This window comes from Simochromis diagramma, unplaced genomic scaffold, assembly GCF_900408965.1.
Source record: "Simochromis diagramma unplaced genomic scaffold, fSimDia1.1 OVJJ01000344.1, whole genome shotgun sequence".
Lineage (NCBI taxonomy): Eukaryota > Metazoa > Chordata > Actinopteri > Cichliformes > Cichlidae > Simochromis > Simochromis diagramma.
This window is the reverse complement of record NW_024387375.1, coordinates 335,353-477,566: the sequence shown is the minus strand read 5'-3', so window position 1 is coordinate 477,566 and position 142,214 is coordinate 335,353. Positions and strand designations below refer to the sequence as shown.

Below are 142,214 nucleotides of genomic sequence, written 5' to 3'. Positions count from 1 at the left end.
AGAAACTAATAAAAAAACATTTTGATTTGAAAAATACATCATTAGAAAACATGTTACAAAGATACTCATACAAACAATGAAGGAAACTAAATAACAACAATTATAGGGATATTTTAATGAAAAAATAATCAAGAACAAGCTTCAGTCAGTATGCGTTATTCTGAGCTTCAGCAAAGAAAACAAAGTATAGTTACTTTAGACATAACATTTATATTTAAATTAGCATTAGGTTTGTCCCTGTTCTCTCTCTTTTTGTTGTTTCCCTGTCATATTTACCTTGTTTTACTTCCCTATTTCACCCTGTCATACTTACCCATGGCAAGAAGGCTGTTGTGGCTCTGAGGCAAAAGATAGGTCAGGAACACTTGAGAAAAAGTGGACTGGAAACAATCCACCCAGGATGACATCTCCACTCTTGTGCATTATGTTTAGATGAAATTGCCCCTGTAGCTGACATGAGGAGGGAAACACAGAAGAGGACATAGCATAAGAAAAGTAGGAATACAGCAAAATGAACAAGAGCAAATTGCTTCGTAAAAATGAGCTCATGACAGCTTTCAGATTTTCTGACCTTAGTCATTCCATTTTATTGCATTGCCATTGCCTTTTATTGACATGAATCGTGCACACCGCCCTTCAGTGAAAAACAAGAAGAAAGGGCAGGGCTTAACCGTTTAAGACCTACCATAGAACCAAGTCCGCAAGAGCTTACTTTATATTTTCACATGCTGTAGTGCCATTTTTGGGAGCATTTCAAGTTGCTATACATCAATACAACTGTTATAGCCCAACTTTTAATAATACGTATGCATTAAGTCCATAGTAACTACATAAATTGCAAAAAAGTGCAATAAACTACAAAAAAAATTAAAATTGTTTTTGTTTTGTTTTTTACATATACTTCTACTTGGAGAAATTTAAGAGGTTTATCCCTCAAAACTTTAAATACAAAAAAGTTGCAAAAAACAGTTTACAACAACAGGAAATTTATTTTGAGTGTCTTCATAGTTTTATTTTTGAGATACACCATTTTTTATATACTGCAGAAAAAACGAAAAACAATCCTATAATGCAAATTTGCAAAACAAAAACAGCATGTGCATCAAAATAAACTATTTAAAGTAGTGCAATTTGAGTTCTAAGCATCCCAGAAACTATTCAGAAAAGCATAAAGTCAAACATATCTTTTAAAAACATCAAAAAATATCAGTATGGGCTTTTAAGGCCTACAAGTAAAAAGCTACATTTTCCGCGAAAATGACGTCACTTCTGGTTTCGGGCAGGTAATGTCGGACATGCGATTGTTCGCGCTGACGTCTATTTTAATGTAGGAAGTGTTATGAACAGCTGATCGGATCGGCAAAGCGTGTTTCTGGAATATTATGTTTTTGTTCCTGCAAGCGCTTTTTATGCAATTTTTGCAAAGCTATATGTGGAAGGAAACCGTGACCTAGGTCAAGCTGATGGCATAAGATGTATGTACAACTCCTCCGGTTTCATATGCAAAAAAATATTATTGTGCTAGCTTACGTGGTTCCGGTTCTACGTGGATTTAAAAATAGTTACGCAAAACGGAGCGTGCCCGCTCTGACCGGCTTTAAAGAGTTAAATACTGATCAGATATTACTTTTGTATCCAGGCAGATTTAGGTAAGATTAGGCAGATTTGAGTGTATTACTTCTCAAGATGACCTCAAGCTCACAAAAAATAATTTTTTTTTGTCTATGGTTTCATTTTTGTTAAATATCATTCTGATTTTCAATGGTTATAATAGAATAATGAATGTTGTGTTGGTTCAACCAAGACACCAGGTGCACATGGAGCAATATGTATTGTGGTGAGCTGGGAATCTTACAACAAAAGACCCACACAGAGGTTGAGCCTGCAGTTCTACCCCAAGTCACGAGATTACACTAGCCGCTCCCAATACGCCATAATATCAAACTGTCACGGCTGGGAAGGCGAGCCGTGTGGTGTGGAGGAAGGAGGACCCAAGATGCAAGCAGTGGATGAAAATGCTAGTGAAGTTTATTTACAAGGTGTAGTGGCAAACAAGCAGTGGGGCATGACAAATAACTGAAAACACCTAAACTGGGAGAACTAAAATAACAGACCTGGGAGCATACGACAGAGGGATGAGAGGGATGAGAGGGATGAGAGGGATGAGAGGGATGAGAGGGATGAGAGGGATGAGAGGGATGAGAGGGATGAGAGGGATGAGAGGGATGAGAGGCAGACGACGAGCAGGACACCGAGTAACACAGACTGACACGGAGGAGCACAGACAAACCGGCAACAGGTAGGAGAACACACAGGGCTTAAATACACACACCAGTAATCAGGGGATGAGAGACAGGAGGGCAACACAGCTGGGAGAAATCAGAGCTGACGGGACAGGGGAAATGTAAACAGAACACACTCACATCAGACAGAGACCTTCACAATAAAACAGGAAACTCAGACACGGGGAACCAAACAAGACACAGATCTAAACAGACAGCTTCACAAACAGATGGGGTGACACCATAGACAGACAGAGACACAGATGCAGACTCAAAGGCAGACTGAATATAACACATAGAACTCAAACAATAATAATCATCATCATCATAATAAACTAGAAAATGATAATAAACTAAAAGCGCTGGGTCACCGACCCAGGACCGTGACACAAACTGTAATTCATATTTAGCAAAGTTCATGGTGAATATCTCAACAGGCAATGTTTAAAAACAAAAACAAAAAAACAAAACAGTCCAAATTTCAATAGTTTTTGACTGTAAAATTGTCATCATCAGAATTTTTTTATTCCATGAGTGAGTTTTTTTTTTTTAAAATAATAATAATAATACATTTTATTTATAGGCCCCATTATAGACCGTCAAGGTTGCCTAACAATAGTACAAAATAAATAAATACATAAAATCACAAGGTAAATGAAAAAAACAAGCATTAAAGTATAAAGGCAAGAATAAAAGCTAAACAAGGTAAATATAGGTTAAGACAGAATCATAATGAAGGCTAGGTAATTTTGAATAGATGGGTTTTAAGACGCGATTTAAAAGTGGTGAGAGAGTTTGTAGTCCGAAGATCTGGTGGAAGTGCATTCCAAAGTCTTGGGGAAGAACAACCAAAGGCTCTGCGTCCCAAGCAAGTGAGCAGGTGGAACAGACAGAACGGAAGTTGAAGAAGAGTGGCGTGTACGAGGGGTTAAGTATGTATGGAGAAGATCAGATATATGTGGGGGAGCAAGGTCACAAAGAGCTTTGAAGGTAAGAAGCAGGATCATGAAACTGAAACGGAGGTGAACTGGAAGCCAATGGAGCTGTTTAAGAACAGGTGTTGTATGTTCAATTTATGGAGATTTATGAAATAGGAATTTACCACAGAGAATAGAATTACAGTAATCGAAACAACATATGAGAAGAGCATTGACAAGAACGGTGGTACTGTTTGGAGAGAGTGAAGGACGAAGGCAGTTAATATTACGAAAATTATATTATTTATATGTGCTGTGAAGGAAAGAGTGCTGTCGAGGATGACACCAAGACTCTTAACTTGAAGGGAAGGTGTGACAACAGAGTGGTCAATGGATAATGAAAGACTTCTGGTTGGAACTTTAGTCAGTTTTGATTTGGTGCCTATTAGAATAAATTCTGTTTTATTGCCATTAAGTTTAAGAAAGTTGTGAGCAAAAACCAGACCTTGATTTCACTTAAACAATCAGAAATAGATGTGGGTGGGATAGTAGCTGTAGGTTTGGAAGATAAGTAGAGCTGGGTGTCATCTGCATAGCAGGGAAATTTGATGTTATATTTCTTGAATATATTACCTAGGGGTAGGAGATAGATAATAAAAAGTAAAGGACCCAGGACAGAGTCTTGGGGTGCACCGGAGTTAACTGGAGCAGATAGTGATCTGTGAGTGCGTAATTGAACAAACTGAATGGACAGAGAGATACGAGGTAAACCAGGCGAGTGCTGTACCATTGATGCCAAGAGATGTGTCACAGCCGGGCAGCCAACTCAAGGATTAGGATGCACACACCCAGGGCTGGACTGGGACAAAAAAATCAGCCAGGGCATTTTGACTAGCGACCGGCCCACCAGGTATTATAGGAAAAACCACAAAGCCAGGTGGCGCTCGGACTGGTCCCGCAGCTCTTCATGCTGGCGACGCACCTCCACCGCCTGCTCCCGCTGGGCGGCCGCCATTTCGGCCACCCTCTGGCCCAGCTCCTCCCTTCCCTGGCTCCGATAAGGACCCGCCGTGCCGCCTCCTGGGTTTCGGCACCAATGTGGTGAGAACAAGGCACGACGGGACCACAGATCATCATTCAGAGCCATCTTTATTTACACTCACCACAACACAACACCACACACACCTGAGTCCCTGTGTTTTAACTTGGTGGGCGTGATTACGGATGCCGTGCAGGTGCGTCCACCCTCCCTGCACGGCACCGCAGACCCCACCACATATGTGTAAAAAAGATTTGTGTGTGTGTAAAAAAGATTTGTATGTGTAAAAAGAATTTGTGTGTGCGCAGTTCAAAAAAAGCGCCCCTCCGACAGCCAAACCCATCTGTTCTCTGATTGGATTGTTATATTTGTGATTGACATGACATTGACCAATCAGATGAAAGGAAGAAAAATAGGGTCAAAATTCGTACTTGTAACTTGCAGGGTTTTTTTTTGGCTAAATCCACACACAAATCTTTTTTACGCACACACAAATTAATTTTACACATACAAATCCTTATTTACAAGTACAAAATATTTATGACCACATTTGAGCCCATAAAGCTAGCCAAACAGTAAAGACACAGTGAGTAAATACTTTGGCAATAAATTAAGGAGTGAGTACACAGAGAATGTGCTTCGGATGAAGCATGTGAAGATTATACTATGAAAAAATAAGTTATCTACATTTTTTTAATTAAATTGCTATGCAGATAAGCTACTCAAACATACCACTGTGTGTTGGAACAGGAAGTGATACTCTACCGCAGAGAGAGTGAACACCAAGTGACAGCGCCACCCAAAGGAGTGCCAAAGAAAGAAAGGGGAAACGCAGACAACCTGATGAGGAACAAAGGAAAACACACACAATATATACACAGAGGGTAATGTACCATGTACCAGTACCGTGACATCTATATCATTTATTTTGATTATTAAGTCAAAGTATCATCATCATCATATGACTCCTTAATGTAGGGAATAAACCACACAAAATTTATGGGAAATTGGAGGAACAAGCAGGAACTATGTGAAACCTCACAATGTATATATAAATAAAAAGATTAATAACACAATTTAACTGTTGGATCATTTTTGAAATCCTGAAGCAATGCAATTTAGCCATGCGGCTCAATGTAAGGAGCTCTCTGATTGGTTGGACAGACACAGGCTGGATGCCTGGATCTACACTGCTGTTTGTGCTTATACCTTTGCCCTGCTAAGAATTGTGTGTGCTTGTACAAAGGCCATTCAGCTTCAGGATTTACTCTAACCAACGCGGATATGTGAAGAATGAAGAGACCCTGCAGTGAAACAAAACTGAACCTCTGAGTGTGCACCTGTGGACTCAGTCTGACTACCTGTTGAAGGTGGCTAACATGGCTAACACTAGCATCACTGCATGTAGCCCTGTTATTCCTTCCTCATTCCTTATATGAATGAGAGAACTGACAGAGGGACGTATTTGAATATCTTCTGTTCCACCTTTCCTAACCTGGAAGCTGAGGATGACTTAATCCTGACAAGGACACAAACCTCAGCACATATCATAGACGTTACATTCTCTGTGCAGCAATTTCAGAGACGGATCGCAACAACCACTCATTAAGATCGTCCAGAAATCTGTCCCTTTCTGGCAACTGTGGAAACTTCAAATAAGAAGAATAAGAATCCATATGTAATGGTTTGTTTATTTAGAGAAAGTAATTCTGTATTATGTATAAGGCTAAATTTAATCATGGTGAGCCACACACGTGCATTGGAAAAGTATAAATGATTTACATTTTAACACAATCATGAAAAAAAATGTAGTAGAGTTTCAATAGAGTACCTAACTGTTTTACTATGTTCTCACTTTCATGGTGTGAATGGAAAGAATTTTTTTAAAGGTTCAATATATTTGGTTAAATGTATAATATGTATTAATTTGTTTTTCTGCATTAACTTTTCTGCTACATATGGAAAAATATTGTGATTCAGTCCCACGGGACATTATTGCTTTTTTGGTGTTGAGTTCTGGTCTCATCAGGATTATGCAACATTTGGGTCCAAAAAGTGTGATTAAGAGCCTGTTTTAAGCATTATTTATTTTTGTTTATGGATTTTTTTATTTTTTTTTTTGCAAATGTATATTTTATCTATGAATGTGGTTTGACAATGTGGTTGTTCCTGATCAGTTTGTTTGGTATCATTTTGACATATGCTTTCATTATCTTTGCATGAACATTGTGCTTTTTTCCAACAAATATCCCAAGCAGAAAGCAAGACTGAAAAAAAGAGAGAGAGAAAGGCTGCCACAATTTATATAAATGCCTAATGCTGAATGCCCATTGTTTCAATTACATTGATAAAAAACTTCAAATATTATTGCTAACACCCACCCCCCAAAGAAAAATGAGAAAACATGTTTCTACTGCACCCTATTCAACCTATCCCAACTACTGGAGTCTCTCTCCTTTCTAATTTACTTTAAAGCTGCTTTTCTAGTCTATGTGGAAAAATACTTAAGATTCACTGCCACGACCCATTATAGCCTTTTTTGTGTTCAATTCGGGTCTCATTATTATTATGTAACATTTGGGTCCAAACAGTGTGATCAACAGTCCAAAACTTGAGGCCAGGATAGCAAATACCTCCACTGCATCTGCATAATTTCCTGGTGAGCTGATATAAACAGGAACAAAGGCCACCCACACAGCACAGAAGATCAGCATGCTGAATGTGATGAGTTTGGCCTCATTAAAACTATCAGGGAGATTCCTTGCCAGGAATGCAATTAGAAAACTGAGGAAAGCCAGAACGCCAATATAACCCAGTAATACTGCAAAACCCACAGTGGACCCAAATGCACACTCATAAACAATCTTATCATTTTGGTATTGGGTGTTTTTATGTGGAGTTAGAGAGGAAGAAACAAGCCAGGTAGTGCAGATGGCTGCCTGAATAGATGTCAGAAACAGAACTGTTCCTCTCTGCTGCGTAACACCAAACCACTTCAGACTGGTTCCCCCTCCTGGCTTGGAGGCTTTGAACACAGCCAGAACAACCATGGTTTTTACCAGGATGCATGAGACACACAGCACAAAGCTGATCCCAAATGCTGCATGTCTGAGTTGGCATGTCCACAGCCTGGGTCGTCCAATGAACAGAAGTGAACAAAGGAAACACAACTTGAGTGACAACAATAGCTGGAAACTAAGTTCTGAATTGCTGGCACGTATTATAGGTGTTCTGCGATGGTAGAAAAAGATCCCTAGAACAACAGCACAAATGAGTGTGCCCAGCAGTGAAGTTGCTGCCAAACAAATACCCAGAGGCTCATGGTAGGAGAGGAACTCTGTCTTCTTTGGAACACAGTGGTCACGCTGGGGGTTTGACCAAAAATCCTCTGGACAACTGGTGCACTCAAATGAGTCTTAAAAAGAAGAAGATGGTGAAATGCACATTATATTTCAAAGAAAAAAATTAATATGCCATGTTGAAAGATAAACACCTACTGCTTTTATTAGTAATTTTTCCCTCAGAACAAGGGATGCAGTCAAAACAGCATTTGGGTTCCGCCTTCCTTCTCACCATGTGGGTACCAGGAGGACAGCTCTCACTGCATACTGATCGAGGTGGCTATTGGACAAAGTTAAACATTACTTGCCAAAATTACATATGCTATACATGTGACAATGTAAAAGTCTAAGAAACGTATAACCTTTTTCGAATCAAAGTTCCAGAAGATTTTGTCTTCATCAAGTATGAGTTCTTCACCTTTGAAAGCTGACCTCTTAACCTCACCCACATTCTGAACTTCAGTGCTTCCATCAGGGAGCCACAACCAGTTCATCACATCGTAAATTGGTACCACATCACCATTCTCATCAAATGACACTTGATCACCAAATGGTGTGGTAAAGTTCACCCTTTCCAAGTAATAAACAAGCTGTTAAAAAAATAAAATAAACTATTGGACTCATTATATTTAAATATAGAAATCAAGGTATTTCACTAATAACCTGTATGTATGTGTACATAATAAACAAGCTGTTAAAAAAGTGATTCATCAGAAATAAATTATTTTTCACATTGAAATAGTGGCATACTATTCAGAGGTCATTATGCCTATTTTATTTAAATATAGAAATTACAGGAAGAACAAGTTATATCACAAAAGGTCAATGATCTCTCCGATCTAAATATACGAAGCACTACACTATCAGGAGTACAGAAAATCCTTTTAGCTCCTTCCAGCTGTTTAACCAGTAAAACATATGGCATTTTGTTTAATCCCACAGGATGAATGTCACCCTGAAAGTAATTACAAGCAAACAATTTGTTTAGTTAGGTGGACTGTAAACTGATATCACACCTGCCATGGCTCCAGTGACTGCAAAGCACCACAGCTGTTCCCACTGAAAGGCCCTCTTCCTGGCTTGCACCGCAGCATGTCATCAAGCGAATATGCCAGTGCATAAACAGCTTTGTACACGTTATACTCAGGCCGCAGGTTGGTAAGGTCCAAGAACTCATTGTCCACATTTTGCAGATTTTCCTGTCCAGTGCATAATGCAACTCCACTTTCCAGCCAGCCTGGTGGAGCTGGTGCAAATCTGCACTGAAATGTGAATTCCCAAAACTGATTCACCTGAAATATTTAGATTTTATGAATATAAATTATGATAATATCTAGTTCTGGCACATACCATACTAAATGTAAAAACCTCACCATGCTATTTCCATAGCTATTGTTGTAATGTAGAGTGGGACGTATTTTTAACAGGAATTCCCTGAGCCCTGGTATTTCCCCATGACGAATGGCAATGCCCAGTGTACCACCCAGGTATGGCATAAGCTGAGGTGTTTGGAGCACAGCAGCTGCTGTCCAGGCCTCACTGGCCATCCACTGTAGGCCTGTTACATTTTGCCTCACTACCTGTGCATTGTAATATACCAAATATTGAAACTGGCAAATACTTTAGGGACATTATCATGCCATTGAATTGCTGCTCTTGGAAAATAATTCCACATGATTAAATTTCTTTACTCATTCACACAAACATACAAAATGTTTTACACACTATAGTTAATTCAAATCTTTATAATTATTAATAATAAAATTGTTGTAAAGCCAGACCTCATCCATAAGGTTTAGTATGTGACTCTCATATGCAAAGACAATGACAACTCGAGCTGTGGATTTTTTCATGACATTCACGATCCTCCTGACTTCATCTGTGTTTTTGTCCCGAGGCAAAACCTCAAAGTACGCCAGGCAACCTTCACCAGACCGACTGAGCTCAGATTGTAAGGATCTTGCTGCATTATGTCCATAATCATCATTACTGATGAGCAAACCTGCCCAAGTCCAGCCAAAATGTTTTAGAATCTGGATCATAGCACGTACCTATGTGAATACAGATTAGAACAGAGGTGCATAGTCTAGAAAAATCTTTCATTAGAGTTACTTTTCATCAGCTTTACAGCACATCATTATGTATTCTGTTGGAAAACAGGTATTCATCAGGTATATCCTTAAATATACTTTAGTTCTTTATTTTTTATTGCTTTAATCTTGGTGATGTTTACCTGGAAAGCATCACTTGGTATTGTCCTAAAGAAGGATGGATACTTTTGACGATCAGTCAGACAGGAACATGTGGCAAAATAACTCACCTGTCAAAAATGCAAGCTTTATATTGTATTAAATATACGGTTAATTCAACCAACAATAACATGCTATGGTTAAACTGAGAACTTACCATGGGTACTCTGTACAAACCTAAGACGCTGGAGATAGCAATAGAACGTGTAGAGGAAGAATCACCCACAATCCCTGTAACTAGAGGATTTCCAGCACATGCATCATCCAATATAATTTGTTCCTCTTGACCATTGACTAATGACAATGCTCCTCGGAATCCAATTCCAAGTTCAGCACAGTTGTCATAAAGACTGTATCCTAAAGTCACATTAGGTAAAAGTTCAGAGTTTTTGTTGATTTCATCAATAGCAAAAGCCATGATTTGTGCCAGCCTAAATCCTTGTATATAGAATCTAAAAAAAGAAAAAGTTAATTATTGTAAAATAAAAACAAGATACTTGGAAAACGGAGTGCAAAATTAATTAACAAAAAAATACAGACACTAAATGAAAACAATTAAAAGGACATTTTAATGAAAAAATAACAGCAGACGGTCAAGAAACTTGCATGATGATATTAATACTTTAGTTATAAAATACAATGGAACTCATTTCCCACAATTTTTTCTTTTCTTCATTCCCCCCCGGCCATACTTACCCATGACATGTAGGCTGTTGTGGTTCTGAGATAAAAGACAGGTCAGGAACACTTTTAAAAAAATGGACTGGAAACAGTCCACCCAGAATTACATCTCCAGTCTTGTGCACCCCATTTAGATGAAATTCTCCTTGTAACTGACAAGAGCTGGGAAATACAGAAGATAATAAAGCATAAGAAAAGTAGAAATCTAGTAAAATAAGCAAGAGCAAATTGGTTTGAAATAATAACCACATGGCAGCTTTCTGATTTTCTGAGCCTAGTAATCAGGTTTTATTGTTTTGTCATTCCTTTTTATTGGAATACAGTGTTAGATAATCTTGCAGCCCACCCATCTGGGGAAAAGGGGCAGGGCAGACTTAGAAAACAGTAAAAGTTAATTAGTAGATAACAAGAACTTTGTTTTGTGTGTGTGTTTTGTTAATTTCATTTCTTTTTAACAGATGTAAAAGATTACTGAATATTTTTATGGTTCAACAAATGTATGAAATACACATCAAAAATATGATTCATGTACAGCAAGGTTTATGATGAAAATACCTTGTTAAAATAAAATATTAAGTCAAATCTAGCTGTCTTGGACTATAAAATTTCCATATTGTCAGAATTTTTTTTTTAATTTGTTTTTGTCACACAAAAGGAACCTATGCACACAGTGTTCCAAGACAAGTAAGTGTTGATTGTCAGAGTTTTTCATGATTTCTGCTTGGGCATCTCTCCAGTTGCCTCCACTCTGGCTCAGCCTAGCACAGCTCTCTCATCAGGTGCTGGCATCCTACTCAAATAGGGGAGGTATGATTAGATGATGGTTATCAGCTGTGTAGGTTAGCCTTCCTGCCACCACAGCCTGTTTCCACTGCTCCACCCCTCCCCTGCAAAACCCCAGTCAAGGCCGAAGCCAGAACGTGGAGTGGATCCAACTTAAACTAGCATGTCCAGGGTCATGGGCCGTGGGTGGCGAAGCTCGACAAATGGAACAGTGGTGCAAGAGTTGATGGAGGAGAGGCATTGTTTTGCAGGTGTAGTCAAACAGGAGGGGGGAAGAGGAGGCCCGGGTGAGTCCAGAAAAATAGTGATCCGAGGTTCCGAGGCAGGGAGGCAGGGAGGCAGGGAGACAGGCAAGCCAGACTGAGAGGACTGGCCCTGGGACTGAGCTCCTCTCTTTTTAACTGGGTCCTGGACTTCCTGACCAACAGACCACAGTCTGTGAGGATCCACAATGTCTCCTCACCTTCCAGAGTCCTCAGCATTAGCTCCCCACAGGGCTGTGTGCTAAAGCCCCTCCTGTTCACACTGCTTACATATGACTGCTCACCCAACCATCCAAGCTGTCATATTGTAAAGTTTGCAGACAACACAGCTGTGGTTGGTTGCATCACAAACAATGATGAGACCGGCTAAAGGAAGGAGGTGGAACACTTGGAGGACTGGTGCAGGCAAAGCAATCTCTGCTTAAATGAGAAGAAGACGAAGGAGATGATTGTGGACTTCAGGAGGGGAAGACACACACACACACCCCTGCACGTTAGAGGATCTGCAGTCGAAGTATTACCCAGCTACAAGTACCTGGGTACGTACCTGGATAGCAACCTCACCTGGAAAAACAACACTTCCAGCCTGATCAGGAAGGCTCACCAGAGGCTCTACTTTCTGCGGAGGTTGAAGCGTGTGGGAATGGAGAGCTCAGTCCTCATCTCCTTTTATAGATGTGCGGTAGAAAATGTTCTGTGCTCTGGCATCAACGTGTGGCACGGAAAATGCACTGTGGCAGAGGGGAAAGCTCTACAGAGGGTGTTGAAGGCTGCACAAAGAGTTGTCGGAGGCAGCCGCCCAACTGTCACAGACATATAAACCTCCAGATGCAGGAAGAGGGCCACCTGTATCATGAAGGACCCCACTCACCCAGCACACACACTCTTTGTCCCGCTCCCCTCAGGCAGGAGGCTGAGGAGCATTAAATGCAAAACCACCAGACTGAGAAACACCTTCATTCCAGAAGCTGTGAGACTTCTCAGTGCATAATGGACAAGAACTGTTATTGTAGCACCTTAACCACTACTTGACACTTATTGACACTGTAACTTTATCAATGCATGTCATCATGCCCTTTGCAGCTAAAGTATTTATTTACACCTATATTTATACCCACACTCTATACCCATACTCCATACTGGTACTCAGGTTGTTGCACTCTACTTATGGTGTTATTTATTGTATTGTCTTATTACTTGTCATTTCTGTTTGTTAAAAAAAAACAACCCCCCCCCCCCCCCCAACTATTTATTTATTACTTAAAAAAAAAAATTCTGTTTCTTCATTATTTTTGTTTCCTTTCACTCCAGGACCATGTATACATAATTTCATTCCACCTCATGTTAACATGTGATGCGAATGACAAATAAAGCTCCTTGAATCCTTGAATGGCTACCAGCTGGTGGAGCGCAAGAGAGATCAGTGTCCAGGTGAGTGTGGCTATTGCAAGGTTGAATGATTGTCCAGGAAGCTAATGGGTAAGCAGATGTTTTGGCAAAGGCTGATTGCTGGTCTTAAATACTGCTGGCTCAGTCAGTCTCAAAATGGGAGTGAACATGATAGACTTACACTGGTTCTAAATGAGAAAACTCTTTAACAGTTGAATTCACTGAGGTTCATTTATCACAGCACAAAATATATAAAATGAGGCAGCAGTGAGGCAGCAGAGAAAGTTACAAATCTGTTACAAATAAGTCCTGACTTACAACACAACAACAGCTGTGGAAACAACATGGTACTACTACTACTATAGTAGTTGCAAGAATTTCTTAATATTATTGTTTTTAATTTAATTGTTTGTAACGTTTTCAATAAATTTCAGGTGAATCACAAAATGTTTTACACACTATAGTTAATTCAAATCTTTATAATTATTAATAATAAAATTGTTGTAAAGCCAGACCTCATCCATAAGGTTTAGTATGTGACTCTCATATGCAAAGACAATGACAACTCGAGCTGTGGATTTTTTCATGACATTCACGATCCTCCTGACTTCATCTGTGTTTTTGTCCCGAGGCAAAACCTCAAAGTACGCCAGGCAACCTTCACCAGACCGACTGAGCTCAGATTGTAAGGATCTTGCTGCATTATGTCCATAATCATCATTACTGATGAGCAAACCTGCCCAAGTCCAGCCAAAATGTTTTAGAATCTGAATCATAGCACGTACCTATGTGAATACAGATCAGAACAGAGGTGCATAGTCTAGAAAAATCTTTCATTAGAGTTGCTTTTCATCAGCTTTACAGCACATCATTATGTATTCTGTTTGAAAACAGGTATTCATCAGGCATATCCTTAAATATACTTTAGTTCTTTATTTTTTATTGCTTTAATCTTGGTGATGTTTACCTGGAAAGCATCACTTGGTATTGTCCTAAAGAAGGATGGATACTTTTGACGATCAGTCAGTTCCTCTGAACCATTTTTGGGAATTCACATTTCAGTACAGATTTGCACCAGCTACATAAGGCTGTGTGGAAGATGGAGGAGCACTATGCACTGGAAAGGGGGATCAAGAAAATAGGAACACTGAGTTCTTGGACATTTCCAACCTCGGATCTGAGTACAATGTGTTTAACGTTGTGTATGTGCTGGCATATTCCCTTGATGACATGCTGAGGTACAAGACAGGAAGAGGGCCATTCAGGCAACACAGCTGTGCCACATTGCAAACACTGGAGCCACGGGAGGTGTGATATCAGATTACACTCCATCTGTCATGGTCTAGCAGTCCTCATCGGCCGACCTCCCTGTTTTGGTGTTTATGTTTATATTTCTACTCCCCTCCCATCTCTGTCTCCCTGTTATGTGTGTTTTGTGTGGGACTTACATGTCCCTGGAAGCTTGGGTTCCGAGCGCCATCTGACCCGGAAGTGTTTCCGCGCTGGAGTCAGCCACATCTGCCACTTGTAAGTCACTGCCAGCTGCTACATATTTTTTTTTCCTACTTAACCGTGTGACTGAGCTTCAGTTAACTCGCCTGTACAGCCATGGATTGCTTTGAGAAAGCAATCTTTTTGGCTAGTTAAAATATCTTAATAGATTACAGATTATACCTTTTGATAGGAATTAAAAATGATGTGATATCATTCAGGACAGATATGTTTGAGGAGGAATGTCCTTTCTGGGATGCAACAGGGAGGTAGAGTCTACAGCCCAATCTGGCGTGGAGGTGTGGACAGCCAGATCTGGCGCCCCTCTTCCCGCTCTCCTATCTGTCTTGTCTCTTTTCTCTCTTACTTCTCACTATCACCTTTTCTATCCCTGTAAAGCAGTGTTGCCAACTCCTCAATAAGGAAAATCATTGTCCTAAAAGTCGCTAGAAGTCGCTAAATGACATTATTGCATAATTTGCATAATTGATTATGCTTATGTAATTGTAACCGATGCTGTAAAAGAGAGAAATAACATTGTAGAAGAGACATCAAGTGAGCAAAAAACACCTTAAATGCATTTAGAATATATTTAGAACTACAAATTAAATTTCTTTTAGCAATTATTGTTTTTTTAATGTCACAATTCCAACACTCCTCCTTTATCCAGGCTTCGGACCGGCAAAAGTGACCTGAAGTAGGAACTCTGGCCTGAGTTACTTTTTTTGTGTGTGTGTGTGTCTTTTTAAGTAGTTTTAAACCTATGATCCACCAAAAGTAACAGTAAAAGAAGAACAATTTAACCATAACATTGTTAACAAACTACATTAACAATTGAAATGGACAAAAAAAGAGGCAATAGAAAAAACAGTGGCAATGTGAAATAATCATGGGAACTAGTCTGGTCCTTATTCAGGCTAATTGTTTTTTGTTTTGTGTTTTTTCAGACAACCCTCCACACACATAGGCTGTGCTGGCTCACAGAAAGAGTGGGCCATCCTCATTTTGGTGAAGATTCTCTATGGTAGGTTCAGCAACTGTAGCACTTGACTATAATGATCAAGCAGCTGATGTGCCAAAAAGCTGCAAAATATTATCAGCCAGCTGGTGTTCATAGCAAGCCTCACCAGACAGCTTCGGTCCATATCGGTTGTACAAATGGAATTAAGGTTCTGCAAGGTAATCCAATTTCTAAGTTTGCAATGATTGGAATGATGGATTTTAGTGCATTGATTTATTTTAGACAAAGAAAAATATACATTTACCGCTGCTCCCGCCCTGTGTGTTACAGTCAGGGCGGGAGCAGCGGCTTTGCTCATGCGCAATTCACTTGCAGTTTGGACGCGTAGGGGTGAACATCTCCTGCTCTGACAGCAGCTGGGGGCAACTGCTACGTGAGGACTATCCGCTCCCTGTGAGCGCTTTGGTACGGGTGTGGTGCCTACGGCAGCACCCGCTGCTTGTTGAGAGTAAGAGCGATATGTGCTTTCATGTCAAAAAGTGTTTCTTAGTACACATCAGTTCCTGATATACAATAATTCCATAATTACAGATATGCAAATTAAACACAAGTATACTATGAATTCTGGGTGGATCCATATTGAAATGTTTTATTGAGAGAAAGTAATTTATAGTTTAATGATGTATAAGGTTAAATTTAACTGTTAAGAGTTAATAGCATTTGAGAAGTGTGAGTGCTTTATATTTTAACTCCATCATGAAAAAAAAATAGTAGTAGAGTAAAATAACTGTTTTTGCATCTTCTCACTTTCATGATGGAAGTGGAAAAAAGTTTTTTTCAAGATTCAGTATGTTTGGTTATATGTATTATTTATATCTATTTATCTTTCTGCATGTAATTTTTTGTTATGTATGGAAAAAATATTATGATTCAGTCCCACGACACATTATTGCTCTTTTAGTGTTTAGTTCTGGTCTCATTATTATTATGTAACATTTGGGTCCAAACAGTGTGATTAAGAGTCCAAAACCTGAGGCCAGGATGGCAAATACCTCTACTGCATCTGCACGATTTCCAGGTGAACTGATATAAACAGGAACAAAGGCCACCCACACAGCACAGAAGATCAGCATGCTGAATGTGATGAGCTTGGCCTCATTAAAACTATCAGGGAGATTCCTCACCAGGAATGCAATAAGAAAACTGAGGACAGCCAGAACGCCAATATAGCCCAGTAACACTCCAAAACCAACAGTGGACCCAACTGCACACTCATACACTATCTTGTCATTGTGGTATTGGGTGTTTTTATGTGGAGTTGGAGAGGAAGAGACGAGCCATGCAGTGCAAATGGCTGCCTGTATAGCTGTAAGAAACAGAACTGTTCCTCTCTGCTGCATAGCACCAAACCACTTCAGACTGGTTCCCCCTCCTGGCTTGGAGGCTTTGAACACAGCCAGAACAACCATGGTTTTTACTAGGATGCATGAGACACACAGCACAAAGCTGATCCCAAATGCTGCATGTCTGAGTTGGCATGTCCACATCATGGGTCGTCCAATGAACAGCAGTGAACACAGGAAACACAACTTGAGTGACAACAAAAGCTGGAAACTAAGTTCTGAATTGCTGGCACGTATTATAGGTGTTCTGCGATGGTAGAAAAAGATCCCTAGAACAACAGCACATATGAATGTGCCGAGCAGTGAAGTTGCTGCCAAACAAATACCCAGAGGCTCATGGTAGGAGAGGAACTCTGTCTTCTTAGGAACACAGTGGTCACGCTGGGGGTTTGACCAAAAATCCTCTGGACAACTGGTGCACTCAAATGAGTCTAAAAAGAAGAAGATGGTGAAATGCATACTTTATTTCACTGAAAAAAAAAGAAATATGCCATGTTGAAAGATAAACACCTACTGCTTTTATTAGTAATTTTTCCCTCAGAACAAGGGATGCAGTCAAAGCAGCATTTGGGCTCCCACTTCTTTCTCACCATGTGGGTACCAGAAGGACAGCTCTCACTACATACTGATCGAGGTGGCTATAGAACAAAATTAAATATTGACTGCAAGAATAATATTTACTGTACATGTGATAAAATATAAATGTCTGAAGAAACATATATAACCTTTCTGGATTTAAAGTTCCAGAAGATTTTGTCTTCATCAAGTATGAGTTCTTCACCTTTGAAAGCTGACCTCTTAACCTCACCCACTTTCTGAACTTCAGTGCTTCCATCAGGGAGCCACAACCAGTTCATCACATCGTAAATTGGCACCACATCGCCATTCTCATCAAATGACACTTGATCACCAAATGATGTGGTAAAGTTCACCCTTTCCAAGTAATAAACAAGCTGTTAAAAGAAATAAAATAAAGTATTAGACCTATTATAATTAAATATAGGAATTAATTAATCATACAAGGTATTTCACTAATAACCTGTATACATGTATACAGGTCAGTGAACTCTCTGGTAAGTGACCTGGTATACAACACGTTTTACACAGTATAGTAAATCAAATCTTTTTCAGTCTGCTGTGGCCACTGTCATCCTCTATGCATGCTGGGACAGCAGGTTGAGAGTCGCCGATGCCAACTCAATAAATGAACCAACTCCAGGCCTCAAGGGGTGTCCTGCAGGTTTTAGATGTGTCCTTCTGTGTCCAAAGATTATTTAAATGTCTAAATTATCTCCCCAACATGGCAACAGTGGTTCCCAAAGTGGGGGGCGCGGAGCCATTGCAGAGGGGCGCGGAATGAATTAAAAAAAGAATGATTGGACACTGATAGCATAATGGACATGTTTTTTGACGGGTCTCTCACAGAAACGCAAGACAGAAGATGAAGCATCGCCAAATATGCTTCCAAACCAACTTCCTTCAAAGCCAAAGAAAAATATGATGAAGCATATCTCTCCTTTGGCTTTACCTGTACAACGGTGGTGCCAAGTAAGGGTGGGTTTCAATGATCAATTTTGCGATCGATCTATTAAATCCTGAATTAATTTTTAAATATAAATGTATATTGCCAGAAATGCCAGGATCTCAGGTTAAAGCTCACAAAACTATATCAACAACCACCAAACAGCTAAAACAGCAAATGAGAGCAGGTAAACGGATTCCACAGAAAGATGTAAACATAAAGTGCGGACCCGACGCATCAGAATCTGTGAGATGCCAGCTTTCTCCCCCGACGGCAGGTACACAGACACGCCATTGGTACTGAAAGCCTGTCTCACAGCTTCTGATGTTGCAGGTTTTGTAACTCTCTGACCAAAATTCACTGAACCAGCAGCAAAAAAGATCCAAACTATGCTTCACATTTGATAAACATTGTCATTAATTCCCTCTTACTTTGGCTGTTTTGCTTCTACCACAGTAAAACCCCACTTCCTACACAGCTCTCTCTCTCAGTGTATTTCAAGGACAGTTTCCCATCTAAAAATCTTGGGTTTTTTGCTTTATTTCCTTGCTTATTACGCAAAAGTCTACTGTTGTGTTCACTTCAGCAGCATGTAGTAATGTTCATATGTTGATTCATGGTTTTCTTCAGTTTTTGATCTACTCCAGAATATATTTAAGGGGGTTATCTGCTATATAAAAAGCCAGGCCAGGAAAATCTCCTTCCTCCTTGTTTTTCTGTGTTTTATCCTCAGTTACGTTGACACGAAGGCATCTGGTGTACATCTCTGATGAAGTCTCACAAGTGTCAGTACTGATAAATGATCAAAATTATAATATTTCTGACTGTCTCAGTCAAAATTGAATTGAATCGAATCGGAATGCAATCAATTATAGAAATTAGTGACGATACCCAGCCCTAGTGCGAAGGTAGGTATCCCCGACAGAATTTGTTTCCCCTGCGTCGGGAGCACTCACTGGGCTGTCCAAATCACAGACAAACAGTATTCCACATTCTTGATTTTTAGTTCACAAACACTTCTTATAATGACTAACTACTCCTGACATTTTGGAGATGTTAGCTCTTTATACAGTAAAGTTACAGTGGGATACAAATAATATCAGCCTGATCCTGCTGCAATTTGTTCCCCTCAATTCAATTCATGAACAAACAGTATCCCACAGTTGTTTATGTTTTTGAACCCATTTTGCACAGAGAGGCATTTTTTGAAAAATGTATTGATAGCAATGTTGAATGTTATTACACAGTTAAAAAAACAACTACACATACAATAATTACAACATAAGGATGGTTTGTTTTTCTGTTATTTAAAAGAGGTAGTAGTTTATTTATTTAGAGCTATTTCATATACTCTGAACTATTTAATATATTTATTTAATTTAGTTCAGTCTGCTACTGTCATTATCTTGGAGCAACTGTAACCACATAATTTCCTTAGGGATTAATAAAGTATTCTGATTCTGATCTAAATACATTAAAACTACTTTATATCAGGTGTACAGAAATAGAGGAGCACAGAAAATCCTCTTAGCTTCTTCCAGCTTTTTTACCATTAAACTAATATGGCATTGTATTTAATCCTACATGGTGAATTTTGCTCTGAAAGTAATTACAAGCAAACAATTTATTCATAGGTGGAGGGTAGTTTGATATCACACCTGCCAAGGCTCCAGTGACTGCAACGTGGCACAGTTGTGTCCACTGAAAGGCCCTCTTCCTGGCACGCACTGGAGCATGTCATCAAGAGAATGTGCAAAAGCATACACAGCTTTATACACATTGTACTCAGGCCGCAGGTTAGAAATGTCCAAAAATTCAGTGTCTACTTTTTCTAGATCTTCCTGTCCAGTGCATAATGCACCTCCACCTTCCAGCCAGCCTGGTGGAGCTGGTGCAAATCTGCACTGAAATGTGAATTCCCAAAACTGATTCACCTGAAATATTTAGATCTTATAAATATGAATTATGATAATATAGGGTTCTTGCACATACCATAGTAAAGTATAAATACTCACCATGCTATTCCCATAGCTATTGTTGTGATGTAGATTGGGACGTGTTTTTAACAGGAATTCTCTGAGCCCTGGTATTTCCCCATGACGAATGGCAATGCCCAGTGTACCACCCAGGTATGGCATAAGCTGAGGTGTTTGGAGCACAGCAGCTGCTGTCCAGGCTTCACTGGCCATCCATTGTAGGCCAGTTACATTTTGCCTCACTACCTGTGCATTGTATTATACCAAATTTATAAAGTGATACTGAAATAGGGACATTATTATGCCATTCAAGTATTTGCTGATCTTGAGAAAATACCTCCAGGTGACTAGCTTTCTTTACTCATTCACACAAACACACGACATGTTTTACACAATGTAATAAATGAAATCTTAGTAATTAGTAAAAATTTAATTGTTTTATATCCGAACCTCTTCCATGAGGTTTATCATGCCACTCTCATGTGCAAAAACAATGACAACTCGAGCAGTAGAGGTTTTCATCACATTCACAATCCTCCTCAGTTCATCTGTGTCTTTGTCCCAGGGTAAAACCTCGAAGTAAGCAAGGCAACCTTCACCAGACCGACTGAGCTCAGATTGTAAGAATCTTGCTGCATGAAGTCCATAATCATCATCACTGACGAGCAGACCTGCCCAAGTCCAGCCAAAATGTTTTAGAATGTGAATCATAGCACGAACCTAAGTGAATACAGATTAAAACATTATTGCAAAGACAAGGAAAATCTTTAAATCTATAACCATTATCTTCACTGAAGCCACACAATAATAAAATAGCGTGTAATAGCACAGTCTTGACGCACAATAATGAAAGATTACTGAAAGATTTTCACCTGGAAGACATCACTTGGGATCGTCCTAAAGAAGGATGGATATTTTTGATGGTTACTCAGGCAGGAACACGTGGAAAAGTAACTCACCTGTGAAAATTACAGACTGTATATTGTAGAAATATGTAAAAACCTAAATACTGCAGTTTTTCAATTTTGTTGTGTAAACTAAGTCGGTTTTGACAAGTGGCTTTAAAATTGCAGTTACATTAAAATGATCCAGCAACACTGTTTCTTGCTAAGCAGATGACTTACCATAGGTACTCTGTACAAACCTAAAATGCTTGAGATAGCAATAGAGTGTGCAGAGGGAGAATCACCAACAATCCCTAAGACTGGAGGATTTCCAATACATGTATTATCTAATATAATTTTTTCCTCTTGACCACTGGCTAAAGACAATGCTGCACGGAATCCAATTCCAAGGTTGATGCAGTTATCATAAAGATTGTATCCCAGAGTGACATTTGGTAGCAGATTGGAGTTGCTGTTGATCTCATCAATAGCAAAAGCCATGGTTTGTGCCAGTCTAAATCCTAGTTCATAAAAACTAAAAAAAAGAAAAAAGAGAGAGATAATTATTGAATAATACAGTAATACAGCAGAATACTTGGAAAACTTATTGCAAAACTAACAAAAGAATTACAGAAAATTAATGACAACAATTAAAGATATATTTTAATTTAAAAAAAACAAAACAGATGCTTCAGCCAAGAAACATATTTTTTTCACAAATGTATTAATACACAAAGTATACTTTGATAATAAAATACATATTGACATTGGCACTGATTTTCCCCATTTTCTTCTTTCTTCTTGTTTTTTTCCCACCCTGTCATACTTACCCATGGCATTTAGGCTGTTGGGGGTCTGAGATAAAAGACAGTTCAGGAACACTTGTAAAAAAGTGGACTGGAAAGAGTCCACCCAGAATGACATCTCCAGTTTTTTTATTCCCATTTAGATTAAATTGTCCCTGTAATTGACAGGAGGGAGAGATGATATCAGAAGATGATACAGCATAAGAAAAAGAGAAATAAAGCAAAATGAGCAAAATGGTTTGTAATAATAACCACATGATAGATTTCTAATTTTCTGAGTCTAGTAATTAGGTTTTATTGTCTTGTCACTCCCTTTTGTTGGAAAGTGTTGACTAATCTTGCACACCACCCATCTGGGAAAAAGACGTAGCAGGGGGAGGGTCTAAAATATACTACATTTCCTGTCCAGTGCAAACACTATAAGGGAATTAGATGGATGCCAAGAACTTTGTTTTTTGTGCGTTTAGTTAATTTCATTTTGATTGATTTTTATTTTCAGTTTTAAAAGATTAATGAATATTCTTAATAAGCCCAAAAGGTTTATGGTGAAAAAAAAACTTTTTAAAAAATCATCTAGGACAAATGTAGCTGTCTTTAACAGTAAATCTTTCATATTATAAGAATTTTTTTTAATGTTTTTCTTGTGACACAAAAGGACCCAATTCACACAGTGTTGCCAGACAAGTAAATGTTTATTGACATAGTTTTTCATGATTTCTGCTTTTGCAGCTCTCCAGTTGCCTCCACTCTAGCTCAGCCCAACACCGCTCTCTCATTGGGCCCCCACACTCTATTCAAATAGGGAGGTATGATTAGATGATGGAAATCAGCTGTGTAGGTCAGTCTCCCCTGCCACCACATCCTGAACCCACTGCTCCACCCCTCCCCTGCACCCAAACACAAACCACACCAAAAAACAGGCAACATTTACTTATATAGTTTTTTTTTTATTCCACAAAAGAGAATCCATATCCACAAATTACTGTTTTAAAATATAGAACTTTACAGCATTAGAAAGGATATTTAGAGCCTGGTATCCATGCTCAGTAATCCAGCTAAAGAAATTCCAGAAATTTGATTCTGTTCATCTGGAGGTAGCATTTTCATTGTGGGAAACATTTACTTGCACTGCCCGCAGGCTGGGGAAACCTGCAGTCAGTGGAGACTGAGGAAGTCACTTAGATGAGTGATGAAACATTTTTCTCATTGAAAACACTACTTCTAGATGAAAAGATAAAATTCCTTTCTTTGGCTAGGACTACATCAAGCTGGTACATGAGGAAACAGCACATGAGATGGAAGACTACAGGAACCACCTGAGATACAGCCTCAGATGCAGAAAGAGCAACTTCACTTTCAGAGTTATGGAGACAAAATTGTGGATGTGGAAGCACAGCAGATGGAAATTTCAACCCATCTCAACAATGCAAACCCCCCAGTGTCTAATATCAGCATTGAGGAGACACCAAGATCATCATCCATACATGTGTAGGTGCACATGTCTTGAAGCATGCTCAATCATCCAGGTAAGTAAATTTTAATTCTGTTTCTTTTCTGGAAATAGATTTTCAGTAGAAGAAACGTTTCGTCACTCATCCCAGTGACTTCTTCAGTTAACTGCAGGTTTCCCAAACCTTATAAACAATACCTTTGCACAATGACTGAAACTAGCCCACTGAATGAACAACGGGCTGTGAGATCAGTTTAAAAACCCCAAAAACCACAGAGACGAATTTGAAGTTGAGACGAATTTTCAGAGAAATTTCAGAGAAAATTTGTCTTAACTGTTCTGATACTCCTGATACATAGGGGATCACTACAGGTTTTCACTTAGGCAGCAGCTGTCCTTCTCTCCTGGATCAGCTGGAGCTTTCTTTAGGCACCTTTTCTAGCTTTTACAAATGTCCAGCAGGGAAAACATTTACTCAGGGCCTTCTTATATGATGTTCTTCTGCTTCCCTGGCCGCTGTGTCTGTGCGGATGGTGTTGGCTCTATGTTGTAGCGTCCTGATGACACCCAATATGCTCCAATGGATAATGAGAATCAAACATTAAATACTGATCTTTATGCACAGGTTTACGGTACACATCAGCTTTTAAATGTCCCTCATTACAGATGGAAATCTCACAATCTAACAAGACTAACCTGCAATTTTTGGGGTGTAGGTGTAGGTGCTGAAACAAACAGACGGCCATGAGAAACATTTCTCACTACTTCATATCAGCAATACTTACGTGCCCCTGAAATGAGACCATGTAGTATTCACAGAAAGAGCGTGAAAGATTGTTTGAGCAGGACAGACTTGAAATCTCCTTCCTTTATCTACTTCACATGAACATCAACTTGAGTGATATTCATGTCCACCAAACTTTACACTTAGAAGGATGCATCCATTGGACAATGAATGTTAAATAGAAAGCACGGGGTGTATAAATGGGTGTGAATGTTTGAATCAGGCAAGTTGCATTAAGCAAATCAGGTAGAATGGAAAAGCACTATATAAGAACCAGATAATAGCTGTGTAATTTACGCCACTGCTTTGCATTGCAGTTGGTAATTTAAGGGTTGGTTAACTGCTTGGCCATGGAAACCTATTCCATGAAGGTCTCCATGAAGGAATTTGGAGTTCTGTAGTGATTGACTCTGCAAAAAAGTTGGCAACTTCTGTCCACTATGCTCCTGTCCACTTGCTGACCCCACTCTGTGATTTTACATGACCTACCACTTCATGGCTGAATTGCTGTTATTCCCAATCACAGTAACTTTGTTTTAATACCACTCAGCTTGTTGGATAGGATGCATCCTATCATGGTGCTACACTGCAATTCCCTGAGCTCTAGAAAGTGATTCATTCTTGAGTTTGCTTGAGTTTACTTGAGTTTATACGTCTGTGGCCATGGAAATGATTAAACACCTGAATTCAGTATTTTGATTTTGATTCGTGAGATAATACTTTCAGTAATATAGAAAATAAAAAGATACTTTAATACATGCTCACTGAAGTCCACTTAGTGTGGCATTAAAAAACTAAATCAATACAAAACCCTAAAATATTCTGATTATATAGCAATTTTGCAGTCAAAGACAAATCAAATAGGGAATAGAATTTTTAAACATGACCTTTCTGAGACATTCATGATAAAACCTGCTGTACATAAATTGAAATTTTGATGTGTATTTTTCCTTTTATACATCTTGTATGGTGGTTAAACCACAAGAATAATCATTCTTCTGTTATATTGATTTACCAGTGTATATGAAATGCATTATATGCCCTGCCCCCTTCTTATTCTTTTTCCCTAATGGGTGGAGTGCAAGATTAAGTGACACAACATTTCAATAAAAGGGATTAGTAAAGCAATGAAACATAATTACTAAGCTCAGAAAATCAGAAAGCTATCATGTGCTCATTATTACAAACCAATTTGCTCTTGATCATTTTGCTGTATTTCTACTTTTCTTATGCTGTATCATCTCATGTATTTCCCTTCTGTCAGTTACAGGGACAATTTCATCTAAATGGCATGCATAAGAGTGGGGATGTCGTTCTGGGTGGACTGTTTCCAATTCACTTTTTTAGAAGCGTTCCTCATCTGTCTTTTACCTCAAAGCCACAACAGCCTACATGCCATGGGTACGTTTAACAGATTATCAGTTTAATTGTTGCCATTCGTTTAGTAACTACTAGCTTTGCCATATATTTCCAGGGATCATGTTTGATTTTTAAGTAATATAGTATATAGATTTTTAAGCATCTGTTGTTGTTTTTTTTAATTAAAATATATCTTTAATTGTTGTCATTAATTTTCTGTAATGTTTTTGTTAGTTTTGCAATAAGTTTTCCAATTAGTCTGCTGTATTACTGTATTATTCAATAATTATCTTTCTCTCTTTTCTTCTTTTTAGGTTTTATGAACTAGGATTTAGGCTGGCACAAACCATGCTTTTTGCTATTGATGAAATCAACAGAAATTCCAACCTGTTACCAAATGTGACTCTGGGATACACTTTTTATGATAACTGCGTTGAACTTGGAATTGCATTTCGTGCAGCATTGTCATTAGTCAGTGGTCAAGAGGAAAAAATTATATTGGATGATACATGTGTTGGAAATCCTCCAGTCATAGGGATTGTTGGTGATTCTTCCTCTACACCTTCTATTGCCATCTCCAGCGTCTTAGGTTTGTACAGAGTACCTATGGTAAGTTTTCAGTTTAACCATAGCATGTTATTTTTGTTTATATTAACTGAATTGTAAATTTAATGTCAATAATAATATACAATATACAGTCTGTATTTTTCACAGGTGAGTTATTTTGCCACATGTTCCTGCCTGAGTGGCCGTCAAAAGTATCCATCCTTCTTTAGGACGATCCCAAGTGATGCTTTCCAGGTAAACGTCACCAAAATTAAAGAAATGAAAAATAAAGAACTAGTTTTTTTAAGGATATATCTGATGAATACCTGTTTACCAACAGAATACATAATGATGTGCTGTAAAGCTGATGAAAAGAAATGGTAAAGAAAGATTTTTCTAGCCTATGCAATAATGATTTAATCTGTATTCACTTAGGTTCGTGTTATGATTAACATTCTCAAACATTTTGGCTGGACTTGGGCAGGCCTGCTGGTCAGTGATGATGATTATGGATTTCATGCAGCAAGAGCCTTACAATCTGAGCTGAGTCTGTCTGGTGAAATTTGCCTTGCTTACGTTGAAGTTTTACCTTGGGACAAAAGCACAGATGAAGTCAGGAGGATTGTGAACATGATGAAAAAATCCACAGCTCGAGTTGTCATTGTCTTTGCACATGAGAGTCGGATGATAAAGCTTATGGAAGAGGTCTGGCTTTAAAACAATTTAATTATTACTAATTTAAAAGATCACTAAGTGTAATATGTATCTTTCATATTTATGTGAATGTGTATAGAAAACTAATCACATTGAATTATTTTGGCAGACCAGAAACTAGTAGAATTTCATGATGATATTATTTTTTTAAATTTCAGTATCACTGTAAACTTTTGATTTAATACAATGCACAGGTAGTAAGGCAAAATGTGACAGGCCTACAGTGGATGGCAAGTGAAGCCTGGACATCAGCTACTGTACTCCAAACCCCTCAGCTTATGCCATACCTGGGTGGTACACTGGGCATTGCTATTCGCCGAGGAGAAATACCAGGGTTCAGGGAGTTCCTGTTACAAATACGTCCTGACCTACATCACAACAATAGCTATGGGAATAGCATGGTAAGAGTTGAACCATTTACTGTAGTATATGCAAGAATTGCATATTTTCTTTATGTCTAACAAACATATTTTAATCTAAATATTTCAGGTGAATCAGTTTTGGGAATTCACATTTCAGTGTAGATTTGTTCCAGCTCCACCAGGCTGGCTGGAAGGTGGAGGTCCACTATGCACTGGACAGGAAGAACTTGAAAATAAAGACACTGAATTTTTGGACATTTCCAACCTCCGGTCTGAATACAATGTATACAAAGCTGTGTATGCTTTTGCACATTCTCTTGATGATATGCTGCATTGCAAGCCAGGAAAAGGGCCTTTCAGTGAACACAGCTGTGCCACATTGCAGTCACTGAAGCCATGGCAGGTGTGATATCAGGTTACACTCAATCTAAGTCAATTGCTCTGTAATTATTTGCAAGTTAGATAAAACACATTCTTTTTAAACAGCTTGTTTATTACTTGGAAAGGATGAACTTCACCACATCATTTGGTGATCAAGTGTCATTTGATGAGAATGGTGATGCATTGCCAATTTATGATGTGATGAACTGGTTGTGGCTCCCTGATGGAAGCACTAAAGTTCAGAATGTGGGTGAGGTTAAGAGATCAGCTTTCAAAGGTGAAGAACTCATACTTGATGACGACAAAATCTTCTGGAACTTTGATTCGAAAAAGGTTATATATGTTTTTTCAGACATTTATATCTTATCACATGTATGTTATATATGTCATTCAGGCAGATCATTTTTAATTTCTTCTTGTAGCCACCTCGATCAGTATGTAGTGAGAGCTGTCCTCCTGGTACCCACATGGTGAGAAGGAAGGGGGAACCCGAATGCTGTTTTGACTGCATCCCTTGTTCTGAGGGAACAGTCACTAATAAGAGCAGTAACTATTTATCTTTCAGCACAGCATATTTAATTAATTCATATTAAATATACAAAGTGTTTCACTATCTGCCCTCTTTTGTATCAGACTCCTTGGGGTGCACCAGTTGTCCAGAGGATTTTTGGTCAAACTCCCAACGTGACCACTGCGTTCCTAAGAAGACAGAGTTCCTCTCCTACCATGAGCCTCTGGGTATTTGTTTGACAGCAACCTCCTTACTGGGCACATTCATATGTGCTGTTGTTCTAGGGATCTTTATCTATCATCGCAAAACACCTATAATACGTGCCAATAATTCAGAACTTAGTTTCCAGCTATTACTGTCACTCAAGTTGTGTTTCCTTTGTTCACTTTTGTTCATTGGACGACCCAGGATGTGGACATGCCAACTCAGGCATGCAGCATTTGGCATCAGCTTTGTGCTGTGTGTCTCATGCATCCTGGTAAAAACCATGGTTGTTCTGGCTGTGTTCAAAGCCTCCAAGCCAGGAGGGGGAACCAGTCTGAAGTGGTTTGGTCCTATGCAGCAGAGAGGAACAGTTTTGGTTTTCACATCTATTCAGGCAGCCATCTGCACTACGTGGCTTGTTTCTTCCTCTCCAACTCCACATAAAAACACCCAATATCACAATAACAAGATTGTTTATGAATGTGCTGTTGGTTCCACTGTTTGTTTTTCAGTGTTATTGGGCTATATTGGTGTGCTAGCTTTCCTCAGTTTTCTAATTGCATTCCTGGTGAGGAATCTCCCTGATAGTTTTAATGAGGCCAAACTCATCACATTCAGCATGCTGATCTTCTGTGCTGTGTGGGTGGCCTTTGTTCCTGCTTATATCAGCTCACCAGGAAACCATGCAGATGCAGTGGAGGCATTTGCCATCCTGGCCTCAAGTTTTGGCCTGTTAGTTGCACTATTTGGACCCAAATGTTACATAATCCTGATAAGACCAGAACTGAACACAAGAAAAGCTTTAATGGGTCGTGACATTGTATGGAAAAAAAATTATGATTCAGAGTGAAAAACTACATGTGGAAAATAAAATATACATAATGAATTGAATTCACAGAAATATGTAGAAAGATCCCAAGAAGTTTGTGTTAATAACCTATTAATGCAAACTTCAAGAAGTATGATTTTACCAGAAAAAAACTTGTAGTAGTTTGTGTAGTAAGTAGGAATTGGAGCTGCAAAATGCATGACTTCTTGTTTCTTTTTAATACCAAGAATACTTCTAAAGTGTAATGATTACCTAGAAGTACCTGTGGTAATTTTTATGTAATAAACTGTATTCATTGATGCAAAATGAAAGACTCCCAAGAAGTCTGATGATTAGGTGAAATATCCATTGAAAATGCAAAAAACACCCGATTCAAAAATAAACAATAAAACAACAATAAACATGTATTTATACTGATCAAAAACTAGCTGGATAATATTCTATTTTATCATGTATCACAATATGAAACATATCAAAGAGTTCTGTCGAAAGAGCTTGAAAACATATATATATAAATAGATAAGATAAGGCTTGAAAGTATAGAGTATATTTTATATCTGGATGACAATACAAGGTAAAATAATATGAGGTGGAAAAGTGACTGTTAATGGATTATATATATGTCTAATACACAAAAATAAAATGCCATCCATATTTCACAGCTGTGTGTGTGTGTGTGTTGTTAAATGTTGAGTAGGTGCAGCAATAGAATTGTAGAATTATACTCGCAGGTGTGATGTATCAATGAAATAGTCATTTACAAATAGTAATTTCAACAGAGGTTGCCTTGGCCATTAATTGAACTCTAACCATCCAAAGATCCAGCCTCTCCTGCATGAAGTCGCACCAAACAGCAGAGGTATTACCATAAGGTAAATTAATTGCAAGATTATTACATATATGACTTTCATATTTCATATACTTATAGAAAACAGAAAGAACGTCAGCTTTCAAGGTTTCATGGTCCTAAACCCTTTAAGACCGGCTGGGGTGGGCACGCTCCATTTTGCATACCTAATTTTAAATCCCAGTAGAACTGCAACCACATAAGCTAGCGCAATACTGCTTTTTGCATATGAAACCTGAGGAGTTATACTTACATTTTACGCCATCAGCTTGTCCTAAGTCAAGGTTTCCTTCCACATATGGCTTTGCAAAAATTTCGGAAAAAGCATTTGCAGCAACAAAAGCATAATATTCTAGAAACAGGCTTTGCCGATCCAATCAGCTGTTCATAACACTTCCTACATTGGAATAGACGTCAGCGCGAACTATTGCATGTCTGCCATTACCTTATAAGCCTATACTGGTGTTTTTAAAAGTCATGTTTGACTTTATGCTTTTCTGTATAGTTTCTGGGATGGTTAGAACTCAAATTGCACTGCTGGAAATTGTTTATGTTGATGCACATGCTGTTTTTTTTTTGCAAATTTGCATTATAATATTTATTTTCATTTTTCCTGCAGTATATATTATTATAGAAAATTATATATAAAAATTGGTGTATCTCAAAAATAAAACTATGAAGACACTCAAAATAAATTTCTCATGGTTGGAAACTATTTTGTGCAACTTCTTTGTATTTAAATTTTTCAGTGTAACGTGTATATTGATATATAACGTGCTATTGATGTATAGCAACTTGAAATGCTCCCAAAAATGGCACTACATTATGTAAAAATATAAAGATAAGCTCTGGCGGAGGCGGCTCTTAAAGGGTTAACAAATTTAAAAATTATTCAAATTCAAGTGCAGATAAACAACAATAAATTAGATATTACATTATTTATGTAATAAAATGAACTAATGAAGTTCACCCTTAATGTTACATAGGAATTAATAGGTCAAATCGCAGCCAGGTACTGCTAATAACATGCACTTCAGTATTTGAGCATTTGCAAATGCCAATATACAGGGAGTGCAGAATTATTAAGCAAATGAGTATTTTGTCCACATCATCATCTTCATGCACGTTGTCTTACTCCAAGCTGTATAGGCTCGAAAGCCTACTACCAATTAAGCATATTAGGTGATGTGCATCTCTGTAATGAGAAGGGGTGTGGTCTAATGACATCAACACCCTATGTCAGGTGTGCATAATTATTAGGCAATGTCCTTTCCTTTGGCAAAATGGGTCAAAAGAAGGACTTGACAGGCTCAGAAAAGTCAAAAATAGTCAGATATCTTGCAGAGGGATGCAGCAGTTTCAAAATTGCAAAGCTTCTGAAGCATGATCATTGAACAATCAAGCGTTTCATTCAAAATAGTCAACAGCGTCGCAAGAAGCGTGTGGAAAAACCAAGGCGCAAACTAACTGCCCATGAACTGAGAAAAGTCAAGCGTGCAGCTGCCAAGATGCCACTTGCCACCAGTTTGGCCATATTTCAGAGCTGCAACATCACTGGAGTGCCCAAAAGCACAAGGTGTGCAATACTCAGAGACATGGCCAAGGTAAGAAAGGCTGAAAGACGACCACCACTGAACAAGACACACAAGCTGAAACGTCAAGACTGGGCCAAGAAATATCTCAAGACTGATTTTTCTAAGGTTTTATGGACTGATGAAATGAGAGTGAGTCTTGATGGGCCAGATGGATGGGCCCGTGGCTGGATTGGTAAAGGGCAGAGAGCTCCAGTCCGACTCAGACGCCAGCAAGGTGGAGGTGGAGTACTGGTTTGGGCTGGTATCATCAAAGATGAGCTTGTGGGGCCTTTTCAGGTTTAGGATGGAGTCAAGCTCAACTCCCAGTCCTACTGCCAGTTTCTGGAAGACACCTTCTTCAAGCAGTGGTACAGAAAGAAGTCTGCATCCTTCAAGAAAAACATGATTTCCATGCAGGACAATGCTCCATCACACGCGTCCAAGTACTTCACAGCGTGGCTGGCAAGAAAGGGTATAAAAGAAGAAAAACTAATGACATGGCCACCTTGTTCCCCTGATCTGAACCCCATTGAGAACCTGTGGTCCATCATCAAATGTGAGATTTACAAGGAGGGAAAACAGTACACCTCTCTGAACAGTGTCTGGGAGGCTGTGGTTGCTGCTGCATGCAATGTTGATGGTGAACAGATCAAAACACTGACAGAATCCATGGATGGCAGGCTTTTGAGTGTCCTTGCAAAGAAAGAGCTCCTCCTACTACTTCGAACTGAGGAGAGTAGACAGCTAGCCGAGGAGAATCTCATGAAGAAGCACCTGACTGCATCCACGCTTCGTGCTGCTGTTCACTCTCAGAGCACATGTGCTTGTGGCCATTCAGACACCAAGGCTATTAATGAGCTGAAGCAACAGATGCAGAAACTGCAGAGTCAAATGGCTGCTCTTCTCTCACAGAAATCTCAATTCTCCAAGCCAGCACCATCTCAAACAAGATGCAAACAGTTCCCGGCCTAGAGCAGGCTACTGCTTTAAATGTGGAGAGGATGGGCTTATGTCAGCAGGATGGGCCAACCCTCCGACCCGACACTGGTTCTGAAAAGAAACAACTTTAAAAAAGACAGCAGGCATGGGACAGCAATAACAAATCATCAAACTAGAGGCAGTCTCTGTGGAGGGACAGACGGAGGCTGCAGTTGACCCATGTCCCAGTTACAAGCAAAATGGACATTCTATCACACTGCCTAAAGGACTCATTGGAACCAGAAGTACAGCACAGGTCACGATTGGAGGAACTGTATTCAACTGCCTGTTAGACATTGGGTCCCATGTAACCACCATCTCTCACTCCTTCCACCATGACTATCTTTCTTACCAAGAGATACAACCAATGAAAAATCTCCTGGAGACAGGAGCTAATGGCCAAGCTGTTCCATACCTTGGTTATGTGGAGATGAATGTCACTTTCCCTCCCAACTTCTTGGGTTCCACCACAGCTGTTGACACACTTGTTCTGGTAGTTCCTGATGTCCAATCAGCTCAACAGCCATCAATACTGATTGGTACAAACACTCTGGACCTGGCATATGAGAAATCATTCTCAGACCAGCAACCATCCTTTCCAGCCCCGCATGGATACAGAACAGTATCTCCAGGTGTTGTGCCAAAAAGTGATCGTCTGCTAGAAAGTTATTGCCATCCATGGGAGGGGTGCAGGTGCTTAAAGCTGTAGCTACTTCCGTGCAACTGATGTAAGGTGTGGTAAGCTGAAGACCGCTTCAGCTGTCTTTTTGCTGAAAAATAGTAACGCAACCACATCGCATTTTCATGTTAGTAATGGTAACGGTGTTGTCGTGTTTTCAATAAAACATCAGTAGTAGTGAGCAAGCTTCTTTATTTTAACGTGGCTCACATCCATGCACGTAAACATAACCTGCCGCTGCTTCTACGACACAGTATATATCACAATTTGGTTAGACAGCCCCCTAGTGGTGAAGCTGAACTACCCACATAACTCCTATCAACGCATCCCCTTTTCTTTAGATGTTAACTGCTGAACAACACTGTGGAAACATACCTAACATTGTATAGCTTGAATTACATCCCAAACATTTGTGACAGTGTAAACTACTGAACACACAATAATGCAGAAAGTTCCTTTTTGATATATGTATATATATCTAGCTATATATGTATACACCAACATATACATACATATATATGCTTAAAGGTTTAGTCTATCAGGTGGCTTGATAGAGCGTGCTGATCTTCTGACAATGGGTGACTGGTCTCTTTGCTCCACACTGTCCTTCACGGGTGTTGTTGGTTCAGGTGGTGTGTTGTTGTCATCACACTGTCCTTCCGATGGTCCCATTGTCTTTTGAGTGTACAGTAAACTCCTCCGATTTCTCCTTAATATCAGTCCATCTTCAGTTTTCACATTGTATGATCTTGGGTTTACCTCCTCCAGTACAGTTGCTCTCTTTGCCCAGATGTTTGCATCTTCCACTCTGACTGCTTCATTGGGTGCGAGTGGTTTTAGACTTTTTGAGGACTTGTCAAAGTTGACCTTTTGTCTCTTCTGCAACTGTTTCATTTTGTCTCTCACTTGTTTGTGTTTCCTGGTTGTTGTGTAAGGAAGAGTGGTCCGTAGTTTTCTTCCCATTAATATTTCTGCTGGTGACTTGCCATGCTCCAGTGGTGATGCTCTGTAGCTCAGTAGTGCAAAAAAGGATCTGCCTTACTATCTTGTGCTTTCTTTAGTAACTGTTTCACAATGTGCACACCTTTCTCTGCTTTCCCAATTGGACTGTGGATGCAGGGGGCTTGAGGTCACATGTTTAAAGTCATATTCCTGAGCAAATAGTTGGAATTCTCTACAACTATAGCAAGGTCCATTGTCACTATGAACAATCTGTGGTATCCCATGTCTAGCAAATATTGATTTCATGTGCGTTATGACACAAGTAGCTGACATGTTGGACAATAATGCCATCTCTGGATAGTTTGACAAGTAATCAATAACCAGCAGGTAGTTTTTTCCTCCCAGGTGGAAAATGTCTGTTCCGACTTTCTGCCATGGTTCCTCCGGTATGTCTGTTATGGTCAGAGGCTCTTTTGGTTGTTTGGCCTGGTGTTTGATACACGTATCACAAGTTGAAACCATTTGCTCAATGTCTGCATTTATACCTGGCCAATAGACTGCTGTTCTGGCTCTCCGTTTGCATTTCTCTATGCCTAGATGTCCCTCATGCAGTCTTTTCAGGATGTCTCCTCTCAGTGAGTGTGGAATTACTACTCTGTTTTGTCTTAGCAGAAGTCCATTCACAACACTTAGTTCTGCTCTTATGTTGTAGTATGTTTTGCATTCACCTCTTGGCCATTTCCCATTCAACAGTGTTATAACTCTTTGCAGACTAGAGTCCTTTTGTGTTTCAGCCTTGATCTGATGTGATTTTCTGTCTGACATAGGAAGTGACTCTGCTACCAGGTTTACATGTATATTTACATCCATCTCTGTGGAGCTTTGCTCTTTGTTTGGGGTTGTGGCCCTAGAGAGCGCATCTGCTAACACAATGTGTTTACCTGGTGTGTAGATCAAGTTAAAATCATAGCGCTGTAGCTTCATCATCAATCTTTGAATGCGTGGAGACATTTCACTTAAGTTTTTCTTGATTATGGCTATGAATGGCTTGTGGTCAGTCTCTGCCACAAATGTTGGCAAACCATAGACATAGGTGTGGAACTTTTCAAATCCAAAGACAAGCCCCAATGTCTCTTTTTCTATTTGGGCGTAGCGAGATTCTGTCTCTGTCATTGCTCTTGAGGCATATGCCACTGGCCTCCTGTGGTCTCCATAAGCCTGCAACAACACTGCGCCGATCCCGGCCTTCGATGCATCTGTTGACACTTTTGTTTTTCTTTTTGGATCAAAATACGCCAAAACTGGCTCTGTTGTAAGTGTCTTTTTCAGTTGTTGCCACTCGTTTTCCAGTTCTTTATTCCACCTGAACTCGCAGCCATTGTGTAGAAGCTGTCTCAGGTGCACTGTTTTGGCTGCCAGGCTTGGGATGAATTTTCCAATAAAGTTAACCATTCCCAGGATTCTCAACACACCTTTTTTATCTTCAGGATGTGGCATTTCCAGTATAGCTCGTAGTTTTTCCTTGTCCGGCTCGATGCCTTCGGCTGTCAGCTTGTCACCGAGAAAGGTAATGTCACCCACGCCAAACTGACATTTTGCTCTGTTCAGTTTAAGTCCATAACGTTTCACCCTTTCCAAAACCTTTACTAGTCTCTCATTGTGCTGCTGTAGTGTGGATCCCCACAAAATGATGTCGTCCATATAAACTCTGACTCCCTCGATTCCTTCGATCATATGCTCCATGGTCCTGTGGAATATCTCAGGAGCTGAAGAAATTCCAAAAGGCATTCTCAAGAAGCAGTAACGCCCAAATGGCGTGTTGAACGTGCAGTATTTTGTACTGTCCTCATGAAGCTTGAGTTGCCAAAATCCTTGGGACGCATCTAGTTTGCTAAAAAATTTTGCACCAGCCATTTCACTTGTTATTTCTTCTCTTGTAGGTATCTGGTAATGCTCTCTTTGTATGTTAGCATTTAAGTTTTTCGGATCCATGCAGACTCTAAGCGCGCCGGTTGTTTTTTTAATGCACACCATGGAGTTAACCCATTCAGTAGGTTCTTCAACTTTTCTTATAACTTCCAGTTCTAGTTCCTCTTTGAGCTTGTCTTTAAGAGCAGCTGGAACACGTCGAGGTGCATGAACCACAGGCTGAGCTCCTTCTTTCAGCTTTATCTTGTAGGTGAAGGGTAAGACTCCAAACCCCTTGAATATGTCTGGGTACAGATCCACTATTTCTTTCACACTTTTGGGCTCAGAGCTGTTTATACTGTATACCCGTCTGACTAGGCCGAGTCTCTCACATGCTTTATCTCCCAACAGAGATTCATGTCCCTCTGGCACAATGATAAACATCAGACTGTGATATTTTCCTTTTACTTGTACCCTGAGCCTGCATTTACCTTTGGTTTTGATTGGTTCTCCATTATATGCTTGGAGTAAACTGTTATTTTGGAATATGTGTGGTTTCGTTTTCATTGCTTTCACATCCAGCTCATTCACCAGATTAGCCTTGGCTCCTGTGTCCAGTTTGAAAGTTACCAGGGCTCCATTCACTGGTAACGTCTCTGTCCATTTGTCCTGGTTCACTGTACTGACTGCAGGTTGGTCCATGGGTGTATCGTGCTGCATTACCATTCCCACAAAAAACGTGTCACTGAGAGCAGTTTCTTCTACTGTGTGTACTCTTTCTTTTTGTTTATTCTTTGAAAAACATTGCTTGGCAAAATGGTTTTGTCCATTGCATTTTTTGCATATTTTACCATAAGCTGGGCATTGTTTCCTTCCATGTTTTGTGCCACATCTTTTGCACAAGAAAGTGTCTTTTGATTCTTTCTGTTCTTTTTTGTACGTGCGCCCTGCCTGCCGTGTATTAACTGCAGCTACAGCTGTGCTTTCCGTGTCTGTTTCCCTCGGCGACCCGCTGAAGGTTTTTTCATGTTGTATTGCAAGCTCGCTGGCATGACATACTTTCACAGCACTTGCTAAAGTCAGATCCGCCTCTCTCAGAAGCCTCTCTCTTATCTTTATATCTTTTATTCCAAATACGATCTGATCTCTTATCATAGATTCTTGCAGCTGTCAGGCAAAATTGCATGTTCTTGCTTTTAACTTGAGGTCAGTCAGAAACGTATCAAAACTCTCTGAAGGTTGTTGTATACGTGACCGAAAGACGTACCTCTCAAATGTTTCATTCTTTTTGGGCGAACAGTGTTCATCAAACTTTCTCACTACTTCGTCAAACTTTTCTTTGTCTTCTGCAGTTGCGAACACAAACGTGTTATATACTTCCACCGCTTGTGGACCTGCTACGGTAAGAAGCAGTGCAATCTTCTGTGTATCAGGCTTACTATCTAGGCCGACAGCTTGCAGCATAAACTGCTGTTTAAAAGTTCGCCACTTACAGTCCACATTTCCGTTCCAGTTGACGGCATCTGGTGGCTTAACACTGTCCATGATGACCTGCTTTACTGGTTCACTCCTGGTACCATGTCGTGTTTTCAATAAAACATCAGTAGTAGTGAGCAAGCTTCTTTATTTTAACGTGGCTCACATCCATGCACGTAAACATAACCTGCCGCTGCTTCTACGACACAGTATATATCACAATTTGGTTAGACAGCCCCCTAGTGGTGAAGCTGAACTACCCACATAACTCCTATCAACACAGGTGTTGTATCGATAGAAATAGTTATTAGTTAGCTGTTACCTATAACGCCATTATTCCCATCCCTGCTAAAAGTGTGTTGCCTTTTTTAAGCATTAGCTCAGATATTTGACAGTCATTCAGTCCACACCCCAGTCTCTTCTCAATTAACTAAAGCAATGGAGGAATTATGTAAGAGATAACAGGATGGTCCCACCCTCAGCATCAGAACCTACGGAAGAGGATTAGGGCCACTGGAAAAAAAAAAGAATTCTGACTTTATTCTCAGAATTCTGACTTTATTCTCAGAATTCTGACTATATTCTCAGAATTCTGACTTTAATCCAGGATTCTGACAGTCTGAGTCTTCCACAGGAGCTGCTGATCCAGTTCTACACTGCGGTCATTGAGTCTGTCCTGTGCTCCTCCATCACAGTCTGGTATGGAGCAGCCACTAAACAGGACAGGAGCAGACTGCAGCGGACTGTACGGGCAGCAGAAAGGATCATCGGCACCCCCCTGCCCTCCATCCAGGATCTGTACCTCTCAAGAACCAGGAAACGGGCAGGGAAAATCATCGCAGACCCCTCACACCCTGCACACAGACTTTTTGATCTGCTGCCCTCTGGCAGACGGTACAGAAGCCTGCAGACCAGGACCACCCGACACAGGAACAGTTTCTTTCCCCTCGCCATCTCCCTTCTTAACAGTTGACCTGTCACACTGCTCCCACTGCCAGACTGCAACTGCACCTTATGTACATTATGTAGTATTCATTCCACCTCATTCATTTCTGTATTTTATGTATATAAGTTTAGATTCGTTATTTATAGTTGGTTTACATAGCTTTGTGTATGTATGTGTAATGTGTATATATAGACACGTGTGTGTGTGTGTGTGTGTGTGAGATTTACATTGCTGTGCTTGAAAGCCACCATCTACTGGAACCAAATTCCCTGTATGTGTCTGCACATATACTTGGCCAATAAACACGATTCTGATTCTGATTCTGATTCTGACTATATTCTCAGAATTCTGACTTTATTCTCGGAATTCTGACTTTAATCTCGGAATTCTGACTTTATTCTCAGAATTCTGACTTTTTTCTCAGAATTCTGACTTTAATCTCAGGATTTTGAGGTGGGCACCTGCAGGCTTCCAGCTTCAGTGACAGCGATGTGTCCAGTTTGGCAGGTGGAGAACTAATTCACTAAATATGGTGGATATAAGTGATTTTTTGCGTGGCCGAGGGGTCCCCGAAGATGCTATTTTATTAATGGAAGAGCAGAAGGTGAGTAACAAAAAGAGAGATAGTTTGGTGTCTCCTATTTTTACAGGAAAACAGTTACGGTACAGTTACAGTTAGCGATTAGCATGCTTGTTAGCTTATAATGTTATATAGGAATGAACGTGTTTCATGATGTTACAGTATACTAGGTGAATTGATGTTTTAACTGTTGTTGATTGCGGGATCATCCCAGATGGGTTCGTTGCATTTTATTTTATTGTTCTATTTCAGAGTTTTTCAAGGCAGTTAACCGGAGCTGTGTTACAGACATAGCTGGACTGGCCATTGGGCATACCGGGCATTTGCCCGGTGGGCCGCTGGCGATTTTTTGTTTTTATGGGCCAATCGATTTTTTTTTTTTTTTGGAAGGGTATAAATAATGAAAGGTGTTGGATTGGCCAATTGGTCATGATCGACTCTGGGCAGGACCAATTACAGCCGAGGAGGTCGGATGCACCCTCCCCCTTGTTTAGCAATCTTATAGACAAACTAAAGAAAACGGAGAACAAAAAAAGGAAAGGAGGTGCAGAAAAAATTAGGGCCAAAAAGAAACAAGCCCTTCAGGCAGACGCTGCCAAATGTGTAAAAATAACTGAATTGTTTGGCGGTAGCTATGGCATAGCTTCCACAGATTTAGCAACATCAGCAAGTGGTGGAGGCCAGCAGGTAGATAAGGGAAAGGGGAGGCAAGAGGAGGAGAGACCCGAGGCGGCTGCCGGTCATAGTGGCAGAGGAACTGAACTTCAGGTAAGAAGTTATGACCTGCTGTCTATCTGTGTCAGATATAAACCAAGTTTAGTTGTAGTTTGTTTTCGTTGTGCTGACTTTTTTCAGTCGCTTAGAATAACTGGTACTGGTGGGATGCCCTCAGGCCTCTGGCCTCTGGGCCTGAAGCTTGGTCCTCTCTGGCATAGCTGGCTGCCGGCAGAGCCCGCGGGCACGCCACTGCCACCTCTGGCCTCTGCTCCGTAGCTGCGGGGTGACCTCTCCTTTGGGGCTCTACTCAGCTCTTCCCAGGAGGGTGGCATGGTTCCCCCCCCTTTGGTGGTCCTCCTCGGGTCCTTGTACTCTGGGGCCTCTGGATATCTGGGGCCTGGATCTCCTCCATACCTGCTTCATACCCTGGTGGACGGGGCTATGGCTCCCCACACTCCCTAGCAGATCGTTACATGGAGAAACCTTTGGAATACAAGCATGCTGATCCACACAGGTATGCACACAGGTGTACACACGGGTGTTCACAGACGCGGATTACACCTTTCTTGGCTGCTGCCTCAAAGCACATTGTGCGCTGTCTATCTTGCGTGCTGCACAATATCGTTTATTATTTAGTATCTACTGTTATCTACTGCTAGCTAGTTTATTGTGATGGTGCTGTTTTTTTATTATGTTGCTCTTTGTTGTTTTACTTTCTCTTCTGTTTTTTTTCTCCATACAGGTGATCCAGGTGTTTTGTTTTTCTTTTCTTTTTTTCTTTCTTCCCCCCCCTTCTCACCGTCTCTTCTCCCCTTTGGTTTTCTTTCTCTCCCTCTCTTTCTTTCATTCTTTCTCCCTGTCCTATCCCCCAGTCATGTCTGTCCTGTTTGTAGCAACTGAAAATAAAATAAATTCATAATTATAATAAAGGTCAATCAAATGGACCAATATGGCAAGGCCATGATGATCCACTTGGTAAAATAAATCCGCTTGGCATCTTTCTTGGCCTTAAGACAACAATTCTGATGGCTAAAGATCCAAACGGGACACCAAAAAAAAAAAAAAAAAAAAAAAAGAATAACTGGTACTGCGTACTAGCTAGCATGACGGAGTTTATATACTGCTGGGCGGGTGCTATGAAGTTACTGATAGTAAATTTTATTTTATGCTTAAGGTTAGTTTCTCAAACTCCTCAAAATCTTAACAAATTGTGCCAATCCTTACATGTTGCACCAGGCTGATTTATCATCAAAAGTGGAGAAGTCGGTGACAGAGGAGACAGAAGAGCAGCAGAGAGAGATGGAGCAAGAGAGAGAAATAAAAGAGCAGGAGAGAGAGATGGAGATGGAGAGATGACTTTATGTCATCCATGAGGAATGCATTTGACATATGTTTCACATATTATAGCCCAACAAGTTACTTATAGCAATTTAAATACGAGCAATCAGTTTTTGGCAAATACCAGAAATCAGTTTTTGGCAGACAATCACTTTTTGGCACAACACCGGCTATTGCAGTTAATAATACAACAGCTTCTTGCCATTTTTTGTGTTTCTTTTTATCGCTGTGTAACTGAGTTCAATTGAAAGCCTGCATGCGCTAGTACCTCTTGCCACAAGTTCCCAGAATCCTTTGCGGTTTTACCCCTGAATGACGTCACAATTTTGGTGGGCCGGTCTCTAGTCAAAATGCCCGGGCCGATTTTTTGTCCCAGTCCAGCCCTGGTTACAGATGCTAGCCGCCTGCCAATATCACTGATATATTTGATGTGTACAAATAAGTTACACTTAGTACAGCGGAGGGGAGAAACTGTAATGAATGTTTATGCGGATATTTCACTCAGAAAAATGGGTGGCGTTCATACACAGCCACCGACACAGCCCCGGTTGTTGTTCTGACGGTGGCCGACTGACGATCCCCTCGCAACATGTTAGCTAACACAAACTAATGTAGTGCATGTAACTGCGTATACGTTAGGGGTACAGTGTCGGAAGAAATGAGCAAACTGTTAACTGTTTATAATGTCAGAATGACATCATCATCGCACTATGTAATGTATGTCAGCTCAAGAAGGAAATCATATCTTATACTCTGAGCTGCCCAGTGCACTTAACGCCTACGCGTGGAAATGGTTAATACAGAAAACTTAATACAGTATTTGATTTTTTTTTATAGAACAATAAAATAAAAAGTGCTGGCTGAGGAGCGCTGCCGCGTTGAACTTTGATCTCGGAGTGACGTGACGTTTGTTCGCACAACCAATAGAAGTGCAGAAAGTCGCAAATCAGGCATATTGTTCGCATATACACAAAATAAATAAATAAATAACGAAATAATCCCGATATTGTGCCAAAGACTGATTTACAAAGTTACTTTGTGTTCTATGTGTAATACATTTGCTTAAATGACTAAATGGACTGTGTATTTATGACTCTGCGTTATAGTCCTGCATACATAAGTAACATTCATATGTACAGATAAAAATGTACAGAGATATGTACACAAGCGTGTACACAAAAGTCTACTGTTGATCGAGCTGCTCAGTGGTCGTACAGTCTCATGCAGAGAGCGTGGAGGTGTTGTCCATGGTGGATGTTAGCTTAGACAACATCCTCTCCTCCCCAGTCTGCTCAGTGGGCTTTAGCGGAACGCTAAAGCTGGCCCTCCCGACCAGTTTGTTAAGTTTCCCCCTGTCCCTCTCTGTCATTCCACCACTCCAGCAGACAACAACATAAAAGACAGCAGACGCCACCACAGTGTCGTAGAACATCCTTAGAAGACGTACTACCTACATCATAACCAATCAAGTCCTGCTTTTTTTTAAATACAGAAGAGGATTTATTATTTACTGAAAGGCTATGCCTTCTTTCATTATTGTGTTTCGCCCTGCATAAAATAGATAGCTTTTCTGATAACTACAGTCAGTACTCTCCTACTGGCATTAGCGGTGACCTAAGAGGCTTAACCGTAATATTGCCTTGCAGTGTAAATGTTGCAGAAAATGAATCAATGATCGGAAGTTTTAAAATCAACTGGCTCAGAGCTTGTTTATCTCAGTCTGATTCCATGTGGTTTCATATACCCAGATCTTTATTTAAGGAACTAGGAGGAATTGATTTTCTATTAAGATGTGACTTTGAAACTAGTAAAATACCTGTTACACTCTCTAATTTTCACAAACAGATTCTTCATTTTTGGAAAATGATGTTTACACACAACCTTTCTCCTCACATGCCGACCCTATGGAACAATAGAGTGATAACTGCTAACAAAAAGACATTATTTATCAGAAACTGGTTTGAGAGTGGTATCTTGTTTGTAACTGACTTGCTGGATTCGAGTGGTGCTTTATTGGATTATGTGTCTTTCTCGAAGAGACGCGACTTTAATTGTCCATTAAAAGAATACAGAAAAGTTTGCTGTGCTATCCCTTTGGCCCTAAGGCAGCTGATACGCAACACAATGCTACATTCTGAGGTCAATCCAGCGCTGCCAAACTTAAAAATTGGTAACTGCAACCTAAATGATAGTAAATGTAACAATAAATTTATCAGTGTGAATTTCAAATCTATTCTTTTCCAGGGGTTTAACTCGGGTAGATATTTGCAGGCCCTTCATGGGGATCAGTCACTCATGGAAAAGGCGTTCTCAAAATTCATCAAGTGGCCTGTCTCCCCAAAAGTAAAAGAAACTCATTTCAAGATAATTAATAATATATATCCTGTGTCTGAATTTCTAAAGAGGAGGTTTAAATTTGAGGTTAATCAGTGTGCATTTTGTGATTCAGCCTGTGAAACATTACACCATTTGTTTTTCTCATGTCCTGCATCAGCTGCCTTTTGGTTAGAACTACACAGCTGGTTATCCCTCAAGATCAACGATATCCCCCAGTTTAATATTTCTGATATTATTTTCTATATGGCTAAACAACATCCATCTGTCTCTACTGTGATTAACATTGTCATCCTGTTAGGTAAATACCATATACATTGTTGTAAATGGAGGAATAGAAAACCATCCTTTATATGGTTCATCAATGACTTGAAACATTATTTCACGTCACTTAAAAAACTGAAGTCAAGCAGATTTGCCACAGTCTATGATGACATTTCCCATTTGCTACTGTTTTGATCATTACCTCTATTGTGTATCAACCTGTGCTCTTTTTTAATTCTTCCCCGTTAATACTGTGAATTTTTGTCTAGCCCCCTCCCCCCATATCCTTGCTGTTAATTTTGTTGTATTGACTGTGTTCTTTTTTTAATTTATCCTCCACGAGAGTTCATTTGCACTATATTGTGTAATGTTGTTTGTGACTGTATTGTTCCATTTGTTAATAAAAAAAATAAATAAAAAAAACCTGGTGCACACCTGGACACAAAGAACCACCAACGCACCGATGTCTGAGGGCGTCTGCCACTGGCAGGGGAAGTGGTGGGGGAGATAGGCCTCCATACCTTGGAGGGCCTGAGATGTCCCTAGAGAGGTGGCATCTGATACCCAATCTGACATATAGACACAGACATACAGGCACACACAGATACAGACATCCATTCCCACCCTCATGCTCTCATATGCAATTACTCAACACTCAACCAACGTGGAGACAGACAAAAAGAGACACTATACACACCTTTACCCCAAGGCCCTGCATGTGTGGGTGATTGTGGTGGAGCGGAATAAGGGAGGCAGCTGGAGATGGGGAGGGACGGAAGGGAGGTGCAAGTGACCCCTCCCTGAGGCCAGCTCCCCCGCTGACCCCTGTAGGCACCCCCATACTCTGCAACCCGCCAGAGAAAGGGGGCCCAGGCCCATCCGGACCGGGGCCCAGTTCAGCAGCGCCACAGAGCCCGAGACAGCCCACCCGACCCCACCACAGAGAAAACTGCACCCACCCCGTCATCCACTCATCTTCCAGACTACACAAGACAATAGACGCCCAGGCGGAGATCTTCCTCCACCTCTCCTATATCTCCCCCTCCTGCAGAGTGAGTTCCTGAAGAGAGGAGACCTCCTGCAAGATTTAACAACCTCCCCCACCAGTTGAAGAGCCCCCCAGGTGGCTCGATGCACTGGCGGCACCCCGCGCCAGGGCTGGGCCCCATACACCCACCCGCCCACAACCCCGGCAACACACCAACCAGGACCCAAGCCCCAAGGCCCAGCCAGGGCCCCAGCCCAGAAACGGAGCACCCCCAGAACCCCACGCCTGTCCCGGACCCACCCAGGGGAAGCCAGGCTACCAGGTCAGTAACCCACGTCCGTCAGCACAGACCCTCCCCTAGCCCCGCTGCACACAGCCACGAGGAAACCATCACCTAAGAGCCAACAGAGCCCTTAATAGGCCATGACCGCAACCCTCCAAGGAAGATGCTCCTGGGGAATCCCCCGACGCCCCAAGCCTGTCCCTACCCCCACACCAATCAGAACAGCGAAGGTAGGACCAAACTATGACCCCCCGCCCCCACTAGGTGATGGAGCTGATCAAAGGAGCCCAGAGCAATTGATCTGATGTGGTGGCAGAGGCTGTATCAAGACTAATGTAATCTAATAGATAATTTCTATATTGGTTAGAATTAAGATTATTTTTATTTTTCCAGTTCATGCGGACTGTTTTCTTGGCTATGCATAGGGCAGTGAAAACCATATGGGCTATATTCTTTTCTGTAGTGACATTATCTAAGCTGCCCAACAAACACACTAAAGGGGAAGTTGGAATGTTACATTTCAGACACTTTGATAAGTCTTCACATATCTCGCGCCAAAACTTCTGAACTGGTGGACAGAACCAAAGAGTGTGGATATAATTGTCCGGTGAATTGGTTTGTCAGTGTGAGCAGTTGTTGGTAGACGTAAAGCCCATCTTGAACATCCGATGACCTGTATAGTGCACTCTATGTAATATTTTGTATTGAATTAATTGAAGACTGGGATTTCTAATTAAATGAAAGGTTTTTAAGCATATCTGAGACCAGAAGTTTAGGTCTACGTTAACTGATAAATCCGCTTTCCATTTTGCAATAAAAAGTGATATTGATTCATCCATTTTAGAAAGCATTCTGTATATTTTGGAAAGTAATTTTGGGGTTTTAAGAGTAAGAAATTGAACCACACTTGGTGGTGTTTGTAGTTCAACTTGACCCGGTTTAAATTTCTTTTTTACTATGGATTTAATTTGTTGATATTCTAAAAATCTTTTCTTGTTGATCCCATATTGTGTAACTAGTCTGTCAAATGGAATAAATTCTGTTCCCTCTAATATATGTTCTAAGTATTTGATTCCTTTACCACTCCAATCTGGAAAGTTTATCATATTGTTTTGTAATATGTCAGGGTTGTTCCAGACAGGTGTACGTTTGCATGGGATTAATGAAGACTCCGTCAATTTTAGAAACTCCCACCATGCTGTCAGAGAAGAGCTGACGCTTTTGAAGCATTCATGTCGTTGGATGTTTGAGCTTATAAATGGTAGGTCTGAGATCTCTAGATTATTGCAAAGTGCTTGTTCTACATCTAGCCAAGGTTCATCTAAGGAATCAAGTCTTATGTCTTGATTGCTTATAATCAGGGGTGCATGTAAGTGGTCTGCAGGTGCGCATGCGCTTTCAAAATAAAATACGTGCACCAGATAAGAAGTTGCAACGCGTGTTTGCTTACATAAGATTTTCTGGAGGAGGACATACATTTGTTTAGAACTCTTCAAGATGTCAAAGAAGCAAGCTCCTTTAACCCTTTAAGCAATTACTTTGGTGTTCCTCCACCTCCAAAGAACTGTCAGAAGGAGCCCAAAACGCAAAAGAAGCGCGTATTCTCGGAAAAGTGGTTCGGACAAAAACAGTGCCTTTTAATATAAAAGGCACCCCTGCTTATAATCCAAAATTATTGCTCAAAAATAAAACATTCTTGTATTTAAAACTTGTTAAAACGCTAACAATCTTGCATAAAATTCATTTATGTGAAAAATTGATTAAATCTTCTTTGTATCAACTATTTCTGTTGTTGATACTTTCAAATTCACATGCTTGGTTATGGAGTGTAAGAGTATTATAAACCCTGGTCAATATATTTTGAATACAAATCAGATTCAGAAAAGCAAGAAATATAAGACTGAGCAATATGAGTATTAAATGAATCGAATTGTTTATATATTTATGATCTAATAATTTAAATGTATTTATTTTCATGCATGTATTTTAATTTATGTGGAAAAATGTTTACAACTCAGCGCCACGACCCATTATAGCCTTTTTTGTGTTCAATTCTGGTTTCAGCAGGATGATGTAACATTTGGGTCCAAACAGTGTGATCAAAAGACCAAAGCTCGAGGCCAGGATGGCAAATGCCTCCACTGCATCTGCATAATTTCCCGGTGAGCTGATATAAACAGGAACAAAGGCCACCCACACAGCACAGAAGATCAGCATGCTGAATGTGATGAGCTTTGCCTCATTAAAACTATCAGGGAGATTCCTTACTAGGAATGCAATTAGAAAACTGAGGAAAGCCAACATGCCAATATAGCCTAATAACACTGCAAAACCAAAAGGGGACCCAACTGCACACTCATAAACAATCTTATCATTGTGGTATTGGGTGTTTTTATGTGGAGATGGGGAAGCAGAAACAAGCCAGGCAGTGCAAATGGCTGCCTGTATAGCTGTAAGAAACAGAACTGTTCCTCTCTGCTGCATAGCACCAAACCACTTCAGACTGGTTCCCCCTCCTGGCTTGGAGGCTTTGAATACAGCCAGAACAACCATGGTTTTTACCAGGATGCATGAGACACACAGCACAAAGCTGATCCCAAATGCTGCATGTCTGAGTTGGCATGTCCACATCCTGGGTCGTCCAATAAACAGCAGTGAACAAAGAAAGCACAACTTGAGTGACAGTAATAGCTGGAAACTAAGTTCTGAATTGTTGGCACGTATTATGGGTGTTTTGTGATGGTAGATAAAGATCCCTAGAACAACAGCACATGTACATGTGCCCAGTAATGAGGTTGCTGTCAAACAAATACCCAGAGGCCCATGGTAGGAGAGGAACTCTGTCTTCTTTGGAACACAATGGTCACGTTGGGGGTTTGACCAAAAGTCCTCTGGACAACTGGTGCACCCCAGGGAGTCTAATAAAAGGTAGAAAGATGAAGAAAGGGGAGGATGGTAAAATGCATATTATATACAGATACGAATTAAATTTAATTTTTATGCAATGTTGAAAGATAAACACTTACTGCTTATATTACTGACTTTTCCGTCAGAACAAGGGATGCAGTCAAAACAGCATTTGGGTTCCCCCTTCTTTCTCACCATGTGGGTACCAGGTGGACAGCTCTCACTGCATACTGATCGAACTGGCTGTTGGACAAAATATGAATAAATATTGACTGCTACAATTTTATGTAATACAAATGTTATAAAAGATAACTGTCAAATAAAAACATATCAAACCTTTTTGGAATTAAAGTTCCAGAAGATTTTGTCTTCATCAAGTAAGATTTCTTCACCTTTGAAAGCTGACCCCTTAACCTCACCCACATTATGAACTTTAGTGCTTCCACCAGGGAGCCACAACCAGTTCATCACATCGTAAATTGGCACAACATCACCATTTTCATCAAATGACACTTGATCACCAAATGGAGTGGTGAAGTTCACCCTTTCCAAGTAATAAACAAGCTGTTAAAAGGTAATATATAAGAAATAAATTTCACAGTGCAGGGAGTGGCACCCACTATCCAATAACCAAATTAAATCTAACACTTAATATACCTGTACATATTAAAGGCATTGAAATCTAGTTCTAAATTAAACAGGAACATCTCCAATTGTGCCATATATATGCATACTAGTTAATGTGCTCTAATATAAATATATTACACACTACTTTTGCTCAATATGAAAAATCCATTTAGCTCTCTTCAGCTCATTTCATCTTATTGAATTGGGTTTTTTTTTATCCAACAAGGTCAATTTTTTTCTGAAAGTAATTATAGAATAAATGATTTACTCAGATGAAGATGAAGTATAAATTAATAACGCACCTGCCATGGCTCCAGTGATTGCAGAGTGGCACAGCTGTGCCCACTGAAAGGCCCTCTTCCTGGCTTGCATTGCAGCATGTCATCAAGGGAATATGCCAGGGCATAAACAGCTTTGTACACATTGTACTCAGGCCGGAGGTTGGAAATGTCCAAGAACTCAGTGTTCAAATTTTCTAGATCTTCCTGTCCAGTGCATAGTGCACCTCCACCTTCCACCCAACCTGCTGGAGCTGGTGCAAATCTGCACTTAAATGTAAATTCCCAAAACTCATTCACCTGAAATATATGTTTGAAACATATTATTAATAGCTGTATGTGTGTGTGTGTATGTGTATGTGTGTGTGTGTTTTAAAAGGACAAAAAAAAGTTTTCGCAGCTAACACAGTAAAGTTTTGAACTCTCACCATTGTCTTTCCATAGCTATTACTGTCAAGTAGATCAGGGCGTATTTGTAATAGGAATTCCCTGAGCCCTGGTATTTCTCCTCGACGAATAGCGATGCCCAGTGTACCACCCAGATATGGCATGAGCTGAGGTGTTTGAAGCACAGCAGCTGTTGCTGTCCAGCCTTCACTGGCTAACCACTGTAGGCCTGTTACATTCTGCCTTTCTATCTGTGCATTTTATTTCATCAGATATAAAAAGCAGTATTGTAAATAGCAACGACTGACATCATCATGACATTGAAGTACTTGCTTGACTTAAAATTAATTCTATATCATTATTTTTCTGTACTCCACTCAAATAAAGACATAATACATGTATTAACCAGTTTAGAGAAACAAATTCTTTTAAAACTGCACCTCTTCCATAAGGTTTATCATGTGAGTCTCAAACACAAAGGCAATGACAACATGAGCTGTGGATTTCTTCATCACATCCACAATCCTTCTGAGTTCATCTGTGTCTTTGTCAGTGGGTAAAACCTCAATGTAAGCAAGGCAACCTTCTCCAGACACACTCAGCTCAGATTGTAAGGATCTGGCAGCATGGAGTCCATAATCATCGTCAGTGATGAGCAGACCTGCCCAAGTCCAGCCAAAATGTTTTAGGATCTGAATCATAGCACGTACCTGAGTGAATACAGATTAAAACATGAGTGCTGCTGATCAGCTGCTGTTGACTTTTTGTATTGTCCAGATTGATTTTTAACCTGGAAAGCATCACTTGGGATCGTCCTAAAGAAGGATGGATACTTTTGACGGTCACTCAAACAGGAACATGTGGCAAAATAACTCACCTGTGAAAAACAGACAATATGTTGTACATTATTTTCACATTAAATTTACAATTACAGGATTATAAACAAAAATGACATTTTATGGTTAAAGTGATAACTTACCATGGGTACTCTGTACAAACCTAAGATGCTGGAGATAGCAATAGAACGTGTAGAGGAAGAATCACCCACAATCCCTACAACTGGAGGATTTCCAGCACATGTATTATGTAATATAATTTGTTCCTCTTGACCACTGACTAATGACAATGCTCCACGGAATCCAATTCCAAGTTCAGCACAGTTGTCATAAAGAGTGTATCCCAACGTCACATTAGGTAGCAAGCTGGAGTTGTTGTTGATCTCGTCAATAGCAAAAGCCATGGTTTGTGCCAGCCTAAATCCTTGTACATTGAAACTAACAAAAAACATTTTGATTTGAAAAATACATCAGGATACTTAGAAATTAGCTGAGCTTTATTAATCAACAAAGTATAATTACTTATACTAATATATTAATATAATTACTTAATATTTATATTACCATTAGGTTTGTCCTGTTTCTCTCTCTTTTTCTGTTGTTTCCTTGTCATACTTACCTGTGGCAAGTAGGCTGTTCTGGCTGTGAGGTAAATAACAGGTCAGAAATGCTTGAGAAAAAGTGGACTGGAAACAGTCCTCCCAGGATGACCTCTCCGCTCTTCTGCATTCTGTTTATATGAAATTGCTCCTGTAGTTGGCACGAGGAGGGAAACAGAGAAGAGGGTATAGTATGAGAAAAATAAGAATACTGCACAATGAACAAGAGCAAATTGCTTTGTAAAAATGAGCTCATGACAGCTTTCAGATTTTCTGACCCTAGTCATTTCATTTTATTGCTTTGCCATTCCCTTTTATTGAGATGCTGTGTTGATGAATTTTCCATACCACCCATGTGGGAAAAACAAGGTGAAAGGGTGGGGCCTAAAACACATTTCATCAGAGATTGGTTTTGTATCGAGGAAGACTTAGGTAACGCTGTGAGTGTATTACTTTTGTTTATTTCATTCCTTTTTAATGTTATTTTATTTTTCAACAGTTATAAAGGAAGAATGATTTTCTTTTGGTTCAACCAAAATATGAGGTGCACACTGAGAGATATATCAAATTATTGTCGAATTATAATTCATGTACAGCAAAATTCATGGTAAATGTCTCAAAAGGGAATGATAAAAAAAATTCCAAGTTCAAAGTTTGGGTTTTCTTTGAAAAAATATCAATATTATTATTTTGAATGCCAGACTAAGTGGACTGGTACCGATCTCATTTCCTGAGACCGGTACCAGTCCAGGTGGGTAGTGGTGAGGGTTTCCTTAGGTTGTAGAGCATGAGGCCAATAAGGAAAGTAGATGGTTGGCATTGACACAATACAGATGGCTGATTACAGAGCCTCGGGAGGCTGAAGTGAAGTAGAAGGTAAGTAATAAGGAAGGGGAGCTGGTAATTGAGTTTAGTTTCTGGCTTGCGGTTGCGCATTCCGCCTTCAGGTTGCACCGTAAGATGGCCGCACCGACGAGCGCGCCCAGTCATCTCAGCAAAAATGTTATTATTTATTTTGTACTGCTTTCTATTTCTGTGCGCATAGCACAATCATATACTCGACATGAAACACAAATGCTTTGGGAGCTACGTTCGTCAGCCAGTTCAGATGTTACAGTAGGTTTCGACACCGTGAACGCTCTGCTACCTGGGATCCTTTGTTTACAAAGAGGGGGAAATGCGCCGGATTTTTGAGCCGATCCCGACAGAGAAACAGCAAGCCACCTCTGCCCAGCATCCTGCTCGTGAATCTCCAGTCTCTGGACAACAAACTTTCACTGTTTACCAGGGAGACCGAACGAAGGACTCAGGTAAGAAAAGGGAAGGAGGGGTGTGCTTTATGGTTAACTCTTTGTGGGCTAGAGATGTGTGTATCTTAAAAATGTACTGCTCTCAGAGCCTCAAGCTGCTGACTAAGTCAGACCTTTTTACCTCCCGAGGGAGTTCAGTTCAGTTCTCCTTTCAGCTGTTTACATCCCCCCACATGCTGATAAAGCTACGGCTTTGGACGAACTGTATAACATCATTATTGGACTTGAGAACAAAAATCCCGAAGCTGCCTTTATTGTGCTGGGAAACTTCAACAGAGCCAACATGAAGTACTATCAACTATCAACTAGAGATGGCACGATACCACTTTTTTATGTCCGATACCGATATCATAAATTTGGATATCTGCCGATACCGATATGAATCCGATATAGTGTTTTTTAATCAACAAAACTGTTTTTTTTAATATCTTGCTGCATTTTGTATAAGTTCATACTCAAGTTTAAAACAACAACTACACTAAAGCTATTCTGTTATACCTGTATGCAAAAAAAAAATATTTCATAGTTCAGCAATACTGATCAATCTAATAAACTTAAACCTACACCATCCTCCCTATTCTGGTATTTTAAAGAGTACTTAGCGTAAATATTAAGCAACCTAACTAATAGGGTTCCAACTCCCAGCAACAACAAAAATAAATAAATAAAAAATAGGGAACCACCCCTCACGCTCCACCTCATGATGCTTAATCAACGTAATCAACCTTAATTTGATGCAGTGTGAAAAAAAATGCACAGAAATCAATTATTTTTCAAGAAATATTAAATAGATTCAACATCTTTCTTCAACAAAATTGCAGACTGCACAGATGGTACCTTCCCAAAGGAAAATGTACTATAGCTTACTAGGGTATATTAGACTTAACAGTTACTATATACAGTAATGGACTTCTATACATTTTACATCAGATTAAAACTTTGGGTGTAAGATTCAGATAATTATTTATTAAAAGCTAGACATTTTAAATGAGAATAAGAAAGAAAAGTATGTCTTTGTGCCCCCTTTTCCCTGTTAATGCCCTATCGGCCCCCCTGGCTAAACTTTGCTAGATCCGCCCCTGCACAGTTACAGCCGTCAGCTGCGTAGAAAAGGATCCTGGTGTAGAAAGTTATATTAAATAAATTCTAACAACAGCTTATCAAGCTTAAACGTGCTGCTGTTGTTCAGCCGCTGGTTTCCTCTTTCTGGTGCAAAGTGGGCCAAAAACAAAGAAGAGAGACGGAGTCGCGACAGAAAAGCCGATCAGCTGATCATTAAGCAGTTTCATGATTGAAGTAGCAGCAAGAAGAGGCAGTCGCTTGTTAAGCTTAACGCAGGAATGCTTTACAAACATTCAAAGATGGACTTACACACTTGCTTTACTTCTCTCGGGATAACTTTGTCGGAGATGAAATGCCAGGTTGCTAGCGAAGCTCCAAATGCTATCCAGACCACCACAGGTCCCGCATGCCACAGCTGCTCTATCACGTGATGCATACTGCTCCGATGTGCTAACGTTCTGAGGCGAGTTACGGCGTGTTGCAAGTTTTGTGAGGTGATTTCGTGATATTTAATGGATCGAATTACATTTTTTATTTTTCTCCGATATCCGATCCAGTAATTTAGGTCAGTATCGGACCGATACCGATACGTAATATCGGATCGGTCCATCTCTACTATCAACACATCTCCTTCCCCACAAGAGGTGATCAAACACTGGACCATTGTTACACTCCATTCAAAGAGTGCTACTGCTTTGAGACAACTGACTGGCAGATATTTGTGGATGCAACTGATGGCAACATCAATGAACTCACAGACTCTGTCATTGGATATATTGGGAAATGCATGGACAATACCATCACTAAAACCACCGTCTGGATATATCCAAATCAGAAACCCTGGGTAAATAAAGACATTTGTGCCAAGCTAAAAGTGCGGACCTCTGCCTTTAACTCCGGGGATGCTAATGCATATAAAGCAGCCAGGTATGACCTTCGAAAGTCCATAAAAAAGGCCAGAAACGACTACAGGGACAAAATGTCCAGCTACCACAGCTTTGACACCAGGCAACTGTGGAATGGACTGCGCTGCATCACTGACTACAAGAAGGACAACACAGGCAGTGCTCAGCCCACCGCAACTCTCGCAGACGAGCTTTGCAACTTCTTTGCTCGTTTTGAAGCAGACAACAGAGAGCAGATCCTCTATCCTGAGGAGGACAGTGAGGCTGCAACTCTAACTTCAAAACAGAAGCTTTGAGATGGACTTTCAAAAAGGTCAATCCTCACAAAGCTCCGGGTCCGGACGGCAGCCCAGGCCGGCTTCTCAGAGCGTGTGCCGACCAGCTGGCAGAGGTGTTCACCAACATCTTCAACCTCTCCCTGAGGCAGTCAGTGGTCCCCACGTCCCTCAAAGCATCCACCATCATTCCCGTTCCTAAGAAATCAGTGGTCTCTTATCTGAATGACTACCGTCCTGTTGCACTGACGTCCGTCATCATGAAGTGCCTCGAGCGGCTGGTCAAAGGTCACATCTGCTCCTCCCTCCCTGACACACTGGACCCCCTTCGCCTATCGGACAAACAGAGCCACTGAGGGTGCCATCGTCCTGGCAGTGCACACCACCCTCACTCACCTGGAAAAAGGGAATACATATTCATGAATGCTCTTCATCGACTACAGCTCAACATTTAACGCCATCATCCGCTCAAAACTTACCTCGAAGCTCCTTGACCTTGGCCTAGCAACACCAATCTGCAGATGGAGTCTAAACTTCCTCACAAACAGGCCCCAGGTTGTGAGAGTTGGTAAGCACACCTCATCATCACTCATCCTAAACACAGAAATGCCACAGGGTTGTGTGCTTAGCCCCCTCCTTTATTCCCTGTTTACACATGACTGCGTCTAACACCATTATCAAGTTTGCGGATGACAACCATCATAGGCTTTATCACAGACAATGATGAGACGACCTATAGAGAGGAGGTGATGGCAGTGTACAAGTGGTGTCTGTAAAATAACCTGTCTCTCAACATCAGAAAAACTAGAGAAATGATAGTGGACTACTGGAAACGACCAGTCAGGGAACACCAGCCCATCCACATAAACAGTGTCAAGGTCGAAAGGGTCAGCAGCTTCAAATTCCTTGGAGTCAACATCACGGAGGACTTCTCCTGGACCCTTCGCACAGACACTGCTATCAGGAAAGCTCACCAGCTTCTCTACTTGCTGAGGAGGCTGAGGAAGTTTGGCATGAACGCTAGCATCACCTCAAATTTCTACAGGTGTGCAATCGAGAGCTTGCTGACGAGCTGCATTACAGTTTGGTACGGAAGCTGCTGTGCTAGCAGCCGTAAATCACTACAGAGGGTGGTGAAGGCAGCAGAGCAGAGCAAATCACATTGTTATAATTACACAAAATGTGTTCTAAACCCCCAAACTGCTCCTTTTATACCTGACTTTTAGGACCTCCAAGCCTGTAGTTATGTTCATTATCAGTTAGAGCCCCTCCTCATTCTTTTCTTCTTCTTCTTTGGTGCAATCCTATAAATAAAGTTAACCCCTTTTGCCTCTCCCCTTTTCTACAATTCCCCTGTGGGAGAGGTGGGTGTCATTTCTTTCCAACACCTTAAAACACACATATAATTCATATTTAGCCACCCTGATGTTGATTGCGATTTTAGTTCAATTATTGTCATTATTAAGCCTGTTTTTTGTTAGATGTTATAATTGTGTAGTATGTGTGTATCATAAATGTGTTTCAGGTGCCATAAATGCTAGCATGAATATATACTCCTTGCTAGCTTGGAAGTTGTAGTAGGTTGAGCTAACCCTCTTCCCCACTGTTTCTATTTGGTCGTAGGAGCTGGAGTGGGCAAATTATTTACTTGGAGGTCTTTCTTTCTTTTACCTTTTTTATCAGGTATGTCGGATTTCATGTTGTTGTTTTTGTTTTATCTTATGTCAAATATGTCACGTGTAAATGCATACTTTATCTTTAATGTAAAAATAAATGCCAGCCCTTTTCTACAATTCCCCTGTGGGAGAGGAGCTGGAGTGGGAAAATTATTTACTTGGAGGTCTTTCTTTCTTTTACCTTTTTTATCAGACACAATGCAGAATCACACCGGTTACACACATCGCTGGCATGAAGCTTCCTGCCATTCAGGACATTTATCTTCAGCGATGCCTCCGCAAAGCATCACCAAGGGCCACAGCCACCCAGCACATAAGCTCTTCTCCTTGTTACCATCTGGCAGACGTTACAGTCTGTCTGCCCGGGCTACAAGACTTAAAAACAGTTTCTACCATCAAGCCATACGACACCTGAACCACAACACTTAAACACATACAACACACTCCACAGCATGCACTCAGAAGCTACCCTGCAGCTTCACAACTACACTGTACAATCTGCACTGGTCACTTCACGTTATTGGTATTTATATTAGGAAAAAAACGTGCAATATTGTACTAACTGCCACTAAATTTTTTTTGTACTGTGAAGTCTGTACTACTGCTCATTCCTGCCACTGTGCAATATCCCATTTTTGAGTTCAAATTTTTTCTACACATTCTCACTTTTTATTCTACAAGCTCTCACATTTTCACATCTCCATACAAATCCTTCTTGTGGCCAGGTCCTTGGTCAGAGGCAGCAAGAAGACGTGGTTATTTTTCTTTTCCCTCGGCTTGCTTCCTGTACATTGGGATTTTGGTCAGTGGATGACAGGGTGGTTTTGCTGCCTCTTCATGTCTGGGAATGGGTTCTAACTGTTGTTTATGCAAAACATATGTGCAAAGCAATAGTTCAGAGTAATCAGCCTTCTTGGAGTTGCTGGGTGGGGTGCTCAAGGGTGCTTCATTTGGTGACTCTGCGATCCTACTGGGAGATTTCAATGCTCACATGGGTAATGACAGTGAGAACTGAAGCGGCATGAAAGGACAGATGGTTTGCCTGATTTGATCCTGAGTGGTGTTCTGTTATTGGACTTATGTACAAATCACAGTTTGTTGATAATGAACACTATGTTCGAACATAAGAATGTGCATAAGTGTATGTGGCACCAGGGTAACCTAGGGTACAGGTCAATGATCGATTATGTAACGGGAAATTCTGGAAACGGGTGAAGAGAGGAGCTGAGCTGTCAACTGATCACCACCTGGCAGTGAGTTGGTTCAGGTAGGGGGTAGGATGCTGGACAGACCTGGTACACCCAAATGTATAGTGATTGTGTGCTGGAAGCACATGGCAAAGGCAGTGGTCTGGGAGATCTTCGATGCCCACCTCTAGCAGAATTCAGTAGAATTTCAAGCGAGGCTGGGAACATTGAGTGTGAATGCACCATGTTTCAGACCTCCATTGCTGAGGCTGCTGCAAGGAGCTGTGGCTGCAGTGTGGTTGCTGACTGTCATGGTGGTAATCCCTGAACCAAACGGTGGACACCAGTGGTGAAGGGCACCATCAAGCTTTGGAAGCAGATGGTGGTACTGTCAGGTGTGAATGTGGCACAGGTGGTAGCTGAAGCAAAAACTCAGATGTTGGAGTTTGGTTAAACCATTTAAAAAAGATTTTCAGTCTGACCTGAAGTGATTCTGGCAAAGTGTCGAGTGATTCAGAAGGGTAAAGTGGTGCTCTACTTACATGGTGTTTAGTGGGAGTAGGATGGTGCTAATTTCAGCTCAGGACTTGTCAGGTAATGGGAGTTTGCCCAACCAGTATAAATGTATTTTGTGGACTTGGAAAAGGCAAATGCCTCCCTCTGAGTATCCTGTGGGGGAGTGTGGTATAGTATCATCTATTGATATCATCCATTCAATCTCTGTATAACCATCACAGGAGCTTGGTCTGAATTGCGAACAATAAGTCATAGTCAGTCCTGGTGCGTGCTGACCAGGGGTGTCCTTTGTCACTGATTCTCTTCATAGTTTTTATGGAAAGAATTTATAGACATAGCTAGGTGGCAGAATGGTTCCACTTTGGTGACCTGAGAATCTCTGAGAAGTGGAAGAGTTTGAGTACCTCAGGGTCTTGTTCAAGAGTGAGGAGCGAGGGAAGCAGGAGATTGAAAAGTGGAGTGGGCTATGGCTGCAGTAATGCTGAAGCTGCAAGAGAGCTGAGCAAGAGAGCAAAGATCTTGGCTTACTTGTCAATTCATGTCCCTACCCTCACCTATCTCTTGGTAGTTACCGAAGATTGCAGATACAAGCAGCAGAAATGAGCTTTCTCCAAAGCATGGCTGGCCTCTACCTTAGCAATACAGTGAGGAGACCAACCATCTGACAGACGCTCAGAGTAGAGCTGCTACTTCTCAACATTAAAACGAGCCAGTTGAGGTGGTTCAGGAATCTGGCTGAATGATGGTTCCTGGCTGCCTTTTGGATAAGATATTTTGGGCATGTCCTACCAGAAGGAGGCAGACGCAAGGCATGTTGGAGAGATTATATTACTTGACTGGCTGGGAACACCTTGATGTTTACCCGGATAAGCTGTAGGAGGTGGCTGGGAAGAGGAAGGTCCGGGCAACCTTGCTTAGGCTTCTATCCATGTGATCTATCCAATGATAATTGGAAAAAATGGGTGCACGGGTGAACTGATTATAAATCTCTTTCTCAAATATATCTACAGGGTATATCAGTAAAGACTTTCAATTCTAAAAGATTTTTATTCTTAAAAATACAGTCTTTGATTTAACTGTTCTGTTTAATTTGTGAGTAGTTTATATTTATTCAAGATTAACATGAAGGCTTAATATGCAGACACCTCTAAACCTCACGTCTGTGAAAAATGAGATAATGATGTTACGGTGAAAACACTGCGTACAATAAAAAAAAAAAATGCTTTTGCTTCTAACCCCATGAAAGTCCATGCTTAACATTTTGCAAAATCCTATATGTTTACAGAAGATTCTATCTCATCCTTGTGTCTGAAACAGCCACTATATTTACAGTACCGTCATTCAGAATATGCAAATAATGTGTGATTAAAAACAGGTCAGTCCCATTTATCAGTTCATTCACACTTATATTTTTTGACAACTTCATGCACTCACTCTAAGCTTAACCTACATAACATGACAATAGTGCACTATTTTAAGCCCTATTTATTTTTGTTTATGGATTTTTTTGGTACAAATTTCATATTTTATCTGTGAATGTGGTTTGACAATGTGGTTATTCCTGATCAGTTTGTTTGGTATAATTTTGACATATGTTTTCATTATCTTTGCATGAACATTGTGCTTTTTCCAACAAATATCCCCAGTAGAAAGCAAGACTGAAAAAAAGAGAGAGAAAAAGGCTGCCACAATTTATCTAAATACCTAATGCTGAATGCCCATTGTTTCAGCTGTAATGATCAAAAATTCAAATGTTACTACTAACACCCACCCCCCAAAGAAAAAAGAGAAAAAACATGTTTCTACTGCATCCTATTCAACGTGTCCTAACTACTGGAGTTTCTCTTCTTTCTAATATACTTTAAAGCTGCTTGTCTAGTCTATGTGGAAAAATAATTAAGATTCACTGCCACGACCCATTATAGCCTTTTTTGTGTTCAATTCGGGTCTCATTATTATTATGTAACATTTGGGTCCAAACAATGTGATCAACAGTCCAAAACTTGAGGCCAGGATGGCAAATACCTCCACTGCATCTGCATAATTTCCTGGTGAGCTGATATAAACAGGAACAAAGGCCACCCACACAGCACAGAAGATCAGCATGCTGAATGTGATGAGCTTGGCCTCATTAAAACTATCAGGGAGATTCCTTGCCAGGAATGCAATTAGAAAACTGAGGAAAGCTAGCACACCAATATAGCCCAATAACACTGCAAAACCCACAGCTGACCCAAATGCACACTCATAAACAATCTTATCATTTTGGTATTGGGTGTTTTTATGTGGAGTTGGAGAAGCAGAAACAAGCCAGGTAGTGCAGATGGCTGCTTGAATAGATGTAAGGCACAGAACTGTTCCTCTCTGCTGCGTAACACCAAACCACTTCAGACTGGTTCCCCCTCCTGGCTTGGAGGCTTTGAAAACAGCCAGAACAACCATGGTTTTTACTAGGATGCATGAGACACACAGCACAAAGCTGATCCCAAATGCTGCATGTCTGAGTTGGCATGTCCACATCCTGGGTCGTCCAATAAACAGCAGTGAACAAAGAAAGCACAACTTGAGTGACAGTAATAGCTGGAAACTAAGTTCTGAATTGTTTGCACGTATTATGGGTGTTCTGTGATGGTAGATAAAGATCCCTAGAACAACAGCACATGTACATGTGCCCAGCAGTGAGGTTGCTGTCAAACAAATACCCAAAGGCTCATAGTAGGACAGAAACTCTGTCTTCTTTGGAACACAGTGGTCACGCTGGGGGTTTGACCAAAAATCCTCTGGACAACTGGTGCACTCCAAGGAGTCTGGAAAAAGGAGAAAGATGAAGAAAGCGGAAGATGGAGAACTGCATATTATATTTAATGAAAATGAAATTCAATATGTCATGCTGATAGATTAAAAAAAACTAAATAAAACACTTACTGCCTTTGTTATTGATTTTTCCCTCAGAACAAGGGATGCAGTCAAAACAGCATTTAGGTTCCCCCTTCCTTCTCACCATGTGGGTACCAGGTGGACAGCTCTCACTGCATACCGATTGAACTGGCTGTTGCACAAAAATAAATATTTCCTAGCAGAATGACATTCACTGTAAATGTGACAAAAGGTAAAGTCTGAAAAGCCATGTATAACCTTTTTGGAATTAAAGTTCCAGAAGATTTTGTCTTCATCAAGTAGGATTTCTTCACCTTTGAAAGCTGACCCCTTAACCTCACCCACATTATGAACTTCTGCACTTCCATCAGGGAGCCACAACCAGTTCATCACATCGTAAATTGGCACAACATCACCATTTTCATCAAATGACACTTGATCACCAAATGGAGTGGTGAAGTTCACTCTTTCCAAGTAATAAACAAGCTGTTAAAAAGTGATATATAAAAAAATCATTTCACAGTGCAGGCAGTGGCACCCACTATCCAATAACCAAATTAAATCTAACGCTTATTATACCTGTACATATTAAAGGCATTAAAATCTAGTTCTAAATTAAACAGGAACATCTCCAATTGTGCCATATATATGCATACTAGTTAATGTGCTCTAATATAAATATATTAAACACTACTTTTCCTCAATATGAAAAATTCATTTAGCTCTCTTCAGCTCATTTCAACTTGTTGAATTGTTGTTGTTTTTTTATCCACTAGGATAAATTTTGTTCTGAAAGTAATTATAGAAGAAATGATTTACTCAGATGAAGATAAATTAATAACGCACCTCCCATGGCTCAAGTGATTGCAGAGTGGCACAGCTGTGCCCACTGAAAGGCCCTCTTCCTGACTTGCATCGCAGCATGTCATCAAGGGAATATGCCAGGGCATAAACAGCTTTGTATACATTGTACTCAGGCCGGAGGTTCGAAATGTCCAAGAACTCAGTGTTCAAATTTTCTAGATCTTCCTGTCCAGTGCATAGTGCACCTCCACCTTCCACCCAACCTGCTGGAGCTGGTGCAAATCTGCACTGGAATGTGAATTCCCAAAACTGATTCACCTGAAACACATTATTGGAAAATGTTTATTTTGTGTTTTGTTTTAATATAGTCAAGAAAAATTTGTTGCAGCTACTATAGTAAATTTCAAACTTTCACCATGCTATTTCCATAGTTATTATTGTGATGTAGATCAGGACGTATTTCTAATAGGAATTCCCTGAGCCCTGTTATTTCTCCTCGGCGAATAGCAATGCCCAATGTACCACCCAGGTATGGCATGAACTTAGTTGTTTGAAGCACAGCAGCTGTTGCTGTCCAGCCTTCACTGGCCAACCACTGTAGACCTGTTACATTCTGCTTGGCTACCTGTGCATTTTATTTAACCAAATGTAAAAAGTGATCATTTAACAACTACTTTGGTGACATTTTCATGTTACTGAAGTATTTTGTCATGTTAAAATGTATTTTATATAATTTGTTTTCTGCATTCATTCAAATAAAAATGTAATAGATCGTTTACACTGAGTAGAAATGCATATTTTTATACCAAGAAACAATCAAATTCTTTTAAAACTGCACCTCTTCTATAAGGTTTATCATGTGACTCTCATGTACAAATGCAATGACCACACGAGCTGTTGATTTTTTCATCACATTCACAATCCTCCTGAGTTCATCAGTGTCTTTGTCCCAAGGTAAAACCTCAATGTAGGCAAGGCAACCTTCTCCAGACACACTCAGCTCAGATTGTAAGGATCTGGCAGCATGGAGTCCATAATCATCGTCAGTGATGAGCAGACCTGCCCAAGTCCAGCCAAAATGTTTTAGGATCTGAATCATAGCACGTACCTGAGTGAATACAGATTAAAACATGAGTGCTGCTGATCAGCTGCTGTTGACTTTTTGTATTTGTCCAGATTGATTTTTAACCTGGAAAGCATCACTTGGGATCGTCCTAAAGAAGGATGGATACTTTTGACGGTCACTCAAACAGGAACATGTGGCAAAATAACTCACCTGTGAAAAACAGACAATATGTTGTACATTATTTTCACATTAAATTTACAATTACAGGATTATAAACAAAAATGACATATTATGGTTAAACTGATAACTTACCATGGGTACTCTGTACAAACCTAAGATGCTGGAGATAGCAATAGAACGTGTAGATGAAGAATCACCCACAATCCCTACAACTGGAGGATTTCCAACACATGTACTGTGTAATATAATCTGTTCCTCTTGACCACTGACTAATGAAAATGCTCCACGGAATCCAATTCCAAGTTCAACACAATTATCATAAAGGGTGTATCCCAGAGTCACATTAGGTAGCAAGCTGGAGTTGTTGTTGATCTCATCAATTGCAAAAGCCATGGTTTGTGCTTGCCTAAACCCCTGAACATAGAAACTAATAAAAAAAAAAAAAACAATTAAGGAAACTGAATAACAATAATTAAAGGGATATTTTAATGAAAAAATAACCAAGAAGCTTCATTCAATAGCCATTTTTCTTAGCTTTGCTAATCAGCAAAGTATAATTATTTTAGATATGACAGTTACATTCATACTAGCATTAAGTTTGTCCCGTTTCTCTCTTTTTTCTGTTGTTTCCTTATCATATTTACCCGTGGCAAGAAGGTTGTTGTGGCTGTGAGGTAAAAGACAGGTCAGGAATGCTTGAGAAAAAATGGACTGGAAACAGTCCACCCAGGATGACATCTCCACTCTTCTGCATTCTGTTTAGATTAAATTGTCCCTGAAGCTGACACGAAGAGGGAAACAGAGAAGAGGACATAGCATAAGAAAAGTAGGAATACAGCAAAATGGACAAGGACAAATTGCTTAGTAAAAATGAGCTCATGACAGCTTTCAGATTTTCTGACCCTGGTCATTTCATTTTATTGCTTTGCCATTCCCTTTTATTTACATGCTGTGTTGATGAATCTTGCACACCACCCTTCAGCAAAAAAACAAGGAGAATGGGCAGGGCTTAAAATACACCTCATCAGATATTGCTTTTGTATCCAGGCATATTAAGGTAACACTGTGAGTATATTACTTATCAAGATGACCTCAAGCTCACAAAAAACAACATATTTTTGTCTATCTTTTCAGTTTGGTTGCATATTATTGTATTTTTCAACAGTTATAATAGAATAATGAATGTTCTTGCGTTCTTCTTCAGTCTCAACAGGCAATGTTAAAAAAATTCCAGCCCAAATTTGAATTGTCTTTTACTGTGAAACTGTCATCATCTGAATATTTTTGGTGTGTGTTTTTAATCATTATTAATATTTTTAATATCACACTAAATAGACTTCAGTGTTAAATTTGAAATGAACCAGTAATTGTATGAAGGCTTATGTACACCATTGAGCCCTGCTCTCAATAACACACATAGATGTAGCAAACATGTTTAGCGCCATCTTCTGCCAATAGGGAATGTAACGTCACTATGTTGAATAAATGAGTTTTTAAACGGGATTTAAAAGATAAAACGGAGTCTGACGCATGGATAGCGATAGGAAGGTTGTTCCACAGATTTGGTGCAACCAGGGCAAAAAGTACGGTCACCCCTAGATTTAAGTCTAGATCTAGGGCTCGCCCAGAGACATATAGACTAAGAAGATCGACAAGATAACGAGGGGCTAAATTTTTTTATTTTATTTATTATTTATAATTTTAAAGGTGAGCAACAATATTTTAAATTCAATGCGATATTTTATGGGTAACCAATGCAACTCAATAAGAACTGGGGTGATAGAGGCATGCTTTCTAGTGCCAGTCAGAACGCAAGCCGCAGCATTCTGGACAAGCTGAAGTCTGTGAAGGAGAGCGGAGTGAAGACCAAAGTAGAGGGAATTACAATAATCCAATCTAGAAGTCAAAAAAGCATGAATGAGCTTTACAAGATCTTTATGAGGGACATAGTGCTTAGCCTTAGCAATAAGGCACAGTTGGTAAAAGCTAGATTTGATTACTGAAGACACTTGTTTGTTAAATTTGAAAGAGCTGTCCAGCAGGACACCTAGGTCACTAACTGAGTCAGAGAAAGAAGTGGCAAAGGAACCAAAGGTATCAGCTGATAGGCCCCTAGGGATATGGTTGCCAAACACCACAATCTCCGTTTTCTTTTCATTCAGAATAAGGGAATTGTTTGAAAGCCATTCTCTGACTTCTCTCATGCACTCGAGGTCATCATCATGTCGTCATCATCTAATTGAAAATAAATCTGTATATCATTGGCATAGAGGTGATAAGAAATGTTATATTTTTCAAAGATGAAGCCTAGGGGGAGCATATGTAATGAGAATAACATTGGGCCAAGCACAGAGCCTTGGGGCACACCACAGCATAAGGATGCAGTTGAGGAAGAATAAGTACCCAAGGTAACGGAGAAAGACCTGTTCAAAAGGTATGATTTGAACCAATTAAGGGCTTCACCCCGAATGCCTACAGTGCATTCTAACCTTGTTAATAAAATATTATGGTCAACCATGTCAAAGGCTGAGGACAAATCCAATAAGACTAATACAGCAGAATGCCCTGAATCAGTCATTAAGAGAAGATCATTAAGGACTCTCAGCAAAGCTGTTTCAGTGCTGTGGCGTGGTTTAAAACCAGATTGAAATTTATCACAGATGTCATGCGCATCCAGGTAAGCTTGGAGTTGCGAAAGAACTATCTTCTCTAGGATTTTGGAAAGGAACGGAAGTTTGGATATCGGCCTATAATTAACGAAATCACAATGATCAAGACACCTTTTTTTAAGAACAGGTTGCACTATAGCATGTTTAAAAACAGAGGGAACACAGCCAGAAGACAATGATAAGTTCATTAAAAACAGAATACTGGGCCCAATTACATCAATGCCATCCTTCACAATGCGAGGCAGAAGAGGTTCATATGCAGAACTAGTAATTTTCAGTTGCGTGACAATTTGCTTAAGTGTAGAGAGTGACACTGGCTCAAACTGATGAAAAGTTGAAGCACATTCTCCAGTGACAGCAGGGCTCACCACTGGGGGGAGCGAGGATTTGAGAGATCGGATTTTATCAGTAAAGTATTTTAGAAATTGTTCACAGAGAGCTGAGGATGGGACCATCGGCATATCAGGGCAGGGATTAACCACTGAATTAAAGATTTTAAATAGCAATCGAGGGTTATGGCCATTGGTCACAATAATATCAGAGAAAAAGGCCGCTTTAGCACGTTTAGCAGTAATTTGAAACTCCAGGCGGCTAGAACGCAAAGTATCAAAGGATACCTGGAAATTATCTTTTTTCCATTTCCTCTCAGCTTGGCAGCATACACGCCGCAGGGCACGCGTAGAATCATTAAACCAACGTTGAGAATTAGTTCTAGGAGATTTCATTTTGATCGGTGCTACAGTATCAAGAATAGAAGAACACATGGATAGCAAAGAATTAGCGATGTCATCAACCGTATGATGTTTGGAGCAGTCAAAGCTAGTAGTAGAGGCAGAGTTGAGGAAAGCCACAGAAAATTTTGTCACAGGTTCATAATTAATAATACGCATAGGGCGTCGGGGACTCTCAGTAAACAGTTCAATCTTACACAGATCAGTGTCAAAGATAACTGGGAAGTGATCAGAGATCCCAACATTATCAATATGCTTAATACAAATATCCAAGCCATATGAGAAAACCAAATCGAGGGTATGGCCTTTGAAGTGGGTTGGCCCATTAACCCACTGAACAAGGTTAAAAGAGTCAATTAAGGTAAGAAAGTCTGTGGCTAAGAGGTCATCCTTACAGCAAATATGAATGTTAAAATCACCAGTAATAAGAACACAGTCATAATCAACAAAAATAGATCCTAACAGATCAGTAAAATCATGAATAAAAAATGTATTATACTTCGGCGGTCGATAAACCACGGCACACAAGGTTTTAGAAGAATTGACCAGTTCCACTAATTGAACTTCAAAGCTACCGTAGGTAGGAGAAGGCAGCTGCCGAGCTTTATCTATATTTTTAAAAACTGAGGCTAAGCCACCACCTCTACCCGTAAGCCTTGGTGAGGTAAAGAAGGAACAGTCAGGGGGGAGAAGCTCCGAGAAGGAGAAGGAGTCATCAGGGCGAATCCATGTCTCTGTCAGGAACAAGATGTCAAGCCCCGAATAGAGGAAGAAGTCATTTAAAATAAAAGTCTTGTTCACCAGTGACCTTACATTCAGTAGAGCCATCCGCGTCACAGTTGCGTTTCTGCTTGTAGCGCGGCGCAGATGACTTAGATTGTTGCAGCATGCACCACGGAAGACGATATCCAGGTCCGAATAGGTAGGCATGCCTCTGGGAGGCCGGGGTAGTCCTGCTGCCCGGCGAAGCAAATCCACCGACAGCTGAGTGATCGAGCAGAAAGCCGGTGCTGGGAGCAAGAAGAGGTAGGTAGAAGGTCCATGGCAGCATATGGATCAGCCATAGCCTGAGCTCGAAAATAAGCCTTAAGGCGGAAACGAATGCCGCTCTGTTTACCCCGCTTCCTGTAGCGTTTCTTGCGTAGGGTGGGTAAAGGCAGGCAGGATACGCTGGTGGAGGAGACTGAGCGCATCAAGCTGGCGCCTCCCAAGGTCCATTGTGAGTCCGACTCATGAGATTGAGAAAAACGAAGGTCCAAAAGCATTTGCCAGTCATAGGTAATTAGTGCGTTGCCACCAGATGAACATAATGTTAAAAGAATGAGTAGTACTATGCAAAAATCGAGAAAAAGGAGTCTAAAGCAGGGAGGAGGAAGACGGCCAGCCATACACACCGGCGCCATCTTGGTTGTACAGTAGATCCTACAACAATAGATACAGAAAAAAACCCCAAAAATCATATGACCCCATATGAGCAAGCACTTTGGCGACAGTGGGAAGGAAAAACTCCCTTTTAACAGGAGGAAACCTCTGGCAGAACCAGGCTCAGGGAGGGGCGGCCATCTGCTGCTATGACAGCTGGGATAGGCTCCAGCACCCCCCGCGACCCTGAAAAGGATAGGCGGAAGTGGATGGATGGAATTTATATTTGCATTTAAAGTTATGAAATATGATTCATTAAACATGTTTGTGGTTGTAATGGTAAAAAATATGACTTTTTCTACTTGGATTTTATGTTTTTTGCCTGATTTTAGATCAATTGTGTTAATACAGTATGTCAAAATGAAAACAAAACTGTAAATTCAGACACGTGACATTGTGCTGAAAAGAATGATACCAAAGAAGGCAAAGTAAATAGTTTTTTCAAGGTGAAATGTAGAGGTAAAATCAAAAGTAGTTGAAAATGGCCAATTATAACCTGGACCCCAGAGGATTAAACATTTCTTTAAAATAACACAATAGTTACTTTTCAAGTAATTAATTACTTTTAGAATCTTGTAACTCAGTTACTAACTCAGGTACTTTTTTGAAGAAGTAACTAGTAACTATAATTAATTACTTTTTCAAAGTAACTTGCCCAACACTGCTAATAACACACAAACAACAGATTCCATAATGCATCGCTGCAGCCTCCTTGCCGAACGCTAGGCTGCCTGGGAACATTCCCGCGTCAATCAAGTCAATCTTCTGTTATCGCGAAGCTAGCCCCTCACAATGGCGAAGAGAAAAGTTGATTCTGAAAACAGAGCCTTTCAGTAGTCTTTTTTACCATCAGGGCCTCAGGGCCTATACTGGTCTTTTTAAAAGTTATCTTTGACTTTATGACTTTCTGTGTCGTTTCTGAGATGCTTAGGACTCATATTGCACTGCTGGAAATAGTTTATTTTGATGCATATGCTGCTTTTTTGCAAATTTGCAGTATAATATTTATTTTCGTTTTTCCTGCAGTGTATAAAAATTGGTGTATTTCAAAAATAAAACTATGAAGACACTCAAAATAAATTTCCTGTGGTGGGAAACTATTTTGTGCAACTTTTTTGTATTTACAGTTTTGAGGGATAAGCCTCTTAAATTTCTCTAACTAGAAATATATGTTAACAAAGCAAAAACGATTTTCAATTTTTTTGTAGTTTATTGCACTTTTTTGCAATTTATGTAATTACTATGCACTTAATGAATACATATTATTAAAATCTGGGCTATAACTGTTGTATTGATGTATAGCAACTTGAAATGCTCCCAAAAATGGCACCACACCATGTAAAAATATAAAGTAAGCTCTGGCGGCCTTGGTTCTATGGTAGGTCTTAAAGGGTTAAGGAATTTAATTTAAGACGGCACTACAAGACAAAACATCAGGATAAGCTGAAAAACCTAAATGCAGAGCAGAAACTATAGAAGGTAGAAGATCGAAAGAAGAATCTAACATTTCAGCAGACATTTTTCACCAGAGCAAAATCACAAAGTGAAGGTGTTGTGAAAGCAAGTTCTATTGTAGTAGAGGAGCTACAATAGAGGAGCCAAATCAGCCCGGCCATTTACCACTCTGAAGAGTGCATGATGAAGGTGTGCAATGTCTTGTGTCCAGACAAAACGCAGATTTTGGCAAATGTGAGCCTGAAGAGAAATACATTTGCTGATCGGGTTTGTGAGATGGCCACTGATTTAACGTCTTGATGCATGCTCAATCATCCAGGTAAGTGAATCTCCAAAAGTTGATTCTGTTCATCTGTGTCTTCATTCCACCTATTTCACATATAAGAGTCAGTTCTACAGGCAGAAACATGGGTTCACCAGTTTCACCCATCGTGGCCAATTTCAGGTATGTGGATGACACCTGGGTTAAAATCAAATCTCAGGATGTTCCACAATTCATGGATCAAATTAACCCTTTAAAGCTGGTAGCAGTGGGCACGCTCCGTTTTGCGTAACTATTTTTAAATCCCTGTAGAACCGGAACCGCGTAAGGTAGCGCGATAATTTTATTTGCATACGAAACTGGAGGAGTTGTACTTACATCTTATGCCATCAGCTTGTCCTAGTTCACGGTTTCCTTCCACATATAGCTTTGCAAATATTGCATAAAAAGCGCTTGCAAGAACAAAAGCATAATATTCCAGAAATCCGATCAGCTGTTCGTAACACTACCCTCATTGAAACAGACATCAACGTGAACAATTGCATGTCCACCATGCCCGAAACCGGAAGTGATGTAATTTTCGCGGAAAATGTAGTTTTTGTACTTGTAGGCCTTAAAAGCCTATACTGGTGTTTTTATAAGTCATGTTTGACTTTATGCTTTTCTGAATAGTTGCTGGGATGCTTAGAACTCAAATTGCACTGCTTAAAATACAGAGAGTGCAGAATTATTAGGCAAATGAGTATTTTGTCCACATCATCCTCTTCATGCAAGTTGTCTTACTACAAGCTGTATAGGCTCGAAAGCCTACTACCAATTAAGCATATTAGGTGATGTGCATCTCTGTAATGAGAAGGGGTGTGGTCTAATGACATCAACACCCTATATCAGGTGTGCATAATTATTAGGAAACGTCCTTTCCTTTGGCAAAATGGGTCAAAAGAAGGACTTGACAGGCTCAGAAAAGTCAAAAATAGTCAGATATCTTGCGGAGGGATGCAGCAGTCTCAAAATTGCAAAGCTTCTGAAGCGTGATCATCGAACAATCAAGCGTTTCATTCAAAATAGTCAACAGGGTCGCAAGAAGCGTGTGGAAAAACCAAGGCGCAAAATAACTGCCCATGAACTGAGAAAAGTCAAGCATGCAGCTGCCAAGATGCCACTTGCCACCAGTTTGGCCATATTTCAGAGCTGCAACATCACTGGAGTGCCCAAAAGCACAAGGTGTGCAATACTCAGAGACATGGCCAAGGTAAGAAAGGCTGAAAGACGACCACCACTGAACAAGACACACAAGCTGAAACGTCAAGACTGGGCCAAGAAATATCTCAAGACTGATTTTTCTAAGGTTTTATGGACTGATGAAATGAGAGTGAGTCTTGATGGGCCAGATGGATGGGCCCGTGGCTGGATTGGTAAAGGGCAGAGAGCTCCAGTCCGACTCAGACGCCAGCAAGGTGGAGGTGGAGTACTGGTTTGGGCTGGTATCATCAAAGATGAGCTTGTGGGGCCTTTTCGGGTTGAGGATGGAGTCAAGCTCAACTCCCAGTCCTACTGCCAGTTTCTGGAAGACACCTTCTTCAAGCAGTGGTACAGAAAGAAGTCTGCATCCTTCAAGAAAAACACGATTTCCATGCAGGACAATGCTCCATCACACGCGTCCAAGTACTTCACAGCGTGGCTGGCAAGAAAGGGTATAAAAGAAGAAAAACTAATGACATGGCCACCTTGTTCCCCTGATCTGAACCCCATTGAGAACCTGTGGTCCATCATCAAATGTGAGATTTACAAGGAGGGAAAACAGTACACCTCTCTGAACAGTGTCTGGGAGGCTGTGGTTGCTGCTGCACGCAATGTTGATGGTGAACAGATCAAAACACTGACAGAATCCATGGATGGCAGGCTTTTGAGTGTCCTTGCAAAGAAAGGTGGCTATATTGGTCGCTGATTTGTAGGGATGGGTACCGGTGTCCGGTGCCATGATGGCACCGGTTCTGACATAAACGGTAGTAACCAGACCGAAAAGCAGCGCACATTTCGGTGCTTTATTTCGGTGCTTTTTTTTCCCTGAGCTGTGATACACTTCTAGCCAATCATTTTACGTTTCCGAGGATAGTAGGCGGGCCCAGATACGTACGTTCTTTTAGAGCAGAGCTACAGATTAAAAATGTCCAAGGCGAAGCGGTCAAAAGTCTGGCTGTACTTCACAGCAAAATATGCAAACTCAGCAGCCTGCAACAAGTGCTTTAAGGTGATACTGTGATACTGTCAAAGGAGGTAACACCTCGAATCCGATGAAACACCTGGCGACGCATAGCGTTTTTTTTAAAAGCCCAGAAATGCGCCGTATTTGATAGCTTGCTGCGAGACCTCACACCGGGCACACCTACTGCGGGTGGGTTGCCTGTTATGCAACATCCCCCAAAAACACGAAGATTAGAGTCCTGGCCCCTAGCCCTGCCAGTGTAGCAGAAATGATGACGGATGATGATGGCAGCAGCAGCAGCCGTTCTTCTCTGCGTGAGTAGCTTAATGTTGTTCGTGTCTAATTTACGTTGAGTAGGCTAACCACGTTATTACATTAATGCATGTAAGGTGAACTAGCAAACATCATCATAGCTACATGCGGCTGTCTTCTTGTTTGATGGCAGATACTCTCTTCACCCTGGCCAAAAAGGCTAAAATGACCAAAGAAAAAGAGGGAAACGGCTAAACATGAGAGGTTTTTGGATAAAGTTTGTGTTTTTTTCCATTGTTTAAGCACTGCTTCCAGCCAAGAGTGATACCATATATGCCCCATAGCTGCAGAAAAGGCTAACATTGTTATCTTTTTACAAAAAACAGCTGAACATGGGAGGTTTTTGGACCAATTTTGTGTTCTCCATTCTTTAAGCACCGGTTTGAGCACCGTTTGAGCACCGGCACCGTTTCAAAAGTACCGATTTGGCACCGGTATCGGATAAAACCTAAACGATACCCATCCCTACTGATTTGTTTTTGTTTTGTTTTTGAATGTCAGAAATGTATATTTGTGAATGTGGAGATGTTATATTGGTTTCACTGGTAAAAATAAATAATTGAAATGGGTATATATTTGTTTTTTGTTAAGTTGCCTAATAATTATGCACAGTAATAGTCACCTGCACACACAAATATCCCCCTAAAATAGCTAAAACTAAAAACAAACTAAAAACTACTTCCAAAAACATTCAGCTTTGATATTAATGAGTTTTTTGGGTTCATTGAGAACATGGTTGTTGTTCAATAATAAAATTATTCCTCAAAAATACAACTTGCCTAATAATTCTGCACTCCCTGTAGTTTATTTTGATGCACATGCTGTTTTCTTTGCAAATTTGCATCATAGGATTGTTTTTGGTTTTTTCTGCAGTATATAAAAATTGGTGTATCTCAAAAATAAAACTATGAAGACACTCAAAGTAAATTTCCTGTTGTTGTAAACTATTTTTTGCAACATTTTTGTATTTAAAGTTTTGAGGGATAAACCTCTTAAATTTCTCCAAGTAGAAATATATGTAAAAAAAACAAAAATTTCAATTTTTTTGTAGTTTATTGCACTTTTTTGCAATTTATGTAGTTACTATGGACTTAATGCATACACATTATTAAAATATGGGCTATAACAGTTGTATTGATGTATGGCAACTTGAAATGCTCCCAAAAATGGCCCTACAGCATGTAAAAATATAAAGTAAGCTCTGGCGGCCTTGGTTCTATGGTAGGTCTTAAAGGGTTAACTCGGTGGACCGACACATCAAATTCACCAGGGAGGATATGAAAAGTGGCAGGTTAGCCTTCTTAGACTGTGAGATTTCCATCAGTAATGGGGGACATCTAAAAGCTCATGTGTATGTAACGCAATCTGTACTTACGCCAAACCTTTAATGCGTGGAAATCAGGACTGTTGACCTTGGGCAGTTCACTAGGTGTCAGTGTCATCAATTTCACCCCGAGGTCTTAGCCCAGAATCACAGTTTTTCTAGAAATAGGTTACAAGAAATCAAATGTGTCCCAAATATCTGTATCCCATCAGAGGCTAGTTTCGTAAAGGAGATTGGTAGTAGCTGCTCCACCACAGGAACAATAAGGCTTCCAGCACACAATTTTAAATAATAAACCCTTTTTTGTAGTGTCTTCCCACTCAGTGTCCCAAGAAAAATAAAATAAATAAATAAACTCAAATATGTATCCTTCAAGGTCCTTTGGCCAAAAGAAAATCACCTGAGCTCAGGGAAAAGCAAAGTGCATCGTTGGGGCCCTTTGAATTGTTCCTACTGCTCTGTTGGAACGGTGTAGCATCCAATAATAGCATCCAGCAAGCAGAAGCATCCACCCGCAGCAACAACCATCTACTAGCCAGGACGGTTCAGCAGAGTCATCAGATGAGGGCTTCCACAAGGCAGTTCATCCAGTCGGATCCAGGGCACCAAAAGGGCAAACAAACCAGCCTACACACAAGTGTGCAGAAGAATTAACTAAAAACGTTCATAAGTCTCAGTACCACTGACTCAGTGTCCATGTCACTAATGGCTTATTAACAGTCTTACCATTATAATAATACAGGTTTGTCAAAATAAAAATATAACAGAACATAAATGCTGTTAACAATGCTTATTAATGCTGTTCCCTTAGGCACAACAAAATAACTCTGTAACTGACCTCGTGTCGGCCGCCATTTTAGGACATTAGCCAGGCTCACTTAACGGCTAACTTGCTAACAGTCAGCCAATAACACAGGTTATACAATATTTAGCCTCTTTCTTAACAAACATGACAGTGGTAGATTTGATACCTCACTGCAGCATAATAAGGCACAAAACATTTCATGCGAACATGAGCTGCAAGCTAACTCACCAGAGGGGTTCATGTAATGGCGAATGGCTGTCGGATTCAGCTCAGCTTCACGTTCGTAACTGCTACAAGACTCCTTTTTCTAACAACATATTAAAACCTTAGCTTCACATATAAAGGTTTTTAAAACTATTTACAGCAACTCAAATGTCTACTGTACCCAAATTTCCAGCTCGCAGAGGGCACGGGAGCAGCATGCGCCTCATCGGACAAACGGAAGGAAAAAAACTCTGTAGCTGGACTAGAGAGTGGCTATGCGCACGGCACAGTGGTGCGTTCAGTGACTACCAAATAATCAGAAATCCCATACTCAAACAATGATCTGGGTTACATGTACCGTAAACTTATGCATACGGATCAGTATTTAAGGTTTGACTCTCATCATCCACTGGAGCATAAATTGGGTGTCATCAGGACGCTACAAAACAGAGTGAACACCATCCCCACAGACACAGTGGCCAGGGAAACAGAAGAACATCACATCAAGAAGGCCCTGAGTAAATGTGGTTATCCCAGTTGTTCAACTGAACACATCGCGCCACAAAACACAGCAACACACTTCCTCAACACTGGGTGTGAGTGGAGCCCTCTAGTGGTCCACCAAACATGCCCCCCCCCCGAACACCCAGCAGAACTAGTCCAGGACCCGGGGTTTAAGCAAACGGCCCGGAACGGCTGAACTGGGTGGGGTGGGGAACTGACTGAGGGAAACCCAGCCCGGGAGCAAGGCTGGCACTGGCGGTCAGAAAAAGCTGCAGACAACTCAGGCTCCGTTGGTTGTGGGGCGCTCCTAGGGGAAAAAGCAGGGGGGGGGGGGGGGGGCTCTCAGCTAATTCCCCGGGGACCCGGAGGGGCTGGCCGATGTTAAATCCTCCCAATTCTTTTGATCTTTGGGCTGAAGGAAGGACAATACTCGGTGTATAAATGCTCAATCAACAATCTTTTATTCCATACAATTCAACACTTTATGAGCATAAACCATCCGGAGAGGAGATGAGCGCGGGAGGGTGTCCGCCTGATCTCGAAGTGTCTGAGCGTTCCTCACATTCTTATAGCTTCAGCCCCCCCTCCACCTAGTCATAAAACCTAAACATCCACATTCTTTCTCTTTCACAGTGAGTCTAAGTTATGACCTTGGCTTCCTGTGCAGAATGTTCTGTTCTTTTCTAATCAGACAAATAATGTGATGACTTTCTGGAAACAGTATTTCTTATAACTCAGCAGTACAATGCATCATAAAACAATAACATTCATTCATTCACAATAAATCAGCAGTCTAATGTAAAACAAATCAGTTTAATAACTGTAATAATTATCACCTTCTTCAAGTCAGGAGAATAATGCAAACTAAAACGACATAATGATTTCACAATCTTTAATTAGGGGTCTAACGTGGCATAAGATAATATAATAATCAGGACCAGTTCAGCCGGGGAAACCGCGCTACGCAATCCCAGCAAAACCCACGGAAGACGGTTGACCCAGTCGTCACCTGTTAAGGAAGCCTGGAGCGCGGCCTTGAGTGACCGGTGAAACCGCTCGCACATCCCGTTAGCTTGCGGGTGGTATGCTGTGGTACGGTGGACCTAGACCCCCAGGCCGTCAGCCATGGCAGACCAAAGCTCAGAAACAAACTGGGGGCCCCTGTCCGAGGTAATGTTAGCAGGGAGACCGAAACGCGAAATCCACGGTGACAATAATGCTCTGGCCACCGTCACCACTGTCAGTGGATGCCAAGGGTACCGCCTCCGGCCACCTGGTCATGCAGTCCACCACAGTCAAAAGGTGCGTGAAACCCTGTGACTGTGGCAAGGCACCAACCAGGTCCTCATGAACGTGATCGAAACACCTACCGGGGACGCGGAAAGGTTCGAGGGGTGCCTGCATGCTGAATGTCTGTGGTAAACTCCGAAATGCCCGCCAACGGGCGCTGCTGGCGTGCGCTCCATGGGTCAGAGACCTTGGACATGGCAAACGTCAAAGGTTTGTGGTCAATGTACGCAGTAAAGTTGCGACCCTTGAGGAAAAAATGTTGTGTCGCTAGGCGCAGGGCCAGCAATTCTCTGTCGAAAACACTGTACTTGCATTCGGCATCCCAGAGTGTCCGACTGAAAAAGGCAAGCGGTTGCCAGAGACCTGAAACCCGCTGTTCCAACACGGCACCCATTGCCACGTCAGATGCGTCAGTGGTCAACGCGATCTCCACCTGGGCCAGCAGGCGGCGTCAGCCAGCGCAGACTTGGCTGCAGAAAAACGCCTGGATGCGTTCCGGCAGCCAGTCAACAGGATCTTTGGCTGTTTTACCTTTTAAGGCAGCATAGAGCGGCTGCAGCAGGTGGGCAGCTCTGGGGAGAAAGCAGTTGTAAAAATTGATCATCCCCAAGAACTCCTGCAATGCTTTAACTGAGGTGGCATGCGGAAAAACCGAAACGGCCTGGACCCTGTTGGGCAACGGTATCGTCCAGGTAAAGAAAAACGAATGGCAGCCCGCGCAAAACGGAGCCCATCAGCTGCTGAAAGGTCTGGGTGGCACCTTTCAGGCCAAATGGCATGTGCAAAAACTCGAACAAGCCAAAGGGGGTAATGACAGCAGTTTTAGAAACGTCTTCGGCGCGTACGGGAACCTGGTGATACCCCCGCACCAAGTAAATTTTAGAAAAAAATCGAGGTCCCGGCGAGATTGGCGGAAAAATCCTGAATGTGGGGGATGGGGTAACAGTCATTCTCCGTGGCATTATTTAAACGGCGGAAATCTGCCACCGACCGTCCGATTTGGGCACCATGTGAAGCGGAGAGGCCCATGCACTGTTCGTGCGCTTTACAATGCCAAGGCGCTCCATGGCTGCAAATGCTTCCTGAGCGACGGACAGTTTCACGGGGTCGAGGTGGCGTGCTCACACGAACACTGGGGGCCTGACCATGGGAATATAATGCTCAACCCCGTGCTTCGTTACCGTGCTAGAGAAATTAGGGACAGAAAGCGAAGGAAACTCTAAAAGCAAACGCTGAAAAGCATCCCCGGAGGTCACTACATTAGCCCGAATCAGGGGCTCGGCGGCCTGAGTAAAACAGGGTAGTGAAGAAAACGAGAGAGCATCAATTAAATGTCTGTTAGCAACATCGACAAGCAGTCCATGGGCACACAGAAAATCAGCACCTAAAATAGGTACAGAGCTAGTGGCAACAACAAAGTTCCACTGGAAATCCCGGCCATGAAAACAAACAGTCACCAACCTTTCCCCAAACGTTGTGATGGGAGAGCCATTAGCTGCAATGAGCTGCGGCCCGCAGTTCGCTTCTAGCCTGTCGGCAGCAGTCGGGGGAGGGAGGCTCTTCTGGGAGCCGGAGTCCATGAGAAAACGTCTCCCGGAGCGTGAGTCCTCTATGAAGAGCAGCCTTTCTGTATTGCCAGTGGTCGCGGCTGCTACGGCACGCTGGCGGGTCCATTTCCCTGGGCCGTGAAAGCGCAAGGCGGCAGGCAGCAACGCGCTCTGGCGCCAAAACACTGATGGTAGAAACAGATGCTCTTTCAGCAGGGCTGGCGTGTAGCAATCCCTACCGTCAGCAAAGGGGCGGATGCTCCGGGGGAGGCAGGTGGAGGCGTGGACGGGGCTGCCGGCAGGTCCGTAGCTAGGGCGTGAACGTCGAAAGTGCAGCTAGCCAGAATAATGCATTCCGCTTCTTCAGCCAGGGAGCGATAATCCTTCACAGCCAGAAGCAGGGACAGCTCTCACGGCAGCCGGCAGTTGGTGGAGGAAGAGGTGGGCGAAGAGGAATCCCCCGTCATCCGGCCCGAGCAACGACAGCATGTTCTCCATGAGCTCAAGAGCCGTACCACCACCCAAGCCTGACAGGGTGAGAAGCTTTCGGCTCGTTCTGTGTCGGAGAGGGCATAGCGCCAAAGAAGCAGCTATTTAAGGGCGGCGTATTTCCCTTGGGCGGGTGGGTCCCGGAGGAGGGTCATCGCGCGATGGGTGGCCAGTGGGTCGAGCGAGGCCACCACATGGTGATACTTTGTGTCATCAGCCGAGATGCCGTGAAGGGCAAACTGAGCCTCCACCTGCATGAACCACGACGAGGGATTGTGGAGCCAAAAGCCTGGCAGTTTTAGCGCCACAGCAAACGTAGCTGCAGCAGGAGGCGGAGGACTGGCGGCTGCTGTTGCATCCATAACGGAGTCTGCGTTATCCTCGGCCCGTAGCATGCTCGAGTCAGGGGTCACCAATGTGGAGGTAAGCATGGACGACACAGAGCTCTTAGTTCTCACTCCTTCTTTATTCCTCTCCACACATCAACTGAACACATCGTGCCACAAAACACAGCAACACACTTCCTCAACACTGGGTGTGAGTGGAGCCCTCTAGGGGTCCACCACAGCTGGACTTTTGTCAAAGCTGGGAAGGTACCAAAAGAAAGCTCCAGCCGATCCAGGAGAGAAGGACAATCAGTGACTAAGCGAAAACCTGTAGTGATCCCGTATGTGTCAGGAGTATCGGAACAGTTGAGACGCACTATTTCTAAACACCGGGTCTCTGTGGCTTTCAATCCCCAAAACACGCTACACCAAAAATTGGTCCACCTCAAGGATCGGGTCCCCCGACACAAACAGAGTAACATAGTGTACACTGTTAAGTGCCAGGAGGATTGCCAGGACTTATACATCGGGGAAACCAAACAACCTCTGGCGAAGTGGAATGCACAACACAGAAGAGCTACCTCGTCAGGCCAGGACTCTGCAGTCTATTTACACCTACAAGCCAGTGGACACTCTTTCAATGACGAGTATGTACACATCCTGGACAGGGAGGAACGCTGGTTTGAGCGCGGAGTCAAGGAGGTCATTTACGTGAAAAAGGAAAGACCATCTCTGAATAGAGGAGGGGGCCTAAGGGTACATCTTTCACTATCTTACAATGCTGTGATTGCAGCCATTCCCCAACTCTCTGTGAATGGTACTCATGGCCATTGATCAGTGGGCTTTGATCAGTGGTTGTTGATCAATGGTCATGAGAATTTGCATAATTATGATTAAGGAACTGACCTCCCAGCCCATTGTTCCTTCAGTGGGCTGGTTTCAGTTATTATGCAAATGTACTGTTTATATGATTGACGAATCCTGCAGTCTGCTGAGACTGAAGAAGACACTTAGATGAGTGACGAAACGTTTCTCCCACTGAAAACACTACATCCAGATGAACAGAATCAACTTTTGGAGAGCCACTGATTTAAGAACACAGTTGTGTGACACAAGCAAAAACTTTATTGCATACTCTCTTGCTGTGGATGAAAGTACAGACATGATGGACATTGCACAGCTGGCCATCTTCATCCGTGGAGTGGAAATATTGGACAATAAATCGATGCACGGGACAACGACAGGAAAAGACATTTTTGAAAACGTATGCCAAAGTGTAACCGACATGAAACTGCCCTGGGACAAATTTGTTGGACTTACAACAGATGGAGCACCGGTGTTGTGCGGTGAAAAAAAGTGGACTAGTCGGCAGGATGCGAGTAAAGATGCAGGAGGAGAACTGTACCAGTGAGTTAACAGCATATCACTCACTGATCATACACCAGGAAACACTGTGTGGTAAAGTCCCAAAAATGGAGCATGTAATAATCCCCGTAACGCAAACCGTAAATTTTATCTGAGCTAAAGATTTAAATCACCCTGAATTTCAGTCTTTTATGTGGGAAATAGATTCAGAGTTTGCTGACATTCCTTATCATACAGAGGTCCGTTGGCTGAGTTGGGGAAAAGTTCTCAAAAGAGTTTTTGAGCTCAGCAAGGAAATCTGTCATGGACATGGCATCTATGATGCGGTGAAGGCATTTCAAGTGAAGCTGTCACAAATGCACCAGTGCAACTTGCCTCACGTTCCCTGTTGCCAAGTAATGTTGAACCAAGTCGGCGCACTTTCCTAATAAACTGAGCACACTGCGCACTGAGTTCGCATGACACTTTGGTGATTTTGAAGTACAAAAAGAGAATCTTGAGCTGCTTTCCAACCCATTTATGTGGAAACTGCACCTGTGCAGATTCAGATGGAGCTGCAGTGTAATGGGACACTCAAGGCAAAGAACGACATTGAATGGGCTGCACAGTTTATTAGTTCCATTCCTGAAGCAATGCCCCAGCTCTGTCTACATGCGGCTCGAACCTTGTAAATGCTTTCATTTATTTTTTCTGGGGTTTTTGGCGGCATGTTCATATTTCTAACTTGCATAATTTTGATAGGATATATTTTTGTTAAGAGCAAAATATTTAAAGTTAAAAGTTTTTTTTTTTTAAGTTTATTTATTCTGGAATAATATTCCTGTCTATATTTATTTATATTTATGTTTAAAAAACATGTTTTAGTGTGTTCAAAAAAATCTTTACCTTGTTTGGCCCGCGATCTAAAGTGTGCCTTGAGTTTTGGTCCCCTGTGCACGTTAGGTAAAAGCTCTCAGTAAACAATAAAAATGCTTTAGCTTCAAACCCCACTAAATTCTCCACTGAGGCCCTTTTAAATAACTGTTGGGAGAAACCTCTAAACATCCTGTCACCTGGTGAAAAAGAAAATCCTCCACTATCTTCACAGTACCATCAATCAGAATACGCAACACAAATCAGGCAAGATTAAAACAGGTCAAGCAAGAAAGAAAATAGCTTCTATGAAATGTATGAATGCGTAATAGTGAAAGCATAATGTCTTGATTGCTTTTAATCCAAAATTATTGCTCAAAAATAAAACATATTTGTTCCTTCTGAAGGTGACCTGAAGGTGACCTGCAGTTTTTTGTATCGGTTATACAGTTTAAAATTCTAAAAATCTTGCATAAAATTCAAGAAAATTCAAAGTCATATAAGAGCATTATAAATCCTAGTCAATATATTTCTGAATACATATCAGAGTTAGAATGGCAAGATATGCAAGTATAAATAATATCAGTCTTGTATGAATGAAATTATTTCTATATTCATGATCTAATCATTTAAATGTATTTATTTACATGCATGTATTTTAATTTATGTGAAAACATTTTTATGATTCAGTGCCATGACCCATTACAGCCTTTTTTGTGTTCAATTCTGGTTTCAGCAGGATTATGTAACATTTGGGTCCAAACAATGTGATCAAGAGGCCAAAGCTTGAGGCCAAGATGGCAAATACCTCCACTGCATCTGCATAATTTCCCGGTGAGCTGATATAGACAGGAACAAAGGCCACCCACACAGCACAGAAGATCAGCATGCTGAATGTGATGAGCTTGGCCTCATTAAAACTTTCAGGGAGATTCCTTACCAGGAATGCAATTAGAAAACTGAGGAAAGCCAGCATGCCAATATAACCCAATAACACTGCAAAACCAACACTGGACCCAACTACACACTCATAAACAATCTTATCATTTTGGTATTGGGTGTTTTTATGTGGAGTTGGGGAAGCAGAAACAAGCCAAGCAGTGCAAATGACTGCTTGAATAGATGTAAGAAACAGAACTGTTCCTCTCTGCTGCATAGCACCAAACCACTTCAGACTAGCTCCCCCTCCTGGCTTGGAGGCTTTGAACACAGCCAGAACAACCATGGTTTTTACCAGGATGCATGAGACACACAGCACAAAGCTGATCCCAAATGCTGCATGCCTGAGTTGGCATGTCCACAGCCTGGGTCGTCCAATGAACAACAGTGAACACAGGAAACATAACTTGAGTGACAGCAATAGCTGGAAACTAAGTTCTGAATTGTTGGCACGTACTATGGGTGTTCTGCGATGGTAGATAAAAATCCCTAGAATAACAGCACATAAAAATGTGCCCAGTAATGAGGTTGCTGTCAAACAAATACCCAGAGGCTCAAGGTAAGAGAGGAACTCTGTCTTCTTAGGAACACAGTGGTCACGCTGTGGGTTTGACCAAAAATCCTCTGGACAACTGGTACACTCCAAGGAGTCTGGCAAAAGGGAGAAAGATGATGAAAGGGGAAGATAATTAAATGCCTACTATATTTAATGAAAATGAAATTCAACATGTCATGCTGACAGATTAAAAAAAACCCTGAAAATACACTTACTGCTCATATTACTGACTTTTCCGTCAGAACAAGGGATGCAGTCAAAACAGCATTTGGGTTCCCCCTTCTTTCTTATCATGTGGGTACCGAGTGGACAGCTCTCACTACATATTGATCGAACTGGCTGTTGGACAAAAAATAAATAAATATTGCCTGCTGCAATTCTATATAATGTAAATGTCATAAAAGGTAACGATCAAATAAAAGCATACTTAACCTTGTTTGATATAGAGTTCCAGAAGATTTTGTTTTCATCAAGTATGAGTTCTTCACCTTTGAAAGCTGACCCCTTAACCTCACCCACACTCTGAACTTTAATGCTTCCATCAGGGAGCAACAACCAGTTCATCACATCATAAATTGGCACAACATCACCATTTTCATCAAATGACACTTGATCACTAAATGGAGTGGAGAAGTTTACCCTTTCCAAGTAATAAACAAGCTGTTAAAGGTATAAGTATGCAAGAAATAAATTTCACAGTGCAGACAGTGACATTCTATATCCAATAACCAAATTAAATCTAACACTTATTATACTTTTATATTTAAATGCATTAAAATCTAATTCTAAATTAAGCATGGATATCTGTAATTGTGCAATAAATATGCATACTAGTTAATGTGCTCTAATATAAATATACTAAACACTACTTTCGCTCAATATGAAAAACCTATTTAGCTCTCTTCAGCTCATTTCATCGTATTGAATTGTTTTTTTTTTTTATCCGACAGGGTACATATTGTTGTACTGAAAGTAATTATAGAACCAATGATTTACTCATAGATGGAGTATAAATTAATATCACACCTGCCAAGGCTCCAGTGATTGCAAAGTGCCACAGCTGTGCCCACTGAAAGGCCCTCTTCCTGGCCTGCATTGCAGAATGTCATCAAGGGAATATGCCAGGGCATAAACGGCTTTGTACACATTGTACTCAGGCCGGAGGTTGGAAATGTCCAAGAACTCAGTGTTAACATTTTCTAGATCTTCCTGTCCAGTGCATAGTGCTCCTCCACCTTCCAGCCAGCCTGGTGGAGCTGGAGCAAATCTACACTGAAATGTGAATTCCCAAAACTGATTCACCTGAAATATATGATTGAAATATATTATTAATAGCTGTGTTTGTGTGCACCTGCTGTTTGTTTTTTGTTTTTAAAAAGGACAAAATAAAATTTTTGCAGCTAATACAGTAAAGTTTTGAACTCTCACCATTGTCTTTCCATAGCTATCACTGTCAAGCAGATCAGGGCGTATTTGTAACAGGAATTCCCTGAGCCCTGGTATTTCTCCTCGACGAATAGCGATGCCCAGTGTACCACCCAGATATGGCATGAGCTGAGGTGTTTGAAGCACAGCAGCTGTTGCTGTCCAGCCTTCACTGGCCAACCACTGTAGGCCTGTTACATTCTGCCTTTCTATCTGTGCATTGTAAAAAGCAGTATTGTAAATAGCAACGACTGACATCATCATGACATTGAAGTGCTTGCTTGACTTCTACGAATTCTATACCATTATTTTTCTGTACTCATTCAAATAAAGACATAATACATGTATTAACCAGTTTAGAGAAACAAATTCTTTTAAAACTGCACCTCTTCAATAAGGTTTATCATGTGAGTCTCAAACACAAAGGCAATGACCACATGAGCTGTGGATTTCTTCATCACATCCACAATCCTCCTGAGTTCATCTGTGTCTTTGTCAGTGGGTAAAACCTCAACATAGGCAAGGCAACCTTCTCCAGACACACTCAGCTCAGATTGTAAGGATCTGGCTGCATGAAGTCCATAATCATCATCAGTGATGAGCAGACCTGCCCAAGTCCAGCCAAAATATTTTAGAATCTGAATCATTGCACGTACCTAAGTGAAAACAGATTAAAACATGAGTGCTGCTCATCAGCTGCTGTTGACTTTTTGTATTTGTCCAGATTGATTTTTAACCTGGAAAGCATCACTTGGGATCGTCCTAAAGAAGGATGGATACTTTTGACGGTCACTCAAACAGGAACATGTGGCAAAATAACTCACCTGTGAAAAATACAGACCGTATATTGTACATTTTTTTAAACATTTAATGTACAATTAAGTTAATATAAACAAAAATAATATTAAACTGAAAACTTACCATGGGTACTCTGTACAAACCTAAGATGCTGGAGATAGCAATAGAAGGAGTAGAGGAAGAATCACCCACAATCCCTACAACTGGAGGATTTCCAACACATGTACTGTGTAATATAATCTGTTCCTCTTGACCACTGATTAATGACAACGCTCCACGGAATCCAATTCCAAGTTCAACGCAATTATCATAAAGGGTGTATCCCAGAGTCACATTAGGTAGCAAGTTGGAGTTGTTGTTGATCTCATCAATTGCAAAAGCCATGGTTTGTGCTTGTCTAAATCCTTGTACATAGAAACTAACAAAAAACATTTTGATTTGAAAAATACATCAGGATACTTGGAAATTAGCTGAGCTTTATTAATCAACACAATATAATTATTTTAGATATTACAATTATGTTTATATTAGCATTAGGTTTGTCCTGTTTCTCTATTTTTTTCTGTTGTTTCCCTGTCATATTCACCTATGGCAAGTAGGTTGCTGTGGCTGTGAGGTAAAAGACAGGTCAGGAATGCTTGAGAAAAAGTGGACTGGAAACAGTCCTCCCAGGATGACCTCTCCACTCTTCTGCATTCTGTTTAGATTAAATTGCTCCTGTAGTTGGCATGAGGAGGGAAACAGAGAAGAGGGTATAGTATGAGAAAAATAAGAATACTGCACAATGAACAAGAGCAAATTGCTTTGTAAAAATGAGCTCATGACAGCTTTCAGATTTTCTGACCCTAGTCATTTCATTTTATTGCTTTGCCATTCCCTTTTATTGACATGCTGTGTTGATGAATTTTGGATACCACCCATCTGGGAAAAAGAAGGTGAAAGGGCGGGGCCTGAAATACATTTTGATTAGAGATTGGTTCCTCACAAGAAGTGCACAATGTGTAGATCTGTGACTTGAGATCTACACATTGAGCAGTAAGACAGAGTTAGACTCGGGTGGTCCCATTTGAATGTGATTGACAGGTAAACCTTAAGTTAGACTCTTTTTCTCCAATTGATCTTTCGGAGTTAACTTCAATAATTACTTCCTCCAAACCATCAACGTGTCTTTTAGACCCCATTCCTACAAAACTGCTCAAAGAAGTCCTGCCATTAATTAATTCTTCGATCTTAAATATGATCAACCTATCTCTAATAATTGGCTATGTACCACAGGCTTTCAAGGTGGCAGTAGTTAAACCTTTACTCATGAAGCCATTTCTAGACCCAGCAGTCTTAGCTAATTATAGGCCAATCTCCAACCTTCCTTTCATATCAAAAATCCTTGAAAGAGTAGTTGTCAAACAGCTAACAGATCATCTGCAGAGGAATGGCTTATTTGAAGAGTTTCAGTCAGGTTTCAGAGCTCATCACAGCACAGAAAAAGCTTTAGTGAAGGTTACAAATGATCTTCTTATGGCCTCTGACAGTGGACTCATCTCTGTGCTTGTCCTGCTAGACCTTAGTGCAGTATTCGATACTGTTGACCATAATATCCTATTAGAGCGATTAGAACATGCTGTAGGTATTACAGGTACTGCAGTGGTTTGTATCATATCTATCTAATAGACTCCAATTTGTACATATAAATGGAGAGTCCTCTTCACCCACTAAGGTCAGTTATGGTGTTCCACAGGGTTCGGTGCTAGGACCAATTCTGTTTACATTATACATGCTTCCCCTAGGCAGTATCATTAGAAGACATAGCATAAATTTTCACTGCTATGCAGATGACACGCAGCTCTATCTATCCATGAAGCCAGATAACACACACCAATTAGTTAAATTGCAGGAATGTCTTAAAGACATAAAAAAAAAAAAAAAAAAAAAAAAAAAAAGACATAAAGACCTGGATGGCCGCTAACTTTCTCCTTCTTAATTCAGATAAAACTGAGGTTATTGTACTTGGCCCTAAAAATCTTAGAAATATGGTATCTAACCAGATTCTTACTCTGGATGGCATTACCTTGGCCTCCAGTAAGGCTGTGAGGAACCTTGGAGTCATTTTTGACCAGGATATGTCCTTCAAAGCACATATTAAACAAATATGTAAGACTGCTTTCTTCTATTTGCGCAACATCTCTAAAATTAGAAATACCCTGTCTCAGAGTGGCTGAAAAACTAGTTCATGCATTTATTACTTCCAGGCTGGACTACTGTAATTCATTATTATCAGGATGTCCTAAAAACTCGCTGAAAAGCCTTCAGCTAATCCAAAATGCTGCAGCAAGAGTCCTGACAGGGACTAGAAAGAGAGAGCATATTTCTCCTGTTTTGGCTTCCCTTTATTGGCTTCCTGTTAAGTCCAGAATTGAATTCAAAATCCTGCTCCTCACAAACAAGGTCTTAAATAATCAGGCCCCTTCTTATCTTAATGACCTTGTAGTACCATATCACCCTATTAGAGCACTTCGCTCTCGCACTGCAGGCCCACTTGTTGTTCCTAGAGTATTTAAAAGTAGAATGGGAGGGAGAGCCCTCAGTTTTCAGGCCCCTCTTCTGTGGAACCAGCTTCCAGCTTTGATTCAGGAGACAGACACTATCTCTACTTTCAAGATTAGGCTTTTTACTTTCCTTTTTGCTAAAGCATATAGTTAGGGCTGGACCAGGTGACCCTGAATCCTCCCTTAGTTATGCTGCAATAGACGTAGGCTGCCGGCTATTTTTTCCTTTCCAGTCACCTAGTGATGGCCAAATGAAGCTTTCTGAAGCATTGAAGCTTGTATTGAAAAACGGTTCATTACTCAAAGCTTTTCAACGCAGTCCTCTCTGGTGACATCTGGTGGCCAAAAATATGAAGAGCAGCTTGAATCCACAAAATAAAACCAACTGCTTCGTAATGATTGCCCACTCTACAGAGTGGAATTCTGTCTGATATTGGGCCACCGTTGTGTTGCTTTAAACGTGTATTTTTTGGGGTGACAAAAATGTTGTTTATTTCTTTAATAAATAATTTTGACCAGTAAACTTTCCTTGTTTAAACACGCACCATTGTGTGGTCTTTCTTTGCTTGTGACGGCTTGATGTTGGTAAATACAATAATTGAAAAATACCACGTTACATATAATATACATATAATAATGTACAACACATTATAGAGTATGCTTCTGCTTTGAGGTCCCGCCTCCATGTACTTATGCAGTTAATCGCTAGACGGGTATTTTTATAAATAATATTACATTAGGGAAATTTTCCTATACATATTTTTGACCTGGGGGTAGAATTGATTGTGAACTGGAAAGGGAAAATGCTTATGAACTTGCAAATTAAAAACATGATGCATTTAAGGTAACCCTTTTCCATTTGTATTTAAGATGAAAATTTGTTCCACTGTGCCATGGAACAGAAGAGGCTGGAGTGCACAGAAACTGGTAGAGATGCAGTTATACAGTCTAACTGGGCCCCACAAACTATCAGCTAAAGAGAATAAATAAATTAAATTGCTGCACATTTTGCAGACTAACAGTTTAAGATTATTTAAAACATAAAATGTATCTTTTTATAACATTAAATGTAAAAAGTCAAATAGAAGTCTTTCTAAAGTTATTTAATGATATTTATATTATGAAAAGCAGATTTTTGACATTTTAAGTTTTTCCCGTTGTCAGATTAAATAAACACGCACAAAACAAAAGCAAACAACAAGAACACAAAGCTGGAAAACCCACCCGATTGACCAAAATCAACTCAAAATACACAACAGAAACTCCTCTATTCCTCGCTGGCTCCAAATCTCTCAGTAAAAATATCAGTGGTTTGCTATCTGTCACCATCAAAACACTCCACAAATCCCGCGAATGATTCGCTTCCTTATAAACCATTGAGTCAGATACCGAAGCAGTTAGGTTCTAAATGAAGCTTCGGACGTCACTGATCACGTGACTCTGGCTAAACGAATCAAGCTTCGACACAGTGCATCTGAAGCAGTGTGTTGATTTTTTTGACACACGCACCGGAGCGTCAGCTGCAAGCGAGCCATCACAGTCACCTTTCTCACTCAGTATGTGTTAATAGACCTCTCTGCATTGAATCATATCTGTTATTAACCTCTGTCTCTCTTCCACAGCATGTCTTTCATCCTGTTTTCCTTCTCTCACCCCAACTGGTCGCAGCAGATGACCGCCCCTCCCTGAGTCTGGTTTTGCCGGAGGTTTCTTCCTGTTAACCCTTTAAGACCTACCATAGAACCAAGTCTGCCAGAGCTTATATTATATTTTTACATGCTGTAGTGCCATTTTTGGGAGCATTTCAAGTTGCTATACATCAATACAACCACTACAGCCTAAATTTTAATAATATGCATGCATTAAGTGCATAGTAACTACAAAAAAATTGAAAATCGTTTTTGTTTTTAACATATATTTCTAGTTAGAGAAATTTAAGAGGCTTATCCCTCAGAACTGTAAATACAAAAAAGTTGCACAAAATAGTTTCCCACCACAGGAAATTTATTTTGAGTGTCTTCATAGTTTTATTTTTGAAATACACCAATTTCTATACACTGCAGGAAAAACAAAAATAAATATTATAGTGCAAATTTGCAAAAAAGCAGCATATGCATCAAAATAAACTATTTCCAGCAGTGCAATGTGAGTCCTAAGCATCCCAGAAACGACACAGAAAGTCATAAAGTCAAACATAACTTTTAAAAACACCACCATAAGCTCATGAGGCCTTGATGGTAAAAAACTACATTTCCACGAAAATGACGCCACTTCCGGTTTCGGGCAGGTCATGGCGGACATGCAATAGTTCGTGCTGATGGACGTAGGAAGTGTTATGAACAGCTGATCGGATCGGCAAAGCGTGTTTCTGGAATATTATGTTTTTGTTGCTGCAAGTGCTTTTTATGCAGTTTTTGCAAAGCTATATGTGGAAGGAAACTGTGACCTAGGACAAGCTGATGGCATAAGATATAAGTACAACTCCTCCGGTTTCATATGCAAAAAAAATTATTGCGCTAGCTCACATGGTTGCAGTGCTAGCGGGATTTAAAAATAGTTACGCAAAACGGAGCGTGCCCGCTCTGACCGGTTTTAAAGGGTTAAAAGGGAGTTTTTCCTTCCCACTGTCGCCAAAGTGCTTGCTCATAGGAGGTCATATGGTTGTTGGGTTTTTCTCTTTACCTATGAAGCGCCTTGAGGCAACTTTTCTTGTGATTTGGCACTATATAAATAACATTTAATTGACTTGAATTGAATCCTGTGCCTTTGCACCCTAGTGAATAGGTTGATCATAACTGCACTGACAAGAGAAGATGAGTCTCCTAAATTTCAGTTACCCCTATTGCAGGCTGAAAATAGGGACAGTAATGAGGATAGTGAGAGTGAGGATGAAATTTAAGGTTTGGAATTGTTCTGTGCGTTTGTTTGTTTTTTCTTTTTCTGACACTGTAGAATGATGCACGTTGGGAAATCTCTTTTGAGTTTGCAATGGTGTTGATGTTAGGTACGGGAGTTGGGAGAGAAATCTCCATGTTTTTTTAATGTGATTTAATGGGATTGTTATCACAAGGGGGGAATTGTACTGGAAATTTCTTTATTCTATGTATTAATCACATATTTTAATCATATCACATTGGCAGTGTTGGGAAGGTTACTTTTAAAATGTATTCCATTACAGAATACAGATTACATGCCCCAAAATGTATTCTGTAACGTATTCCGTTACGTTACTCAATGACAGTAACGTATTCTGAATACTTTGGATTACTTAATATATTATCATGCTTTTTACAACAACGTGAATGTACTATTGCTGTGTGATTTATTACTATTACTGAAGGTCCGCGACTTCGAACTGTAGTAAAGGGACCTCTGACTAATACGGCGGGGTCCCTGTCGGCTCGTAGCCGAAAAATAGCTTTACTTTGTTGTGTGGGTCAACTTTTCTTGCGAGAGACAGAGAGAGGCGTTGAAAGACTGCTCCAACGGAACTTATTGTTTTCGGAGGAAAACACGAACACGGTGTACAGTCGAGTCTTAATAGCTTACTTACAACTGGGCTCGTCAGGCTCTCTTCTTGGCTGCAATGGTTATTATTATATTTACATGCTTCCAGCTCCTGTTTTTCCTCGATGACAACTCGTACCTTTCCACCCTTTTTCTCCCTCCTCGCGCTCACAGACCCATAACGTGTATGGCAGTCCATTCTCCCTGCAACACGGACTACACTGCCCATGATGCTACATTCTTTAGAGCTATGCTTGTAGCATTCTGCCTGTTAGCTTAGCACAACAACAACAACAAAAAGGTGCTCTCTCACCCAGGAAACACACAGTCGCAGAGAGAGAGAGAGTGTCGCCCTGTAACCATGGTAACCGTAACGCTGCCGCCTGGAACAACAGAACATAGCTGTCAAACAAAACCCAAACAGTCCTGACCCGCGACAAAATGGAACAGGAAAGTACCGCAGTGTAATCCATTTATTTCAACAAAGTAACTGTATTCTGAATACCACCTTTTTAAATGGTAACTGTAACGGAATACAGTTACTCGTATTTTGTATTTTAAATACGTAACGGCGGTACATGTATTCCGTTACTCCCCAACACTGCACATTGGTAATAGTAACATCACTTTCTCACTTTAGTATAGCAAGATCACTCCTGACACCAATTGTATACATGCATGTGGAATGTTATCACAAGTGGGCCTCAGGTTTTATTACACCTCACAGAGGGTGCATTGTAGACTTGAAGATCTCCAGACATCCTCTTTCTCGGGACGTGACAGGTGGTCGTAACATTTCTTAGAGTGGGAGAGGGGCAAGGATGAGCTGGATTGAAGGTATAGAGATATATGATGTGATGTGGAATGTCTTTGTTTTGAAAGTGTTCTGGGAATGGTTCAGGTTGGTGTCCTTCCTCAGAAAATTGTTTGGTGTTTGATCTGAACATTTTCTCCACTGCAGTGTTTCCTTTTCTTTTCTCTTTTTAATAAACGTCACTTCAAAAGACACACTCACCTGGCGTTTGCAGTTTTATTCAAGATTTTGCATAACATAAGCAAGGCTGAAACCCAACCACCACTGAACAAAACACACAATCTGAAATGTCAAGACTGGGCTTAGAAATATCTGAAGACAGATTTTCAAGTGCAGAGCTGTGTACATGAAAACTCTGACGTGAGAACATCAGTGTTTTTTCTTTTTTATTAATCTTTGTGTAAGTGCGAGAGCATGTGCTCTCCTCCTTCAAACAAATTTAATATCTTAACAAAAGCAACAAAAACTGAATTTCAAGTAGAAAAACCTTACATTTATCGAATTCACATAGTAATATAGAGTTCATGTTTTTTGGTAGGCTTCTAATATTCTGTTTTCGGGAAGGCTGTTCCCGAAGCTCTGCGTATTTTGTTAGCATGTTTTCAGTGGTGCCTCTGTAAAAAGTTGTGAGATGAAGTATGGAGAGTCCTGCATTTCTGAGTCTCCTGAGGGAGTGGAGGTGCTCATGTGCTTTTTTGATAACTGTTGTCGTATTAACGGAGAAGGACAGATTATAAGTTAGGTGCACCATAGACTTTCTGTCTGACACAAACTGGAAAATTGTCAAATTACTCAGAAGGGAAAGCGGTGTTCTAGTCACACTGTGCATAGTTGGGGGGGGGGATGTCACTTTTTTTTGTAGAGAAAGTAGAGTCTGGGGACAAGGAGGACAACTTCCCAATCACTAGGAGCAAGGTCGTCATTAAGGTATTTACACACATAAATGATGGCTGGGCCCCTGAGTGTTGCCTTGAGGTTCACCCTGACCTCCTGAGCACCAGAGAGTGTGCTAAAACTACAGAGGATCAGCCTACCCTAACCCTCAGCCTACCTGGGAAGGTCTATGTCAAAGTTCTGGTGAGGAAATTTCATTCTTAGTCAAGCGTCAAGTACACGGTTAGGAAGAACAATGGGGTTTTGTCCTACTCAATAAAGAGCTGGACCAAGTCTTTATCCTTTTACTGTCCAAGTTACTGTCCGAAAAGAGAGAGTATCTCAGGGTCTTGTTCATGAGTAAGGAGGAAGGAGCAACGGAAATGAGCTGTCTCTAAAGGGTGGCTGGCCTCTCCCTTAGAGATAGGGTGAGGAGTTCAGCCATTCAAAAGGGATTCAGAATAGAGTGACTACTCCTCCAAACTGAAAGCTGCCAGTTGAGGTGGTTCGGGGATCTGGCAATGATGCCTCCTGGGCGCCTCCTAGATGGAGTATTTTGGGCATATCACACTGTCGGAGTGTTAAAAACAGCTTGAAATTCTCATGACTTGTTTGCAAAAGAAAAATCACCATCATAATGTGGCTACCCCTTCGGCGCCAGTTGTGGGCTCAAGGCTGGAGACGAACAAAAACTCTCTGATAACGACTGTGTTGAGTCTGTTCCTTCCCATTCCATGCAAGGCCATCTGGGTTGGCTGGAAGACTGTTTACTTAGACTGGCGGGGCGAAGGACACTGTCTCAGCTGAACTATGGACACGCACACACATATACTGATACTGATAAGCACTCACTGATGCATCACCCTCCCTATCCAATGCCACCTCCAACGCTTACCTCCCCCATCATGTGGACATCGGGTCAGCTGGAGGCGCAGTCGAAGATTGCAGCGGTCCCAGATCAGATGTACACACTGGAACACTTTCCCATGTTGCTTGTCTGTGTTTATTGTGCTATGGTTTGTTGATACCTGTGCATTCCTGTATTATCCTTTTGTGTTGCACATTTCGATGGTTTTTTTTCTCGCTACCTGGCCTGACCTGTCTCCCCAATGTGATGTTTGTATTGTATGTACAGTCGGCAAGGTCTGTCATCTCGGTTGTGGGCAAAAGACCTGCCACTGACAAATAAAGGCTATCTCATCTCATCTCATAGAAGAAGGCCACTTGGTGAGACCGATAGCATACTGGAGAGATTATACTTCTAGCCTATAAAGCGTTCTCCCGCATAAGCTAGAGGAGGTGGCTTTAGGGAGGAAGGTCTGGGCATATTTCCTCATATGACTACCCCTGCAACCTGATCCAGATAAGTGGAAGAAAATGGATGAATAGATGGATAGACAGATGGATGGACAGAGAGATCATGTGTTTTGGTGTGATTTTGAATCCATCTTTTAAAGGATTGATGATTATGGTTTTTACTGAGTGCTTCATTTTGTTCTTAATAAATTACACAATGTATATAAGTAAAGACTGTCAACTTTAGTAATATTTCATTCATCAACATTCATTTGTTCATTCAAGGGTTCTCTTAATTTTCTGAGTAGTTTATTTGTATTCAAGATAAACATGAAGACTTTTAAGATGATTTAAGAAGATTTTAAGTGAAAATGCTCAGTGTGTACAATAAAAAAATACTCACTGAACCTAAGGAGCTTGGAAAGAAAAGCAGCTTCTTGGATAAGAGATGAAACGTCTTCAAGCAACTTAATGAAGTCCAGACACTTTTCTTTCCAAGCTCCTTAGACTACGATGACCTGGATGACTGAGAACCTTCACAGACATACCCACTAAATTACACCTCTTCCAAATCTCTATTTGTTGGCAGAAACTTCTGAAGCCTTTCCCATTTCTATTATACTGTAAAGCTACTTTTCTAACCTGTGAGGAAAAATGTTTATGACTAAGTGCCACGACCCATTATAGCTTTTTTCGTGTTCAGTTCTGGTCTCAACAGGATTATGTAACATTTAGGTCCAAACAGTGTGATCAAGAGTCCAAAACTTGAGGCCAGGATAGCAAATACCTCCACTGCATCTGCATAATTTCCTGGTGAGCTGATATAGACAGGAACAAAGGCCACCCACACAGCACAGAAGATCAGCATGCTGAATGTGATGAGCTTTGCCTCATTAAAACTGTCAGGGAGATTCCTCACCAGGAATGCAATTAAAAAACTGAGGAAAGCCAGTATACCAATATAACCCAATAACACTGCAAAACCCATAGTGGACCCAAATGCACACTCATAAACAATCTTATCATTTTGGTATTGGGTGTTTTTATGTGGAGTTGGAGAGGAAGAAACAATCCAGGTAGTGCAGATGGCTGCTTGAATAGATGTAAGAAACAGAACTGTTCCTCTCTGCTGCATTGCACCAAACCACTTCAGACTGGTTCCCCCTCCTGGCTTGGAGGCTTTGAACACAGCCAGAACAACCATGGTTTTTACCAGGATGCATGAGACACACAGCACAAAGCTGATCCCAAATGCTGCATGTCTAAGTTGGCATGTCCACAGCCTGGGTCGTCCAATGAACAGCAGTGAACACAGGAAACACAACTTGAGTGACAGCAGTACCTGGAAACTAAGTTCTGAATTATTGGCACGTATTATAGGTGTTCTGTGATGGTAGATAAAGATCCCTAGAACAACAGCACATATACATGTGCCCAGCAGTGAGGTTGCTGTCAGACAAATACCCAGAGGCTCATGGTAGGACAGAAACTCTGTCTTCTTGGGAACGCAGTGGTCACGCTGGGGGTTTGACCAAAAATCCTCTGGACAACTGGTGCACTCCAAGGAGTCTGGCAAAAGGAGAAAGATCAAGAAAGCGGAAGATGGTGAAATGCATACTATATTTAATATGAATGAAAATAAATATATCGTGCTGAAAACAAAACACCTTACTGGTCTCATTAGTGACTTTTCCCTCAGAACAAGGGATGCAGTCAAAACAGCATTTGGGTTCCCCCTTCTTTCTCACCATGTGGGTACCAGGAGGACAGCTCTCACTGCATACTGATCGAGGTGGCTATTGGATGAAATCAAATATTACATATAAATATACTGTACAACTGACAAAATATAAAAATCAGAAAAACACATAACCTTTTTTGAAATAAAGTTCCAGAAAATCTTGTCTTCATCAAGTATGAGTTCTTCACCGTATAAAGCTGAACTCTTAACCTCACCCACATTCTGAACTTCAGTGCTTCCATCAGGGAGCCACAACCAGTTCATCACATCATAAATTGGCACCACATCACCATTTTCGTCAAATGACACTTGATCACCGAATGGAGTGGTGAAATTTACCCTTTCCAAGTAATAAAGAAGCTGTTAAAAAGGGATTCATAAGAAATAAATTATTTTTAACAATCCAAACAGTGGCACCCTCTATTTGATAGCGAAATGGAATATTATACCTATTATACCTATACATATAAACGTAATAAAATCAAATTCTATATTAAAGAGGGCTCCTTAATATGCAATATCTTTAACAATTTCAAGAACTCTAATGATACATTACATGCATACTCGTTAAAGTGCTCTGATCTAAATATATTAAACATTTCTTTTACTCAGAAATATTGAAAACTCATTTAGCTGACTTCAGCTTTTTCATAATTAATTTAATCACCCTGCTTTTAGTCATACAGGGTAAATTTTGTTCTGAAAGTAATTACAGATCAAATAATTTACTCATAGATTGATATCTAATTGACATAGTGTGTAAATTCATATCACACCTGCCATGGGTGCAGTGATTGCAAAGTGGCACAGCTTTGCCCACTGAAAGGCCCTCTTCCTGGGTTGCACTGCAGCATGTCATCAAGGGAATATGCCAGTGCATAAACAGCTTTATACACATTGTACTCAGGCCGGAGGTTGGAAATGTCCAAGATCTCAGTGTTCACATTTTCTAGATCTTCCTCTCCAGTGCATAGTGCACCTCCACCTTCCAGCCAGCCTGCTGGAGCTGGTGCAAATCTGCACTGAAATGTAAATTCCCAAAACTGATTCACCTGAAATATATTGTTGACAACTGTTTTTTCTTTTTTCTTTTCCATTTAAAAAACATGGCATAATGAAATTCTTGTCAACATCACGGTAACATTTCAACTCCCACCATGCTATTTCCATTGTTATTGTTGTGATGTAGGTCAGGACGTATTTGTAATAGGAATTCCCTGAGCCCTGGTATTTCTCCTCGACGAATAGCAATGCCCAGTGTACCACCCAGGTATGGCATGAACTGAGGTGTTTGGAGCACACCAGCTGTTGCTGTCCAGCCTTCACTGGCCATCCACTGTAGACTTGTTACATTCTCCTTTACTACCTGTGCATTATATTTTACCAAATGCAAAAAGTGATGTAACTATCCCCTACTTTTGTGACATTAACATCCAACTTAGGTATTTGCTATAAATTGTTATATGTTATAAATTGTTTCTTTACGTTTCTGTAGTCATTCATTTAAAGACATAATACATCTTTTACACAGTGTATAGATACAGATCTTTATAACAAGAAATAATCAAGTTTTCTTTTAAACTTCACCTCTTCCATAAGGTTTATCATGTGACTCTCATGTACAAAGGCAATGACCACACGAGCTGTTGATTTTTTCATCACATTCACAATCCTCCTGAGTTCATCTGTGTCTTTGTCCCAAGGTAAAACTTCAATGTAGTCTAGGCACCCTTCACCAGACAAACTTAGCTCGAATTGTAAGGATCTGGCAGCGTGGCGTCCATAATCATCATCACTGATAAGCAGACCTGCCCAAGTCCAGTCGAAATGTTTTAGAATTTTAATTATAGCACGTACCTAAGTGAAAGCAACATGAGAAACATGAGAAAACATGAGAGCATAGATAATGAGAAAAATTTTAGTGGATTAGCCGCTCATCATCTACTGGCAATTGTAATAATTCTGCTGATTGAATTTTACCTGGAAAGCATCACTTGGGATCGTCCTAAAGAAGGATGGATATTTTCGATGGTCACTCAAACAAGAACATGTGGCAAAATAACTCACCTGTGAAAGATACAGACAATATATTTTAGAAATATTCAAAGTCTTTACTGCCTCCTTTAAACTGGGTATTGCGTACATTGGTCTTGTCATTAAATTTACAATTAAATCAATAACTGTCACTCAAACTGGAAAATGTGGCAAAATAACTCACGTGTGAAAAACAAAGACTGTATATTGTACATTGTTCTTGTCATTAAATTTACAATTAAGTCAGTATATACAAACACTGAAAAATATATAAAGTCATACAACAATAATATGATATAGTTAAACTGATAACTTACTATCGGTACTCGGTATAAACCTAAGACACTGGAGATGGCAATAGAAGGTGTAGAAGAAGAATCACCCACAATCCCTAGAACAGGAGGATTTCCAGTACATGTACCATTTGATATAATCTGCTCCTCTTGACCACCGGCTAATGATAATGCTCCACGGAATCCAATTCCAAGTTCAACACAGTTGTCATAAAGAGTGTATCCCAGAGTCACATTAGGTAACAGGTTGGCATTTCTGTTGATTTCATCAATAGCAAATGCCATGGTTTGTGCCTGCCTAAATCCTTGTACATAGAACCTAACAAAATAAATTTAAATTAAAAAATATATCAGGAAAAATGTTGCAAAATGACTTATACAAAAAATTAAGAAACCTGAATAATAATTTATGAGATATTTTATTTGAAAAATCAAGAAGATTCCCCATTCAATATACATGACTTATTTATGTATGCACTAATGCATAAAATGTATGCATTAGTATGCATTTTATGCATGCATACACGCATAAAATGTATGCATTTTATGCATTAACCCACATATTGGCATTAAGTTGTTCTGGGGGTTTTTTGTGCTATTTTCCTGTCATACTTACCCATGGCAAGTAGGCTGTTGTGGCTCTGAGGTAAAAGATGGATGAGGAACACTTGAGAAAAAGTGGACTGGAAACAGTCCACCCAGAATGATATCTCCAACCTTGTTCATTCCATTTAGATGAAATTGTCCCTGCAGCTGACACGAGGAGGGAAACAAAGAAGAGGATACAGTATAAGTGAAGTAGGAATACAATAAAATGACCAGGACTAAATTGGTTTGTAAAAATGAACACATGACAGCTTTCTGGTTTTTTGAGCCTAGTTGTGGCATTTTATTACTTTCCCATTCCCTTTTAATAGCATGCTGTGTTGACTATTCTTTTATAACGCCCATCAGGGAAAAAGATGAAGAAAGGGGTGGGCCTCAAATACATTTGGTCATATACTGTTGTTGTATCCAGGTAGGCTTAGGTAACACCGTGAGCACGTTGTGTGTGTGGAATGTTTTGTAGCACACACAAAACAAAAGAAACAGGTTTTTTTGTGCTCAAGACTAAGACACCAGATATTCTCATTCAAGCGCCTTCCCCCAGGCCTGGCTCCAGAGTGGGGCCCAGGCAGGGTAGACTGATCCCTTGATTCCTATCATAGGGGTCAACTGAATCAGTCTTAATCTGGCATCTCACCCAGGGCTAGGTTGCCTTGGGAAACCCTATCAGTAGGCAATAAAATAGCATAGCCCCTGAGTTCACAGGATCATACAAATCCCTCCATTGCAGCAAGCCGGTGATTTGCGGAGGGTTTTAGTTTTTATTTATTAATTTTTTTGAATGACACACTAAGTAAACTTCACTGTGCAAAGGTATTTGTTTCTGTTTCCTGAGCCCATCTGATGGATGAGTTAGACCAGGGGTGTTAAGTGTAAGACTTGGTGGCCATAATCAACCTGGCAAAGATTCCAATCAGCCCACTGGTCAGGGTTGGAAAATTTGTCGTCCATAAATGTATACATTTGTGGACTTTTAAAAGAATTTTTTTTTGGTTTTACAGCTTTTCTCCCGGAAGCCATTCATACTCTACCAAAGTAATTAAGTAATAGATAGGTTTCTATAGGTTCCTGTTTGTATCTCTCTGATATAGAAATTTTGATTTAAAAAGACATCAATAAAGAAAACTGTTATGTGTCAAAAATACAGGACACTCTGGGCGTTAAGCTACCAGAACCTTCTCTGTAATTTTACACATTTATCAATGTAAAATGATTTTCACATCCCTGAGTTAGAGGCTAACAAGGCATGACAGGTGGGTGGTAAACAAGCAAGCAGTTAAGTTACATAGCACTTTCAGACAACTCCCAGCCGAAAACAAAGTGCTGTACACTTGACATGACAAAAAATATGATACAATAACAAATTAAAAATACATAAATAAATAATAATAATTAAAATTAAATTAAAACAATAAAATCAAATTTTTTAAATTAAATTTAAGCAGTAAAGTGAAGTGCCAATTGTCCGCTCTGCCACCCTCACCACCCGCTGCAGTTTCCTCTTGTCCTCCATAGTACAGCAGTTAAACCAGAGTGTGCGGCAGTAGGTCAGTTCTCCCACTTAGAAATCATGGAGGGGTCTGAAATTCACTTGTAGGTGCATTGCCACTGTGAGAGACAGCATTTAAAAAACAATTCAGGAAATCTCATTGTGTGAATCTCCTGATGAAGACAGAAGACAGACAGAGCAACACCGTGGACGAAGAAGAATTAACAGCAGGCAAAAAAGACAGTGCAACTGACGTAAAATACTGAAGGGTCAAGCAGCATGTATGAATACTATTGTGGATGGAACATGCACTTCAACAGTGACAAGAGTGTGAACGCACTGGACAGCACTGGACACTGAGTTTCATATTTGCCATGCTGGGAGTTAACCTCAAAGAAAAGACTGAAAAGATCAAGAGAGAAGGAATGGAGAGAAGAAACAGCTGATTTTGGCCTGTGTTTGATTTGGGAGGCCACACAGGAAACTGTGAGAACAGGGACGAGGACCAGTGAGAGGTGAACCTAGACGTGATACAGTGAAAGCATATGGGAAATTGGATTGAAGATTGAGACTGAACTCATGGAGGTTTAGAAATGTCCAGAGCATAACAACAGAAAGGTAAAAAAAAAAAAAAAAGAGAGAGAGAGATAGAGAGATAGATAGATAGATAGATAAAGAAATAAATAAACTAACAATTGCATGAATGAATAGAAAAGACACATATACAAATTGTCACATGTAAAATTATTTTTGGAGAGAATCAGAAGTGAGACAGTTTGAATCCACAGCTCAGCACAAAGATGCATGAATTAAATCTGATTATAAAACAAATATGCAATGAAGATCAGTTTACACTCAATATTAATCTGAATACAAATACATACACGCAATAAAGAGACATGCTTACATTCAGGAATGTGAATACATGACATAAATGCTAAATGGTGTAGATTTAACACACTTAAAGCTTGAAGTTCAGGAATAACTCAGGGAAGTTCCATGATAATACAGTCACTTTTGTGAAAAAGGAAAAAAGGATAAACCAGTGATTAAAAGCTTAAATTAGTTTTTATAATAGTGAACTGAAGGTGCTCCTGTGCCGATTGACCAAAAGAAGTGATTACTGTAGAAAATAAAAATAATTCAATAATGTGGTAATGTTTTAACCCTTTAAAGCCGGTCGGAGCGGGCACGCTCCGTTTTGCGTACTATTTTTAAATCCCGGTAGCACTGCTAAAAATTGGTGTATTTCAAAAATAAAACTATGAAGACACTTAAAATAAATTTCCTGTGGTGGGAAACTATTTTGTGCAACTTTTTTGTATTTACAGTTTTGAGGGATAAGCCTCTTAAATTTCTCTAACAAGAAATATATGCTAAAAAAACAAAAACGATTTTCAATTATTTTGTAGTTTATTGCACTTTTTTGCAATGTATGTAATTACTATGCACTTAATGCAGACATATTATTAAATTTTGGGCTATAATGGTTGTATTGATGTATATCAACTTGAAATGCTCCCAAAAATGGCACTGCAACATGTAAAAATATAATATAAGCTCTGGCGGACTTGGTTCTATGGTAGGTCTTAAAGGGTTAAATATGCATTTCTCTTGTCAAGGCAATTTCTTCTGAGATGAGTCAGTATGCAAATTAGCTGAATCAGTGGTGACAAAGAAGCTTCCTGTCTGGCAGTGTGTCTGAGGCTTCCACTAAAGGAAACATAGCCGTGACTGAGAAGAATTGCTTGGTAAAATATATAATGGTAAAATACAGGATAAGTAAATAAAGTGGTCAGGTCTGTCCAGTAGTCCCGATTTGGAAAAGAAATTTAGAATTTAGCGATGATAGATTGTTATAAACTGTTTAGAAAGGGCTTAATGGAAATATTAAGGTTGTGCAAAACTGTGTGGCTTTTAACAAGATTTTCTGTGTATTTAGCAGGTGAAATTATGTCAGTTGACCTCAGACTGTCAGGACGCTGGAGCACCTGAGGCCAACCACTGAAATATGATGTGGGGAAAATGAACAGAGGGAGTGATTATTAAGTCTGATTTCAGACCATGTAAGTATTAGTTAAGCCAAGAGTAGGGCAAAACCTTTGTGGCCCACAAAGTTCTAATTCCCACAAAATATTGTTAGATTAGCAAGCAAAACTTTTCTGGGATTAAGATTTTTGGGGTTGTTATTTTAGTGATGGGTTAATTCTGTCAGTTAGGTTTGGGTTGTTTTCTTATTTTAATAGAGGGAGTTTTACTAGTCATGGACATGTCTGTAACTGGGCCCATTATTTTTGTAACAGTGCACTTAGAGAAAACCTGTCAGGTGACGATGTTTTGTGCTTAGATGAGCTAATAATCAGCTCTCTTTTTCTGATTTTTGTTCTAAGCAGGCCTGCAAGATTGAATTAACAGCGCTGTAAAATTTTCAGGAGAACAAATATAAGGTGAGCTTTTCCAGATTATAATGGGCTGAGGAAAAGCCTAACTGTGGGAACCGATCACCGTTTGAGTTCCCGTCCAAAAGGATTGTAGCAAGTCAATCCAGTTAAAACATAATAAAGAACTCTTTTTCTAAAAACAAAAACAAAACAAAATAAAACAAAATTAATGAGCTCATGTTGCTGAGGGTGGAGAATCTGATTATTTGCACGGGAGTCTCCACTATCAGCAATATCTTGTGTGGATGTGTGTGAGTGTATGTGTGACTGAATTGTGATGGACTGACGAAGTGGACTGAAGTTTTGACTGACTTGACACTGAGACAAAGACTGGACCAAGGTTACGATGAGTAAAGGTTGACAAACAGTTCACCACGCCGGTAAGAGAAGGGTGAATGCTTTGCTTTGCTATGTTTTGCTTTGCCATGAGCAGGAGGAGAAGAGAGACCAGAGGGGAAGAGTGTAGTTTCACATGAGTGTGGAGCTGGAGACTTAACCCTGGGGTTGCTAATTTTGGGTTGCTGATGTTTGCTTTAAGAAAATTCTGTTTTATTGACTGGATTTAGATTATGGTATTACATTATGTTGTTGGGAAAATGCCAAATGCTAAAGGTGGCCCAAAGCGGCTCCTCCACCGCTTCCCCACTGTCAGGTTACACCGGCGGGGGTGGCGGCGGCGATGCTGACCAGGCTTGAAGCAGTATCACCAGGTTTGCCATTCTCTTCAGGTGACGCTCGGTCTGGACCCGCAGCTCTTCCCGCTGGCGGCACACCTCCGTGGGCCGCCATCTAGGCCACTCTCTGGGCCAGCTCCTCCCTCTGGCTCAGTTGTAGGTGCGTCCAGACGGCACCGCCGACCACGCCTCACCACAAACATCAAACAGACTAGCTGAGTGACTGAATGACTGGCTGGCTGAACAGAAAACACAGACACAGAATTAACGATGACAAGACAAACTTAAATACACTGACTGATGATGATTAGAGAGTCCTGAGTCCAGAGTCCCAAAAGAAATAGTTCTGGCAGGTGACCGTGTGGCCAGTGGCTGGGTCAAATCAGTTCTGTTGGGCAACCGCGTGGCCAGCAACTGAGGTGAAACAGGTCAGGAGGGCAGTGGTGTGGGAGCCACCGGCAGTGGAGCTGCAAACGACGCAAGGTGTTAGAGGAAAAATGATTCTATGTAACTTTACCTTCTTTTAAATGTACAAGCTGTGTTTAAGATAAGTAGTTTAGAAGTGTCTTTCAGATTTTCCCAGCAAGGACATATTGTTTCAGATTGTTTTATCTTTCTTAGCTCTCTGCTGACTAGACTAGAACCATATATGGAGTTGTTTTACTTTATCTGTTTATTATTTTCTTATCCTGTTCTCACTGTCTCTGTGCTCTGTGCCTATAAAAAATGCCAAGCCACTGTGCATGGTGTGAGTTGTTCTTTGCAGCTCACCCGTGCGCACGTTAAAGCATAAAAAGTAACCTTGTCTCATTTTGGCCAGAGGGGCCGATGGCGCGATATGGCAGCCTCGCTTCTGTCAGTCTGCCCCAGGGCAGCTGTGGCTACAACTGTAGCTTGCCTCCACCAGTGTATGAATGTGAGAGTGAATGAATAGTGGTATTGTAAAGCGCTTTGGGTGCCTTGAAAAGCGCTATATAAATCCAATCCATTATTATTATTATTATTATTGTGTCTTTATTTCTCCTGGGTTTTTTACAGAGTTTTCTCCCAACATTTCTTGGTCCTTCGGAGCCGGAGCGCCTCCATCGTGTCCCATCTCCGTGACCAGTCCACGTTGTTCGCCTGTCGACAGCTCACACACCAGGTGTGTGATAAAAGACCAAGAGCGTTAAATTCGGGTCTTGGCCAACGTCTTAGCAAGTGACCCACGGTGGTGGGGCCCGATCGAGGTGGACCAGACCCGGCGACACTGACCAGGTAGATACAGACACACTGACACAATCTTGCGTAAAAACGTATTTTAAATTCAGGGAATTTAAAATAGTGGAAGTAGCTTGTCGACTGGTAGCTTGGAGCTCGTCGACTGGAAGCTCCCCACTTCTGTGGGTTAGGTTTGGAGCTCTGGGTAGCTCCCCCAGCTGGGTCTAGACAGGGTCTAGGGAATAAGTAGCTCGTCTACAGAAAGACTGGCAGCTCCCCTTATGATAAGGGTTCCGGTCGCGCGAATAGGTGTGAATGTGAATGTGTGTGTGTATTGTTTTAATTAACGGAGCAAGCTGAATTTTCACGGTCCAATAAGAGACTGAGCTGCTCCTACTGTGTTTTTCTTTTACTGCTATTCACTGACGTGCTGGTGAGTTGAGAGAACGGTCGAGTTCCGTCTCGTAAAGTTCACACCGCTTTCGGAACTAGTCCGAAAGTCGAAGGGCGTGTGAGCAACCACTCTCGTCTCTAATACCAGCGAAGGTGATAGCAGCTGTATCGTGTATACATTACTTAAACAAAAATAAGTAAATACACAAATAAGATGGGTAATCAAGCAAGTGAAATTAAAACTCACTCCTGCTGACGAGCAGTGGTGAGAAAAGAAAAGTCCAGGGGCCGGACAAAACGATGTCTGTAAATTGAGAAATTTAAGAAAACAAAATATAAACAGTCAGAAGAATAGAACTCAACTGCCAGTTTAGTAAAACCAGAAGACGAGACACTGTGCAGTGCCCACAATCCTTTTAGTAAACCAACACTCATTCCTGCAGCCGCATCTGCAGCAACACCCATATCAGGAAGAACATAATAATCCCTTATTAAGTGAAAACTAGAGATCAAAGTAGTTTGAAGTAGTTTAACAGGGTTGAAAACAGACCCCACTGAGTAGATATAAATATAAAAAGTACGAAATAAAGATAAACAAAGGGAAAATTACAGTAGAAATTATCTTTAGAGTATTTGAAATTAATAATAGCAAGGATAACAACCTGTAAAGTGATATTATCAATGAAACACAGTTGGCATGATGACCATGCCCACAATGTATAAAATGGATATAAAGCAAATAATTCACACGAAAATATTTTAATAACATAAATAAAGTATATTAAGGCTGTGTCACTGATCAGCCAAGGACAGTGTGTGAAAAGGTAACTGTCTCCACCTTGGGAAAAGGATGATACTGCAGGTCATCTGAAGCCCTTGATGGATACAAAATAAAATATAAATAATATATTATAATAGAACTGCCTGGTCCGCCATGCAACAGAGAGAACAAATGTGACCGCAGATTGGATGAATTCTAAATTATCTGTTTGCTGAATAAGATGATCCTAACTAACAAATTGGCTCAGTAGTAGTATAATGGTACACACTAATAAAATATTATAATATGCTATTGCTGTTATATAAGACAAAGAGGATAATATTAACAATGACATAATATTAATATGAAGAGGCACCTTAGTTGGTTATGATGTGAGGTGGATAATTGTTAAGCAGTAGTCTGCATCAAGCTTAAGGTTTGCTGAAACTCAGTGTAATGACATGTGAGATGAAGACAATACAGAGAATAACTAAACTAATGAAGTGCATAGAGGCACTTGACCAGCTTGAAACCTATCATCCTAGAATGACACATTGCTGAGATATAGAGCACACCTATAATAACAACCAATAAGCAAAACCCTGTAGACAACAGCTAAAACTACAGGATTGAGAAGCTGAATTAAATATGTAGACACTGCTAAGCTGATGAGCATGTTACACATTTTCTTTTATTTTTATTTATTTGTTTCTTTTAGAGCAGAAGCTGCATGCTATTAAAAGCCAACATATGCAGACTTCTGCCTTGTTCGGGTGGCAGCATTTTTCTTTTTTCTTTTGTGTCCTGACACGTTTATGTTTTTGTTTTTGTTTGATTATTTTGTTGGTTTTGGAAACAAATTTAAACGAACTTGTGACAATACTTGACACATGGTGATTAGGCATATGATTGGAAAATGCCTAGGTTTAGAGCAGTGAGCTATGAGCTGTGAGCAATGCAAAGTTAAATATATATATGTATAAATGGGAAACAACCCTAACTTCAAAGTTTGAAATGTGTGAGATCCATGATTTGTTTGAAAAACTAGAAATTATTTAAAACTGCCTTAAGTGAAAATGTAGTGTTGCATCTATTCTCCCAAACCAAGACAAAAAAAAAGAAGAAGCATTCTGTAACTTAAAAATAAGGCTGACGTGTTGACAATAGACTAAAACACTAATCCGCAGGTGGCTATCAGGAACAGAGAGGCGAGCAAAGTCACAAACACCAAGGCTGCAGACAGCCACGCAGAAACAGCAGATAACATAGAGACAACGCCTGCTAGAACCGTGGAGAGGAAGGTCACTTCACACGAGATTGTAGGAGGAGGCCACAGAGAAATAATGCAAAACAGTTTTGAGGCAGCCACTTAAGAACTTATTTGACCTTACAGCACAGGCCGAAATTGTGTAGGTTACGCAGTAACCACAGATAGTAAAATAATAGAAGCAAAACCACTTTCTTCTTCATGTCCTGCACAGAGCGCTGAGCTGATAGCTGTGATACGCGAAAGTGAAATACACAAAGACAAACTAATAAATATACATACAGACAGCCAGTATGTTTTCTCTGCTGTGCATCATTTCACAAAACTTTGGCAAAACAGAGGAATGATTACATCAACCGGAAAACCGGTTCAGCATGCCAATCTCTTACAACACCTGCTGACTGTAATACATTTACCACAACAGCTTGCATTATGTAAATGTTGTTACGTCCCTCTGCAAGCCGGGTCGTAACAATGTGCAGCACACAAAACTGACGGCTCCTTGATTACTAGAGGCAACAACTTTGCTGACAGAGCAGCAAAACAGGCGGCGCAAACGACAAACATCACATTGATGGCAGTGGACACACATCAGATTCCACTGGATGTGTTGAAAAATGAACAAAAAGCGGCAAGCACAGCAGAGCAGGCAAAATGGCTAAAACACGGTGCAGTTCTGACAAACGACTTAATGATGTGTTATGGCAAGCCAGTGTTGCCAAAATCTCTCCACAAAATGGCGGCGTTAGTGACACATGGCTGTACGCATTTGTCAACGGGGGGACTGACCAGTATTGTCAACTCTCATTTCTACACTGTAAATTTTGAAACTTCAGCAAAACAATTTGTCAGAACGTGCATGACGTGTCAAAAATATAATGCTCAGGGAAATCTGAGACCAAAAAGAGGCCGTTTTCCCACTCCGCCTCACCCTTTTCACACAATTCATATGGATTTTATTGAGCTAAGCGAATGTCAAGGGTCGAAATACGCCCTAGTGGTTATAGATGTATTCTCAAAGTGGCCAGAAATCTACCCAGTGAAAAAGGCAGATGCAATTTCAGTAGCAAAATGCCTGTGCAATCACTTCATACCCACATATGGCATCCCAGCTTTGATACGATCAGACAACGGCACTCATTTTGTAAATGATGTCATCACTAAGGTCTCTGAAGCACTTGGTTTCAGCATAAAACACCATTGTGCATATCACCCACAAAGTGCAGGCCTTGTAGAGAGAACTAACGGCACTATAAAACAAAGGCTCAGGAAGTGCATGGCAGAAACAGGAAGGCCGTGGCCTGAATGTTTGGGTTTAGTGAAAATGTGGATGCGCTTAACGCAGGGCTCCCAGAAACTAACTCCATTTGAAATCATTCATGGTAGGCCATTCCCACTGCCCATCACCAGTGAACCAATAGACAAATCAATCAGAGAAAACACATTAGCAGAATGGATGTCTAAGCTGTTGGAAAACAAAGAGATCATTGTACATAATCAACAACCTGATGATGTTTCTCCAGTGTCTTGCAGATTACAGCCCGGTGACTGGGTTCTGATCAAGGTGCTCCAAAGGAAAAACTGGAGCGCACCCAGGTGGGAGGGACCACATCAGGTTCTCCTCACCACGCCCACCGCTTGCAAAATAGCGGAACGACCATCTTGGATCCATCAGAGCCATTGCAGACGAGTAAGTGAAGCCATCTAAACTCAGCCGACACAGGCTCGCCCAATTGTTGTGATCTCGCCCGGTGGAGGGAACAGCCTTTCTGGCCGGGGGGTCTACTCACGACAGGAGGGTGTGTCCTGTTGTCATGAGGTGGTGGCTCCTAATAACTGCAGCGGCCCTGACCCTGGCCGGGCTCCTCATCTTTGCTTCCGTGAGGGACAACAAGTCACGCTATATGAAGAAAAGGCAGACACTGTATGACAAAGGAAAGTACACCAAGTTTCCCCATGGCTACGCCACTAACTTCTGGTGGCAGGTTATGAACACTACGGCTCACTTGAATAATAAAACTGACTGCTATGCATGTACCCATATGCCCCTATCCTCACAGACATCTGGCCTGTGGCCGTACAGCATACCTGAAGATCGCAGTTGGTGCCTGTTGGGCCTGGCAACACATCCAGGCTACGGTACTCTTTGGTCCAAGGCCAACTACAGCATCCCAGCAAAAGCAACCTGGAGGTCATCGTCACTCACGAATGTGAACTGTTCCGGACAGACCAACCTACTGACCTGGCCCCAAGTCTCAGACCCACTGCCTGATGTAATTCTACTGAACAAACTGAACGCATCACAACTGCCAGTATGTGTGATGAACAATGGATCGCGGGCAGTGGGGGAGCTGCCTACTCACCTATGTAAATACATATACACTTTCTGCCCACCGAGGAACGAGAGGAAGTGTATGGCCTGTTCAATCAACGAAACCTGTGCCAGTAACACGACGCTGATGAGCCTCAACTGTCGCTCCGACTACAGCTACCGAATGCCACTACAAACAAAGACTCAGTACCAGACAGGATGTGCACGGACGGCACCAAGCAGTAAAGGAACCAGAGTTTCGCATCTGAGGAGGAGTGAAATTCTTACAGAGCTTGATCCCCGGCATTGGAGCTGCCGAGGTGCGGGATCACGTGGAGGTCAACCGATATGCTCTGCTACGACACATCAACTTTGACAAAGACCCTGGGACCGGCCTTAGCAGGAGAACAGAAGGCCATCAGAACGATGGTGCTGAAGAACAGACTGACACTAGACCTGCTAACAGCATCACAAGGAGGAGTTTGTAAGCTGATCGGGGAGACATGTTGCACTTTTATCCCTGATGGATACGAAGCTGGAGGAGACATTTATGAAGCTTTGCAGAATTTGACCGTTCTGCAGAAATATGTCACTGACCACACATCTGGAGCAGCTACAGCACAAGGCTGGCTGGACTGGCTGTTCGGCGGTTCATGGCTGGCTGCTGTAGCAAAACCGTTTGTCCTTCTAGGTCTCATCATGATAGCACTGCTCATATTAGTGTTGTGTGTGTTGCCATGTCTAAGAGTAATGATTTCAAAGATGATAACAACTACAATGACTGCTTATGTTGCCGTGCCTCAAGAAGAACAGCATCCCGTTGCAATTCTGTTAGAGGAACTTGTAATAGCTGCTAATAAATGACGTGGTGATTAAAAATGACTTGTCAAGTGATCATGCACTGATTAACACATTAGTAGTTTATACAGGTACAACATAAGGTTTGCTTATTCTTTTATTTTATTTTATTTTTTGTAGGTTTAGTTTTATTATTTTTCTTCATTATTACTTTTATACTTTCTTTTACTGTATTTTCCTTAATTCTTTTATTCTTTTATTGTTTTATTCTTTTACCACATGATTTACATTTTTGCTATGCTCACAATTTAAAAATTGCTAAACATACTTAATCAATGACCTTTTCAGACACTGTTGTAAACATTTAAAATAAGTTAAAACAGGAGGGAATATGTTAGAGGAAAAATGATTCTATGTAACTTTACCTTCTTTTAAATGTACAAGCTGTGTTTAAGATAAGTAGTTTAGAAGTGTCTTTCAGATTTTCCCAGCAAGGACATATTGTTTCAGATTGTTTTATCTTTCTTAGCTCTCTGCTGACTAGACTAGAACCATATATGGAGTTGTTTTACTTTATCTGTTTATTATTTTCTTATCCTGTTCTCACTGTCTCTGTGCTCTGTGCCTATAAAAAATGCCAAGCCACTGTGCATGGTGTGAGTTGTTCTTTGCAGCTCACCCGTGCGCACGTTAAAGCATAAAAAGTAACCTTGTCTCATTGTGTCTTTATTTCTCCTGGGTTTTTTACAGAGTTTTCTCCCAACACAAGGCCAGAAGGTGCGGAAACCTCTGGCTGAGACGAGGCAGGGCCAGCAGGTGTGGAAACTTCTGCCTGGGACGAGGAAGAGCTCACAGCCGGCTCTGGATGCTGTGGCTGCAGGCCAGGTGACTGAGCTAGAGCCTGAACTGGTGACTGAATAGCTGGTGACTGAATAGATGGCTGAGCTGGTAATTGAGCTGGTGCCTGAGCTGGTGGGAGTGATAGAGCCTATGCCTAAGCCGGTAACTGAGTGGGTAACAGAGATGATAACAAGGTTAGTGATTGAGCTAATGACTAAAGTATAGGTTGTAGAGGTGGATTAAGTGGTGGACCAGCAGGTTGCTGAGCTAACTCTTCCCAGCCTCCAGAACATGAGGAAAATGCTGGACAAGCTCACCTGAGCTTTGGCGAGGTCAGGTTGAGGTTGGTCAAACCCTAGCCTTCCACACCCGAGAAATAGGAGGAACAAGTGCAGGGACGGGTTGGGTCCTGGCTGCCCTCATCCTGGGTTTCGGAATAGGTGCAGGAGTTAACTGAACACTAGCCACCCCCACCCGAGGAACAAGAACGGGTGCAGGAATGGACTGGGTCTTAGCTGCCCTCATCCTGGGAGCTGGCACAGGAATGGGTGATGGCTGGACGTAAGCTGCCCCATCACCCAAGGAACTGGCACGGGTGCGAAGACGTGCTGAGCCCTAGCCGCCCGAGGATCTGGTGTGGGGACAGGCTGAGCCTTAGCCACCCTCACCCGAGTAACTGGAACAGGTGAAGGGAGAGGAAGGGTCTGAGCCACACTGCTAGCAGGAAAAGGCTGAGAGATTGATGTGGAAATAATGACAGGATGAGAAATGTTATCAGACTTAGCAGCATGAATGTCCTTAATGGGTTCAGGTCTCAATTAATATTGATTGGATAGCCCAAAATATGATTACAGTACACAGTCTTTGGATTAGGTGGATTATGAACAGCGGCCATTAAAGTCTTGGGAGGATTAACAGTCCCTGGGTTATGGTGAGGACGAAGAAAAAGTCAGTTTCATTCACCACTGGATATTGCTGCACCAAACAGTATGAGCGACGGTCAAATGAGCCTCGCTTCCCCTTAGCTGTGACAGCAGGAAGCCTCCATCGAGCCGAGATGGGAGTCAGAGCCACTGTGCCACGGCGAGGTGGAAGCACCGGTGAGAGAAGCGGCTGGTGGGCGGAGTGGAGCTGTGAGACAGTGAGAAGCTGAAGACCACTCTCCCCAGGTAAGGCTCTCGGTGGGGGGCCGTTGCGTCTCCAAAGTCCACCGAGAGCCAGACAAGTCCCCATGAAGACGTGCTCATACTCTGAGTAGAGCTGCTCTTTCCGCCTGAGCTTTCCCACCAAAAGAGAAAGCGCTGCTTCCTGCCGCTCAATTAACCCTCTGGGGCCGCTGGACGCGCCGGCGCGTCAAAATCACATGACCATTTTAAGACTACACAGCTACAAGATGCAGCGATTCAGAGTCTCCATTTCAACTTGGGTCAAAAGTGCGGACTTCAAACTACATACCAGTTTTTGAATTGTGTCGATGGGTCACGTAAAACCAGAGTTATGATACAAAATACACTCAATGTTTTTTTCTGTAAACGGTAAAAACGGCGTTTTCTACAGACAGCGCTAGCAAACACTCTCCCTTTGCGAGTGAAAAAAGAAAAAGAAAAAACACCCCTTCCCTATTGGTGTTAGAGTTTACCATGTCAGCCAATCAAAAAAATTATATGGCAACATGTGACATTTGGTTGTTTAGGGAGAAGGGGAAGTTTTTAGGAGTGACACCGGCAATGGAAAGCGGGCGAGCGAAAGAAAGAGAGAGAGCGAGTTTTCATATTTGAGACATTAGTGACGTTTCGCTTGTTTGGAGGCTACAGCTAGTTTGTTGTGTAGTTATTGTTTTGTATTGTGTGTCAGTTAGACTGCTGAATTTCACATTTGCTCTAAAAAAGCCGTCAAAGGCAGATTCCAGTGTAAACGCTGTTCCCACATGGAAAACTGGACTGATGCACCTCCTGCTGTCAGACCTGCAGGGTTTAGGCCTTTGGTGTTCTCCTCTGTCTTATACTGAACACAAACTACATTTTTTGGACTGGCACAAATAATTTGTGTGCCTTCTTATTTGATGCAGCACACCTGATTGTTCTGTAAATAGATTTAAATGGTGATATAAACAACACCTGAGGCGTTGGCTGCATCTTTAGGTAAATAGTACCATATAACTTTGTTGTTTGCAAAACTTGTGCATAATATTTAGAAATATACAATTTATATTTGCATTTCAATTTATGAAAATGATTCGTTAAACATGTTTGTGGGTTTTACAGTAAAAAATATAATTTTTCTACTCGAATTTTGAATTTTATGTCTGAATTTAGATCAACTGTGCTAATATAGTATGCCAAAATAACTCAAATGTCAGATATTTGAGGTTGTGCTGAAAATAATGATACCAAACAAGGCAAGAAAATCATATTTTAAAGGTGAAATATAGAGGTAAAATCAAAAGTAGTCAAAAACGGCCAGTTATACCCTGGACCCCAGAGGGTTAAATTAGAGTCCACTGGGTCCATTGCGTGTCTTCGCGCCCCACGGGTCTTGTCATTCTGTCAGGCATCGCAGTGTGGAGAGAAGAAAGAGAGAACCCAAATGCAGGACTCACGGGTTAGTGTGGAATGAAGATGATGTTTATTTTAATGACAGTGAGAACAGAATATGAAACGGACTAGCTGACTGGTTGAATGGTTGGCTGGCTGAACAAAGAACACACTCACGGAATCGAAAATGACAAGACAGTGGACAGGAAGAAACTGAAGGCTTAAATACACTGATGATGATTAGAGACCAATGAGTACACAGCTAAACATAATCTGACTAATAACACATGGGAAGTAGAACTAGACATGATGCACATAGATAAAGCTGGCACAGTAAAACAGGAAACATGAACATGTGGCAAATAAACAGAACATGAACAAACATGACCCAGGAACCCTGACAGATATAGCTAAATTATGTCTAAAGTTAAATTTAACAATGTAGTGTCACAGAGTCAATGCTTGCACATTCTAGCATACACAGTAAAGGAGAAATCCAAACTTTCTTTATATGTTCTCACATTTATATTTTATTTAATATATTTATATAAATGTGTATTCACCATGTGTATTTTTCTATTGCATGTGGAAAATGTTTTTTTATGATTGAGTGCCACGGCCCATTATAACTTTTTTTGTGTTCATCTCTGGTCTCAACAGGATGATGTAACATTTGGGCCCAAACAGTGCGACCAACAGGCCAAAGCTTGAGGCCAAGATGGCAAATACCTCCACTGCATCTGCATGGTTTCCAGGTGAGCTGATATAAGCAGGAACGAAGGCCACCCACACAGCACAGAAGATCAGCATGCTGAATGTGATGAGCTTGGCCTCATTAAAACTATCAGGGAGATTCCTTGCCAGGAAAGCAATTAAAAAACTGAGGAAAGCCAGCATGCCAATATAACCCAATAACACTGCAAAACCAACACTAGACCCAATTGAACACTCATAAATGATCTTATCATTGTGGTATTGGGTGTTTTTATTTGGAGTAGGAGAAGCAGAAACAAGCCAGGCAGTGCAGATGACTACTTGAATAGATGTAAGAAACAGAATTGTTCCTCTTTGCTGCATAGCACCAAACCACTTCAGACTGGCTCCCCCTCCTGGCTTGGAGGCTTTGAAAACAGCCAGAACAACCATGGTTTTTACCAGGATGCATGAGACACACAGCACAAAGCTGATCCCAAATGCCGCATGCCTGAGTTGGCATGTCCAAAGCCTGGGTCGTCCAATGAACAGCAGTGAACACAGGAAACATAACTTGAGTGACAGCAATAGCTGGAAACTAAGTTCCGAATTGTTGGCAAGTACTATAGGTGTTCTGCGATGGAAGAAAAAGATCCCTATAACAACAGCACATATAATTGTTCCCAGCAAAGAGGTTGCTGTTAAACAAAATCCCAAAGGCTCATCGTAGGAGAGAAACTCTGTCTTCTTGGGAACACAGTGGTCACGCTGATGGTTTGACCAAAAATCCTCTGGACAACTGGTACACTCCAAGGAATCTGACAATAAAAGCTAAGATGGTGAAATGCATTTTACATTTAATATAAATTAAATTAAATATGCAAAGACAAGCACTTACTGCTCTTATTGTTTATTTTTCCCTCAGAGCAAGGGATGCAGTCGAAACAGCATTTGGGTTCTCCCTTCCGTCTCACCATGTGGGTACCAGGAGGACAGCTCTCACTACATACTGATCGACCTGGCTGTTAGACGAAATTAATATTACCTGCTAGAATTACATATATTGTGCACATGAGAAAAATGAAAAATATACATATGGGAAAAGATAAAAGGATACAAAAACCATTTTAAACCTTTTTGGATTCAAAGTTCCAGAAGATTTTGTCTTCATCAAGTATGAGTTCTTCACCTTTGAAAGCTGACCTCTTAACCTCACCAACATTCTGAACTTTAGTGCTTCCATCAGGGAGCCACAACCAGTTCATCACATCATAAATTGGCACCACATCACCATTCTCATCAAATGACACTTGATCACCAAATTCAGTGGTGAAGTTTACCCTTTCCAAGTAATAAACATGCTGTTAAAAACAGATGTATAAGAATTAAATTACTTTTAACAATGTAAACTGTGGCCCTGCTGTTCAGTAGTCAAATATTAGAGCTATTAAATTTGAATATAGGAATTCATTGCTTTTAAACAAGGCCTATAGTAATGCGACATACTTATTCCATTAATGGGTTCTCTGATCTAATTACGGTAACCACTACTTTTGCTCAGGAGAAAATATAATCCTCAATCCAGCTTTTTCATAGTTAATTTTATAGCACTGGATTTTGCCTTACAGGGTAAATTCTTTTCTAAATGTAATTATAGAACAATCAATTTAGACAAAAAGTGTAACCTGATATCACACCTGCCATGGCTCCAGTGTTTGTAATGTGGCACAGCTGTTCCCACTGAAAGGTCCTCTCCCAGGCTTACATTGCAGCATCTCATCAAGGGAATATGCCAGAGCATAAACAGCTTTGTACACATTATACTCAGGCCGGAGGTTGGAAATGTCCAAGAACTCATTGTTCACATTTTCCAAATCTTCCTGTCCAGTGCATAATGTACCACCCCCTTCCACCCAGCCTGCTGGAGCTGGTTCAAATCTGCACTTAAATGTGAATTCCCAAAATTGATTCACCTGAAATATTATGAAAACTATTTTAGATGTTATACATAATAAAATATGCAATTCCTGCAGATACCACAGTAAATAGTTTAACCCTCACCATGCTATTTCCATAGCTATTGTTGTGATGCAAGTCAGGACGTATTTGTAACAGGAATTCCCTGAGCCCTGTTATTTCTCCTCGACGAATAGCGATGCCCAGTGTACCACCCAGGTATGGCATGAGGTGAGGTGTTTGGAGCACAACAGCAGTTGTCCAGGCTTCACTGGCCATCCACTGTAGGCCTGTTACATTTTGCCTCACCACCTGTGCATTATGTTTGACCAAATGTATAAACTCATATTGTAAGTAGCAACTAATTTAGTAACATTATGAATTCTTTATTACTAGTTTTCTCTACTCAATCAATATATAAAGACATAATGCATCTGTTACACAGTGTAGTGATGCAAATCTGTATAGCTAGTAAAAATTAAAATTTTTTAAATCCAAACCTCTTCCATAAGGTTTATCATGTGACTCTCATGTGCAAATACAATGACAACTTGAGCTGTGGATTTTTTCATCACATTTACAATCCTCCTGAGTTCATCTGTTTCTTTGTGCAAGGACAAAATTTCAGTGTAAGCCAGGCAACCTTCACCAGACTGACTTAACTCAGACTGGAAGGATCTTGCTGCATGGAGTCCATAGTCATCATCACTGACAAGCAGACCTGCCCAAGTCCACTTGAAATGTTTTAGAATCTGAATCAAAGCATGAACCTAAGTGAATACAGATTAAAACATGAATGCATAGACAAGACAAAACTTAGTTATTCATTAGTTACTGATGACTGTTTATAATTGTGCTGATCGATTTTCACCTGGAAAGCATCACTTGGGATCGTCCTAAAGAAGGATGGATACTTTTTACGGTCACTCAGACAGGAACATGTGGCAAAATAACTCACCTGTGAAAGATACAGACTGTATATTGTAGAAATATTCAAAGCCTTGACTGCCCCCTTACATTTTTTTAAGCTTCAATCTGGTCATTAAATTTACAATTAGGTCTATATATTTATATTAAATATAACAAAAAATAATATTTCATGGTTAAACTGGAAACTTACCATAGGTATGCTGTACAAACCTAAGACAGTGGAGATGGCAATTGAACGTGTAGAGGATGAATCACCCACAATCCCTATGACTGGAGGATTTCCAACACATGTATTATGTAATATAATTTGATCCTCTTGACCACTGGCTAATGACAATGCTGCACGGAATCCAATTCCAAGTTCAACGCAGTTATCATAAAGAGTGAATCCCAGAGTCACATTAGGCAATAGGTTGGAGTTTCTGTTGATCTCATCAATTGCAAAGGCCATGGTTTTTGCCTGCCTAAATCCTAGAACATCAAAACTAACAAAAAAACACAGTCTGCTATTGAAAAATATAGCAGGATACCTGGAAAACATTTTGCAACCATACACGTTTTGCAACTACTCAAATGAAAAGAACAGAAACAACTAAAATAACATGCTAAATGACAAAAAGAAAAAAAAGAAAGAAAGTTCATATTGCAAGATGTGTGTATTTGTTCTTAATGCCACTGTTGGCAGTGATTTCCCAAATTCTTTTGTGCTGTTTCACTGTCATACTTACCCATGGCAAGTAGGCTGTTGTGGCTCTGAGGTAAATGACAGGTCAGGGAAGACTGAAAAGAAGTGAACTTCAAACAGTCCTCCTAGGATCAGATCTCCACTTTTTTGCATGCTATTTAGATGAAACTGTCCACGTGAGTGGCAGGAGGAAGAAGACAGAGAAGAGGCTGCAGTAAAAGAAAAGTAACAATATAACAAAATGAACAAGAGCAAATTGGCGTGTACAAGTGACAACATGACTATTATCTGCTTTTCCCCTTTTCTCAGCCCAGTCATTAGGTTTCATGGCGTTGCAATTCCTTCTTATTGACATGCAGTACTGTAAATAACCTATCAGAGCAGACAGCAGATGGGCAGGGCCTATAATACATTTCATTTGAGATCAGTTTTTATTGATGCAGATGCTATGACTGAACATACACTCACTTGTGACTATGCAGGTTAGAGAGTTAGAAAGTTAAACATAATTTTTGTGGGGTTTTTTTTTTTCATATTTATCAAGTGCAGTAAAAGGGGGGAGAAATATTCTTGCGGTTAAATCATTGAGACACACAGTGAGCAAATGAATAAATAAATAAATTCAAGACCATAATCTGAATAAATGTACAAGAACCTTCTATATTAACCCTTCAAGACCTACCATAGAACCAAGTCCGCAAGTTGATATACATCAATACAAACATTATATTCCAAATTTTAATAATATGTATGCATTAAGTCCATACTAACTACATAAATTGCAAAAATGTGCAATAAACTACAAAAAATTTGAAATTTTGTTTTTTAACAACATATATTTCTAGTTAGAGAAATTTCAGAGGTTTATCCCTCAAAACCGTAAATGCAAAGAAGTTGCACAAAATAGTTTCCAACCACAGGAAATTCATTTTGAATGTCTTTATAGTTTTATTTTTGAGATACACCAATTTTTATATACTGGAGGAAAAATGAAAATAAATATTATAATGCGAATATGCAAAAAAAAAACCCAAAAAAGCAGCATGTGCATCAAAATAAACAATTTCCAACAATGTAATTTGAGTTCTAAGTTTCCCAGAGACTATAAAGAAAGGCATAAACTCAAACATTAATTTTAAAAACAGCAGCATAGCTTTGTTTTCCGCGAAAATGACGTCCCTTCCGTTTTCGGGCAGGTAATGGCGAACATCAGATAGATTGTGGTGACGTTTATTCCAACGTAGGAAATGTTATGAACAGCTGATCAGTTGGGAAAGCGTGTTTCTGGAATATTGTGTTTTTGTTGCTGCAAATGCTTTTTACGCAATTTTTGCAAAGACATATTTGGAAGGAAACCGTGACGTAGGAAGAGCTGAATGCATAAGATTTAAGTACAATTCCTCTGGTTTCATATATTCATATACTTTTCAGTTAGCTGTGAATAAGACCCAAGATACTTTAAACAAATTTGATAATTGTATTCTTTAAAGGCTATACTCTGTGTAAAAAAAGGGGTGGGGGTGGATCATTTAACATGTCCGAGTATAATATGATGACATCACTTCCTGTTTTGAGAATTAGCATAGCAGCCATGTCAAGTATGTGCTGAACACAATTTGCTTTCATCTGCATTGAAGCATCATGGAAGTATTGGCTAAAGTTAGTTTATTTTTCATGATATGTTAGATATTAAACCTGAAGTATTTTATTGACAGGTTAATTCATGACGTAATGGTACCACTTATTGTTAATTTGAGTTAGGAGTGCAGATGCTAACTATTTTTGTATTGTTTTTTTTAATTGTTTATTTGACGTTTTCATCAGAATATCTGTGAAGAATAGATTAAGATTCAGTAGATGTTTAGTCTGTGACTCTGCATTTTTATTGGATCTGGTTTACCTAGGTGTTTAGACAGTGTTCTACACTCCCTGAAACCCCTACTAATTTTGCCCAATAAAGAAAAAAGCATATGTATTATTGCTTTTTTAATAGTACCCCTACCTAAATTTGTCAACAGACACACACAAACACCCAAGCACAGAAGCTTTAATTAATTGTTAACCTCAATATGAATTTCACCCTTTACATTCATGTTCTCTAGGCAGAAACAGATTTTATCACATCGATTTATTGTGAGAAACAATACACCCATATTAAGATTAAAATACTGAGGACAATCAAAATGTTACAACACATTTAAGGCAAATGGTCAGTTTCTGTTTTCTGTTTGCGTCTGTCTCTGTTTCTGTGTCTGTGTGTGTCTGCCCATTGCTTTCAGGAGCAGGAGCTCAAATTAGGTCAGTTTTTTACAATGGCAGCATTCATTTTTTTGTTTGTTTTCTCAGGTAGCCTTTAAGGATGAATTCACAAAAAATCATCTTCTCTGAATGGAATATCTTTAGCTTACAGCTGCAACTCTTTTGAATGTTAGAATTTGTAAATTCATTTCTTGTGCGTTGAGATCCAAAAGTTTCAACTTGAGGGGAGAAAAGATCTGGTGAGGCGAACAATCCAGCAAGTTAGGATTTCTCTAAGATAACATTTTGCCATGATAATGCTCTTAAAAAAAATCTATTAGCCATACTATTGTTTGATAAAAGATTTAAGATTTTAGCGACCTTAAATTATTACTGTTGGAGACAAAATGTGAAATGAATTCAACCGATTAAGTGATTAATTTAAATAACCCAAATTATATTAATTCTATTCATTTATAGTGAGCCGACCCATGATTGCCTTCTTTGTGTTTCTCTCTGGTTTTAGCAGAATTATGTAACATTTGGGTCCAAACAGTGCCACCAAAAGGCCAAAACTTGAAGCCAAAATGGCAAATACTTCCACTGCATCTGCATATTTACCTGGAGAGTTGACATAAGCAGGGACAAAGGCCACCCACACGGCACAGAAACTTAGCATGCTGAATGTGATGAGTCGGGCCTCATTGAAATTATCTGGAAGATTCCTGGCTAGAAATGCTAGCAAAAAGCTAAGGACAGCCAGCACACCAATGTAACCCAGTAACACTGCAAAGCCAATTGTAGACCCAACAGCACACTCATACACTATCTTGTCATTGTGGTATTGCATGTTTTTATGTGGAGCTGGAGAGGAAGAGACAAGCCAGGCAGTACAGATTCCTGCCTGAATACAAGTAAGAGCCAGAACTGTCCCTCTCTGTTGCATCGACCCAAACCACTTAAGAATGGTTCCCCCTCCTGGCTTGGAGGCTTTGAACACAGCCAGAACAACCATAGTTTTCACCAGGATACATGAGACGCAAAGCACAAAACTGATGCCAAATGCTGCATGCCTCAGCTGGCATGTCCATACCCTGGGTCTTCCGATGAATAACAGTGAACACAGGAAGCATAGTTTCAGTGATACTAAGAGCAAGAAGCTCAGCTCTGAATTGTTTGCACGTACCATGGGTGTACGTCGGTGATAGAAAAAGATCCCTAAAACAACTGCACAGATAAATGTGCCCAACAGTGAGGCAGTTGTCAAACAAATACCCAGAGGCTCATGGTAGGAGAGGAACTCTGTCTTCTTAGGAACACAGTGGTCATTCTGAGGGTTTGACCAAAAATCTTCTGGACAACTGGTGCACTCCAAGGAGTCTGACAACAATAGGAAGGCATATAATCAACGATATCAATTGTATATAACTATGTATAATTTCTCAAAATTAAAATAAAAATATCCTTGAATTACAAATACCCACTGTTGTTTTTGCTGATTTTTCCCTTTGAACATGGAATGCAAGTAAAACAGCACTCTGGTTGTCCTTTGTTTCTAGCCATCCGGGTGCCTGGAGGACAGCTCTCACTACACACTGATCGGGGTGGCTAGAGAAAGACAAACTGATTACATACAAGGTTCAATATACACTACTTCACTCAGTATTTTTTTTAAAGAAGTTATTTAGAAAAGTAGAAATAACCTTTCCTGATTCAAAATTCCAGAACATTTTGTCTTCATCAATGGTGAGTTCTTCACTTTTAAAGCCTGACCTTTTAACCTCACCAACATTCTGAACTTTAATTTGTCCATCAGGTAGGTGTAACCAGTTCATGACATCATATATTGGCAATGCATCACCATTTTCATCAAAGGATACTTGATCACCAAATGGAGTGGTGAAGTTGACATTTTGTAAATAATGTATGAGCTAATGAAGGTTAATGGAAAAAAAAGAAGGAACAGCATCAAGGTAGACTGTAATTCAGAATGTTGTTTCATCTAATTTTTCTTAATTATTTAAAAAAATACTACTTCTACCATTTCTTTTAATTTGGAAAGAAAATAATGGAAATTCATTGCAAACATATCAGTGCCCTTATAGAATAATGGACCTTTTTCAATAACAAAAACTTCAGTGACACAGTAGCTTTTCAAACAAAAATGTATAAATTGATACCATACCTGCCATGGCTCCATTGTTTGCAAAGTAGCACAGCTGTGCCCTCTGAAGGGTCCTGTTCCTGGCTTGCAATGCAACATGTCATTAAGAGCATATGCGAGAGAATACACGGCCTTGTACACATTGTAGTCAGGCCTGAGATTAGAAAGATCAAAAAACTCAGTGTCGACATTTTCAATATGCTCCTGCCCAGTGCATAGCGCTCCTCCAGCTTCCAGCCAGCCTGCAGGAGCTGGTGCAAATCTGCACTGAAATGTGAATTCCCAAAACTGATTTACCTGTAATGGAATAAAAGTATTGAGAGATAATAGAAAATATTTATTTATTTCATGTCTCATTCTCATTCATTTTAGATATACTTTCAAATTATATTTATTTCAGAATTATTACCAAATTATTGTTGTATATTCCATTGTCACTTTGGTCTGGGTGTATTTTTAACAGGAATTCCCTCAGCCCTGGTAATTCGCCTCTGCGGATGGCAATGCCCAATGTGCCACGCAGGTACGGAGTGAGGTGGGCTGTTTGGAGCACTGACGCTGTTGTCCATGTTTCACTTGCAATCCATTGGCGACCTATCACATTCTGCTTCGCTACCTATGATAATAAATTTAGAATACAAAATTTATGTAGGTTCTCACTATAGCTATTAAGTTATCAAGTTATTGATATGAAGTTAGTTAAATAAACAATGTTTATTTTTCTTGCACATTTGGGGCATTTTGATAACATAAAACTGATTAAGTTTCATTGTGATGTTTCTGCTTTTTAATGTTATCAGTTTAATCTAATTATTAGAATACCTATTTTACCTTCAATGGCAGTCATTTTTGTGTAGACAAATAAGTTACAATGCTGCAATAAAAATTATCTATGTGAACATTTTTTTATTTCCAACCTCTTCCATTAGTTGAATCAAGTGTATCTCATGTGCAAACACTATGACCACGCGAGCTGTTGATGTCTTTATCAAATGTACAATCCTCTTCAGTTCGCTTGGGTCACTGTCCCAGGGCAAAATCTCTAAGTAGGCCAGACAACCGTCACCAGATTTAGCCAGGTCAGATTGGAAGGATTGGGCAACATGGAGTCCGTAATCATCATCACTGACTAGAAGACCTATCCAAGTCCAGCCAAAGTGTTTTAGAATCTGAATCATAGCACGCACCTAAGTGAATATGAGATGAGTGTATTATTTTAAAAAAAATTATAAATATACATCTGAAACCAATTAATGCAACCTCTATAATTTATCTTATTCATTAAATACATCAAAGTCATTAGAAATAATTTCAAAGTCCTTTCCTGAAACTATGGTATATTTCATTTAACTTGGTAATTATGTTTTACCTGGAAAGCATCACTTGGGATGGTTCTGAAAAAAGTTGGAAAACGCTGACGATCACTGAGGCAGGAGCATGTGGCAAAATAACTCACCTATTACAAATATACAAGAGACATATTAACACATCATACAAGTAAAAGCCAGTCCAAATGCTATTATAAGTACCGCCAAAATGTACCGCAGGGGATCAATACTACACTTAAATGAAACGCACAGTGCAAGCATAAAAATATGAAACTTAAAACTTACAATAGGTATATTGTATAAACTTAGCACACTGGAAATAGCAATAGAAAATGTTGAGTAGTGATCACCAACAAGCCCAAGGACTGGAGGGATCCCTGAACAGTTCTCCTGAAGCAGAAAGTGCTCCTCCTGGCCACTGGCTAGTGATAAGGCACCGCTGAGTGCAACAACAAGGGCACCACAGTTGTCATAAAGACTGTATCCAAGAGTCACATTAGGTAGCAAATTTAAATTCTTGTTGATCTCTTCAATAGCAAATGCCATAGTCATTGCATTCCTGAACCCTACAATATCAAAGCTAACAAACAAGCAAACGTTACATCAGTATTGTTCACTAAAAGAGATCTGCAAACATGAAAACAAGCAGAGATATACAAAATGAACCCTAAAATGAGTGTATGTTAATATAAAATAAGAAGTGTAATTAATATTTTGACATATGTACGCTAAGATAGAGAAGTTATCTTGTATATAATTTAGATCTGTCATGAATATTTTGAATAGTTATTATTTGTACATGTCTCTGCTGATGTCATATTTGTGTGACACTTACCCAGTGCAGTGAGGCTGTTGAGGCTCTGAGGTAAATGTTCTCTCTGGGTAGACAGAAGTGTAATGGACCTCAAACAACCCACCCAGTACCACATCGCCAGGCTTGTGCATTTCATTGAGATGAAACTTTCTTTCTAACTTACAAGATAAAGAAAGTGAAGAAGACACAAAGCATAAAAAGAAAAAAGGAAAAAAAAGTAAGACCAAAGAGACACCTGTGAAAATATATGTGACCTGGAAGCCCCCCATAACTGATCTCCACCTTCAGTATCATTGTTTCTTTTATAAGGTCTCTCTACTTTATATGAGGGGTGTGTTATCCCTTTAGCATGCTTTGCGTCATTGTTTAATTTTTTTCAGCACTCTCAAGGGTATGACTGCAGACATGTCACCACACCGAAATAAATATGAATACATAAACATAATCTGAATGCTGTGCTGTATTAATAAATGTATAAAAGCACTGAACCATATATTTTGTAAAATGTACTTTAAAGATTTTGTACTTTTGGAATTGGAAAATGAATGTAAATCTTGCTTAATATTCAAATACATTTTTGATGTGTTTAATGACAAATAGCCTAGCAGGGTCTTTTGTTTGAGTATATCCTATTTGTATGAATAAACCTACATATATGTACTGGTGCTATCACTATATTTGACTATTTGACTATCGGGTATTTGTTTTAGTAGAGCATGTCACTCAGGAGGTAGAGCAGATCACCTACTTATCGGAAGGTTGATTTGATCCCTGTCTGTTTTAGTATGCTTGCAAAATATCCTTGGGCAATATACTAACCCCAAGTTCCTCCCCGATGCATCCACCGGAGTATGAATGAGTATGCATGTGAACTTTAGATGGAAGAGGCATGTTGTGTCTCTGTACCACTCTGAGCTTTGAGCGCTCAGAGTAGGAAAGCACTATTAGAACTATAAGAACCAGCCCATTTTCCTTTATCATTAGACAGATCGATATTTGGTTTAATTATCAGGAAGGGATATGTAACTGGTTCCATTTGCTTGTCTGTCAGTCAGTTTTTAGGGACATTTTCAAACTTAACAATGATATAGGCATTGGGGGACATGACTTCACTCTTCATTGTTAGAGCCCGAGGAAAGAATTGACCTTGAAAAAACTTTCAAGAAAACAATAATGAGTTTCTTGAAAATTTTTTCACAGATAAAAAAAACCTTTACAACACACTTTTTTAAATACAACACCCAATGCATCACAATGATGCCACAATGTTTTGCAAAATTACCCACTGCATAAATATATCTTAAAATATCAATATACAAGCCAAATATACCAACAAACCAGTTCTGTGGTAAAGAAATTTAACTATTTAATATGTAATCATTCAAATCATAGGTCAAAGGTCAGACACCAGCAAAATAAAAACAACATAAAACAAAGTTTTAGTATAGACCTTGGCCTTCAGGGAGAGTTGTGCTCTCTGAGTGCTCTGACTAACCATATCTTAAGAAAGAAAGGGGTTATTCTAAGTAAATACCATTCCTGTGGCAATGGAATCATTCAAGTTGATATGTCCTCATTTAATATTAACATTTTTCATTGCTGAAAATTTACATTTAAAATGGTGAAAATGAGTCACGTTTTGATATAGTCATCTTTTTCTAAAATCAAAGCATATGTGAATTCTGTGACAATAGGCTCTCTTCTTTGAAAAGCCTATACTGACAGATATATATCTGTCATCTATATCGATATATATTGATGTAGACCATAATAAGTGGGCTTGATAAAAGCTGTGAAGTATTCAACCAGTTAACTATTATAATACCATTAGAGACATTAAACAAGAGGTCACTGCACTTAAAGAATCATGTGTGGAATTCATTAGAAGAATTCTGACCATGAAGATTGTAGATGTTTACATAACAAACTAAGGAGCAGCCAAAATTGACACACAGCGCCAATAATGTTGTGCACTGAGAGATGTTCAGAGACGTTTTCAATGATGTGGGAGATATGCATGGGTACTTGTTATAGTACAAATAAAGTACAAATAAACAATACTAATGTGTAAAACTGTATAAAAACATTTAAAGGACAAATTATGGCTGCATTAATATGAATATATTTTTGGTCATTATCCTACAGATGTTGGTTTTATGGCTTGGTGGTCTCTCGACCCATGATTGCCTTCTTTGTGTTTCTCTCTGGTTTAAGCAGAATTATGTAACATTTGGGTCCAAACAGTGCCACCAATAGCCCGAAACTTGAGGCCAAGATGGCAAATACTTCTACTGCATCTGCATATTTTCCAGGAGAATTTACATAAGCAGGAACAAAGGCCGCCCACACGGCACAGAAGATCAGCATGCTGAATGTGATGAATTTGGCCTCATTGAAATTATCTGGAAGATTCCTGGCTAGAAATGCTAGCAGAAAGCTAAGGATAGCCAGCACACCAATATAACCCAGTAATACTCCAAAGCCAATTGTAGACCCAACAGCACACTCATACACCACTTTGTCATTGTAGTATTGGGTGTTTTTATGTGGAGTTGGAGAGGAAGAGACAAGCCAGGCAGTGCAGATTGCAGCTTGAATGGAAGTAAGAACCAGAACTGTCCCTCTCTGCTGCATAGCACCAAACCACTTAAGATTGGTTCCGCCTCCTGGATTGGAGGCTTTGAACACAGCCAAAACAACCATAGTTTTCACCAGGATACATGAGACACAAAGCACAAAGCTGATCCCAAATGCTGCATGTCTCAGTTGGCATGTCCAAAGTCTGGGTCTTCCAATGAATAACAGTGAACACAGGAAACACAGCTTAAGTGACACTAAAAGCAGAAAGCTCAATTCTGAATTGTTTGCACGCACCATAGGTGTGCTGCGATGATATGTGAAAATTCCTAGAACAACAGTACAGATAAATGTGCCCAACAGTGAGGTGGTTGTCAAACAGATTCCAAGGGGCTCATGGTAGGAGAGGAACTCTGTTCTCTTAAGAACACAGTGATCTCTCTGGGGGCTTGACCAGAAGTCCTCTGGACAACTGGTGCACTCTAAGGAATCTAAATAAATGGGAAGAATTGAGATTGATTTCTTCATTTGGTTTCACACTGTTTTGTCATATTATGAGTGTCTTGTACAATAAAATGGACAGTCAGTATTTTCATCTAGTAATATTTTCATTGATGTGTAACTGGAAACCACTCTCACAATAATTTTGGCTCGGTGTTAATAAAAGCCATCATAGGATCGTACACTGCTAAACACAAAGAAACATCGCACATCTCATGCATTATAATGTCAAATGATACAAACCAGTGTTATTGCTGATCTTTCCCTCAGAGCAAGGGATGCAGTCATAGCAACACACAGGCTTTCCCCGCTTCCTTGCTATATGTGTTCCTGGAGGGCAGCTATTACTGCAAACTGATGTAGGTGGCTTAAGGGGAAAAATTATTATTTTTAAAAAGTTATTTAACACCAGTTATACATGTATTGTGTACTCTACTATCCTTTTATTTGAAAGCAAATTCTATGAATAGGATAATTTACCTCTTTTGATTTAAAGTTCCAGAAGATTTTGTTTTCATCAAGTGTGACTTCTTCACCTTTGAAAACTGATATCTTAACCTCACCCACATTCTGAACTTTAGTGCTTCCATCAGGGAGCCACAGCCAGTTCATGATATCATAGATAGGTAAGGCATCACCATTCTCGTCAAAAAATATTTGATCACCAAATGGAGTGGTGAAATTGACTTTTTCCAAGTAATACATCAGCTATAAAAGTGATAGATAAAGGCTTATGAACTTTTTTCTTCTTTTATACACCAATTATTGGAGCAACCTGGAATTAAGTCTATTACTTAGTTCATCAATGTACAATCATACAGTAATTAATAACAAAACTTCTTGCTATTGTCTCTTTAAAGCGGCGAGACATGAAACTATATTATTAGTTGCTACACAATTATCTTTCTTCCATAAAGTTTTTGTAAAATATGAATGACTGGAGTATAAAATGACATCAAACCTGCCATGGCTCTAATTTTTGCAAAGTGGCACAGCTGTGCCCAATAAAAGGTCCTCTCCCTGGAACACAGTGCAGCATGTCATCAAGGGCATGTGCAAGAGCATACACAGCTTTATAAATATTATACTCTGGCCTGAGTTCAGTCACATCCAAAAGTTCAGTCTCAGCATTCCTAAGCTCTTCTTCTCCAGTGCAAAGTGTTCCACCATCTTCCAACCAGTCTGCTGAAAATCTACAGTGAAATGTATCTTCCCAAAACTGCTTCACCTAAAATGCACAACAACCAGAGAAACAAAAACAGGTCAACAAAAATAACCAACAGAAAATTTGACTTGAACTTTTTCAAGTTACTCTCTCACCATGTTGTTTGCACTGTTCTGTTCTGCGGGATTAATTTTTAACAAGTAGTCTCTAAAGCCTGGTATTTCTCCTCGTCGGATGGCAATGCCTAGTGTTCCACCAAGGAATGGCATAAATTCAGGGGTATGGAGTCCACCAACTACTGTCCAAGCTTCACTGGCAATCCACTGCAAGCCTGTCACATTTTGTTTCACCACCTGTGGATTGCATTGCAGTTATGTTTTTACTCTCTTGTAATACATTACCTGCAGTGTGTTTTATGATATTTTCCCTAACCTCTGTCATGAGATGAATCAGGTGCATTTGATGTGCAAACACAATGACAACACGAGCTGTGGATCTGGCCATCAGATCCACAATTTTCTTATATTCATTTGGATGATCTTCCCAAGGTAAAATCTCTGAGTAGGCCAAACAACCTCCACTTAATTGAAGAAAGTCAGACTTGAAGGATCTGGAAACATGGAGGCCATAATCATCATCACTGACTAGCAGACCTACCCATGTCCAGCCAAAGTGTTTTAGAATCTGAATCATAGCACGGACCTACATGAAAAGAGATTGAAGTTGTTAGTGTACATGTGTAAATATTCTTTTAGTGAAAATTTGCTTGTTCATGTCTAATATCAAAAAGTTAATTTAATGAAAGTTTAAAAAATAACATTAAATAAAAGTTAACTTCTCATGATAATACTTTTTACCTAAATACATTGTATTTTAATTAAAAATGTTCAAAGCAAATATGCAAAATTTTGCAAAAAGTATTTCTTTGACTGGTTTGGCTCATGTCTAAGTTTTCTGTCAGTAATTAACCTCAGATAAAAACTTAATTCTTATTGTGCAACTTTCTACCTGGAAAGCATCACTTGGGATTGTTCTAAAGAAGGATGGAAACCTCTGTCGATCACTCAGACAGGAGCAAGTGGCAAAATAACTCACCTGTCAAGAAGCATATATTATAAAATCCAATTGTGCAAATTGCAAGGGACATTCAGATAATTTTATTTAACAATGTAGATCAATTAAAATGCAGTATATCAGAAGCACACCAAAAAGTAGAATTGGGAAACTCACAATAGGAAGCTTGAATAAACCAAGAACACTTGAGGCAGCAATAGAAAATGTGGAGAAAGGATCACCCACAATCCCCACAACTGAAGGGGTCCCTGAACAGTTCTCCAGAAGCCAAAATTGCTCCTCTTGACCGCTGGCTAATGACAATGCTGCACTGAACCCAATCTCAAGTGTAGCACAATTGTCATAAAGGCTGTATCCCAGAGTCACATTAGGAAGTATCTTCGAATTCTTGTTTATCTCATCAATAGCAAAGGCCATGGTCATGGCATGTCTGAATCCAGGGGTGTCAAATCTAAAATACACAAAAAATGAAAAAGAGCAACTAAATTCTAAGCAATAATAGTAATGAGAGAATTTTGTCAGCTACACGGATGAGACTTACCCACGGCAGTTAGGCTGATCTGGCTCTGAGGTGAACGTCCGCTCAGGGAATACAGAACTGTAATGGACTTCAAATAACCCTCCCAGAATTACATCCCCAGGCCTGTGTATGCCATTGAGATTAAATTTCTTTTGCAATTTACAGGATGAAGGTGGAAAGGAAGACTCCAGAAAGGAAGACAACAAAATCATTAACAGACAGATAAACATAAGCAAATATCTGACAAGAAAGCCCCCCATAACTGCCTCATTCTTTTTTATTTGTATTCATGGCTCCTTGATTTTATATAGAAGCCTATGTCAACCCCTTTCATCACTTTTTGATCCACACCCACCAGGGCATGGACAGTAATGTGGGATGGGCATAATAGATGTTTCATAACAACTGTGTTACATCAGCAGATATTGTGAAAAATCCAACCAAGAAATATAATGCTTAAAAACTGTTGCTCTGGATTCCAGTAACTGTTAATTATCAACATTTCACCGGGTTCTTTTGATTTCTCATAGGCATCTGATGGAGGATAAAACACTGCTCAGTAGACCATTTCATACTTTATTCTCTTACACAATACTTCTAGAAGGGAGATGCATCCTGCATGACATGTTGCTGTGAATCTCAAAAAGGCGGTGTATGCCAAACAATTTTATTAGAAACTGTCCCACTCTAGTCTAAACAACAGTGTTTCACAGGCATTCAGTAGTCACGTTGCATAGCGTGCTCAGAGTTTATTGTCTATTAGCTGCAACACACCTTTCTCATCTCCGGCGAGGCTGGAACATTGCCCTACTTCTCCTTTAACCGTTTCCCCTTATCTCTAGTTTTTGCAGCCATGCGTGGGAGAGAGTCTCCTGCGATTTACTTCTAAGAGAGTGACACGCTATAAGGGCCTTTATTATTCAGGGCCGTGTCCACTTAATACTACACTATATAACTTTATAACACTTATTAATAAAAAACATAGCATTATTGAGACACTTCAAATAATCTCATCTCAGTAATCCCCCTTTGATCTGCCCCCATGGCAGATCAACACTAATTGAAAGTCATCAAGCATCATCATGTTGTTTGCCTTGGTATCAGATCCCCAACAGCCCTATTAACCAACCTTACCAATAATCCTCGGATAGAAGGCACACAACAACCGCAAGTTACCAAAATAGCTATAAAAATGGATAAGGAAACGCTATAGGACACGTTAAAACACTCCCATTGCCCAGAGACAGAGGTCATCCCCTCCTCCAGCGGATTGTCAACTCCCAAGTGCTCATTCAGGATGTTAGACAAGGTCTTCAGGCCTTCCAGTTCTCTGGTCACTATTATATCCCGGGAGTATTGTTGAGAATAGAAGTGGGTCCTAATTGCTCTGCTAATCCTTCTACTGCATTACAAGTTAAGTTTGCCCACCTAAGCACATTGTAGTGGATGTAATTAATATGGTCCACATTCTAATTTGGAGTAATTGGAATAATTGAAATAATCCCCACAACTACTGGTAAATTTTCAAACCCAGCCACAATTTGGTCAGCCAATTTATATTCGTTTGGAACCCCTCTAGGCACCCCAATAGCATCTATATACATTGGTGAATCCACAGAAAGGTAAAATGAGCGCTTCCTCAAAACGTGGCGTCTGCACCTTGCTGTTAATTGGGCAGTGCAGGGTTTACCCAGTCGCACCCCCCTTTCCCCCCGCGAAAACTAAAGGTGCCCCGACACATACCATGGCACACAGGCCAGAAGTCCCGCTAGGGATTCTGACGTATAGTCTGTATTCACCGTAATAGTAGTACAAATCTGCACACGCCCACGGGCCTATGTAGGTGCCGTTTTGTCGATTTACCTTTCCTCTGGCCAGATACGTCACAGCGCACCAGTCAGAGTCAACATCTTCCGCGTCATGCTTGTTGGTTCCCTGATTGCTTACTGTAAAATTAAAACAAGTATAGTTAGCTTTTCTCGGAGTGAAAAGTTCTGGACCTGTTTTATTGTCAATTTGTGGGAATTGACTGGCAGTTTCCTGCTTCACTTTGGGTGGGCGGCTGTGCACGCCACACAGTCTAACACCTTTTGCTCTTTTGTATTTTAAATTAGTCAATCTAACTACAGATTGCTACCTTTATACCCACTAGGTGTACACCGTGTAGGGTCGGACAAAGCACGTCTGGTGGCGTGACGTCCTCAGGTGCAGGTGTTGGTGGCTCTCAGACCCCCGCACACTGATCTCTGTTAAATTTCATGGATGCCTGGATGTTAAACTTAATTGTTACACCTGGTAAAGCAGCAACGCTTTACCAGGTGTAATTTAGACAGTTTTTAACTCTCTGTGAAGCCACGGTGTTTGTTTGACTTTGGGACCTGAAGTGGACAGGTTTTGGACCCAGATTACTCAGAGTCCGCGAGGCTCCTGACTATCTTAACCGTAATGCTCCAACAATCCATCAAGTGGTGCAGCTTAGTAGCTTACCGAAGTCGTAGTAAAACATTTTTTGACAGATTTTTGAGCACTGTGTACCACATAAAATCAGTTCAAGGTCAGATAAGTACAACCAGAATTCATACATAAGGCAAACCAGATTATAAGGCAAACTGTTGATTTTTGAGAAAATTAAAGGATTTTAGCTGTGCTTTATAGTGCGGAAAATATGGTAGCAAAAGCTAAAAAAAAAAAATACAATAATAAAAAAGTGCCAAAACACAACGGAACTTTGGGAAGACAATAATGTGACAGACCAGCTGCTGAAGTGAGAAGCTAATAGTAAATGCCTAATAGCTAAAATGTCTTTGCGGTATTGTGTGAATCATGAAATTGAAATGAATGTTGCAGTGACTCTTTCTTCCCCTCAAACCGAAGAATTATCTACTTTTTTAAAGCATGTCTCAGCATAATCCTTCAAATGTTTTGGATTGTGTCACTTCTGCAGTTGTTTCGTCATGTTACTGTTCCCCCAAAAACACTTGCATTAACCTTCAACGAGCGATCCGTCAGGGATGCCCTTTAAGACCTCTTCTTTTCAATCTGGCTATAGAGCCACTTACCATCGCACTCCGCAGCTGTGGGGAGATCAATGGGATCTGGGGGAGTTGAACAAAGTATCCCTGCATGCAGATGACCTTTCAATCTTTATTTCAAACCCCAAAATATCTATACCCATAATGCTATCTATACAGCCACTTTGGTCAGTTTTCAGGGTACAAGCTCAACCTATATAAAAGTGAGTTGTTTCTTGTGGATGGAGGAGCACCAGTGTATGACTATATACCCTCCCCTTTAAGATAACAGGGAATCAATTTACATATCTAGGTGTAACAGTTACAAGGAAGCTTAATTGTCTCTTCAAAGCGAACCTCCTTCCTCTTTTAAATAATACAAAACTGCGCCTTGGCACAGCGGTCCCCTTTCTCTACCTCTTTGGTGGGAAGAATCAACTCAATCAAAATGAATATACTCCCTACATTTTTGTATCTCTTTCAGTTGTTACCAGTATTTATCCGCAAATCATTTGATTTCTTGGATTCAATTATTTCATCTTATATATGGAGAGATAAATGCCCCCAATTGAACAAGGTCGAGCTCCAAAAATCCAGGAGTCCTGGAGGCCTGGTACCGCCTAACTTTTGATATTACTATTGGGCAGCAAATATATGCTACATTATATCTAGGTTCTATTTCCAAAACAAAGATAATTATCCTTCCTGGGTGTTCATGGAGTTGAACTCAGCCACAGGCTTATCTGTCCTGGCCCTGATTGGATCGTCACTCCCCCTGTCCTCAAACAAGAAAATTGATAATCCAGTTGTCTGGCACACGGTGAGGGTGTGGGCTCAGATGTGGAAGCATTTTGGCTTAACAGGTTTCTCCCTTCTGAGTCCAGTTTTTTCTAATCCTTTTTTTTTCAGCCATCATTATCTGATCCTTTCGAGATTGGCATGATAGGGGCATTATATGTTTCAATTATTAGTTTCTTGACAATAACTTTGCATGTTTTGCACAGCTTCCTGAAAAGTTTAATCTCCCACATACACATTTTTTCAGATATCTGCAGATTGGACATTTTCTCCAATCTCAGACACCAAACTTTCTAGTAGCACCAGCTGCAAGCCCAGGGGATATGCTCCTTACTCCAGTTCCAACACATAAAGGGTTTATCTCTCTTATATACAACAGGCTGGTGAGCATGAAAGGTTCTTCAATCGATTGGATTAAAACGGCCTGGGAACAAGATTTAAATCAGTCATTGTCTGTGATACATGGGACTTAATACTCAAGTTAGTTAATTCTACATTAACTATTTCTGTGAAGGTTCTCAGTCATCCAGGTCATCGTAATCTAAGGAGCTTGGAAAGAAAAGCTCCCTAGGTGTATCAGAGAGACTCAGGAGAGTTTTCTTCAAGCACGACATCCCGGTGTACTTCACACCAAGCAACACACTCAGACAAAAACTGGTTCATCTGAAAGACAAAACTCCTAAACACAAACTTAACAATGTAGTGTATGTTGTACAGTGCAGCGAGGAATGCCCAGACCTCTAGATTGGAGAGACCAAACAGCCACTTCACAAACGCATGGCACAGCATAGAAGAGCCACCTCCACGGGACAAGACTCAGCAGTCCATCTGCATCTAAAGGACAAAGGTCACTCTTTAAAGGATGCTAATGTTCACATTTTGGACAGAGAAGACAGATGGTTTGAAAGAGGAGTAAAAAAGGCCATTTATGTCCACTGTGAGCGACCATCTTTGAACAGAGGCGGTGGCTTACGACACCAACTGTCTACCATCTATAATCCAGTTTCGAGATCCCTTCCCAGACGCCTTAACGCCCACTCACATCCTGGGTCATCTGACCTCAGGAAATCACATGATAAGGTGGGGCTAGGTTTCACAATGAGCTCCTGAAATACTTTGGCAGCCTTCAGGTTGCGAACCTGACCTCCAAGCATTACTCAGTATACCCCCCCCCCCCCCCCCCCCCCCTCCCTTTTCCTCTTTTCTTTTTAAAAAAATGTATTTGTGTGTTTGTTTTATTTTGTTCTGTTTTGCCCTGTTGTATTTGTGGTGGTGTTTGTTTTTGTGATGGTCCGGAGTCTTTCACTCCATGTTTATGTTTTAGTTTATTATTATTCTGTGGTTTTGGTTATTTTGGGTGTTTGTACTCTTCTGTTTCATGGTTCATGTTCCTATGTTCTGTGTCCCCCAGTCTGTGTTAAGTTGGTGTGTTATGTCATTACGTGTATGTGTTTCCTGTTTTTTTTTGAAGGTCCGTGTCTGATCTCAGTGTGTTCAGTTTACTTTTCCCCTGTCTCGTCAGGTCAGATTACTCCCAGCTGTGCCCTCCTTTTGTGTCTCATTCCCTCATTATCCTTCTGTGTATTTAAACCTCGTGTCTGCCTCTGTTAGTTGCTGGTTTGTCTGTGTTGTTCCCCTTGGTCTCCCTGCTCTGTTTTTTGTTTTGTTAGTTTTGCCCAGTTTAGGTTTTCCAGTTTCATGTTCACCCGCCACTTCTGTCTACTCCTGTCCAATAAATACTCACCTGTTGGGTTTTTTTGTCTTGTTTTTTTTAACCTGGCTTGACGGATAGGGCTACTGTGTGGTATGGGTAGGGACTCAAACAATCATTGTGAAAGCTACGTGCTTGTCGTATAATAATTCTGTATGTATCTCTTTTTCTTTGTTGCGTCAATCTAATAAAAATATCTCAGGAAAAAAAACTTGCATTGTGTTTCTATTTCAATTGTGTTTTTTTCTACTTTAATTATGGTTTGCGTGCTTTTGCAGCATTTTTCTTTTTGCTGACATTTTCTTAAATTGCAGTGTGTTTAAACTCTCAGGACTACCAAAGAAAAACACCAGTAATAAAAAGTAATGAAGTGAACAAGAAAACTGTTTATTTAAATCACAAATCCTCTAGTTTAAGAATCTTTTTTTGTTTTGTTTGTTTGTTTGTTTCTACTGTCTGAAACAAAGCTTTCATGAACTGTCATAGAGTATTTACATTTAAATGGGATCAACACAATGTCTGTCTCATCTTGGACCCCGTAAGTTTTTTTTCAGTCTTTGTATAAGGTCATTTTCACTATTATTTGGTTATATTTAAAGATGGGAACTACATGGCTAGGGTCAGGCACAAAAACTATTGAGAAACTCATCGTTTACACAAAGACATTGACTCTGTAGAAAGTTGGTACCCTCTTCAACCTCTCTGATTTTATGTGGCCTACCACTTTGTAGTTGACTTGTTATCATTTCCAGTCAAGTCCATGTTGTCATAATAGCACTAACAGTTGACTGTGGAATATCTAGTAGCCAGAAAATTTAATGACTGGAGTGGTTGCACAAGTGGCAACCTGTGCAACCAGTCACACTACCAGTGAGCTCTTGAGAGAGACACATTCTTTCACAAACGGCCATGACCTGTGTCCATGGAAGTGATTGGAACATGGCCATTTGTATATATATTTTATGGCTTGGTGGTCTCTCGACCCATGATTGCCTTCTTTGTGTTTCTCTCTGGTTTAAGCAGAATTATGTAACATTTGGGTCCAAACAGTGCCACCAATAGCCCGAAACTTGAGGCCAAGATGGCAAATACTTCTACTGCATCTGCATATTTTCCAGGAGAATTTACATAAGCAGGAACAAAGGCCACCCACACGGCACAGAAGATCAGCATGCTGAATGTGATGAATTTGGCCTCATTGAAGTTGTCTGGAAGATTCCTGGCTAGAAATGCTAGCAGAAAGCTAAGGATAGCCAGCACACCAATGTAACCCAGTAATACTCCAAAGCCAATTGTAGACCCAACAGCACACTCATACACCACTTTGTCATTGTAGTACTGGGTGTTTTTATGTGGAGTTGGAGAGGAAGAGACAAGCCAGGCAGTGCAGATTGCAGCTTGAATGGAAGTAAGAACCAGAACTGTCCCTCTCTGCTGCATAGCACCAAACCACTTAAGATTGGTTCCGCCTCCTGGCTTGGAGGCTTTGAACACAGCCAAAACAACCATAGTTTTCACCAGGATACATGAGACACAAAGCACAAAGCTGATCCCAAATGCTGCATGTCTCAGTTGGCATGTCCACAGTCTGGGTCTTCCGATGAATAACAGTGAACACAGGAAACACAGCTTAAGTGACACTAAAAGCAGAAAGCTCAATTCTGAATTGTTTGCACGCACCATAGGTGTGCTGCGATGATATGTGAAAATTCCTAGAACAACTGTACAGATAAATGTGCCCAACAGTGAGGTGGTTGTCAAGCAGATTCCCAGGGGCTCATGGTAGGAGAGGAACTCTGTTCTCTTAAGAACACAGTGATCTCTCTGGGGGCTTGACCAGAAGTCCTCTGGACAACTGGTGCACTCTAAGGAATCTAAAAAAATGGGAAGAATTGAGATTGATTTCTTCATTTGGTTTCACATTGTTTTGTCATATTATGAGTGTCTTGTACAATAAAATGGACAGTCAGTATTTTCATCTAGTAATATTTTCATTGATGTGTAACTGGAAACCACTCTCACAATAATTTTGGCTCGGTGTTAATAAAAGCCATCATAGGACCGTACACTGCTAAACACAAAGAAACATCGCACATCTCATGCATTATAATGTCAAATGATACAAACCAGTGTTATTGCTGATCTTTCCCTCAGAGCAAGGGATGCAGTCATAGCAACACACAGGCTTTCCCCGCTTCCTTGCTATATGTGTTCCTGGAGGGCAGCTATTACTGCAAACTGATGTAGGTGGCTTAAGGGGAAAAATTATTATTTTTAAAAAGTTATTTAACACCAGTTATACATATATTGTGTACTCTACTATCCTTTTATTTGAAAGCAAATTCTATGAATAGGAGAATTTACCTCTTTTGATTTAAAGTTCCAGAAGATTTTGTTTTCATCAAGTGTGACTTCTTCACCTTTGAAAACTGATATCTTAACCTCACCCACATTCTGAACTTTAGTGCTTCCATCAGGGAGCCACAGCCAGTTCATGATATCATAGATAGGTAAGGCATCACCATTCTCATCAAAAAATACTTGATCACCAAATGGAGTTGTGAAATTGACTTTTTCCAAGTAATACATCAGCTATAAAAGTGATAGATAAAGGCTTATGAACTTTTTTCTTCTTTTATACACCAATTATTGGAGCAACCTGGAATTAAGTCTATTACTTAGTTCATCAATGTACAATCATACAGTAATTAATAACAAAACTTCTTGCTATTGTCTCTTTAAAGCGGCGAGACATGAAACTATATTATTAGTTGCTACACAATTATCTTTCTTCCATAAAGTTTTTGTAAAATATGAATGACTGGAGTATAAAATGACATCAAACCTGCCATGGCTCTAATTTTTGCAAAGTGGCACAGCTGTGCCCAATAAAAGGTCCTCTCCCTGGAACACAGTGCAGCATGTCATCAAGGGCATGTGCAAGAGCATACACAGCTTTATAAATATTATACTCAGGCCTGAGTTCAGTCACATCCAAAAGTTCAGTCTCAGCATTCCTAAGCTCTTCTTCTCCAGTGCAAAGTGTCCCACCATCTTCCAACCAGTCTGCTGAAAATCTACAGTGAAATGTATCTTCCCAAAACTGCTTCACCTAAAATGCACAACAACCAGAGAAACAAAAACAGGTCAACAAAAATAACCAACAGAAAATTTGACTTGAACTTTTTCAAGTTACTCTCTCACCATGTTGTTTGCACTATTCTGTTCTGCGGGATTAATTTTTAACAAGTAGTCTCTAAAGCCTGGTATTTCTCCTCGTCGGATGGCAATGCCTAGTGTTCCACCAAGGAATGGCATAAATTCAGGGGTATGGAGTCCACCAACTACTGTCCAAGCTTCACTGGCAATCCACTGCAAGCCTGTCACATTTTGTTTCACCACCTGTGGATTGATTTGCAGTTATGTTTTTACTCTCTTGTAATACATTACCTGCAGTGTGTTTTATGATATTTTCCCTAACCTCTGTCATGAGATGAATCAGGTGGATTTTAAGTGCAAACACAATGACAACACGAGCTGTGGATCTGGCCATCAGATCCACAATTTTCTTATATTCATTTGGATGATCATCCCAAGGTAAAATCTCTGAGTAGGCCAAACAACCTCCACTTAATTGAAGAAAGTCAGACTTGAAGGATCTGGAAACATGGAGGCCATAATCATCATCACTGACTAGCAGACCTACCCATGTCCAGCCAAAGTGTTTTAGAATCTGAATCATAGCACGGACCTACATGAAAAGAGATTGAAGTTGTTAGTGTACATGTGTAAATATTCTTTTAGTGAAAATTTGCTTGTTCATGTCTAATATCAAAAAGTTAATTTAACGAAAGTTTAAAAAATAACATTAAATAAAAGTTAACTTCTCATGATAATACTTTTTACCTAAATACATTGTATTTTAATTAAAAATGTTCAAAGCAAATATGCAAAATTTTGCAAAAAGTATTTCTTTGACTGGTTTGGCTCATGTCTAAGTTTCCTGTCAGTAATTAACCTCAGATAAAAACTTAATTCTTATTGTGCAACTTTCTACCTGGAAAGCATCACTTGGGATTGTTCTAAAGAAGGATGGAAACCTCTGTCGATCACTCAGACAGGAGCAAGTGGCAAAATAACTCACCTGTCAAGAAGCATATATTATAAAATCCAATTGTGCAAATTGCAAGGGACATTCAGATAATTTTATTTAACAATGTAGATCAATTAAAATGCAGTATATCAGAAGCACACAAAAAAGTAGAATTGGGAAACTCACAATAGGAAGCTTGAATAAACCAAGAACACTTGAGGCAGCAATAGAAAATGTGGAGAAAGGATCACCCACAATCCCCACAACTGAAGGGGTCCCTGAACAGTTCTCCAGAAGCCAAAATTGCTCCTCTTGACCGCTGGCTAATGACAATGCTGCACTGAACCCAATCTCAAGTGTAGCACAATTGTCATAAAGGCTGTATCCCAGAGTCACATTAGGAAGTATCTTCGAATTCTTGTTTATCTCATCAATAGCAAAGGCCATGGTCATGGCATGTCTGAATCCAGGGGTGTCAATGCTAAAAAGCACAAATAATGAAAAAGAGCAACTAAACAATCATCATCATCATCATCATCATCATCATCATCATAATCATAATAATAATAATAATAAATATTACAAAATAATAATAATATTTATGTGAGAATATTTTTGTCAGCTACATGGATGAGACTTACCCACGGCAGTTAGGCTGATCTGGCTCTGAGGTGAACGTCCGCTCAGGGAATACAGAACTGTAATGGACTTCAAATAACCCTCCCAGAATTACATCCCCAGGCCTGTGTATGCCATTGAGATTAAATTTCTTTTGCAATTTACAGGATGAAGGTGGAAAGGAAGACTCCAGAAAGGAAGACAACAAAAGCATTAACAGACAGATAAACATAAGCAAATATCTGACAAGAAAGCCCCCCATAACTGCCTCATTTTTCTTATTTGTATTCATGGCTCCTTCATTTTATATAGAAGCCTATGTCAACCACTTACGTCACTTTTTCATTATGCACACCACCCATCAGGGCATGGACAGCAATGTGGGATGGGCATAATAGAAATTTCATAATAACTGTGCTACATCAGCAGGTATTGTGAAAAATCCAAGCTTTTAGCAATATTACACATTTTATAAATAAGGTTAATTTTTAAAAACTGTTCCTTTGAAAATCAGAAGACTATTCTTAATCTACCTGTATTTCTTTGGAAATACATGCCAGTCACTGGTTATATAAATCCTATGATTTACAGTTCACAAGAAAATATAAGCCTCTCTCACCTTAGGTGGCACTTAGGTGGAAAGAGATCTTTAGAAAATCTTTCTTGCATTGCCAAGGAAATGCACACTACATTGAATTTTGAAAATGATGACATACTTATTTTCAGTAAATTAAAAAAATTACTTCTACATTTACTGCAATTCCCCTATGCAAGGGCGTAGATTTGGTTTTGGCATTGGTGGGGACAGATGATTCAACCATCAAACAGTGCCTTGTTTCTTTTTTTTTTTTTTTTTTTTTCCTTTTTCTCTTTGCTTCTTGATTAAAAAAAAGGAGAAATATACTTGCCTACATATCCTATTCTACATGCTTTTAAACCATTTAAAATTACAATTCATGGTTTTATATGTGAATTAGATAATGTTAAATTACTATTAAACAAATGGCTGACTAAGTATTTTAGACTTTAGTTTACTTCAGTCATATTCCATATAAATACATAATGTATAAATACATACAAAAATAAAAATGGCTTCAAATACAGTCATGACAATAAAAGAATATGACTTTGGGGACTTAACAACATTACTTCAGTTATACTGCACCAACATCTCTGATACATTAGCACTAAGGGAACACTGAATGACCTGGTGGTTTTTGTCCTTAAAACTACTCATCTAAGATTACCACAAAGTAAAAGATCTCTCAGCAAAATTATGCAACATTTTAGGCACTGTTGCCCCGATCAGATCAGTGAGCTGGGATGTTTTATTCTAAACATGAACTACTGTTACAGCAACAGACATGGACTACTGGTGTCCCACACAACAACTCAATGTCCGCTATGTGAAGGAGCCAAACACATGCCTTCTCCTCTCGTTAACTGAGATAAACTGCTGGCATATTGGTTTTACATCTATACTGTCCAGTCTCTCCTGGTGGACATACAGCAGCATTGTTTAATCTCATTTGAGTCATTGTTGACCTTACCCATCTTTTTAGTCTACTGAGAGCACTGAAGCTTCTTTTAGCCTCAGTACATGCGTTTTATCCTCAGATTAAAATTATTACTATGTGCTTGATGTGCCTCACCTTTGGCCCTGGCTCTTCCCCTCTGACTGCACTAGGGCATATTGCCACCTAATAAAATAACACATTGATTCGCGCCATATAAAAAGTGAGACATGTCAATTCAGATTCTTTGTCAAATATACACTAATAAATCAATTTACATCAGCAGCCTAACAATTGTCATGATAATAAATACTAGTTAATCTATAGCACCAAATCATCAGTCAGTCACCTGTGACCTCGCATCTTCACCTCTGTCTGAGCTACAACATGGCAGAGCTGCCTCTGTCACCTGATGAATAACAGTGAGACATTCCACATACATGCAGTCACATATGTGCTTCAAATACAGTAATGAACCAACAAGTCATCATCCAATTTCACCTGTGATCTTGTATCACCATTACTTTCTATCACCTGACAAATAGGACATACATGACAATAAGAATAAAATGTGGAGTTGCTTCAGTGTTTCTGTCAATTTGTGCAGATCTTGACTCATCAGTAATGTTTGTAGGGTGAGTGCATTTTTAAAACAATTTGTGCAAACTGCACTACAAGATGGAATATTTGCAAAATCATGACTACCTCATGATATTTTGTCTCAAAAATTAACCCTATGAATATGTCAGTGCCATTAGGATGAAATTATTGTCTCACCAACATTTTAACGTTAGACATACAATTTTAACAGCCTCTGTAAACTAATATCCTGGCTTGCTCGAGGCTGCCGTTTTCTCTGACAGTTTCAATCAAAATTAGAAATGCTGCTCTGAGACTGAGAGAACTAATGCATGTTGTGCAGTTACTTTCCAAAACACCTTATTCATGGTTACATTTTTAGACTGATGTGGGCCAAAGCCTAGCACAGCCTGTAACATTATTATGACGGACACATTTTATGAGTGAACTTGGCTTTAAGTGACTTACAGGTTTCTTTGAAAAATACTTTCTTATATCCAGGTTCTTCCTTTTTGCTGCCATCCTCCTCTCCTCCTCGCAGCGCAGGCTTGCCGCTGCTAAAACTAAACAGAGCTCCTTGAAAGGCACAACCAATCACATTGGCCATATTTGTCACATGAGGTAGGACTCCAATAGAGAACGTAATTTAACTCTTTCTGCACCGCTGGGCGAATGAGACGTTGACAGATCGTTTTTTCTTTCTATCGGGTTTGTTTTTCTTTACTCGAAGAGATCAAATTATTGGTGGGGACAATTCAATAATCGCTGGATATTGGTGGGGACATGTCCCTTCCGTCCATGCCAAATCTATGCCCTTGCCCCTATGCAAAATAATCTAATCAAACTATAAAAATCAAATTCAAATTCAAATTCAAAT

General features: G+C 40.2%; 13 protein-coding genes and 2 long non-coding RNA genes across 15 annotated transcripts in view; 3 read left to right on the top strand and 12 right to left on the bottom strand.

Annotated features, from left to right (window-relative positions):
- LOC120719537 (extracellular calcium-sensing receptor-like) overlaps positions 1-519 on the bottom strand; it is a 3,959-nt gene extending 3,440 nt beyond the window's left edge. Inside the window, exons 1-2 of the mRNA XM_040008816.1 lie at positions 314-519; positions 1-5 (exon numbers count right to left, since the gene is read on the bottom strand). The exon at positions 1-5 is cut by the window's left edge and continues 290 nt beyond it. Coding sequence (XP_039864750.1) covers positions 1-5; positions 314-483 — 175 coding nt within the window. The 5' untranslated portion in view covers positions 484-519. The remainder of the gene's footprint in view (positions 6-313) is intronic.
- Positions 520-6,348: 5,829 nt separating this feature from the next.
- Positions 6,349-8,602, bottom strand: LOC120719915 (extracellular calcium-sensing receptor-like). The gene is made up of 2 exons (XM_040009477.1): positions 8,596-8,602; positions 6,349-7,653 (listed from the first exon to the last, which is right to left on the bottom strand). Exons 1-2 carry the CDS (start codon positions 8,600-8,602, stop codon positions 6,743-6,745), a joined length of 918 nt encoding a protein of 305 aa, XP_039865411.1. The 3' UTR covers positions 6,349-6,742.
- Positions 8,603-16,319: 7,717 nt separating this feature from the next.
- On the bottom strand, positions 16,320-22,620 carry LOC120719913 (extracellular calcium-sensing receptor-like). The gene is made up of 9 exons (XM_040009476.1): positions 22,012-22,620; positions 21,422-21,716; positions 21,170-21,256; positions 20,748-21,017; positions 20,337-20,543; positions 19,980-20,255; positions 17,525-17,752; positions 17,314-17,437; positions 16,320-17,230 (listed from the first exon to the last, which is right to left on the bottom strand). The coding sequence occupies exons 1-9, from the start codon at positions 22,242-22,244 to the stop codon at positions 16,320-16,322; spliced, it is 2,631 nt and encodes an 876-aa protein (XP_039865410.1). The 5' UTR covers positions 22,245-22,620.
- Positions 22,621-25,364: 2,744 nt separating this feature from the next.
- On the top strand, positions 25,365-29,514 carry LOC120720064 (extracellular calcium-sensing receptor-like). The gene is made up of 9 exons (XM_040009686.1): positions 25,365-25,622; positions 25,895-26,189; positions 26,295-26,381; positions 26,562-26,831; positions 27,035-27,241; positions 27,330-27,605; positions 27,689-27,916; positions 28,006-28,129; positions 28,217-29,514. The coding sequence occupies exons 1-9, from the start codon at positions 25,390-25,392 to the stop codon at positions 29,146-29,148; spliced, it is 2,652 nt and encodes an 883-aa protein (XP_039865620.1). The 5' UTR covers positions 25,365-25,389; the 3' UTR covers positions 29,149-29,514.
- Positions 29,515-46,988: 17,474 nt separating this feature from the next.
- Positions 46,989-50,920, bottom strand: LOC120719912 (extracellular calcium-sensing receptor-like). Its single transcript, XM_040009475.1, has 9 exons — positions 50,636-50,920; positions 50,160-50,454; positions 49,971-50,057; positions 49,621-49,890; positions 49,222-49,431; positions 48,818-49,093; positions 48,225-48,452; positions 48,008-48,131; positions 46,989-47,899 (listed from the first exon to the last, which is right to left on the bottom strand). Exons 1-9 carry the CDS (start codon positions 50,869-50,871, stop codon positions 46,989-46,991), a joined length of 2,637 nt encoding a protein of 878 aa, XP_039865409.1. The 5' UTR covers positions 50,872-50,920.
- Positions 50,921-59,174: 8,254 nt separating this feature from the next.
- Positions 59,175-67,091, bottom strand: LOC120719911 (vomeronasal type-2 receptor 26-like). The gene is made up of 3 exons (XM_040009474.1): positions 66,991-67,091; positions 66,687-66,883; positions 59,175-60,353 (listed from the first exon to the last, which is right to left on the bottom strand). Exons 1-3 carry the CDS (start codon positions 67,089-67,091, stop codon positions 59,443-59,445), a joined length of 1,209 nt encoding a protein of 402 aa, XP_039865408.1. The 3' UTR covers positions 59,175-59,442.
- Positions 67,092-72,846: 5,755 nt separating this feature from the next.
- On the bottom strand, positions 72,847-74,286 carry LOC120719568. The gene is made up of 3 exons (XR_005692719.1): positions 74,045-74,286; positions 73,888-73,966; positions 72,847-73,481 (listed from the first exon to the last, which is right to left on the bottom strand). It is a non-coding gene; the product is annotated as an uncharacterized LOC120719568 (long non-coding RNA).
- Positions 74,287-80,900: 6,614 nt separating this feature from the next.
- Positions 80,901-84,338, bottom strand: LOC120719910 (extracellular calcium-sensing receptor-like). Its single transcript, XM_040009473.1, has 4 exons — positions 84,078-84,338; positions 83,543-83,812; positions 82,758-82,821; positions 80,901-81,826 (listed from the first exon to the last, which is right to left on the bottom strand). The coding sequence occupies exons 1-4, from the start codon at positions 84,336-84,338 to the stop codon at positions 80,916-80,918; spliced, it is 1,506 nt and encodes a 501-aa protein (XP_039865407.1). The 3' UTR covers positions 80,901-80,915.
- A 6,865-nt stretch (positions 84,339-91,203) lies between these two features.
- On the top strand, positions 91,204-102,855 carry LOC120719573. The gene is made up of 3 exons (XR_005692724.1): positions 91,204-91,216; positions 91,450-91,454; positions 102,749-102,855. It is a non-coding gene; the product is annotated as an uncharacterized LOC120719573 (long non-coding RNA).
- Positions 93,578-97,856, bottom strand: LOC120719538 (extracellular calcium-sensing receptor-like). Its single transcript, XM_040008817.1, has 9 exons — positions 97,672-97,856; positions 97,080-97,374; positions 96,709-96,795; positions 96,316-96,585; positions 95,885-96,094; positions 95,505-95,780; positions 94,861-95,088; positions 94,660-94,783; positions 93,578-94,556 (listed from the first exon to the last, which is right to left on the bottom strand). The coding sequence occupies exons 1-9, from the start codon at positions 97,779-97,781 to the stop codon at positions 93,652-93,654; spliced, it is 2,505 nt and encodes an 834-aa protein (XP_039864751.1). The 5' UTR covers positions 97,782-97,856; the 3' UTR covers positions 93,578-93,651.
- Positions 102,856-107,672: 4,817 nt separating the features above from the next.
- On the top strand, positions 107,673-108,796 carry LOC120719561. The gene is made up of 2 exons (XM_040008845.1): positions 107,673-108,252; positions 108,374-108,796. The coding sequence occupies exons 1-2, from the start codon at positions 107,700-107,702 to the stop codon at positions 108,463-108,465; spliced, it is 645 nt and encodes a 214-aa protein (XP_039864779.1). The 5' UTR covers positions 107,673-107,699; the 3' UTR covers positions 108,466-108,796.
- A 3,811-nt stretch (positions 108,797-112,607) lies between these two features.
- LOC120719551 (vomeronasal type-2 receptor 26-like) lies at positions 112,608-114,997 on the bottom strand. The gene is made up of 2 exons (XM_040008836.1): positions 113,960-114,997; positions 112,608-113,879 (listed from the first exon to the last, which is right to left on the bottom strand). Exons 1-2 carry the CDS (start codon positions 114,036-114,038, stop codon positions 112,969-112,971), a joined length of 990 nt encoding a protein of 329 aa, XP_039864770.1. The 5' UTR covers positions 114,039-114,997; the 3' UTR covers positions 112,608-112,968.
- A 4,129-nt stretch (positions 114,998-119,126) lies between these two features.
- LOC120719908 (extracellular calcium-sensing receptor-like) lies at positions 119,127-122,908 on the bottom strand. The gene is made up of 4 exons (XM_040009471.1): positions 122,717-122,908; positions 120,574-120,801; positions 120,355-120,478; positions 119,127-120,250 (listed from the first exon to the last, which is right to left on the bottom strand). The coding sequence occupies exons 1-4, from the start codon at positions 122,906-122,908 to the stop codon at positions 119,337-119,339; spliced, it is 1,458 nt and encodes a 485-aa protein (XP_039865405.1). The 3' UTR covers positions 119,127-119,336.
- Positions 122,909-125,324: 2,416 nt separating this feature from the next.
- LOC120719907 (extracellular calcium-sensing receptor-like) lies at positions 125,325-129,225 on the bottom strand. Its single transcript, XM_040009470.1, has 9 exons — positions 129,035-129,225; positions 128,650-128,944; positions 128,428-128,514; positions 127,852-128,121; positions 127,575-127,772; positions 127,216-127,482; positions 126,735-126,962; positions 126,498-126,621; positions 125,325-126,244 (listed from the first exon to the last, which is right to left on the bottom strand). Exons 1-9 carry the CDS (start codon positions 129,223-129,225, stop codon positions 125,331-125,333), a joined length of 2,574 nt encoding a protein of 857 aa, XP_039865404.1. The 3' UTR covers positions 125,325-125,330.
- A 5,732-nt stretch (positions 129,226-134,957) lies between these two features.
- LOC120719906 (extracellular calcium-sensing receptor-like) lies at positions 134,958-139,458 on the bottom strand. The gene is made up of 9 exons (XM_040009468.1): positions 139,268-139,458; positions 138,813-139,107; positions 138,591-138,677; positions 138,015-138,284; positions 137,738-137,935; positions 137,379-137,645; positions 136,898-137,125; positions 136,661-136,784; positions 134,958-136,407 (listed from the first exon to the last, which is right to left on the bottom strand). Exons 1-9 carry the CDS (start codon positions 139,456-139,458, stop codon positions 135,494-135,496), a joined length of 2,574 nt encoding a protein of 857 aa, XP_039865402.1. The 3' UTR covers positions 134,958-135,493.
- Between the last annotated feature and the right edge of the window lie 2,756 nt (positions 139,459-142,214).

Bases quoted from the DNA above. Each gene is read 5' to 3' on its own strand.
- LOC120719913 (XM_040009476.1), bottom strand. From the start codon at position 22,244: ATGTGGTTATTATTACAAACCATTTTGCTCATTTTGCTTTATTTCTCT. The intron at 17,753-19,979 runs GTGTGATATCAA...TTCTTTTAACAG, and splicing joins AGTCACTGGAGCCTTGGCAG to CTTGTTTATTACTTGGAAAG. The intron at 17,231-17,313 runs GTAGGTGTTTAT...TCTTCTTTTTAG, and splicing joins AAAAATTACTAATAAAAGCA to ACTCATTTGAGTGCACCAGT.
- LOC120719907 (XM_040009470.1), bottom strand. From the start codon at position 129,225: ATGATTTTGTTGTCTTCCTTTCTGGAGTCTTCCTTTCCACCTTCATCC. The intron at 126,963-127,215 runs GTTTGATGTCAT...TCACTTTTATAG, and splicing joins AAAAATTAGAGCCATGGCAG to CTGATGTATTACTTGGAAAA. The intron at 126,245-126,497 runs GTTTGTATCATT...CCATTTATTTAG, and splicing joins AAAGATCAGCAATAACACTG to ATTCCTTAGAGTGCACCAGT.
- LOC120719912 (XM_040009475.1), bottom strand. From the start codon at position 50,871: ATGAGCTCATTTTTACAAAGCAATTTGCTCTTGTTCATTGTGCAGTAT. The intron at 49,891-49,970 runs GTTAAAAATCAA...GTATTCACTCAG, and splicing joins TCCCAAGTGATGCTTTCCAG to GTACGTGCTATGATTCAGAT. The intron at 49,094-49,221 runs GTGAGAGTTCAA...CATATATTTCAG, and splicing joins ATAGCTATGGAAAGACAATG to GTGAATGAGTTTTGGGAATT.
- LOC120719910 (XM_040009473.1), bottom strand. From the start codon at position 84,338: ATGGCTTTTGCAATTGATGAGATCAACAACAACTCCAACTTGCTACCT. The intron at 82,822-83,542 runs GTGCAGTTTTAA...TCTGCAATGCAG, and splicing joins TGATAAACCTTATTGAAGAG to GCCAGGAAGAGGGCCTTTCA. The intron at 81,827-82,757 runs GTGTGATATTAA...CCCTTTTGCCAG, and splicing joins AATCACTGGAGCCTTGGCAG to ACTCCTTGGAGTGTACCAGT.
- LOC120719561 (XM_040008845.1), top strand. From the start codon at position 107,700: ATGAGGTGGTGGCTCCTAATAACTGCAGCGGCCCTGACCCTGGCCGGG. The intron at 108,253-108,373 runs GTAAATACATAT...CTCCGACTACAG, and splicing joins GGAGCTGCCTACTCACCTAT to CTACCGAATGCCACTACAAA.
- LOC120719906 (XM_040009468.1), bottom strand. From the start codon at position 139,458: ATGCTTTTGTTGTCTTCCTTTCTGGAGTCTTCCTTTCCACCTTCATCC. The intron at 138,285-138,590 runs GTAGAAAGTTGC...CTTTTCATGTAG, and splicing joins TCCCAAGTGATGCTTTCCAG to GTCCGTGCTATGATTCAGAT. The intron at 137,646-137,737 runs GTGAGAGAGTAA...TGTGCATTTTAG, and splicing joins AGAATAGTGCAAACAACATG to GTGAAGCAGTTTTGGGAAGA.
- LOC120719908 (XM_040009471.1), bottom strand. From the start codon at position 122,908: ATGGCATTTGCTATTGAAGAGATCAACAAGAATTTAAATTTGCTACCT. The intron at 120,802-122,716 runs GTTGGTGATCAC...AACCTTCATTAG, and splicing joins TCCCTCCAGTCCTTGGGCTT to CTCATACATTATTTACAAAA. The intron at 120,251-120,354 runs GTGGGTATTTGT...TATTGTTGTCAG, and splicing joins AAAAATCAGCAAAAACAACA to ACTCCTTGGAGTGCACCAGT.
- LOC120720064 (XM_040009686.1), top strand. From the start codon at position 25,390: ATGTGCTCATTATTACAAACCAATTTGCTCTTGATCATTTTGCTGTAT. The intron at 26,190-26,294 runs GTAAGTTTTCAG...TATTTTTCACAG, and splicing joins GTTTGTACAGAGTACCTATG to GTGAGTTATTTTGCCACATG. The intron at 27,917-28,005 runs GTTATATATGTT...TTCTTCTTGTAG, and splicing joins GGAACTTTGATTCGAAAAAG to CCACCTCGATCAGTATGTAG.
- LOC120719551 (XM_040008836.1), bottom strand. From the start codon at position 114,038: ATGGTGAGACGGAAGGGAGAACCCAAATGCTGTTTCGACTGCATCCCT. The intron at 113,880-113,959 runs GTAAGTGCTTGT...TTTTATTGTCAG, and splicing joins AAAAATAAACAATAAGAGCA to ATTCCTTGGAGTGTACCAGT.
- LOC120719911 (XM_040009474.1), bottom strand. From the start codon at position 67,091: ATGGACCTTGGGAGGCGCCAGCTTGATGCGCTCAGTCTCCTCCACCAG. The intron at 66,884-66,990 runs GTAAACAGAGCG...TCTTGCTCCCAG, and splicing joins GAAACGCTACAGGAAGCGGG to CACCGGCTTTCTGCTCGATC. The intron at 60,354-66,686 runs GTAAGGTCACTG...TCCTTTTTCCAG, and splicing joins CGCGGATGGCTCTACTGAAT to ACTCCTTGGAGTGCACCAGT.
- LOC120719538 (XM_040008817.1), bottom strand. From the start codon at position 97,781: ATGAACAAGGTTGGAGATATCATTCTGGGTGGACTGTTTCCAGTCCAC. The intron at 95,781-95,884 runs GTGGGAGTTGAA...AATATATTTCAG, and splicing joins ATAACAATGGAAATAGCATG to GTGAATCAGTTTTGGGAATT. The intron at 94,784-94,860 runs GTTATGTGTTTT...TTCATCCAATAG, and splicing joins GGAACTTTATTTCAAAAAAG to CCACCTCGATCAGTATGCAG.